The sequence below is a fragment of the Cavia porcellus genome, unplaced genomic scaffold, assembly GCF_034190915.1.
Source record: "Cavia porcellus strain 051 isolate PalLab524CR breed Dunkin Hartley unplaced genomic scaffold, mCavPor4.1 scaffold_24, whole genome shotgun sequence".
Lineage (NCBI taxonomy): Eukaryota > Metazoa > Chordata > Mammalia > Rodentia > Caviidae > Cavia > Cavia porcellus.
This window is the reverse complement of record NW_026947507.1, coordinates 53,974,986-54,119,164: the sequence shown is the minus strand read 5'-3', so window position 1 is coordinate 54,119,164 and position 144,179 is coordinate 53,974,986. Positions and strand designations below refer to the sequence as shown.

Here is a 144,179-nt window from a genome sequence, read left to right as displayed (position 1 = left end):
TCCAGGTACCGTGACTACCCAGCACTCTCCATCTGTGAGATGACACCCGTCCATGTCACCTGTGGTGCCTGGGGACTCTGTTGCACCACAGAAGCAATAGTTTTCTGCATTACATGTTTTACTAAGTAGAATGTGAGATTTTGATTTTAAAACAAAGTATGAAACTAGAAGGCAGCAACTATACTTCCCTAAGTTGACTTGGAAGAACATTATTATTGTTACTGTTTTTTGTTTTGTACCTGGGATCAAATGCATGACCTTGTACTTGCTAGGCAGGCTCTTGCATCACTTAGCTAAATCCCCGGCCCCTGGAAGAACGCTTTTTTTTTAAAAATTTTATTTAATGAGAAAAAAAAAAAGCAGAGAAAGGGTACAAGTTATACAGATTTACAGAAAAAAATAAACAGTAGGAAATCACTAGTTAATGGATTACATATTGTCATCTTAGAAATAATTGTTCAAGTCACAAAATTAAAGCTTGTAAAGTGGACATTCCAACAGTGAGACTGCAAACAGTTCTGTTCAATGATCCAATAAAACTCAATGATATCATTTTCTATCTTATACACTTAAACATACATGCAGTTATATTATTTAGAGCACTTTCTTCTCCTCTCCTTTGTACAATGACAATTACACATTTTGGGTTTTGTTGCTCCCACAGTTCTTATTACTTTTTTGGAAGGGAGTAGAACCAAATGTGACATAACAGAACAGAGTCAATCAATCAAAAGGGTGGACATAATACATAATGTAAAAGCATAATACAAGGTGATCAATAATGGATACCATAATGCCTCCCGCTATCTCTAATAGAGTTGCCTATATCATCAGTTATAATAAAATTGAACAAAACAGTAAAGAATAAAACCAACAAAACCAAAACATTGGAGACATTGTAGGTCTTCAAAAGTAGATAAAAGTCATCGAGAATGGGCGTCATAATGAATCTCACTATCTTCACAGCTGTTGCCTAAACTTTCGAACCTGGTACTATCAAGCAAAGCAGAATACGGGGACAATCAGTCAAAAACAAGATGGTGAGAGTAATACAGGGCTTTAAATCAAGATAATGGAAAGACAAAGTGGGTTGCTATAATATATCCTGCTATTTTTATTTATTTTTCCCTTAATTAAAAGGATAAAAATAAAAAAGTAAATAATGGAGTGGAGATTGAGATAAAAGAGGGCATAACAGCAAAACAGCACAGATCAAAACATAACCATTTAAGCAGAATAGTGTTTCACCACAAGATAATCCTGACATAAAAGTAGTTACCATATTGTCTCTTTCCTTGAAATGCTTGAGTACAACTTCGTATATTGTAGCATTAAATATATCAAAGCAATGTAAAACCATTTAAGAGAATGACAGCATTACAGGGTATTTAGAATCAACTAACAGAAAATGAACAATGGTTTCTGTATAATCTCCTTGTCTTTAAAAGTTTTTGCTTATACTATAATACATAATAAAATCCAATAAGATACAACCTGTTTAGACCAATGGAGACAGAAGAACAAAAGTTTGATGAGACTTCAAAACAAGATGATACTAAATCAGTATTACCTCTTAAGACGTCATTTTCTCCAAAATAGCTGTTCTTATCATCCAATCTTCTCTGCCTCATTTCTGTTGAGCTCTTTTTCTGTCATTAGTTGTCAGTTTGTCTTCTTCATTTTGTTCTCTGCTCCATTCATTGTGGCCTCCCCGCCACTATTTCTGGATTCTTTGTATTTTTCTTTTTTAGAATATCCTGCAATACTCTCTGTAGAGTTGAATTGGTGGTTGCAAATTCCCCCAGTTCCTCTTTATCCTGGAAGCACCTTGTTTTTCCATCAATTTCCAGGGACAGTTGTGCAGGATATCTCAATCTTGGCTGGAGATTATTATCTTTCAAAGCTTGAATTATTTCCCCCCACGCTCTTCGTGATTTGATGGTTTGTGCAGAGAAATCTGCTGTAATTCTGATGGGTGTTCTCTTGTAAGTGGTCTGTTTCTTGTCTCTGACAGCTTTTAATATTCTGTTCTTGAATTGAATTTCTGGAATTTTTATTATTATATGCCTGGGTGTTGCTCTGTTTGGGTTGTAGGTAACTGGGGTCCTGTATGCCTCATACATCTGAGTATCTTTACCTTTTGCTAAATTAGGAAAATTCTCCTGGATTATTTCAGTGAGTAGCTTTTGTAGTTCATTTGTTTGTGTCCCTACTTCTTCTTTTATGTTCTTAATTCTTAAGTTATGGATCCTCTTATCATCTTCTTGTCTTTGTATTATTGCTGTTTGTTTCTTTGTTACTTTTAAGAAGTTTTTCATTTCATTCTCCCATATTACAAATCTGCCCTCCAGTTCAGATAATCTGTCCTTAATTTCTTTCAAGCTCTTATGCCAGTTTTCAACAGACTTTTTAGTTTCCTGGTAGTCCCTTTGAACCCGCTTCACGTATTCTATGCTTTTCTATTTTCTCCATCAAACAATTCTCCCCTCTTTTTCTGTTCTTCCATTCCACCATCTGTTTTTTCTTGGGTGGTGCTTAGCATTTCTCTAACTATTCTGCTTATTTCTAGCTTCAGGTCATTGATAACTTCATTCCTGAACTGATCTATGAGGCTCTCTAGATGGCGCTTTATGTCTATTGGTGCGGTGTCCGCTATTACCTGTTTCTCAGGATTGGGGGTCGAGGAGCCTTTCTTGTTGCTGCCTCTTCCCATATTCTTTGTTCCTTATATATGCAAGCGTATATAGGAGGCCCAGCTTCCTTCCCTGTCAGCCACAGCCTGATCAAATTGCACCGGCTAGGTGTTCCCACCCACCGCAGTGCACCAGGAAGTTGCAGATCAGGCAGCCTACGCGGGGCCTGCCCCTCCAGGCCACCTTCAGGCTCTGGGATCTGGGTTGGGCTAGCCTACTGGGTCTGCCAGCAGTGTCACGTAGGCTAGGCACTTCTCACCAATCCCGCTTGAGATGGGGATACGTGGCTGAAGTCGCCACAGCGCCCTGCTCCCACAAGTCTGCCCAGTCCCAGAATGTCCTCCGCTGGAGTCAAACTGTGGTAGAGTGTCAGTTTCTCTCACTCACCTCATCACAAGTCAGTGCACGGCTCCACGTCCATCCCGCTCTCAACTCCATTCACCGATTCCCGTTCTCAGAGCTTCCGCGCGTCTCTCTCCCTGCCGAGCCGATGTAGACGCAGTCGCCACATGGCGGGAAACCCAAATCCAGGCTTCCAATGGCACGGGCTCCATCCTCCACACTGAGGCTTTTCTGTTCCTGTTCTAGCACCAGGACTGCATTCCAAGTTGGTTTCTCTCAGCCCAGTTTGTTCCTGGGTCAGCAGAGCATATCTCCACCTGCTTATGACTCCTTACTCCTCACCATTCCTGAATTATGAGCTGAGTCTTTCAGAGAGCCTCCGTAGCTGCTGTTATCTGTCCGCCATGTTCTCTCGGAAGTTGGAAGAACGCTTTAAAGGCAGATTCCACACAAACATCAGATGCATCAAATGGCTATCTCTTTAGCTTTCTAAGGTGAATGGTTAGCATGTTGATCTTTCAGTAAGTAAAGCTTTGTGACAATAAAGGCTTTCTATTTGATTGTAGCAAATTATACAATCAAATGTCCTTACAGGAAATACTTTGATAGTGTTTAAGTTAAATAAAACTTTAGAATCTAATAGGTTTTAAGTAGTTTATAACTTTATGGTAGAAGGAGGCTATGATGTTTAGTGATTAGTTTTCTAATAGCAAATTATAAAACTCAAGTTGGAGATAATTATATTAGTACTACTATTTTGTCAGGTTGCAAACATCACTTTCTCATGATTTATTTATTTATTTTTATTTTAAAGAGAATAAAACTAGTCAAAATAAAACAGTGAAGGTGATACAGCATCTCAAAACAGGATACTAGGAAATGAACCATTGCTAGTTAATGCCTTTTGGCATCCTCCAAATTGCTGCCCATACCATCAGACATAATAAACTCAAACAAAACAGAACAGGATAAAACCAATAAAAAAAAAAAACCTTGAATAAATCAAAGTGGAAAAACAGAGCAAAACAAAACAGTGAGGACGTTACTGTATTTCAATTGCATATTGTTATCCTCTGAATAGATGCTCAGACTCCTGGCTTTGGGCTTGTAAAGTCAATCTAGCAATATAAACATTAAGTTGTTTTTGAACCTCAGTGGTTATTTCCGACCCTTTTCATGTTTTTATTTTAATTGAAGTTTCACTAAATTGTCCAGATTGGCCTCAGACTTCGAATTATCTTGCACCAGGCTTCCTAGTAGCTGAGATTTTAGGCATGTGCTATTGTATCCTGGAAGCTCTTTTTATTGTGTATTTACTCTATGTTGATTTGCATCCAACTGTCTTTCTAAACCCTTTCATTTTCTCTAATAATTTATTGAAAACATTTTGTGATTTTTCTACAATTATGTTAGCTTTGAATGATTGTATTTCTGTTGTTCTCGATCATCAATGGTAATTTCTTTTCTTTGCGTAGTACACTGCAAAGACTCATATAATGCATTTCTGTACCAGTGACTCCAATATCTTACCACTGATATGCTTGTGACAGGTGTTTCATAGATGCAATTTATTAGATTAAGAAGTATCCCTTTATTCCTAGTTTGTGTGGGTTTTTGAAAAAATAACAAAATGAGTATTGAGTCATTGTGCCTGTTAAGAAAATCATATGATTTCCTTGATCTATTACCAATGTGAATTATTCCCCTTTCTAATATTAAATTAATCTTGAATTCCTTCATTTAACCTGTCTTTGATATGGTTTTATATTTTGTTGAGGTTTACTAACATTTTGTTGAGGTTTATTAATATTTGATTTTTGTATCTAGTTGCATGAGTAAAATTGATATGCTTCAATCTTTAGGTTTTAACATGGGAGTTATGCTAACCTCATAAGAGATTACCCTCTTTCCAAAAGTAGACTTCTTAAGCATCTAAAACCTTCATATTGTTTAATGGATTTCAATCTGAAATTTATCTGGAAGGAATTTCTGTACTTTTCACCTGTTGACAATTGTCTCATTTTTATTGTATGATGATGTCTATCTTCCTTTTATCTTAAAAGATAGGTTGATTGAAATATTCTGTTTTACTGAGTCTTTTACAGACATAGTTCCTTTGCTTTATCATTTTCCTATTTTTATTTTGAGAAGATACTAAAATTATTATTGTCACTCACTGGAGGTAATTGAAATTTTATTTGTTTTTAAAAATTCATTCTTGGTCTTTAGTGCCTATAACTTGGTCATCGTGTATTCACCTAACAACACATCTGTATGTCTTTGCTGTGTTTTGAGTACATCAAGCTTTTGGTGTCTGAGGTTTGATCTACTTTGGGATTTCTGTGAAATATCGCTCATTTTTTCCAGTATTATTCTTTTTATTCTCTTCTTTTTATCATTCCTTTTAAAATTTTCTTTCATATTTTTAATTTATAGTCTTGTTAAAGGCATTTTGGGTAAATTCTTCAGCATATTCTAGAGTTTACTCATTTTCCTTTATGTTGTATTTCTGTTAACCTTTTGAATTAAGTGTTAAATATAATGTACTAGTTGTCTGTAAAAGTTTTGTTTTCTTCTTTTTTCCATGTTTGTTTTCTCTTTACATGGTTATATATTTTCCTTGAAATGTTCAGTAGGCAGAATAAAGATGTCCATATTATAATCTAACGAGGTCCATATTATAATCCTCACAATCTATGAATGTCTTACATTACACGCCAAAAAGAATTGAGTTTGTAGACTGATAAGACTGCTTCTCAGATATCTGTGCGAGGGAGATCTCTTGTATGACTTGGTAGCCAGTCCAGTCTGAATAGGTAAAGAAAAATAGGTCAGTTCAGAGTGAGAAAAACTGAACTGTTGATGGCTGGATTTGAAGAAGGATAGGGGTCACAACTTAAAAAATACTCCACAATAGGAACTAGAAAGTTTAAGTACACGGATTCTTGAGCTCTAGAAGCAACACAGCCCGGTTAACATCTTGACTTTAACCCATTGAGATCACACAGGATTTTTGATCTCCAGAAACATGATAAATTTATATTTTTAAGCCTCTAAGTTTGTGGTGCTTTGTTACACAACTAGCAAGAAACTGATGTTGAATACACTAAGGATTAAAAAAATATTCTTCCTGGAAAATTTGTCATTGGCTTCTGCTGTTCACTGCTTCTACTGGTATCAGAGTAATTAAGGCTTTTCATGAATATTCCGGTTCTCTTTCTGAGCACATGGTAGAACTTGAGTACTTTGTTCTGTTTTTGAAATTTGCTTTTGATTTTCTTTTATTTAAATTTACACAGTAGTTGCATGTATCTTTGAGAGTACATGTGATGTTTCAATGTTTGATCGACGTACATTGTATCATGATTGAATCAAGGTAATTAGTATATCAAATATTTGTCTTTTCTTCATGGTTAAACATTCAGAGTTTTCTATCTATTTTGAAGCATTTAACATGTTATTTTTATTATATATCTTCACTATACAATAGAAGTGCAGGGCTTATTCCTCTTTCTGGACTGTATTTTTTATCTACTGACCAATCTCTTCCCCTCTACCCACTCTAGCATTTGACAACTGTTATTTTCTCAACTTCTAAGAGTTCAACTTCCATACATGAGTGAGATCTTGTAGCATTTGCTTCTGTGCCCGAATTATTTCACCGAGCATCAAGTCGTGCACTTTCAGCCTGGTCACAAGCAGCTCTGCCCCTTCGAAAGCCTGCTGGAGTCTAATGACATCCTCACCAGTAATCTGCAAAGATAAATGATGGGGCTTTTCCTTATCTGAAGCTTTAGGAGTCAGCACACTCTTTTTTACTTCTGTTGTAGTCATGGAAACATGTGATAGAGCCTGAATAGCCTGAATTCCTGAGTGATGATAATGAACAAAGTATCACTGCTGAGCAACTGTAGAGATGAAGTCTGAGTGCAGACTAGGATTCTGTATTGTTCTCTGAGATTCTGATTTTTGTTATGACAATATATACTATGTGACCCCTTCAGAAATTGGTTCAGGAAGTGAATTCAATTATAATTTTTTAAAAGAAACTTATAAGGTGTGGCATTGACTTAATAATCATTGATTGACCAACAGGGAAAAAACATGAGACAATGGCAAGCCACACCCGGCACATAACTGTGGCTGCAGAGCCAGAGACTGGCCTGGAACACTTTCAACCAAACTTCACTCCACAGGTAAAGGAAAGCAAATATTGGCGGTGTCCGTTGGTGGCCATTGATTGCATCCGGTGGACACAGATGTGCTTCGAACTGGCATGGAGGGAAGTCCTTGCATCTTGTTTTCCAAAAGCTTGCTTTTTTCTTTTGTTTTCATCTTGGCTTTTAATGCTCTTTTCCTTTGCTACTTTTCAGTGTCCACTTTCAAGATGGACACTTTCCTTACGGAAACTTCAATTATATTTATATTTATCATTTATTTATTATGTTAATTCTTACAATGGTTGGGGTACCTTAAGTTTCCAATTTGATGGAAATCTCTTGTTAAGAGTTCTTCTTTGGAATTTAATCCTAGTTTTTTTAGCCTTCTTTCCTAGTTTCAACAAAGAAAGAATTTTTTTTTTTTTTTTTTTTGGTACCGGGTATTGAACTCACAACCTTGCACTTGCCAGGCAGGCACTTAGGCCACTGAGCTACACCCCAGGTGCCAAGAAGGAAAGTGATTATACAAAGTGGTCCTCACAGGCCAACTCATAGATATGTTTGAGAAGATATTGTTTACATGTGGATAGCTATTCCAACATGCTGCTATGTAGAAATGAACGTCCCCAAGCAAGATTTTAAAAGGAACAACTTGATAGAGATTTTGCTTTCAATTTACAACACATTGAAATGATGCTATTTTTGTTTCCTTTTGGATTGTTGTCGGATTTCCACTTCTCTTCATGAGATTCAGTCTCATGTGGAAGACGTGTTTTCTTTCTGTGGCTGTGTGTAAAGTGTATTATTGAGCATCGAAAGTCTGTGCCTGTGTAGTTGATCCAGGATTTTTTCCTCAGGTCATTTCCTCTAGTCAGAATCAAACAAAAACACTCGTGCCAGCCACCTCAATGTGACAGAATGATGGGTTTAGTAGGCCATCCCATTGCATCCGTGGGAGCAGAGATGCCAGCGAATGGCAGAGGCACTGTGTATTTAACGTTTCCTTAGGGTTACAATGAGGTTAAAACCGAAAGGTACTGTAATTTGGTTTCATTATCCCTTAAAATATTTTTTAATTAAAACATCATGTTTTCCTTCAGGACTTACTTAAATAGTAAGTAAATATCTTCATACTTTTTCTTAGAAATAAAGATGTCTTTTTGAGACAGGGTCTCGCTATGCAGTTTGAGCTGGCTTTGAGCTCACTTTGTAGCCCAGGCCGGTCTCAAACCTACAACAATCCTTCTGCCTCAGCCTCCTGAGTGCTGCTATCACATGCATGAGCCACCACACCTGGCTTAGTGTACTGTTTTTAAAAAATTTTATCTTTTCATTATAATATCTGCAAAATGAATCCTTTATGGATAGGGGTCAGGGATACTGCTATTCTTACATACAGAAGTCCTTTTCTTTAAATTGTCTGTCTCCTGTAAGTTTAAAGTCAAGATTGAGGTTTTAATTGGCAGTGACATAAGCAGCCAACATTCCATTCGTCAGCCTCAGGCCTCTGTTCCCAAGTCCTACGGAAAAGTTCCAGTGCAGATAGTGATTTACCTGAATGCTGCACTCGCTTGTCCAGCAATGAGGCTGTTATGCCAGCTTTCTCAATTTACGACCTCTGGCCTCAGCACGGGAGGCCCTATGAGACAAGTGTTAGTGCTTAAAACCAATGGATTGAGGACATTGTGTTATCCCCGAGAAAACACGGAAAAAGAATATTATAAACACAGCCAGAAACACTGTCGAATTCTATACTTGACTCCTAATAACACTCCCAAGAGGGAACATGACCATTTTTAATTCTCTTAACTGATTCTTCTCTGGCTGCCTTGGCATCTCTAAATAATGCATGGGTGTCGAGGTGTTGCTATGTCAAGTTTGTGCTTTGCATTCTGATTTGTGGTTCTGCTGGCTTATTTACAAGAGCTCAGCCTTCCTTCCTCATTTATTCATCCAGGAGATATTCACCAAGGGCCAACAGCAAGCCAGGTAACGGGGGGGCACAGCAATTAACGAGACAGACAAGGCTCCTGCTCGCAAAGAGCACACAGCCCACTGAGTCAAGAGAGCTCGGTGTGCCAGTGAATTAAGGAGAAAACGCAAATGTTAATGAGGGAAACAGAGGTAATAAAGCCTGGCAGTGTCAACGCGGAAAGCGGCTTACAGGAGGATGTGACCACTTCTGCCCTGCTGTCCTCAGCAGGGTCCGCGGCCAGCCATCTCCCTGTGGCCACTGTCGCAGGCTCATGCACGGCACCGCCCGTCTGTCATTGCTTTACCCTTGGACAGCTGATTTCCTTCCTGGAGGTTATTGTGGGGACTCCTACTGCTGTTTCATTCCTACACCAAATACACCGGCAAGGGCCCTGGAATTACTGTGACTGGTTCAGATAACCAACATTCATCTACAGAGAAAGAGCTAGCACCACCATTTCCAGCCATCCATGTTGAGACTAAGAAAATGAAAAGAGAAAATGCAAATAAGGAAAAACGGCAAGGTTAGATTGTGGAAAGACACCTGCAGCATTTTTTCTGGACCGAGACCTTTGTTTGAAGCATATTGTACTTCCTAAGCAAAGCATGTGGCGGTAAATTTTGAGGGCCCCTGTGTGGATAAAATGCCCCGAATTTATCTCCCAATGATTGATAATTCTGTAGTCTTGGGCTCCTATAGTGAAAACTTTTCCTCTGAAACTTGCAGGTTACACTCAGGAGGACGTTTGTACACAATTCTCTAAGTCATCAGTGGAGAGCTCTGGAAGTGTTCAGGTTATGCCCTCAGTTGGGGAGTTTTGTTCCTTAATGTGATGGTATTGCTCTGTTTTCCCCTCAGCAGCATAGATTTAAGTTCCCATGACTTTTTATTCTGCGATCTTTGGCTTTGTTGCTTAGAAAGTTATTTCCTACTGTTTTTATTTCTCTCTTTTTAAGAAGGCTTATTTCCTACATGCTTAGCAGCATGAGCTGGCCTTTAAAAATTTTTCCTTTCTCTCTTAGATTTTTACTTCTTCTTAGCTGTCCACTTTATCATCTCATTCTTGGTTTAATTTTTATCTGTACAGTCATACTCTTCATTTCCATGACTTTTAAAATTTGCTCTGTTCTTTTCTCATCCCAGATTATTCTGTACTAGGTTATGGGTGCCAAATTTCCTGTAGTCTAAGCTGCAATTATCCTAACATCTACTTCTCTCATCTACTCCTGACAGGCAAGGAAACATTAACTTTATTTATTTCTATTCCAAAACGCTAACTCTGTAAAGCTCTTGATTGTAGAATGAAAAGATAAATTTGGACAGAGTGAGAATGATGTCTTAAAGCCCAACGCAGGATGGCCTGGCTCCTGACCCTCACAGTGGCCTCAGTGTCACAGCCCACGGTGGCGCTGTCAGAGCTGCTAGGAAGCGGACTGTCTGGATGGTTTCCCGGTTCCTTACCTCTTCTCTGCTATGCCCTGACATTTCCTACGGTTTTTCCACCCCTAACTTAGTCACATCCTCTCCCTGCTCATTCCGAGACCCTGTGGAGGCCTTCCTGTCCCACCAAATACATCTTGTTTCTGGATAGCATGCTTTTTATAACCTTGCTTATCTGTAGCCCAAACTACCAAAGTTTATTGCATGATTAATTCATGCTGAAATGTAAGTGATGGATGGTCCAAAGAGGAGTCTTGAAAACTCATCAGTCTTTAATTGGCCTAACTGACGGGAGAATGTTTCCAAGAGCCTTTCTCCAGCCTCTTCTTTCCTCTAGACAGACTCTCAGGGCTCTGCCCCAGACACATCAGAACAGTAATCGACAGCTTAATGCCTTCTTTCTTAAAGGGGTTTATTATAGGGAAAATGATATGTAAATGTATCCACTTACTGTAAATCTGCATATGCATTGTAGACATAATTATGACTACCCACTGTTATCAGACAGAGGAGCAAGTCTCTCCCTCCAGGATTTTCCAGATTCCAGGAGAAATGAAGAGGTGAATTTTACACACGAAACCCGGGGAGAAAAAGTGTTCACAGGGAGTTTACACTTCCTTCCTTGGAAACAATGCGATACGTGTTTGCAAGGAAGTCCTTGCAGATATGGACCAGAGGAATTTATTAGCTGGGTGACACATGAGCGTCTTGCTCGTGCTGTTAAATGCCAATGACCTAAGAATGCACTTAGAGTCACGTGTGTCTTGTGTTGCAAATTTGTCTGTGTAAATGAACGTGAGCCGTTATGGAGGCCTCAGATGGGCTGGGGCATGGTTACTGGGCCACCTTCACGCAGCTAGTGCTCTATGGGTAACACAGACCTTACAGTGGATTTTTAAAAACTGATCCTCAAGTGACTCCTAGTGATGAAAGCACAGCAGATCCCAGTGCAGCCAGAGACTTCTGAGTCTATGTCTGATAGTCCAAGGCCTCTGCTATACTGTGGCTACAATGGGGCTGAACTTGTCATGTATTTATATAAATAATTTGGTGTATGCGTGCATGCGCACGTGTGTGTGTGTGTGTGTGTGTGTGTGTGTGTGTGTGTATGTATCACTGGGGATTGAACCCAGAGCCTTCAAACTGACCTACATGCTCGGCCCCCATGCTACTTTAAAAATTTTTTTGAGACCAAAACTCACTAAGTTGCTAACTTGCAAGGGCATGGTTCAAGTTTGCAATGCCTCAGCCTCCCTGAGTGCATGCGTCTTTGGGTCCAGCTTCACCTTTTAATAACCATCAATAAAGACCACTGCTGGGTGGGACTTGTGTTCTGGAGTATGTATTTGATCTCAGGGTTTGTGATCATATAGCATATGTACATGCAAACATCTCCTCTGTGATGGCTCTAGAATGAAAATGTAGTCAGGCAAATACACACTGTGCTGTTTCTGAATATAAAGCCCAAAAGAGAAATTATTGTATGATTGAGAGGGTGAGGATGTTAGAGCTTGACCTAGGCTTGAATTCCGTTTGGTAATTACAAAATGTGTTCATTTTAGCATCTAAATTTTAATTTCCTCATTATCAAAAAAACTAGACATTAGTAATCTTAATACATGGTAGAAACTATGTGAGATAATTTATTGATAGTACCTTTAATCTTGTCATAATAATACATTTTAAAAACATATCCTCTGTTCTTCCCTTCTGCCCTCACAGGTCTCACAGGTAAATCAGTCTGTTCTGCATAGATGTGAAACTGTTGTGAGCATGTATACAGCAGTGCACACATTCTGAAATGAACACATGCACAGAGACATATTGTAGGTGTTATAATGAGTATAAATAATGATGCATGACTCTGGGAGCACAGAGCTAGGTTTTCATTTTGGAATTATTTTTAATTATGTGTTCTATTTCCAAATGATCTGTCCATAGTTTACGTGCTGACTCATAGCTGTATCTCTCCCTATAAACTGAGATGGCCCATGATGACTGATCCCTGTCTATCATACAACTCCAGAGTTTGACTCTTTGAAACAAAGCAATCTTCAGTTGCTGCTACTCACAAGAGTTGGGAAATGAGGGTATTTGCTTTTGATGATATTGAAAAAATGCTGGTGTTACTGATGTATCTTTAAAGGATTGTCTTGATATTTCTAGACAGATATGTCTAATAATCATGAGGGAATATGGTACATCCAGTGTGTTATGGTTTGTGTTTAAATGTCCCCTCAAAACCTCATGCAGTCATGGTGGGGTGAGTCATGCAAAGGTATCTGAGTCTGGAGTTTGCCACTGTTCACTGTTTAGTGCTGGGATTGGTGGTGTGAGCGATGCACCCGCCCAGGGCCGGAGCCAGCACACAGTGTAAGGGAGGGAAGGAGGCGTGCTTTACCCTCTCTTTTGCCCTTTCCCTCTTGTTGTTTGTGATCGCTATAAAAGGCTGCCCCTCAGCCACTCCACCTGCCTTGCACCAGCTGAGTATGGACTAAAACCTCCCAAAACTGTAAGCTAAATAAATCTTTCTTTCCTTCATTTTGGGAGTCAGGTATTTTGTCCCAGTAATGAGAGAAAAATAACCAAGACAGTGACATAAGATATGAATAAATTTACATGTGTGTATTTATTTAAGTGCTATCTCCCATTACATTTTAGACAAATTGCATGCACTGAATTGTTTTCAGTTATCCTTCCTTTTTGTTGTTCAAGTAACACTATGGAGCTGATTTTTGATTGAGATAGTGGGAATTCCAGCTGGAGCCCACTATATTTCTATCTAGAAATCAGATATAGGCATCTCTGAAGGGTTGGTGGCACAAGCATGTGGGAGTCTATTTTCATGTGCAGTGATTCAGCCTAAGAAAAACAATGCATGAAACTATTCATCTAGCACAACAGCCTAACACAGGGCAGACTTCTCTGCTTAAACTCAGATTGCTCTGGTACATCGTAATGTGCTGTACACTTCGATGACTCCTTTTTGATAATGGCAACTCAGCTCCTTTGGTAGAGATGTGGACTGCGATGGGACTTGGTGGTTCCCAGTGGATGTAGTGTGGGAGAAAGCTGGTACCGACCGGAGTGTGGGGACATCCTGGAGGATGGGAGAGGTGGGGAAGGAGGTATTTTGACAAGCAGATGAAAATCTCCAGATTCTGATCAACTTGTGCCATTACTGATGAGCAGCGTTATAGGTATAATAAGCCTGTATCAAAGCAAGTACAACTTGTAACTGTTACACATTTCTAATTCTGTTCATTTAGTTTTCTAATCAGATTTAAGATGTCAATCAAGAGCAGCTAACCCAAATGTTAATTGATTGTGATATTTTACTTAAAGTGTAAAGTTGAGGAAACTTGAAACTTTATCATTTGTGGGTAGTTGTGTGAAATGATCAATTATTTTAGTCCATTAAAAATGAGACTTGAAAATTACATTCAAATGTTTCCCTGGAATGCAGAACCACCTTTTTGTTCAGAAAAAAATAATGTATCTGTTCCAGGGATAAATAATTGTCATGTATTTCTCTAGGTAAATGTTTAATTTCCTTAATTGTGTGTGAAAAAGGTTCTATGTATGTCAGGTGCAATCTTTTTCTGAGGTCAGATCATGACTTGGGGCTCCTACCTGACTTATACTGATGTAACAGGACAGGAGACTATTTGTATGGATCTATATTGTACATTTTATATTCAGCACAGTTTTTTTTTGTATAACAACATAAATTTGACTTTCCCTCAGCTGTACTGTTTTGACTTTTTTCCAGGACCCAATAGCACATCATATTTACCTGGCAGACAGCAATTTGGGCCTTTTACCCTGAATCCTGGGGAAGCGGCCACGGGTAAACTGAGTGCCTGGACCTGGTGGGTAGTGATGGAGACTGGAATTATCCTGGTGGGAATAGGACCTGTGAATGTGTGTGCATTCAACAGTCAGCAGAAGATGTTCTCACCACTTGTGTGTGGCTAAAGTTGCTGCCCTGAGATAGAGGCATCAGGAAAACAGATGTATCCAAAGTGCACATTAGACTGGCATTAGCAGTTTTACAAGCACTCCAATGAGCAGCACCTTTCTTTCTTTCTTTCTTTCTTTCTTTCTTTCTTTCTTTCTTTCTTTCTTTCTTTCTCCCTTTCTCTCTTTCTTTCTGGCCCTGGAACTCAAACTCAAGACTTGGTGCTTGCTAGGCAGGCACTGTGCCATTGAGCTATATCCCCAGTCCATGAGCAGTTTCTTACAGAAAATAAAAATACTAATGTTGATGTCATGATGCATATGAATTTAAAAATACATTTTCATAGTTTGTGGGTAAACTTTTGAATGAAATATTGCTTATTCTTCTAGTTTAAAAGCTTATATATATGTTATATTTATAAAATGTTGAAAATGTATTTTAAAAAGAAAAAAACATTAAAACTAAAAGTACATGGGATTTTATTACCTTGAATAACAACTACTGTTAAATGCCTCATGAATGTCTCTAGTTTTATTTTCATTTACACAAATATTAAGTAATGTACCTTCCTCATTGCTGAGACAAAATATCTGATGCCTAAAGCTAAGGGAGGAAAGGTTTGTTTCACTTCACAGATTTTAGAAGTTTCAGCCTGTAGTTGCTGGCTTCAAGGCAGAGAGCGTTGCAGAGGAGAAACAGTCCATAGCGGGCAGAAGGTAGCAGGCTCTGAGCGACCAGTGAGAAGCAATCACAGCAGCCCTCTTTCTGCCCATGGCATTCCCTTCAGGTGAGCAGCCCTTCGTGTGGGCAGTGCTCACACCAGGGAGGGCCTTCCCTTCGCCCACTCCCAGAACTGTGCCAAACCAATCAGTGGACTGACCTTGTAGTCACATAGGCTCAAACCAAGCATCACACACTCTAGATCCAGCCACCTCTGAAAAGCCCTGCATTTGATCCCGTAAGGCTTTAGGGGGACAGCTAGACTCAAGCCACAACATACAGTCTCTGCAAGTGTGGCACATGTGTACATAACTTTAGATTTGAATCTCTTTTTATGGTTTTTAAGTAAGCAAATATGCCATTTTTTGTTGTTACAAATAGCGCTACATCAAAAATCAGTGAACATGTAAACAAGTTCATTATTTTTATGTTTTTTGATGAAATTGCACTTTGGGTTTTGTATATCACTGAAATCTCTTTTAATGGGTTTTTCCCACAGCTTATATTTGGTGTGAGTGAATGTTCTTCAACTTTTTGGGGGTTAAATTTTGAGGGATATGTCTTTTCTGATTAATGCATATATAATGTGTGTGTGTGTGTGTGTGTGTGTGTGTGTGTGCGTGCATGTTCTAAGTGTGTCTCTTACCAGTGGCATAGAACCAGATTTCCTTTAAAATTCTAACACCATAATCAGTTTTTCAGTGGATGGATTTAATCCATTTTCATGTATTGGAGTGAATAACTGTGATTAATGAGTAACAATGTGGAATTATTTCTGCAACTTCTTTTGTGTTTTCTGTTTCGTATATTTTTTCCTGTTTTGCTGCTGCCCTATCTTCTGGTGACTCATTTCTTTTTTCCCTTCTTTGTTTTAGAAATTCCATTTAGTTCAGTATTAATTTGGTTTTTCCTATTATGTGACAGTCACAGCTCTAGGTTCTGAGAAACACAAATCCTTCCTTCTTGGTTTTGTGTTCTTTCGTGTGGCAGCACATGGTTAACCAGTTAGTAATAATAGCAGCTAAGGATCTCACCAGTCTCTCTTGGGTCTTTATGTACTCTCTATGCAATCACTGCAGAATGACTCCATGTGTTACGTGCTATCAGTGTGCTCATTTTCTCAATACAGGGAAATAAGACACAGAGAGAATAAATAGTTAGATTCACATTATAGACTGTAAAAACAAAAGAATCAAGATGAAACTTAGACTTTCTTGCTCCAGAGTCTATAGTCTTTGCAACCCATGAGCTAGCTAATCAGTGCCATGAAATAGAAAGCAGCGCTGGTGAAGAGAGCAGGGAAGCCTGAGTGCAGACTGTGACATTAATGACAGGGGGATAATGGTCTCACTAGGACACGCACTGTTCCAGCGCGGACTTGAAGCAGGCAAGGAGAGAAGCCTGCGCACACTGGGGAGGGAGAATCCAGGTAGAAACTGACTCTCAGTGGCCGCCACAAGGCGTCCTGTGCCTGCCATCAGCAAGGGTCTGGTGGTTTGGATGTTAAACGTCCCTGAAGGTCGTGTGTGCTGGAGACTCCGCCCCAGTGCAGCAGGGTTCAGAGGTGGGGTGTTTGCAAAGTGATGGGTCCCCCAGTCTCTAATCCCATCAGAGTTAACCCACTGAGGACTTCACTGCTGTGTGGACTGGAAGGAGGGAGTGGAAACTGCAGACGCAGGGCCTGGGGGAGCACGGAGGTCACCAGGGCAAGGCCTGGACAGGTGTCCTCCACCCGCGCCTCCCTGCTTCCTGACCACCAGCATGCATGGGCTCCTCTCCGGCCCCCGCCCCCACCACCATGCTTGCCTCTCTCCAGGCCCGAGGTCCCGGCTCCGGGTGCCATGGAACGAACACTCTGAACAGTGAACCCAAATCAGCCTTCCTCCTTTAAGTTTATTTTCTTGAGTATTTTGTCACAGCAACAGAAAGGAGACCAAGACAGAGAGTTTGATGGTGACAGTAAGAAAACAAAAGCCGGCCATGTGGACTCTGCAGGTTGCAAAGTTCCCTTTTTACTGGAAACACAGGCACCCACACGCATCTTTACATCGTGCAACTGCAGAGGATGCAGCAGATGCCACAGAGACCTAAAATATGTGCCATTCGGTGCGTCACAGGAGGTTTGCTCTACTCCAGAAATGCTGCTTGAGTGAATGAATAAAACACCTCAACTTTAGGTCAGGGATTGAGCTCAGCACGTAAGCACCTGCTTGGCAAACGTGAAGTCGTGAGTTCAATCTCTGGCACAAAAATCAAAAACAAAAAACCACCTCAATTTTGATGCCTTATCATATATATATTTATGTATATAACAAATATACACTGTATGTATGGGAAATGTACATGTAATAGGAAATATGCATTAAATTAGATGTACTGTGGATGAAAATATGTGACTAAAGCAGGACACAGAGCCATGCAGGAAGTCAGGCCGGAAGGTCCCTTGAACCTACAGGTTCACGGCCAATCTGTGTAAAAGTTATACAGTTCTATAATTCCATAATGATAAACACAATTACATAGAACAGTAGCTATAGTTAATACATAGGTATGCATATATGTTGTATTCTCTTCTTAGCTGAACCCTAAAGTAGGAACTCGGCCTGTTATTTACTCCTTTCTCCAGCTATCCTAGTCCTAAGGTGGTCAATAAGTATTTGGAGTTGCCATATAAGCTATTTTAATTATTACCTCATCGGCCTATTGCAACCTTATGCTCCCAAACCGAACACTGGAAATGTAGAGACAGGCATGACGCGGAGTAGAATAATTGGCGGAAATGCGAGCCAGTAATTATTGCTGGAACAGCAATTTTCATGCAGGATAAGCACTCGGTCCTTTGTGAGCGCTGATTAAGTGGTCTCTCACAGAGTTATTAAACTTTTCCAGTGCCTTATTAGCAACCATAAGTTATATCCAGGAAATAATTGGCTGAATGGACTATTTTGTTTTAGATTAGTATGCTTCTTTTTCACAGGGTTTTGGGTCAGTTTTAAAAGCTATGAGGACTGATAGAGCAAAAATTGCATGGTCGATATAGCTCGAAAGTGTTTAGTGCTACACTGCTCTCATCGATGGTGCTGAGGGTCATTTAACTCTTGCTGAGGAAGAAAATACGGGGGGAGGGAAGTAGGGCTACCTTGGAGGAGCTAAATTCTCAAGCAAAAGGCTGTGATATGTGCTAAGTTGGAAAAAATGCTTTTGATAATGTGTCCTGAAAGCAAAAATCTATACTGGAGTTAATTTGTAACTAGCTGTCTCTCAATTATAATTTGTCATTGGTTGTGTGGAAATTTAAAGTACCATAAATGTCGCCTGACAAGAAGCAAAATTAAAACTGTTCCGGCACCACCCAGTGGATACCATTTGTAACAGTGTCATTTACCCAAAGACTCCACAAGTGATATAAACAATACAGCTCATAACTGCACAAATCTTTCACAAGGAGGCATGAAATACTCAAGTTTTATTTAAGCTAATAAGCTTAAATCTATTCACATTCATTACATGGCCTACTGTCCATCTGACTGATGCCCCAAGACCTCTGAAAAAAAGATGGAAGCTCAAACCACAATTTGCAGAGCAGAAGCTACAGAATCAACCAATATCTTGAACTACAAATGGTAACCAACATGACCTCGGGTCTCACTCACACATTTTTGGTTGGACTGAACCCATGGTCTAGTCCATTGTGTGCTACAGCTGTCAGCCTCCTTTGTTTTTATGTAGAGACTGCTAACTAAAGTTTGTGTAGCTTGTTGAAGGAATGCTTTTGCTTAGACTTATAACATAGTCAGTTCTTATAACATAGATTGTCATATGACTCTGTGCCCCAATTATTATAATATGATGAGTAGTCCTCTCAGGTATGCAAGCTGAAAACCTTGTAGAACTATAAAGGGTAGATAAGAGAGAGGGAATTGAAAATGGTTCGAACTAATCTTGTTACTGGAAACAAAAAAGAAAAACATTCTGTGGTACAGTAATTGTATTTTTTCTTTCTAGGGAACATGTGAGATTTATTTGTTTTCATCTTAGGCAATAAGAAACACAGTATTTCCCTTGATAAGTTTAGGGGTGTATGGCAAAGAAGTGATGTTTCTATATACAAGGAAGGAAAGGAAATTAATACTTATTGAGGGGTGTGTGAGTGAGTGTGTGTGTGTGTGTGTGTGTGTGTGTGCACAATACTGTAGTACAGGTTTTTCCAACATTATCACATTTAATCATGAAGGAATATAAAATCAGAGACCTAAGTTTTGGAGATGTTGATGAGATTCTTCAGTTCATGCCACAGGTGTTCGAACATAAGTAGCAGAAGATGTGATTCACACTGTTCCGTGAAGACTCATGTATCAAGAAAGCCGAAGCTAAGGATGGACTGCAGTACTGATTTGGTTCTATGGAACAGATATGTTGGGAAGAACCATTTCTTTTGGGTTCTGGTGCAGGCATCCACAGTGTGTGGTTTTCCATCTGGAGCCAGGTTCTTCTTGGCTATGGGATGTTTGCCATTATCATTTGAGCTTCCTGCTTCACATGAAGACCTGAGAAAGAACATGGCCTTTCTGAGTTCTTTCAGAAAAACGGGTCAGACAGCCCAAGAACTTCCCAACAGCTTCAGTAAAGGTGGACTTGGTGGTGTCGGGCTCAGCCAGGTGAGGAGAGTAACCGAGCTCTGCTACAGCAAGAGGAAGGAGGGAGCAGTCCCAGAACAACGTCCCCCGTGGAGCTGCCACCTCAACAACAATCTGTTCTGGATTCTTCTGTGGGAAATCCAGGACCCAGCGTGAGTCACGGGGGCACCTATTGTCACAGTGAAGGAACGTGTGGAGATTTGAATGTAATCCATGTACATTCAGTGTAGTTATTAAGGTAAGAAGGTAGCACATTTTGTGTTCTGATTCTGTGTATTTTTTGCTCTTTTCTTCCTCTCTCATTTGGTTTCATGGTTTGGTGATTTTATGTAATGCTTATCCTCAATTACTTTCTCTTCATCATTTATTTATCTGCTGGAGCTGTTCGGCATTGTGGTTACTCTGAGGCTCACATAATACATATCTGTAATAGTTTTTAATCTAATAACAACTTGCCTTCAGATGCCTGCAAATACTTCAGACTTTTACCCTCCCACACATCACTACTCTCATTGCTGTAATTTACATCTTTTTATGCCACGCATTCCTTAAGATGTTACTGCAACTATATAACAGCTATAAATATACTATAAATGGCTATAGATAATTATATAAATTTAGCTATTTCCGACCCTTTTGACTTTTAACATTCATACTAGAAATCAGAAGATTTACAAACTACCATCAGAGTAATGTGTACCTGGAAATGATTTTGTTTTTTTCTCTTCTAGTGAGTTTTTTCTTGCATGTTTTCATGACAGTAAGCATTGCCATTTGTTTCCAGCTGAAGCATTACCTTTAGCATTTCTTTCAAGGCAATGAACTGTTTGAGCTTTTGATGTATATGATCGGTTTTATTTCTTCTTTACCCGAAGGACAAGCTTGGTAGCTAGAACACTCTTTGCTAGTACTTATCTTTGATCTTTTAGCACTTTGACTGTATCATTCCATTATCTCCTCGCCTGTACTACTTTTGCCAAGAAACCCACTAATAATCTACCAGGAATTCTCTCATACATCACTTGCCTCCTTCCTCTCTTCTTTTAAGTTATTTTCTATATCCTTGACTTTCAACACTTTGATTGTAATGTGCTGTAGCCAGAGCCTGTTTGGAAACTTGACCTCTGTGGAGGTCTGCTTCTCTCCACACTTGGGAAGTATTTTACTCTTTATAAAATAGTACACAAGTAATGGAACAAAATCTCTGGGAGCTGTAGACTATATGAGGGATTAATATCCTAAATAGGGAGCTCCTGCAACTCAATATTAAAACAAACAGACGAACAAACACCACAAACTAGTAACTGATTTAAAAAATAGGCAAAGGGCTTTCTTTAACAAAGATACATAAATGGCTAAAAGGTGTATGAAAATATGGTCAACATTAATCACCTAGAAAGTGCAAATGAAACCCATAATAACATATTGCCTCACACATGTTATTTCATTCCAGAAATGAAAATAACTTCAACAACAACAGCTGCTGCAAAAAATAGAAAAGAGAAAGTGTGGCAGTGATGTGAGGTAACTGGAATTCTTACGCACTATTGGGGATATTTTAAAATGGTGCAGCCACTACAGAAAACAGTACAGAGATCTCCCCCCACCCACTACCACCAAATAAAACTACTGTGTGATGTAGCAATCCCACTTCTGGGCATTTATGCAAAATAATTCAAAGCAGAACCTTGCATAGCAATTTTCAGTCTTGTGTTCATTGCCACGTGACTCACAGGGACTATGAGACAGGGATAGTCTAAATGTTCCTCGGGGGTGAGTAAGTGAAGAAAAGCTGGTCCGCACGTCTAATTTCAGGTATAGAAAAGAAGCACTTCCCGGCGTGTGCTACCACATGGGTGGATCCTGAGGACATTGTAAGTGAAATGAGAAAACTATATAGAACAATGTAGCATATCAGGCATCTAACCTAGTGTCATACCAGCGTGAAGTAGAATGGGGAGTCCAGTCTCCAAGGGAATCTGCCGTCCTGTGTTCACTGTAGCCGTCATGCACAGTAACAAAGTTACAGACAGAGAGCACATACCTGCCAGTGGATAAATGGATAAAGAAATTCGAGATATACAAGGCATGATAAAAATATGGTGAAGGCTTAAACTAAAACAAAATGTATTAGATTGAAACACACACTGCTATCAATTCATCTCAAGATACTCCCCCTGCTTCCAACACACATGCACCCCGTCATTCTTGCTACCTTCTGCAGCGGTTCTGGAAGGCCTCCTTCCTGAGTGTCTGTCGCTGCGGTCTTGGCCCCTCCAGCATTCTGCGTCCATTCCAAATGTTTACTATTGTCTCAGTGACTTTTCTCATTGCAGAGACAAAATGCCCAAAACCCAGAGTTAGAGGGGTGTTATTTAGCTTACTGTTGGTAGAGGTTTCAGTCTGTAATTGGCCGGCTCCTAGGCAGGTGGCACAGCACACGGGCAGTGCAAAGAGAAACTGTTCACGGAGGGCAGAAGCCGGTGAAGAGAGCAAGGGGTGACTCCAGCTCTCCCTACCCCTTTATCTCATCCGGGCTGCTTGGGGCAGGCAGCACCCCACCCTTAGTCCTAGCATCCGGATCATAGTACTGCTCTGTGTGTCAGTTCCAGTGTCACATGCTCCAGACCCAGCTATGACCACATGAGCCTTTATAGGGACATCTAGACATCCAACCGTGATGTCTGTCATGGTCATTTTGGCTCGGGGAAGATCCAGAAATCACACGGTTCCAAATGCAGTAAGGTGGGAAAAACACCACATTATTTTATGAACCTGGCTTCACCTCGAATGGCATCAGCCAGTCTCATTCACTGTGTTTTTGATCACGCCTCTTAAAGATGCTCAGGAAAGGACTTTTTGAATTACTTTAGAAAGTGGAGAGAACAATGGGATACGTGCATTCAAAACCAAGGAGGGGGATTTGGAGGGTGACTAACAGCAGCACATCTTTACTGTAATAATTTTTAAAGTGTAAGCATCCACTGCACAGTTGATCATACACACATATACCCATCTATTTCTCTTCTGGAATAATCCCAGAAGAATTAAAAACATCATATAACAGCAACATATGTGCACCCATGTTTATAGCAGCACAATTTACAGTAGCTAAATCTTGGAAACAACCCAAATGCCCATCAACTGAGAAATGGATAAAAAATGATGTGGTCTCTTTATACAAGGGAGTATTACTCAGTCATAAAGAAGGATAAACTCAAGACTTTTATGGGTCAATATGTATAGCTTGAGACTGTACTCATAAGTGAAATCAATCAGATTCACATGTGTGAAAACTGTATTGTCTTCCTGTTAGAAGACACTGAAAGAGTAAATTAGGTCCAAAATGTATAATAGATATTAGGTAATGGGAAGAACTCATTCAAAAGGAAAGAGTGTGAGGAGGAGGAAAGAAAGGAAGGAAAAAGGATTTTAAAAACAATATAGTTATACTACTAGTTTCTTTTGGTTCATTGAAAAGAAAGGTTTGTGCTAATATCATTTGAAGAATTTTTCATACTCACAGTTTATACTCTGAGGAGCTACTTTGAAGATAAAAAGAGCCAATGTATTAACTATTGCTATTTTCCTATTTTACTATGAAATTTTGGTTTAGTTTTTCTATAAGATAAAGCTAGAAAATGAAATAATAAATAAAGACATTGCCCCATGCCATCCCTGGCTTCCTGTGCAACTGGCACTGGCCCTGGCAAACATGTGCTGCGCTGGGACCTTGACCCGTGTGGCTGTGTGCTTCTTTTTCTTGATTTTTAAAAAAAAATTTATTTAAGGAAAAAAAGGGGGAAAAAAACCAGAAAAAGGGTACAAGTTATACAGAATTTTTAAAAAAAGTAGGAAATCACTAGTTAATAGATTACATATGATCATCTTAGAAATAGTTGTTCAAGTTACAAAATTAAAGCATATAAAGTGGACTTTCAAACAGTGAGACTGCAAACAGTTCTGTTCAGTGATCCAACAAAACTCAGTAATATGGTTATCTATTCTATACACTTAAATAGACATGCAGTTATATCCTTTAGAGCACTTTCTTCTCTTTTGTACAATGACAATTACACAATTGGGGTTTTATTACTCCCACAGTTCTTATTACTTTTTTTGAAGAGAATAAAACCAAATGTGACATAACAAAACAGAGTCAGTCAAATTAAAAGGATGGACATAGTACATAATGTAAAAACAGAATACAAGGTTATCAACAATGGTTACCATAATGCCTCCTGCTATCTTAAAAAGAATTGCCTATATCCTCAGTTATAATAAAATTGAACAAAACAATAAAGAACAAAACCAATAAAACCAAAACATTGGAGACATTACAGGACTTCAAAAGAAGAATATAGTCAAGCCAGAATGGGCGTCATAATGAATCCTATTGTCTTCACAGTTGTTGTCTATACTTTCAAACTTGGTAGTATCAAGTAAGACAGAATAGAGGAAAATCAGTCAAAACAAGATGGTGAGGGCAATACAGGGTTTCAAATCAAGTTAATAGGAAATCAAAGTGGGTTACTATAATATATCCTGCTTTTTAATTTTTCCCTTAATTACAAAGACAAAAATAAAAAAGTAAATAATAAAAAAAAATTGAGATTGAGATAAAAGAGGACATAACAACAAAACAGTGCAGGTCAAAACATAACCATTTAAGCAAAATAGTGTTCACCGCAATATATCCTGACATAAAAGTAGTTACCATAGTGTCTCTTTCCTTGAAATCTTTGAGCATAATTTTGTATACTACAGCATCAAACATATCAAGACAATGTAAAACCATTGAAGAGAATGACAGTATTACAGGGTATTTAGAACCAACTATCAGAAAATGAACAATGGTTTCTGTATAATCTCCTTGTCTATATAAGTTTTTGTTTATCTTATCACATATAATAAAATCCAATAAGATACAACATCTTAAGACCCATGGAGACAGAAGGACAAAAGCTTGATGGGACTTCAAAACAAGATGATATTAAATCAGCACTTGCTATTATGATGTTTTATTTTCTCCAAAATAGCTGTTCTTACCATCCAGTCTTCTCTGCCTCATTTCTGTTGAGTTCTTTTTCTGTCATTAGTTGTCAGTTTGTCTTCTTCATTTTGTTTTCTGCTCCATTCATTGTGGCCTCTCTGCCACTGTTTCTGGAATCTTGATATTTTTCTTTTTTAGAATATCCTGCAGTATTCTCTGTAGAGTTGAATTGGTGGTTGCAAATTCCCCTAGTTACTCTTTATCCTGGAAGCACCTTGTTTTTCCATCAATTACTAGGGACAATTGTGCAGGATATATCAATCTTGGCTGGAGGTTATTGTCTTTCAAAGCTTGAATTATTTTGCCCCACAATCTTTGTGATTTGATGGTTTGTGCCGAGAAGTCTGCTGTAATTCTGATGGGTGTTCCCTTGTAAGTGATCTGTTTCTTGTCTCTGATGGCTTTTAATATTCTGTTCTTACATTGGATTTCTGGAATTTTCATTATTATATGCCTGGCTGTAGTTCTGTTTGGGTTGTAGGCGGCTGGGGTCCTTATACATCTGAATATCTTTACCTTTTGCTAAATTAGGAAAATTATCCTGATTATTTCTGTGAATAGCCTTGTAGTTCATTTGTTTGTGTCCCTACTTCTTCTTTTACGTTCTTAATTCTTAAGTTATAGATCCTCTTATCATTTTCAGGCCTTTGTATTATTGCTGTTTGTTTTCTTGTTATTTTTTTTTTTTTTTATTTAAGAGGAAAAAGAGAAAAACACAAAACAGAACAAAGCAGTGTAAGGTTACACATAATACATAACTACAAAAAAAAACATAACAGTAAGAAATCACCTGTTAATAGATTACATAATATCATCTTGGAAATAGTTGCTCAAATCACAGTATCAAAGAATACAAAGTAGACATTCAAACGGAGAGACTGCAAACAGCTGTGTTCAATGATCCAAAAACATTAATATAGTCAGCTATTTAACATCCCTAAACACACTTGTTGTTATATCCGTTAGAGCTCTTTTTTTTTTTCCCCTCCCTCTCTTTTTTATAACAAAATTTATACATTTTGGATTTTATTACTCCTCAGTTCTCATTACTCTCTTGGGGGGGAGAGAATAAAGTCAAATATGGCAAAACAAAGCTGTAAGTCCAAACCAAGGATAGACATAGCACATGATGTAGAACAGAGTACAAGGTCATCAACAATGGTTATCAACATTGTCTCTTGTTTCCTTAAAAGGAATTGTCCATTAGATATTATAAAGCCGGACAAAACAGTGGAGAACAAGACCAATAAAACTTAGGCATTGTGAACATTACAGGACTTCCAAAGGAGACAATAGTCAAACCAGAATGGGCATCTTTGTGAATCTTATTGCCTTCAAATTAGTTGCCTATACCTTCAAACTTGCTACTATCGCACAGAATGGAACAGAGTCTAATCAGTCAAAACAAGATCTTGGGAGTATTACAGGACTTCAAAACAAGTTAATAGGAGATCAAAAAGAGTTACTACTATATATCCTAATTTTTTAAGTTTTTCCCTTAATTAAAATAAACATAAGAAATAGCTAAATAATTTTTTTTAAAGAATAGTAGTTACCATAGTGTCTGTCTTTTTCCTTAAAATATTTGGATAAAACTTCATATACTATAGCTTCAAATATTTCCATATCAAAAAGCCCAGAGTAAAGCCTTTCTAATTAATAAGTGAAAATTTTATAAGGCTTCAAGGCCACATAATGGGGAATCATGATTATCACATATTTTTATATATTTGAATCATTACTTACATTAGGGAAACTATTCGGTATTCATACATGCGAGATTGATTTATTTCACTTATGAGTATGGTCTCAAGCTGCGCCCATTTATTGATAAATATCTCAATGCGATCCTTCTTTATAGCTGAATAATACTCCATTGTATAGAAATACCACAACTTTTTTATCCATTCCTCAGTTGATGGACACTTGGGTTGTTTCCAAGATCTGGCGATTACAAATTGTGCTGCTATAAACATAGGTGCACATATATCCCTGTGGTATGATGCTTTCAGTTCTTCTGGGAATATGCCTAGAAGTGGAATAGCTGGAATAAATGGGATTTCCAATCCCAACTTTTTGAGAAACCTCCAGACAGATCTCCACAAAGGCTGTACCAGTCTACACTCCCACCAACAGTGCAGGAGAGTTCCTTTTTCCCCACAGCCTCTCCAGCATTTGTTGTTGTTGGTTTTCTTGATCCTGGCCATTCTTTCAGGAGTGAGATGGTATCTCAGTGTGGTTTTAATTTGCATTTCTCTAATGACCAATGATGATGAGCATTTTTTCATGTATTTATTTGCCATTTGCATTTCTTCATCTGAGAATTGCGTATTCATCTCAGATGCCCATTTTTGGATTGGATCTTTGAATTTTGAAGGTCTGAGTTTTTTTAATTCTTTATATGTTTTAGACAAGAGTCCCTTGTCTGAGAGAGAGTTCACTAAAATCTTTTCCCAGTTTGTGGGTTTTCTTTTCACTATGCTGGAGATTTCTTTTGACATGCAAAAACTTTTTAATAAGAAGTGGTCCCAGTTATTGATTCTGGGAAGTATTTCCCGTGCAGTTTGAGTCCTATTCATGAATTCTCTACCTACTCCTATGTCTCCAAGGTTTCTACCCAATTTGTCTTCCAATAGATTTAGCGTTTCTGTTTTAATATTCAGATCTTTGACCCATTTAGATTTTAATTTAGTACATGGTGATAGACATGGGTCTAGCTTTAGTTTTTGGCAAATGGAGAGCCAGTTTTTCCAGCACCATTTATTAAAGAGACTGTCGTTCTTCCAGTGAACCTGCTTGGCTCCTTTATCGAAGATAAGGTGGTTGAGTGTGTTTGTAGTTGTGGTTGTATCTTCTAATCTATTCCATTGATCTTCAGCTCTGTTTTGATTCCAATACCATGTTGATTTTACTACTGTTGCTTTGTAGTATAATTTCAAGTCAGGGATTGTGATGCCTCCTGCTTTGTCTTTGCTGCTTAGAATTGCTTTTGCGATTCTAGGTCTCTTCTGGTTCCAGATGAAATTTAGGAGTGATTTCTCTAGATCTATAAGGTATGTTGATGGTATTTCTATTGGGATTGCATTGAATCTGTATAAGAGTTTTGGGAGAATGGCCATCTTCACAATGTTTGTTCTTCCTATCCATGAGCAAGGGATGTCTTTCCATTTTCTGAGATCATCTTCAATTTCCTTTTTCAGTGTAATATAGTTTTCACTGTATAAGTCTTTCACTTCTTTCGTAAGAGTAATTCCTAAATATTTCATTTTTTTGCTTGCTAATGTGAATAGTCCAGTTTCCCTTATTTCCCTCTCTGTGGTTTTGTTGTTTGTGTATAGGAATGCTATTGATTTCTGAGTATTGATTTTGTATCCAGCCACATTACTGAATTTATTTATTGTATCTAAGAGTCTTTCAATGGAGCTTAGGGGGTCTTCTATGTAGAGTATCATGTCATCTGCAAACAATGACAACTTAACTTCTTCTTTTCCTATCTTTACCCCTTTTATTTCTCTTTCTTGCCTAATTGCTCTGGCTAGTACTTCCAGTAATATATTAAATAGGAGTGGTGATAAAGGACATCCTTGTCTTGTGCCTGATTTTAAAGTAAAGGCTTTCAATTTTTGGCCATTTAGTATGATGCTGGCTGTTGGTTTGTCATAAATGGCCTTTATTATATTGAGGTAAAGACCATTTATTCCAATTTTCTGTAGAGTTTTTATCATGAATAAATGTTGGACCTTATCAAAGGCTTTTTCTGCATCTATAGAAATGATCATGTGATTCTTATTTTTGGCTTTATTGATATGGTGAATTACATTTATTGATTTGCGTATATTGAACCATCCTTGCATTCCTGGGATGAATCCCACTTGGTCATGGTGTATAATCTTCTTGATGATTTGCTGGATCCTATTTGCCAATATTTTATTGAGGATTTTTGCATCTGTGTTCATTAGGGAGATCGGTCTATAGTTCTCTTTTTTAGTTGGGTCTTTCTCAGGTTTTGGTACTAGAGTGATATTTGCTTCCAGGAATGACTTAGGCAGGATTGCTTCCCTTTCAATTTCATTGAATAGTTTGAGGAGTGTCGGCATTAGGTCTTCTTTGTATTTCTTGTAGAATTCTGCAGTGAATCCATCTGGGCCTGGGCTCTTCTTGGTGGGTAAGGACTTAATTACATTTTCAATTTCAGTAACCGAGATTGGGTTATTCAACAGTTTTACATCCTCTTGATCTAGCTTTGGCACTTCATATGCTTCTAAGAAACTGTCTATTTCTTCTGTGTTATCAAACTTTTGAGAGTAGAGGTTTTCAAAATAGGTGTTGATGATCTTCTGTATTTCTATTGGGTCTGTAGTGACTTCTCCTTTTTCATTTCTTATTGCATGAATTTGAGCTTTTTCTTCCCTTTTTTTAATAAGGTTGGCTAGGGGCTTATCGATTTTATTTATTCTTTCAAAGAACCAACTCTTTGATTTGTTGATCCTTTGGATTGTTTTCTTAGTCTCTATTGCATTGATTTCTGCTCTGATTTTTATAATTTCCTCTCTTCTTTTGGCTTTGGGCTTGACTTGCTCTTCCTTTTCTAGCTGTTTGAGGTGTAGCATCAAGTTATTTATTTGTATTCGTTCTGTTTTCCTGATGTGGGAACTCAGTGCAATAAATTTTCCTCTCAGAACGGCTTTCATTGTATCCCACAGATTCCGGTAAGTTGTATCTGCATTTTCATTTTCTTTTAGGTATTGTTTGATTTCTTCTTTAATTTCTTCTGTGACCCACTGATTACTCAAGAGTGTGTTATTCAGTTTCCATGTGTTTGTGGGATTTTTGCAGTATCTTTTATCATTAATTTCTAATTTCAGAGCGCTGTGATCCGATAACATGCAAGGGATGATTTCAGCTCTTTTGCACTTGTTTAAATATGTTCTATGAGCTAATATATGGTCTATTTTAGAAAATGATCCATGTACTGCTGAGAAGAATGTGTATTCTGATGTTGTTGGGTGGAACATTCTGTATATGTCTATCAAACCCATTTGTTCACAGGTATGATTCAGTTCTGTTATTTCTTTACTCATTTTCTGTCTGGTCGATCTGTCCCTTGGTGTCAATGGTGTATTAAGGTCTCCCGTTACAATTGTGTTACTGATAATTTGAGTTTTCATTTCTGTTAATAATTGTTTTATATAACTGGGCGCTCTGGAGTTTGGTGCGTATATATTTAAGATAGTTATCTCTTCCTCTTGGAGTTTTCCCCTTACGAGTATGTAGTGACCTTCTTTGTCCTTTATGGTCATTGTTGGTTTAAAGTTCACGTTGTCTGCAAACAGAATGGCTACTCCTGCCTTTTTTTGGATTCCTGCTGCATGAAGAATTGTTTTCCATCCTTTGACTTTCAGTCTGTGAGTATCTTTCTGGGTTAGATGGGTTTCCTGTAAACAGCATATGGTTGGATTTTGTTTCTTGATCCATTCTGCTAGTCTGTTTCTTTTGATTGGTGCATTGAGACCATTTACATTAATGGTTATTACTGTTAAATGCTGGTTAATTGTAGGAATGTTATCTCTCTGCTGTTGCATCTTTATCTTTCTGTTCTGTTTAATTATTTGCTTTGCTTAGTGGTTTTTTCCTTTGTGTATCTAAACTGTCTTTCAATATTTTTTGCAGGGTTGGTTTGGTGTTCATGAAGTTCTTCAGCTGTTCTTTGTCATGGAAGTATCGTATTGCACCATCTATTTTGAATGATAGTTTTGCAGGATATATCAGTCTTGGTTGGAAATCATTTTGCTTTAGGATCTGGAATACTTCACTCCATGCTCTTCTTGACTTTATCGTTTGTGCTGAGAAGTCTGCTGTGATTCTGATAGGTTTTCCTTTATAAGTGATTTGTCTTTTCTCTCTGACAGCTTTTAATAATCTATTCTTGTGTTGGATTTCTGGGATGGTGACTATTATATGTCTGGGTGTAGTTTTATTTTGGTTATGACTGTTTGGAGTTCTATATGCTTCACTGATCCTGATGTCAGTTTCTGATCTCATGCTTGGGAAATTTTCAGCTATTACTTCTCTAAATATCCTCCTGACATCCTTCATGTTGTCTCCCTCTCTTTCATTAATCCCTATCATTCTTATGTTATTCTTCTTTGCATCGTCTTGCAGTTGTTGAATTGTTGTTTCCTGGTTCCTTGTTATTTTCAAAAGATCTTTCCTTTCCTGTTCACTAGCTGCAATCCTGTCTTCAAGGTCTGAAATTCTATCTTCACTTTCATTAAGGCGGTTTTTACAACTTTCAGTGGAGTTTTTTATTTCCTGTATATCTCTGTGCATCTGCATTATGTATTCTGTTTGTTTCTTATATTGCTCGTCTAGGGATTCTATCTTTTTGTTTAATTCCTCCAATTTTTTATCTGTGTTTTCTTTAGATATATTTAGAATCTCTTTCATTTCTTTTATCATTTCTTCTTTTATCTGGGAAATTATTTCGAGTTTGAATTTCTTTAAAGCTTCCTGGAGTTGCTTGTCAACTTCAGTAGCTATTGTGTCTAATATATGAGGAGGATGGGATATATTTTCTTCTAAATACACTTCTCCTAGGGTTTCCTGAGATGGGCTGGAGGTTTGAGGTTGTAATTTGGTCTTTCGTTTTGTCATTTTCCTATATTTCTGTGTTTCAAGTGTTATTTGAAAGCCTCCTCAGGATCTGTTGAAAATCCCCTTCTATGTTTGCAGCTACTGAGACTCTGGCACCACTCTACCCCAGGCCATTGGGCCTGCAGAACCAATGGCCCTTCTCTGCTTGTTCAGAACTCCGCGGTTCCAGACCAGCTGGGCCTCAGGGACACTGTGCGCCCACCTGCCCCTTGGTAGATCCACAGCTCTTGGATCGCAGCCGGGTTAGGGTACTCACCACAGACCGCAGTGCCTCAGGAGCCTGTGATCCCTCCCTGCTTGCAGAGATATCCACAAACCTCCAGACAAAGGAAGGGCCTCCTGCGGGCACTCCGGATCTACCCCGCTCCTCCTCTGCACGCAGATGGCTATGCGTGGCTGGGCTCAGGCCGAGGTGCCTCAGGAACCCGGGACCCCTCCTCCTCCAGACAAAGGAAGGGGCCTCTGCAGGCGGCTCCGGATCCGCGCAGCTCCTCCTCCGCACACCGACGGCCAGGCGCGGCTGGGTACGGGCCGAGGTGCCCCAGGAACCCGGGACCCCTCCTCCTCCAGACAAAGGACGGGGCCTCTGCAGGCGGCTCCGGATCCGCGCAGCTCCTCCTCCGCACACCGATGGCCAGGCGCGGCTGGGCACAGGCCGAGGTTCCTCAGGAACCCGGGACCCCTCCTCCTCCAGACAAAGGAAGGGGCCTCTGCAGGCGGCTCCGGATCCGCGCAGCTCCTCCTCCGCACACCGACGGCCAGGCGCGGCTGGGTACGGGCCGAGGTGCCCCAGGAACCCGGGACCCCTCCTCCTCCAGACAAAGGAAGGGGCCTCTGCAGGCGGCTCCGGATCCGCGCAGCTCCTCCTCCGCACACCGACGGCCAGGCGCGGCTGGGTACGGGCCGAGGTGCCCCAGGAACCCGGGACCCCTCCTCCTCCAGACAAAGGACGGGGCCTCTGCAGGCGGCTCCGGATCCGCGCAGCTCCTCCTCCGCACACCGATGGCCAGGCGCGGCTGGGCACAGGCCGAGGTTCCTCGTTTTCTTGTTATTTTTAAGAAGTTTTTCTTTTCATGCTCCCACCTTACAAATCTGTCCTCCAGTTCAGATAATCTATCCTTAGTTTCTTTCAAGCTGTTATGCCAGCTTTCAATAGAGTTTTTAGTTTTCTGGTAATCTCTTTGAACCTGCTTCTTGTATTCTATGTTTTCTCTATCAAACCATTCTCCCCTTTTTTCTGTTCTTCCATTCCACCATCTGTTTTTCTTGGGAAGTGCTTAGCACTTCTCTAACTATTCTACTTATATCTTGCTTTAGGTCATTAAATACTTCACTCTTGCACTCGTCTATGAGGCTCCGGAGATTTCGCTTTATGTCTGTTGGTGCCATGTCTGATGTTGCATGTTTTCTGTCCTCATTCTCCTTCGCATTTACCTTTCCTGGATCAGTGTTCTCAGGATTGGGGGCCGAGGACCCTTTCTTGTTGCTCCCTCTTCCCATATTTTTTGTTCCATCCATACAAGTGTATATAGGAGGCCCAGTTTCTTCTTTTGTCAGTTACAGTTTGTTTGAATTGTGCCGGCTAGGTGTTCCCACCCACTGCATTGTACTAGGGAGACACAGACCTGGGCAGTCTATGCTGGGCCTGCCCCTCCAGGTCAGTCAACCTACTGAAGGCTTCACTGCTAGGGTGTACGCCAGCCACTGGGACCTGGTTTGGGCTAGCCTACTGGGTCTTAGTCCACGGCATCACCCAGGTCAGGGCTCCCTACCAATTCCTCTTGAGAGGGGAATATGTGAGTAAAGTCACTGCAGTGTCCTGTTCTGGCTAATCTGCCCAGTCCCAGAATGTCCTCTGTTGAAGCCTCCTATTCTATGGAAGGGTCCCCATTCCTCTCACTCACTACAGGTCAATGCAGGGCTCCCCACCAGTCCCACTCTCAACTCCATTCGCCAATTCCCTCTCTCAGAGGTTTCGCCTCTCTATCCCTGCTGTGCTGATTCAGATGCAGTAGCGGCAGCAGGAAATTCAAATCAAGGCTTCCAGAGGCATGGGTTCCAGCTTCAGTGCTGAGATTTTATCTGTTCTGATTATAGCACCAGGGCTGCATTTCCAGTTGGTTTCTTTCAGCTTAGTTTGGTCCTGGGTTGGCAGGGTATATCTCCCCTTGCTTAGGACTCCTCACACCACACCATATTGGATTCTAAGTTAGCTTTCTCGGAGAGCCTCCATAGCTGCTGTTATCTATCTGCCATGTTCTCCTGGAAGTCTCTGACAGCTTTTAATATTCTGTTCCTATATTGGATTTCTGGAATTTTGATTATTATATGCCTGGGTGTAGTTCTGTTTGAGTTGTAGGTGGCTGGGGTCCTGTATGCCTCATAGATCTGAGTATCTTTAACATTTCCCATATTGGGGAAGTGCCCCTTGATTATTTCTGTGAATAGCCTTTGCAGTTCATTTCTTTGTATCCCTGCTTCTTCCTTTACATTCTTAATTCTTAAGTTATAGATCCTCTTATCATCTTCTAGCCTTTGTATTGTTACTGCTTGTTTCCTTGTCATTTTTAAGAAATTTTTCTTTTCATGCTCCCACCTTACAAATCTGTCTTCCAGTTCAGATAATCTATCCTTAGTTTCTTTCAAGCTGTTATGCCAGCTTTCAATAGAGTTTTTAGTTTCCTGGTAATCTCCTTGAACCTGCTTCATGTATTATACATTTTCTCCATCAAACAATTCTCCCCTTTTTTTCTGTTCTTCCATTCCACCATCTGTTTTTTTTCTTGGGAAGTGCTTAGCATATCTTTAATTACTCTATTTATATCTTGCTTTACTTGGTTAAATACTTCACTTTTGAACTTGTATATGAGGTCCCGGAGATATTGCTTTATGTCTATTGGTGCCGTGCCTGATATTGCATGTTTTCTGTCCTCATTCTCCTTTGCATTTACCTTTCCTGGATCAGTGTTCTCAGGTTGGGGACTGAGGACCCTTTTTTTATTCCTGCCTTTTCCCATACTTTTAGTTTCTTCCATACAAGCATATATCGGAGGCCCAGTTTCTTTTTTTGTTGGTTACAGTTTATTTGAATCACACTGCCTATGTATTCCCACCCACTGCACTGTACTAGGCAGACACAGACCTGGGTAGCCTATGCTGGGCCCACCCCTCCAGGTCAGTCAACCTGCTGAAGGTTTCACTGCATTAGGATGCACTGCCAGGCGCAGGGACCTGGTTTTCGCTAGCCTACTGGGTCTTAGTCCACGGCATCACCCAGGTCAAGCACTCCCCACCAGTCCCACTTGAGAGGGGAATATGTGACTGAAGTCACTGCAGCATCTTGTTCTGGCTAATCTGCCCGGTCCCAGAATTTCCTCTGTTGGAGCCTCCTAGTCTATGGAAGGGTCCTAGTTCCTCTCACTCACCGCAGGTCGATGCAGGGCTCCCTGCCAGCTCTGCTCTCAATTTGGTTCACTGATTCCCACTCTCAGAGCTTTCACATCTCTATCCCTGCTGTGCCTAGTCAGATGCAGCAGCGGTGGCATGAAATTCAAGCCGTGGTTTCCAGAGGCGTGGGTTCCTATGGTGACACTGAGACTTTAACTATTCTAGTTGTAGCACCAGAATTGCATTTCCAGTTGGTTTCTCTCAGCTTAGTTTGTTCCTGAGTTGGCGGGGTATATCTCCCTCTGCTTAGTACTCCCCATACCGCACCATTCCTGGAATCTAAGCTGGTTATCTCAGAAAGCCTCCGTAGCTGCTGTTATCTATCCACTATGTTCTCCTGGAAGTCCAACTGTACATTTCTTGAAAGACTCCGGTTGTCACTGAGAAATGCCACTGCTCTCTGGGACCTTGGGCATGCCCAGCAGAGGCCTGGACCCAGGACATCTGCTGGCCCCTCAGGCACACTCCCTTCTCCTGGATCTAATACTGCTGTTGATCTTCAGCTCTTACCCTTTCTCCTAGAACTTTAGACTACTGCAGATTAACTGGGCTAGCTTGAAGGGAGATTCAGTAAGTGCCTTACCCAAACAGAAGATCTCTGCAGGCTCCAGTCAGTGTGGTGGGTCTGCCCCTAAAATATAGGTGAAAGTGGATAAATAGGGCCAGTAGTAAAGCTCCCTTCAACTAACTGTGAGACCTTGGTGAGTCTGACAGGAGTGTGGGTGACCCCTTCCTGAACACAGAAAACATCAGGCAAGGTGAGGAGTGTGCCAATAAGGACTCTCCCAACCTGGAGAGTATCAAAAGGACTTATGAGATGCACAGGAACACAATAGGACACAGGAGCACCTCAACCAACACAAACACTATAGACAGGGAGATTTGGTGACCTGCAATAACCAGAAGACATAGCAACAGCAGTAACTCAGAGTTGACCTAGATCAATACTACTAGGCTTGTCAGCCCAGGAAGAATGTAGGACTCACCCAACAGGCCCTGCAGTGAGAAATCAGGTGACTGGACCATCTAGTCATTGTGAGACTGAGCAATTGGACAAACATCAACCTTACATTATGACTCAAAGATACACAATACCAACAGTTGACACTAGTGGGACTGAGAGACCAAATATTAACTTGAAAGGGAAAAATGGCAAAATGAAAAAGCAAAATGCAATGTCAAACATCTAGTCCACCAGGAGCAAGTACATGAGACACTGAAATAGAGAACTTCAAAAGTAACACACCAGAAACCTCTGAAAAGATAGTGAGTGAAATTAAAAAAAATTCTTTAAGGCTGCAGAGGAAATCAAATTAGAAGTACTATCCCATGTAAAGAGAGAAATAACAACCTTAATGAAGAAGTTGCTGATCTCAGCTAAAGAACTAGAGAAAAAGTACAGGAGCATGGGAAATGGATTGAAACCTTGAATGAACAATATAGAAAGCAAGCAGAATTCATGAAACAAACTCAAAGAGACATCCAAGAAACAAAAAATTTTATTAAAAGCTGAGAAAACTGTTTAAAGGAAGCTGAGGATACAATTGAGACTTTGAGGAGAGAATTGCAATTAGTGACCATTAAAGGATAGAACTTAAAAAATAACAAAGCAACATGAAATGACAATCTGGCAGCTTCAAGACAATGCCAAGAGAAACAATATAAGATTAATAGGCATCAGAGGACTTCCGGGAGAACATGGTGGACAGATAGCAGCAGCTATGGAGGCTTTCTGAAAGACCCAGCTTAGAATTCAGGAATGGTGCAGAGTAAGGAATCATAAGCAAGAGGAGATATGCCCCGCTGACCCAAGAACGAACTGGGCTAAGAGAAACCAACTGGGAATGCAATCCTGGTGCTATAATAGGAACAGAAAAGCCTCAGTGTGGAAGTTGGAGCCCATGCCATTGGAAGCCACAATTTGGGTTTCCCGCCAGCGCTGCTGCGTCTACATCGACTTGGCAGGGAGAGAGACACACGAAAACTCTGAGAACAGGAATCAGTGAATGGAGTTGAAAGCAGGACGGGCGGGGAGCTGTGCATTGACCTGCGGTGAGTGAGAGAAACTGGGACTCTTCCACGGTCTCGGAGACTACAACAGAGGACATTCTGGGACCAGGCAGACTTGCGGGAACAGAGCGCTGCAGTGACTTCAGTCATGTATCCCCCTCTCAAGCAGGATTGGTGAGCAGTGCCTAGCCTACATGATGTTGCTGGCTGAGACCCAGTAGGCTAGCCAAACCCAGGTCCCAGTGCCTGAAGGTAGATTGACCTGGAGGGGCGGGCCCCGCACAGGCTGCCTGGTCTGCAACTTCCTGGTGCACTGCAGTGGGTGGGAACACCTAGCCAGCACAATTCAATCAGACTGTGGCCGACAGGGAAGGAAGCTGGCCCTCCTATATATGCTTGCACATATATAAGGAACAAAAAATATGGGAAGAGGCAGCAACAAGAAAGGCTCCTCGGCCACCAATCCTGAGAAAGAGGCAATAGCAGACACAGCACCAATAGATATAAAGCACTATCTCCAGAGCCTCATAGACAAGTTCAGGAATGAAGTTATTAATGATTTGAAGCTAGACATAAGCAGAGTAGTTAGAGAAATGCTAAGCACCACCCAAGAAAAAATAGATGGTGGAATGGAAGAACAGAAAAAGAGGGGAGAATTGTTTAATGGAGAAAATAGAGAAAGCATAGAATACGTGAAGCAGGTTCAAAGAGATTACCAGGAAACTAAAAACTCTATCGAAAACTGGCATAACAGCTTGAAAGAAACTAAGGACAGATTATCTGAACTGGAGGGCAGATCCGTAATATGGGAGCATGAAATGAAAAACTTCTTAAAAATAACAAAGAAACAAACAGCAATAATACAAAGACTAGAAGATGATAAGAGGATCTATAACTTAAGAATTAAGAACATAAAAGAAGAAGTAGGGACACAAACAAATGAACTACAAAAGCTACTCACCGAAATAATCCAGGAGAATTTTCCTAATTTAGCAAAAGTTAAAGATACTCAGTTGTATGAAGCATACAGGACCCCAGCCACCTACAACCCAAACAGAGCTACACCCAGGCATATAATAATTAAAATTCCAGAAATCCAATACAAGAACAGAATATTAAAAGCTATCAGAGAGAAGAAACAGATCACTTACAAGGGAATGCCCATCAGAATTACAACAGACTTCTTGGCACAAATCATCAAATCACAAAGAGCGTGGGGGGGGATAATTCAAGCTTTGAAAGATAATAATCTCCAGCCAAGATTGATATATCCTGCACAATTATCCCTGGAAATTGATGGAAAAACAAGGTGCGTCCAGGATAAAGAGGAACTAGGGGAATATGCAACCACCAATTCAACTCTACAGAGAATACTGCAGGATATTCTAAAAAAGAAAAATACGAAAAATCCAGAAATAGTGGCAGAGAGGCCACAATGAATGGAGCAGAAAACAAAATGAAGAAGACAAACTGACAACTAATGAAAGAAAAAGAGCTCAACAGAAATGAGGCAGAGAAGATTGGATGATAGGAAGAGCTATTTGGAGAAAATGATGTCTTAATAGGTAATACTGATTTAGTATCATCTTGTTTTGAAGTCTCATCAAGCTTTTGTTCTTCTGTCTCCATTGGTCTAAACAGGTTGTATCTTATTGGATTTTATTATATATGATAGTATAAGCAAAAACTTTTATAGACAAGGAGATTATACAGAAACCATTGCTCATTTTCTGTTAGTTGATTCTAAATACCCTGTAATACTGTCATTCTCTTAAATGGTTTTACATTGATATATTTGATGCTACAGTATATGAAGTTATACTTAAAGATTTCAAGGAAAGAGATAATATGGTAACTACTTTTATGTCGGGATTATCTTGTGGTGAAACACTATTTTGCTTAAATGGTTATGTTTTGATCTGTTCTGTTTTGCTGTTATGCCCTCTTTTATCTCAATCTCCATTTTATTATTTACTTTTTTATTTTTATCCTTTTAATTAAGGGAAAAATAAATAAAAATAGTAGGATATATTATAGTAACCCACTTTGACTTTCCATTATCTTGATTTAAAGCCCTGTATTGCTCTCACCATCTTGTTTTGACTGATGTTCCTCTATTCTCTTTTGCTTGATAGTAGCAGGTTCGAAAGTTTAGGCAACAGCTGTTAAGATAGTGGGATTCATTATGACGCCCATTCTGGTTGACTATTATCTATTTTTGAAGACCTATAATGTCTCTAATGTTTTGGTTTTGTTGGTTTTATTCTTTACTGTTTTGTTCAATTTTATTATAACTGATGATATAGGCAATTCTATTAGAGATAGCGGGAGGCATTATGGTAGCCATTGTTGATCACCTTGTATTATGCTTTTATATTATGTATTATGTCCACCCTTTTGATTTGACTGACTCTGTTATGTTATGTCACATTTGGTTCTGCTCTCTTCCAAAAAAGTAATAAGAACTGTGGGAGCAACAAAACCCAAAATGTATAATTGTCATTGTACAAAAGAGAGGAAAAGAAAGTGCTCTAAACGATATAACTGCATGTATATTTAAGTGTATAAGATAGATAATGATATTACTGAGTTTTATTGGATCATGAACAGAACTGTTTGCAGTCTCACTGTTGGAATATCCACTTTATAAGCTTTAATTTTTTAACTTGAACAATTATTTCTAAGATGACAGTATGTAATCCATTAACTAGTGATTTCCTACTGTTTATTTTTTTCTGTAAATCTGTATAACTTCTACCCTTCCTCTGCTTTTCTTTCTGTTTCTCCTTAAATAAAATTAAAAAAAAGATTAATAGGCATCAGTGAAGATGCAGGGGTCAAGGCAAATGGCATAACTAAAATATTACAAAAGTAATATCAGGAAATTTCACAAACATGGGGAAAAATTATGATATGCAGATACGTGAGGCATATAGAATGTCAAAGAGTCACAACCAGCACAAATCTACATCTAGATATATAATAATTAAGATCCCAGATATGCAGCATAACAGCAGAATACTAAAAGCTGTTAGAGAAAATACACAACTCACCTATCAAGGAAAGCCCATTAGAATCACAGTAGACTTTTCAGCACAAACCCCAAGTCAAGATGAGCTTGGAGTGAGGTATTTCAAGCCCTGAAACAAACAACTTTCAACCCAGACTGATGTACTCAGAAAAACTTTCATTCAAATTTAATGGAGAAAGAAGACACTTCCGTGACAAAGAACAACTGAAGAAATTCACATGTACCAAACCAACCCCAGAAAGAGTATTTAAAGACATACTAGATAGAGATAAAAATGACCACAACCCCAGAACAACAACAGAAAGAAATCACAAGGTAGGACAAGCAATTAAGCAAGGGGGAAAAGCAGAGAGCAAACAACTGGAACATAACATGGCAAAGTTGAGCCAGTACATACCAGTTATGTCCATCAATGCAAACAGCCTCAATTCACCAATCAAAAGAAATAGGTTGACAGAATGGATCAAGAAACATGATCCCACAATATGCTGTATACAAGAAAGACATCTGACTCAAAAGGAAACTCATAGATTAAAAGTCAAAGGATGGAAAGCAGTATTTCATGCAACAAGAACCCAGCAAAAAGCAGGGGTAACTATTCTATTTGAAGACAATATGAACGTCAAAACTAAAATGATTAAAAAAGGTAAAGAAGGTCACTACATATTCATTAGTGGAAAAATTCAAGAGGAAGAACTAACAATTATAAATATATGTGCACCAAATACAGGATCACCCAACTATTTAAGACAGATAGTAATGGACATGAAAAACCAAATACACGAGAAGACAATTATAACAGGGGACCTTAACAGCCCATGGTCTCAAAGGGATAGATCAACTAGACAAAAAGTCAGCAAAGAAATAATAGAACTGAATCATACCTGTGAGCAATTGGATTTAGTAGATGTTTACAGAGTGTTCCACCCAACCACATCAGAATACACATTCTTCTTAGCTGCACATGGGACATTCTCCAAAATAAACCATATATTATCTCATAAAACATTCTTAAGTAAATGCAAAGGTTTTGAAATTATCTCATGTGTAATATCTGATCATAGTGCACTGAAATTGGAAATTAATGGCAAAAGAAATGGCAAAGCCTGCATAAATACGTGGAGATTAAATAACAACCTTTTGAACAACCAGTGGGCTACAGATGAAATTAGAGAAGAAATAAAGTAATACCTACGATCAAATGAAAATGCAGAAACAGCATACTGTAATCTGTGAGATGCAATGAAAGTGGTCTTAAGAGGGAAATATATAGCAATAAATGGTCATATCAAGAAATAGAATGAACACAAATAAACAACCTAATGCTTCATCTCAAGCTTCTAGAGAAAGAAGAGCAAGTTAAACCCAAAAGCTCATAGAAGAGAAGAAATTATAAAGATTAGAGCACAAATCAATGCAATTGAAACTAAAAAGCCCCAAAGAATTAATGAATAAAAAAGCTGTTTTTTGAGAGAATAAACAAACCTCTAGCAAACCTTATAAAGAAAAAGAAAGAAAAAACCCAAATTCATGAAATAAGGACTGAAAAGGGGGAAATTATTACAGATCCCATGGAAATTCAAAAGATCATGAATACCTACTTTGAAAATCTCTACTCACATAGAGTGGAAAACACAGAGGAAATGGACAGATTTCTAGAAACATATGAATTACCGAAGCTCAACCAAGAAGATATAGCAATTTTGAATAACCCAATATCAGCTATCGAAATAGAAAATGTAATTAAAAACTTACCAACATAGAAAAGCCCAAATACTGATAGATTCACAGATGAATTCTACAAGAAATTTAGAGAAGATATGCTGCCAATACTCCCCAAACTCTTCAATGAAATTGAAAAGGAAGCAATCCTTCCTAAATCACTCCTGGCCGCAAGTATTACTCCGATACCACAACCAGAGAAAGACACAACCAAAAATGAGAACTAGAGGCCATTCTCACTAATGAACATTGATGCAAAGATTCTAAATAAAATACTGGCAAATAGAATGCAGCAAATCATCAAGATTATACATCATGACCAAGTGGGATTCGTTCCAGGAATGCAGGGATGGTTTAACATATGCAAATCAATAAATGTAATGCATCACATCAACAGGGCCAAAACCAAAAACCACATGGTCATCTCAATAGATGCAGAAAAAGCTTTTGATAAAGTCCAACAGACGTTCATGATTAAAAACCCTTCAGAAAGTCAGCCTTCATGGTGTCTACCTCAATCTAATATAGGCCATCTATGACAAACCAACAGCCAACATTGTACTAAATGGACAAAAACTGAAAGCGTTCACTTTAAAATCAGGAACAAGACAAGGATGTCCACTATCACCACTCCTATTCAATACAGTTCTGGAAATACTAGCCAGGGCAATCAGACAAGAGAGAGAAATAAAAGGAATAAAGATAGGAAAGGAAGAATTTAAATTATCACTATTTGCAGATGACATGATACTCTATATAGAAGACACAAAAATCTCCATTAAAAGATTGCTAGATGTAATATATTTAGCAGTGTAGCTGGGTACAAAGTCAACACTCAAAAAACAATAGCATTCCTGTACACAAACAAGAAACTCACCAAGAGAGAAATTATGGAAATATCATCCTTCACAATAGCATCTAAAAAAATGAAATACTTAGGAATTAACCTAAGAATGTAAAATACCTATATGCTGAAAATTATGCTATGCTATAAAAGGGGATTGACTAAGATGTTAGAAAATGGAAGGATATTCTTTGTTCTTGGCTAGGATGAACCAACATTGTGTAAATAGCCATACTTCCAAAACTCTTATACAGATTTAATGCAATCCCCATCAAAATACCATTAACATACCTCACAGATCAAGAGAAAACAATCCTAAAATTCATTTGGAAATAGAAGATACCTATAGCAAAGACAATTCTGGGCAACAAAGGCAAAGCAGGAGGCATCTCAATTCCTGACTTGAAACTATAGTACAAAGCTACAGTGATAAAAATCAACATGGTACTGGCAAAGATATAGATCTAAGGATCAAAAGAACATATCAGAAGATGCAAACATATCTACAAAGACAGCAACCTGATATTTGACAAAGGGGCTAACCATGTTCACTGGAAGAAGGATAGCTTCTTTAATAAATGGTGTTGGAAAAATTGGCTCTCTACATGCCGAAGACTGAAACTAGATCCATAACTATCACCATGCACAAAACTAAAGTCTAAATGGATCAAAGACCTAAATATTAAAACAGAAACAATAAGTCCACTGGAAGACAAGGTAAGTAGAAGTCCTGGAGACATAGGGGTAGGCAGAGAATTCATGAACAAAATGTAAACTGCATGGGAAACACTCCAAAGAATCAACAGCTGGGATCTCATATTATTGAAAAGTTTCTGGACTTCAAAAGAAATCACCAACAGAGTGAAAAAAACCCACAGAGTGTGAAAGAATTATAGCCAGCAACCCCTTAGACAAAGGACTTAAATCCAGAACATATAAATAATTGAAAAACATCAAGCTCCCCAAATTCAAAGATCCTCTCCAAAAATGAGCATCTGAGATGAACACACAGTTCTCAAATTAAGTTGTACAAATGGTGAATAAATACATGAAGAAATGCGCACCATCACTGGTCATTCAAGAAATGCAAATTAAAACAGAACTGAGATTTCATCTCACTCTGGAAAGAATAGATGCCATTAAGAAATCAACTGATAACAAATGTTGGCAAGGCTATGGGGGAAAAAGGAACAGTGCTCCACTGTTGGTAGGAGTATAGACTGATGCAACCACTGTGGACACCAGTATGGAGAATTCTCAGAAGACTAGGTATTGGAAGTTCCATTCAATCCGCTATTCCTCTCCTGGGTATTTTCCCAGAAAAACTGAAAAGGTCTTATCAAAGTGATATATGTGCACCCATGTTCATAGCAACACAATTTGCAATAGCCAAATCTTGGAAACAAACAAGATGCCCATCAACCACAGAGTGGATGAAAAAGATGTGGCATTTTTATATAATGGAATATTACTCAGCTATAAAAAGATGATCTTGAGGCCTTCATCAATAAATAGAGACAACTTGGGGCTAACCTCATTAGTGAAATAAATAAAAATCATATTTATAAATATCACATTGTGTCTCTAGTGTAAAAAGTAATAAGAAATATAGGAGTAATAAAGCCCAAAATGTGTAATTCCTATTGTAAAAAAGAGAGGAAAAGAAAGTGCTCTAAAGGATATAACTGCATGTATGTTTAAGCGTGTAGGACTGATAACCAAATTCCTAGGTTTTTGTTTGCAGTCTCACTGTTTGTCCACTTTGTATGCTTTACTTTTATAACTTGAGCAACTATTTTTAAGAGGACAATATGTAATTTATCAATTAGTGATTTCTTACTATATATTTTTTTGAAATTATGCATTATTTCTACCCTTTTTGTGTTTTGTTTTTTTCTGTTTAAATAAAATTTAATAAAATAAAGAATTTAAAGAATGGAAGTGAAAAAAGAAGGAAATCGTGTCATCATGACAGCGTGGGTCGAGGAGGAGGACACTACGTTAAGAGAAACAGGTGCGATGCAGACAGGCAAATGTGACCTGACCTGCAGAATCTGAAAAAGTTAAGTTCACCACGACATCAGCAGAAGGATAGTCACTAAGGGTTAGAGGATGAGAGAAATGGGAAGACGTTCATCAAAGGAGACACATTTTTGGTTACAATATAAATCAGTTGTAGATATCTAATATACAACAAGATTAATGTATTGTAAATCCGAAATTATTTTGTAAAAGATTTTAAATATTCTCATCATGCACACAAACACACTCACACAGAGACACACCCACACACACTCACATAACTCCCTGAAATAGTGCACACACTGATTATCTTGGTTGTAAAATTCATTCTACTTGATTGTCTCAAATATTGTGTTGTATACCTCGCATATGTACATTACACATATACGTATTTGTAAAACTTAGAGTGGTCAGTTATACTTCAATAAAGCTGAAACAATAAAGCTAACTTAAAAATTCAAATAGGTGGCCATCTTTTTCAGAGGCTGAGAAGCCAGGAATGTAGAATTATTCAATAGGTAGCATTACCTATTGCTTTAGTCATGCAAGAAGAAATGTTCTAGAGACTTTCTGTACAATTGTGCAAATAGTTAAATATTGTACTACACAATTAAATGTGAGCAGACTTCATTTTATACAGTCTTAACTGTAACTAAAACACTAAACTCTGCTGTTTTAAGATGGAAGAAGGGAGATAGATGGAGTCCCAAGAAATAGCTGACAATGTTCACTATACTTTACTGAGACAGGATCTTTGACCTCTAAGAATAAAGGCTGAGTCGAATGGTTTGTACTGCCATTGTTTGACTGTCCACTTTTTATGCTTTGATTTTGTGACTTGAGCAACCACTCAGATAACAATGTGTAATTTATCAACTAGTGATTTCTTACTGTTATTTTTGGAAATCCTGTATTATTTTTACCCTTTTTTCTGTTTTGCTTTTTTTCTTTAACAACAGCAACAACAAAAAAAGAATAAAGACTGAATTTCAGTACCAGAGTTGAAATTTCTAAGGCTTTGACCAATAAATTTTCATTTAAAATAGAAAAAAATTACGACAGGAGTATAAGTTGTATTGTGCAAGACATCAATAACTGTCACTTACTGAATACTTTCTATGTGTCAAATACTTTGCTAACATTCTTAAATGTGTTACTAATTTAGCCTTCATGGAATATTGTTGACGTTAGCATAGTTATGCTCATTTTATAGATATGAAAATAAAAGTTCAGAAAGTTAGGCAACTTGTTCAAGTAAAGTAAATGCTGGAAGTAACATTCACACCCACGTAGTGAAACTGCAGAGCCGCTCTGCCTTTGAACCCTCACTGTGGGCTTCTGATTGGCAAAATCTCCACAGCAGCCTAACAGCCAAGGAGCATTAATACTGGCTTACAGCATCTTACAGAACCACCTGCAGGTAAAGGGAAGAAGGACAGTCACTAAGAAGGTCATTTCTCCCTCCTCCTGATACAGCTCTACCTGCATCCTCTTCACCATCACGGTTCACACGCAGAATGAGTCTGACTTAAGAATCTGAGTAAAAACCTGAATTGTCTCAAATATTGAGCCTGGGTCATGCAGAAACAGTGAGGGACTCTTGACTGACTTTTCCTTCCTCTCTTTTAACATCTGCCTACATAAAAATGCAGTTGCTGATCCCATCAGGTTGTTAGTTACATCCCCTTAGAGCACAGGCAGAGTGTGGGGTCCCAGGAGGAGAGAGATCCCCAGGCACCTTCAGTCTCTGGTGCTAAATGTGCTAAGTGTGTCCTTTCTGTCTCACATCTGTGGAAGAAAGCCCAGCAGTGCCCATTTCTGGTGTTACTTATCAGGAAAAACGAATTCCCATCCTTTTAAAGATGACATGCTGAGCATAGGTACAAGTAGTTAATGTTGCATTAGTAAAGAAGTTGTCTATCTTGCCACATTAAGGACCACAATGTAAAACAGTTACTCAACATCACCGTTAGGATCAAGTTTTTCAGTTTTCTTCTCAATGCCATATTTTTTCCGTGTTTCATTTTATTCTTGTATTGTTTAAATAACTGTTCTGTAATTTCTATGAAATTTAATGTGTGAAATCATATTCGTTAGAATTCAAGAATCATATATTCAGGTTGTTTTTAAACATAATTCCTCCTTCTACTGTATTTTCTCACTCATGATTCTGAATTTTAATTTTTGTTTTGCATGCATAATTTCCCCTTAGATTGTCTCCTTGTTTGCTAGCTCATGGAAGAATTTAATTATTTAGTAAATGTTTTTGAAAACAGAATGCTTTGTTTATTTAAAGGAAGTGCAGTAGAATCTTTAGGTCTGAAGCTATAAAAATCGTAGTCTTGGACTTAATCTAGTATTTCTCTGTTGTTAGCATCAGAAGGAGCTGTTTGCTTGAATAATTTACCATCTATGCTCCCAAGCAAGAGGCTAAGACTTCCTTTTATTTCTTTAACTTTTAAATGAGGATTTCCAAGCATACGTAAGATTAGAAAAACTGACATAACAAAGTCTTGTATATCATAATCCAGCACTGAAAATTGTTAACATTTTCTGAGCTGTTTTTAAACTCTGTTATCCTCATTTTTGCACTTAAAAATTTTAAACAAAATCCCAGGCATCGTGTCATTTTATCTGTAACTAAATTTATCTGCAGGGAGCTCTTGTTAAAGGGTACGCCTTGTTTGAGAAAAACAGTCTAATTAATAGGGTCACTTCAGCTATCCCTTGGACGGCTCTTGCAGTAGAGCAGAGAGAACCTTTAGCTGGCTTCTGAGTCTTCAGAATGAGGATCCTGAGCATAAATTCCTCATGGGTTTTTTGTCTGGGTGCTGAATGCTCATCTTTAAAGTGGGAATTTAAAATATTGTCTAGTTCACAAACATGCTGGCTTATTACAAAGATGAAATACAAAAATAATGCAAGTTTGCTATGTAAATCGCCAAACTAAAGTACATTTTACGGAGCCTTGAACATTGTAAGAACCAAATGAATGTGCATGAAACAGAAAAATATATATGCAAGAAAAGAATCAAAGCTATTTCAATAGTGTACAAAAGTGTATGAAAAATATTAAATTAAATCACTTCAGCAATGTGCTCAATTGAATAGTAGCTACTTAGAACTATGCAGTAATTGTACATACAGCGTTTTTTAAAAAAATTTTTTTATTTAAGGAGAAAAAACCAAAAAAGGGTACAAGTTATACAGAATTTCAGAAAAAATAAACAGTAGGAAATCATACAGCGTTTATAAAGTGTGCCTTTTCACCATTTGACATTTTAATATTTTTCAATAAAATAATCCTTATAACTGACATTTTCGTTTTTCACTTGGATGCTTTGTCGTTATGCCGTGAGAACAAGGCAAACGCTAACGGCAGGCTTCGTTCTGTGTTTTATTTGGTGCTGCGGTGCTGGCCTGTAAACCCGTGACGCCCTCTCTGTGCTACACCCTTGGGCCTCCAAAGTCTGTTTTCCACGTTCCCGCTTGCATCAAACGTCAGGCGCCCGCACCTGGTCCTTTACTGATGCTGAGGACACACTGCTGCTAACGGACCATTAAGCAGATATTGTCTTAGGAACTCTGGTGGTCACCGGCTATTCGTAATGACCACGGTGACCTTAAGCAAAGTATTTTTCTCTAAGTGTGAAAAAGCAGTGTTGTTCGGAATTGGTTAAATCAAACTCAGTTCAGTTTGACAAAATAGTGCACTGTGCCTCTTTGGACAGTGGATTTTTTGTGGCTGTGAGGGACGCAAATATAAAAAATAAAGCCGCGAATCTAGGTTTTCAGATCTGGCAGATCCTGCCTGTGGGAGGAGGGAGGCTTCTAGGAGGATTAACGCAAGTCTTCATAGCAGCACCAGTGAGTGAAGCTGGAAGAAACGGAGGATCCCTCGCGGTAGGACTGCTGTCTAGGGAAGAAACATCACAGAACCTGGAGAGCTCTGTCGTCCAGCCGCGGCGCTCACGGACCGCACACGAGCCCAGGCCAGGCCCTGCAGGCTGCTGCGTTCCTCACACCGCACAAACTGCAGGGCTGCCCACGTGGAAGGCGCAGGGCTGGGGGACCTCAGCCTTCACTCTCACCACTCTAATGCCACCCAACAAGTGTGCAGAGCTTGAGAATTGGAGTTTTCCCTTTTACAAATGCTTCTGGGAAATCTCTGAGCTGTGTATCGCAGCAGCACCGAGAGGGAGCCTTGACAAATGCCCTCTGCTGAGCACGGATGTGGCGAAGGCTGCTGCCTGGGCACCCACCTTTAGCAAAGCTCGACACCCCCCCCCCCAAGAAACACACAGTTCCTGGCTGTGGTGGAAGAAGGGTCTCTTCCTCCACCTGCCCAGCTTCCAGCTCAGTGCACTGTCCTTCTCCACGGAGAGGCCCTGTTGCTCACCAGGCATGTGGTGCAGGCTCCAAGGCTCCCTTTCACCTGAGCAGATGGCGCTGGGCCTCGGCCTGCGCTTTCCCGAACTGAAGCACCACATTTCTGTGACAGGCAGAGCACACCGCTCACTTCCTGCCGGGCTGTCCTGCTGTCCTCCAGCTCCGCTCTGCAGGGCAGCGCGGGCGGATCATGCTTATTATACAGATAACAGCCCATTGATTTCCGCTCAGTGTGAGCGATGTTCACTTTAATTGGTACATAATCAATGTCCATTCTACTAAAACAATGAGGATGCTGTTTGGATAAATTGCTCTTAATTTTGCTGGGGCAGTTTGTGGATAGATTCTCAAAGATGACATTATCGTATGCATCTAAAGCTGGAAATGCTAGGTTTATAGTCACAGGCAACATTCTGACATGAATCACACTCATTTGGAGCAGTAGGGTACTAACATTTTCAATGCTACATGTCTGCCTCTGTATTACTCCAATCAAAGTAGGTAATGCATGAAAAAATACTAGTACAGCACACAAAGTCAGTGAAAAGGCCATTCAGCTGATAATTGAATTTGTATCTAAGGTTGAATAATGGTGATTAGAATTAAATGACCAAGAGGAGATTTAATATGGGTTTCAGGCACCATTCATAGTTGAGATAAGTTGTTTTCTATTCCAATTTTATTTAAAAGTGGATTTTTCCTTTCAGTCGCATAATTCCAAAGCCAAACCAGTTAATCAGGAGTATGAAAGATGGTTGTCACAGAACCATGGTTTACAAAGATACATAGTTTTTTTCTTTCATTTTGCACAACCGAATAAAATAGTCTGGAAGACATTTGTATCTTACATAGATGCTGCCTAGGCTCAATTTTATTATCAGATTAAAGGATTTTAAATTTGGAAGAAATGCTAAAGTCTCCTAACAACACCCTTACATCACGAATGAGTAACAAGTGGTTAAGAGAGCTGGAATAGCCTAGCCTGATAACACAGGAGTAAGAAAGGCATAAGTAATATCTAGCACTAATACAATTTCTAGGATAAAATTCATAAAGCTGTTTCTTATCTATTCCAAACTACTATTATAGTATTTTATTTTCTGTTTTTGAGATTTTGCATGTTTTATGAAAATTGGTATCTTCTCTAATCAAGAAAGCTTCATGCTGCCGCTTATTAACTCAGCATAAATTTGTCTCATCTCTACAAGACAGAGTTCTAACTTCACAGAACTTATGGGATCTAGGAAACAAGATATATGAAGATGGAAAGAGGCAATCAGACTGCAGCGTGGTGAGTGTTAAAAATGGAAGGATCTTCACACATCGTTCCGGCTGCTGAATAGAACATATCAAATGTGAACGGGTCTTGGTAAGTCACGGAATGTGCTTGGCTTCAAGTTGAGCCCTGGATTATTAACAGCTATCACCACAGTGAAGGAGGACAGAACTTCTGCGACGGTTCAGGACCAGGGAGAGGAATGGAGAATGAGGAAATCAAGATGTGGTGGTGCTCTTGCTTTGACAGATGCACCTGTTGGCAGGGGTTTGATTCTGCTGAAAGTAAGTTTGTAAACACTGGGTGAATAACACAGAGCGTTGAGTAAAGAAGGAAGCAAGGGTGGGAAAAATGCGGATTTAAAAGCAAGTGAAGCAGACCTGTGATTTTAAGTAGGAGATCAAGCATTTACTCTCATTGGACAGCAAAGACAGGTATTTTTGTAAGCACAGTGATCATTTTGCTATGTGATTCTCATTCTTCAAATGATGCAAGGGCTACCATTATCCCTAAGACAGATTCTAGTGTCCTTACAAAATCCGTGATCTGCCCATGTTTCCTCAACCATGAGCAGTTACACCAGGACAGAGCATTTGACACTAAGAAAACCAGCTGCCAGTGCACTGAAGATGGTGATTCATATTCGGGACACTTTTGCCTGCAATAGCTATGCACTTCCTCTTTGCCCTGCTGTTCCCTATGCGTGCTATATCCTTTTGCTTAATGTTTTGCTTCTCCCAGAAAACCTCTCCTGAAAATCAACCATCCTATTTTAGTCTGGTTTTCATCTACTACATGCATTTAAGACCTTTCCTCTCATACTACGATTATAACATAGTCAACCTCTAGCATGGTTACATCAAAACATTTGTATTCTTAAATTGGACATAAATAATATATGTGTGTGAAGTATTGCAAGATAAGAGAAATGAGAATAAAACAAATACTACTGGAAAGAGAAATGATTCCAGATTTATTTTTCTTTATTCTGGTTATGCTCAGCAAATGCTTGGTGAATAAGTCCATGGGAACAGTACAGACCTGGGTCCCGAGGCTAAGGGAAGGCAGTGACAGACCTAATGCATAGCCTCACTGAGGAAAAGACAGGAACGGTAGCTGGAGATGGGTAGATTCAAGAGCTATGAAGGAAATAAAGGGGAAGAATTGATTGGATATGATATTAGCTGTGAGACAGGATGGCAACGTATCAGCCAATCTTCACATTTGTCTTGTGCAGTGGATTTATGTCCAACACTGACACCGGAAGTGCAGAGATTGTGTCCCTTGGTGGACTGAAGATGAGGAGCTCAGGTTTAGGCTCGTTGTATTTAGGGACTTAGGAGCTACAGTCATGAATGTGCTCAGGGCTGGACTGGCAATAACTATAGCTAAAGCTTCATGGAGTAATTTGATTAGAAATACGAGTCATTAGCCAGAGTGGGGCAAAGGAAGTACAATACAAACCATGTCAGAAGGGAGCAAAGAAATACTGGAAATGAGAAACTCAATCACCAAAGTAGAAATGAACTCAACTGAAAGCCTCACCCATAAACCAGATCAAGCAGGAGAAAGAATACCAGGGCTTGAAGACAAAGTGGATGAGTGATCACACGCACAGAGTAATGAAAAAAAAAAAAAAACAAGAAATTATAGTCAGAACGTAGAAGATGTCTGGAGCATCACTGAAGGCTAAACAATATTTTGTATAGGCAAAGGGGAAAAGTGGAGGCTAAAGAAAAAAAATTCAGTGAAATAATAGCAGAGAAGTATTCAAAGCTTGGAAATGTTAGGGCCGTCCAGGCACTGAAATCATTCAGAGTCCCAAATAGAAATGACCAAAAAAACTCTCATCGGCGTATTTCTGTTGAAACTCCAAAAGTACAGAACAAGCCAAAAATATTAAAAACTGCAGGAGAAAAATATCAAGTCACTAGAATAGTACTACAGAAACCCTACGGGCAGGAAGGATAAACTGTCAGTGTGAAATGAAGTAGCCGCGCTCCTAGATCCTGCCTGTATCCAGGAAGGTTATCTGTGAGGCCAGCTTGCCCACTGCTGGAGCACAGTCTCTGATGCACACATCCTGAAGGAAGGGAGGCTTAACTTGGCTCTCAATGTCAAAGGACAGTCCCTAGGCAACTGACTCTGAGAACCACCACGGTGGGCGATGTGGTGGAGCAGAAGAGCTTAGTTCATGGTGGCTGAGAATCAGGGCAGTGCCAAGGAGAAGGAACAAAGGACCAGTTATAGAGTCCAAGGTTACACATTTGTGACCCACCCAGAAGAGTACATTCCCATACTCCTGGGCAGCTTCTGAGTGAACACAGTAGACAAACCACTTAACTGTCACACTGTGACAGTCACACTGTGCCTCAGAACTCCAAGACAAGCATAAACAAAGGAATTAGTGATCTAGGCATAGTGGCTCATCACTATATCCAACACTCAAGAGGCTGAGGCAGGAGCATTGCTGCAAGTTTGAGGCCAGCCTCAACTGGCCTGGAGACGCGTGAGACCTTGTCTCTGAAAAGAAAAGAAAAAAGAAAGATTACTAACCACTGAACTACAATAGCTGAATGTACTTAAAGGAATCCCACACAGAGAAGAGAATAAGTAGATAAGTGAATGAGAATTAGGAAAGAATCAAACAGAATAGTAAGAAATTATTCAGGAATTAGTACAGGGGCTGGGGATTTAGCTCAGCGGCATAAGGACCTGCCTTGCAAGCAGGTGGTCGTGAGTTCCATCCCTGGTACTGATAAAACAAACAAACAAACAAAAACAACAACAACAACAACAACAACAACAAAAGGAATTAGTACATAGCTTTCAATAATAATTCAAGTGATTTCAATTCTCCAATTAAATGATACAGAGTATTGGATTGGGTAAAACAAAACAAAGCAAAACAAGATCAATTGTTTTATACCTTGGAGAAATACAGTTCATCAGCAGAGACACACACACAGACTGTTTGTGACTGGGCTTCTAGACATCTAGAACATTTCCCCCCAAATCTCATTGTATTGAAGGTTGGACTCATTTTGTTGAAGCCGACGGACTGTGAACTAATTAGATCCTGAGACCTCTGGGTTCACCATGAATTAATCCATCAGTGAGTGCATAATCAGTGGGTTTATTAGGCTGCATGGCCTAACTCAATGAAATATGGCACTTGTGTCATTGCTTTGAAGATTTTTCCCTGATCCCTATCTACTCAAGCATTTTACTCTTTGTACTTCCTGGCAGAAGCAGGGATGAACCATCCTAGAATGAGCAGCTTGCCTTTGCCATGCCCTTCTTCCTTGATGTTCTGTCTCACTTCTGGCCCCCAGTAAAGAAGCTGGCTGAGTACAGACTGAATTTTCTGAAACCGAAGGCCAAAATAAGCCTGTCTTTCTTTAAATTGTTATTCTTGGATATTTTGTTACAGTGACAAAAACCTGACTGACACACAGACAGAAAGTGGTAAGATGGAAAATGGTTATTCTATGTGAATCAAATCTGAAGCAAGCAGAGGTAAATTTACATTACAAAAAGCAGATTCCAATCCAAATTAGCCAAAGACACAAAGAAGGTCACTACATATTAATAAAGGGACAATTTTCCAAGAAGATATATTTATTATAAATATATAATATATAATACATTATATATAGATGGAGAGAGAGAGAGAGAGAGAGAGAGAGAGAGAGAGAGAGAGAGAGAGCGCTTGCATTAGTTCACCCAGTTTCATAAAACAAATACCACTTGACATAAAGAGGCATATAAATGCCAATTCAACAATAGTGGGTGACTTCAATACCTCACTCTCAGGAATATGTGTAATTCGGGGGGGGGGGAGGCTAAAAAGAATTATGAATCAGACTTAAGCTATGCCATAGATCAAATGGACTTAAAAGGTACTGTCTTGGTTACTTTTCTCTAGTTGCTGAGACAGAATACCCGACACCCCAAATTAGAGAAGGAAAGGTTTACTTTTCTTACAGTTTTGGAGGTTTTGGTCCATACCCAGATGCTTCCAAGGCAGGGTGGTGTGGCTGTGGGGCAGCCAGCAGGCAACAAGAGCAAAAGTGCAAAGGGGGAAAGCACACCTCCTCCCACCCTTACACTGTGTGTTGGCTCTGCCCCTGGGCGGGTGCAGTAATCACACTGCCAATCCCAGCGCTAGACAAAGAATCAGTCACAAACCCTAGATTCAGCCAGGTCTATGATTGCCATGAGGCTGCGGGGGGGGGGGGGCACCTAGACACAAACCAAACAGGTACCTACATAATGTTTCATCCAGAAAACTGAAGAATATATATTCTTTTCAGCAGACCATAGATCTTTCTGCCTCAGCCTTCTACATGCTGGAATTACAGGTGTGCACCACCGTATCCAGCCTACTCTGCATGACAAATATGCACTTTAATAAGGACAAGAAAAAGAAAGAGCTGAAGAAGCACCCTATAAGAAGAAATATTTTAGGACTGGGAGAAGAATAATGAAATTACAAGTGTGCAGTGAGACAATAATAATATTTAACATTTATTGTGGGTTTACCATGTCCTTTACTTGCTTAAATCCATAGTAAATCCAAGACAAATATTGATGCCACTTAATCAATTTGATAATATAATGAAATATTTTATATTCCTATTTCTCATGCTCCCTTTCATATTTTATAACTATCCAATTGTTTTTGCCTATTCAAAACCCATAATTGATTATAAATACATAATTCAAAAGATAAATGTATTATGAAGTCAGTTGCATAAAAGAGCTATTGGTAATGTACAATGTATATTCCTGTAATATTTCTACTAGTTATATATTTACATTCAATTGGTAATTCTTTGTTTTTAAAATGTGTTAGGTTTTATAACTTTCATTTTCTAGATTATCATCACTGACTTACTTTATATTTTAATAGAGTGAGCTGATAGCACTCATAAGGGTACACTAACCAACCCAAGCCATGCTGTAGGGAGTGTCTTTACAGGGAAGGAAATTAGATTGATAGGCCAGATTAGGCTTCATGACAACTTGCCAAAGAAGAGTGGGTAGTAAGTGCTGGAAAAGAAGAAAACCCTAAATGTATCACGGAAGTCTAAAGATGACAGGATTAGATGACAAGAATGAGGAGCAATGCAGTGCAGAAGCTAAGACATTAGAGGAGGCTTAGCAAGAATTTGTTCATGTACCACAGATGCATGGGGACTGTTTTAGCAGAATGAGTCAGAGTTCATGGCTGAGATAAAGAGAGAGGAGAAATTACCTTACCCAGCTTTGCAAACCACTTGAAGAAGGTGTTTAGAAGTTACAGTGGTTGATGGGGTTGAAGACGTCAGTAACCAGTATCACTGTAGTAGACGATTGATTTTTAAAATTTGTAATTGAATGTGTATAGAAACATCAGAGAGGATGAATAATGATATTTCTAAAGACAAGAATCACACTAAATAGATTTGCACTGTACACTCTGACCTCTATGTAGGTCACCTTAGTCTGTGTATAAGTAATGTAACTCTGAGTTCTTCTTATTTTTTAAAAGCTACTGTGAAACACTTTAAGATCCTTTCATTCACCACGCATCCTAAAAATAAAATAGCATTGGCCTGGCTTGAGTAAACTACCTCCTCTGATGTCCCCAGCTTGGTCTCCCAGTGGCAGTGGGAAAAAGTGGCCAAGTCAGGATCATCACTGCAGAAAGGACCTCCACAGAGCTGGTTCTTCCAGCACAGAGGCAAGTCCACAGGCATGGTCTCCTCTGATGTGGCCTCTTCTCTCTCTGCTTCATGCCTTTGCTATTAGGCAGCTCGGGAGGTCCTTGCCGGAGGGCAGGCTCAAGCCACTGGGACTTTTCCAGCCATCAGAATCTTGAGCCAAAGAAGTGGAGCGTAGAGCAATCCAAAACCAAACAAGGCAGCATCAAATCACTGAACACCCCAAGATATCCCTCTTTGATTTTATTGTCCTTTTGCTTTCAGCTGGGTACCTAAAAATACTGTGAATCTCATGAATTCTCTGTAAGATTTAAATGTTTTCCCTAAGAGTACATCCTCATTTTGCCACTTTCACGGAAAGGTGGTAGCAAATAATAGAAAGTATCATAATAATATTCCATTTGTCATGATAAAGACATCTTGGCTGGGAATCAATTTGATCACATATTTTATCAGGATGGAAAATGGCCCTGAGAACGTGACTTAAGCCAGACCAGTAGGACGGCTTGGGAGACCGGTGAACTCCGGCTTTGCCGATGCTCCTCACTTCCTGACGTGCTCTTATTCTCCTGCTGCCTAACACAGCAGTTCATATTTATGATGATGCTTTTGCAGGCGAAGCCTCTGAGGCAGCTGAGCTGAGCTGCAGTTTTCCTTGTGAACTGTGTAGTTTCCTATGGGAAAGGGCAGGCTGATCCGCACTGCCGTCCAGTCAGGAGGGCAAGTGGTAAAAGGTGGAGAGGAGGAGGAGAGGACAGTGCTCCAGGGGTGCCTCACCGGAGACGAGAGGGGCTCCTCCAGAGCAGAGCCCCGACTTCCTTCATTAACTCCCCTCAGTGCTCTGCCAACAGGGAGCGCTCGTCACTTCCTGTGGGTGCAAATGGTAAGTTCAGTAGATGCCAGTGTACAGAAATAAATATTAATAAACTGGTGCAATTGTTTTTGCCTAGTTAGTTTTGTTTTCGTCTCTCTCTCTCTCTCTCTCTCTCTCTCTCTCTCTCTCTCTCTCTCTGTGTGTGTGTGTGTGTGTGTGTGTGTGTGTGTTGGGACTGAATCCAGGATCTCATGACTGGAAATGCTTTACCATGGAGTCATATTTCCAGTCCTTTAAAAAGAATACAATTACATTTTGATTTATTGATCATTTTTATATGCACATAGCTTCTGATGGCCTGAGAGACACATGTGTTTCCTTTGTAGAAACATTTTTGTTTTTAAATTTCAGGATCATGTAACTCAAATCAATATAGACATATACTACAGCTCCTTTTGTGACAGGCCTTAGGACTGGGACTCAGTGACCAACTCCATTCAATGCTCTTCTTGAATAAGCCCAAGGCTCTTCTTGTGGATGCAAAACAGACCACATTACGCTTGCCTTTTAGTTGGAATCACGCAAAGACAGTTAACCAAAACATCCGCTTGGTTCCTCTGAACTTCCAGCTCTCCGAGCATTTGGCTCTGTTTCATGAGACAGGATTTCAGGACTGTCCCTCCCAACTGCGGACACCCTCTCTGAGCTCCAGGTGAAGTCTGTCCCATGTCCCCACTGTGCATCCTTTCCTGCCACCACCCCATTTCATTCCTGCTTCTGTTTCCACTATGGATTAAACAACGCTTCCTTTCCCTGTGAAAGATTACTGCTCTTTCTTTTCCTGTGTAGAAACAGACTTTTCAGCGAGGTTTGCCAGATAAAATCCAGAATGCTTAGCTATGATTTATATTTAATTAAAATCCAAGTTTGAATATGTTTAATATGACATGGGCCATACTTGTGCTAAATTTTAAAATTTTCTTGTTTCTCTGAAATTCAAATGTATCTCAAAATCTTTTTCTAACCTAAATCATGCAACTTTACTCTCAAAAAGCATCAGATTTTCAAACCTTGAGTGTCCAATAAACTTTGACCATTGGATATTAGTCCAGCTCTATCAAGTCTGCAACCTTCTCTGCTTGACGCCTTGACATAGCTTCACTCAGTGAGCCATGGGGGGCTTTGAGAGAACGTATATGGTGATTATGGGGTACAGAGAGCAGGTAGACCAATTTACACGAAGGAAGGGATATTACAAAGATGTCTCAGTTTTGTTTTTGTTTTGGAGGCACTAAGCACTGTCTCTAGGATCTTACAGGTGTTAGGTAAGTTTTTTTTTGAACTGGAAATATTTTTCCTCAGTAATTTTCTATTTGAAGGACTTTTTTTACAGCCATATAAAGTCCCTGTTTTTAGACTAAGTGGGAAATACTGACACTAGTATTTTATCTCTTGTATGCTACAAGAGTATAAATCAGACTCTTGCTATTCCTTTGCAAGTGGTATCTAAGCACCCTCGCAGCTATCTTTGCGTCTTCCAGAGGATTATAGGATTATAAGATAAAAACAGGGTATGATTTTCAGCGATTAGAGTTCTAGTGATCAACAATTTGAAAACTCCAGTTAGAGAAAATTACTGCTAATAGTATAACAATGCTATTTCCTTGGTATGCTTTCCTTTATAGCGAAGACTACTCGGTCCTTTCCCCACAGGAGTGTAAAAGGTACACACTGCTGTTCAGCTGGCCCGCAGCAAGTATTTTCAGGAGCTATGTCTCTTAACCTTTGTACCCTGCAGTGTGAAGATGGACAGCTAACAGCTTGACCATGCTGAATGTCATTTTTACAGGCCACAGTGTTCTGGCCTGTGTGTAACAAATGCTTTTCCATTTGGTAGTCAGCATGAGTCTCCACAGTTCCTTGAAACATAAAGAAAAACTTGTATCATGCAGAGGGTGGAACACTGAAGGTCCCCTGTGGCCTATTAAAGGTGTGTTCCCCCTTAGATTGCAATCTGGTGGGCCCAGGAACACTGTTGGGTAATGGAAGATGGATAGAGCCATAAAAACTCTTCGAGCTGCTACTGGACTCCACATGAGGGTTAAGTCTCTGTGGGGCACAGTGGCAGAGACTCATGATCATAATTCTAGCAAGACCTGGGACCTAGCAAGCATCCAGGGTGCTGTATCTAGTTCCCAGAACAGTGGGAGAACATTCAGGAGTCTGGGCTCACAGTCGGCTCCTGGAGACGCAGTCTGCTGGTGACTGGTGCCTGGCTTCAGAGACAGCACAGTGTCACTGGCATGGAGAGAAAAACCAGAATGAGCAAAGCAGAGTGACAAGCACATCTTCAGTCTCCCAGTGCTGGGCCTGCTCCCTGCTCCGTCTGGAGGGTGGGACCCTTCCTGCAGGTCAGGTCATGTGACTCGAAGGCTGCAGACATCAGGGCAAAGGTACAACTTGGGCATCCAGACACTTCCTAGGTTTAGGAAATCCCAGGCTTGAAGAAGAGATGGGAATAGGTGGGTAGGAGACATTGGTTAATCCTAAGGGCTACAGACTGGCAGCACAGCAGATTCTCTAGGGTCTTGTACAGTGTGACAAGGAATGAGGCCATCTGGAGGCTGAGCAGGCTGTGCTGCTGGCCACCATCACCACCCGTCCCTTTGGCCTTGTACAGGCTGCGGGGTCCTCCCTGGCACTTGAATTTGGGACCTTTGAATGACACCTTACTCTCTGGGAAGTAGACAGGGATTGGAAGCTTGCATGGCACCCAGCTTTAGATTCACCCAGGAGAAGCTGGGTTAAGGAGAGCTGGGGGAAGTGATGTAGCTGCTTACAGTGCAGGAGAGAAGACTGTCATCAAAGCGCTGCTGGCAAAGGCATCCCGTCATTCTGGCACAGAAGCTGCTCTTATATTGGTGAAGCCCGGACTGGTAGCTCTTAATTACAGGGAGAGGGATATGCCCTTCATGAATGATCAGTTGTGGTGAAGTGCATGTAATTTACTCCCCAGCATTTGCAGCACCAAAGTTTTGAGGATTTTTCCCCCCTGGTACCAGGAATCAAACCCTAGACCCTGTACTTGCTAGGCAGGCACTTATGCCGCTGAGCTACATCCCCGGCCCTAATCTGGGTTGTATTCTTATAGTACACTGTTCTTTTCCTGATGTACTACTTTGAGTGGAGCAATCTTGGGTAGAATAAATGTTCCACTAAAAACCTGTAGGCCTAGCTTCTGTATGCTATCATGATACCATGCCTTCTGTGTTCTATTACCTAAAACTTAAGAAAAACTAATCTGGATAGATGAGAAAAACTCAGCTGCTTCTAAGAGGACACTTAAAGTATGATTTGAGAAGCATTACTGTCTTAAAGGATCCTGTGTGAACTTAGGGATCTGTGCCTTGAAAATCAGATGGAATACAATCCTAAAAACAAGAATTTGGGAACATAAGCCTCGGCTATTTCAGGTAATTTGATTTCAGTGCGTTTTACAATGAGGAGCAGAGCGTGAAGCAGAGAGGAGCGTGCCTACATCAGAATTGCTACTTCATAAATATTGGTGAGAGAACAAATGAGTTCATAAAGGACTGGAATTGCTATTTGCATCTTTAAACAAGATCTTTTTCAAATTTCATATGAAGATTCAACTCATGCCTTATTAGAATGACTTGTGTATTACTGAGACTGCATCTTAATAATCCATCTTTTCATATCTGTTCAGATACTCTGAATCTCTCTTCTACTAGAAAATCCTCCCTAGTACTCCAGAAGATAATAGCCTGGAGAAGTCACATTAATATCTGTACTGGAGTCAGAAAGAAAGTGAAACACTAGAAATCTAAAGGGAAAAGTTTCAAAAGATGACTTAACAGAAGTATAAAAAGAACCATCTAGAACACAGAGTCCACAAAAAAAGCCCAAGACTGAAATATTTCACTTTTATGTTACATGGGCTATTTCAGCTTAAAAAGTTGGACGATGACGGCATCTTTCTTTAGCTTCCTAAGTTTTCATTTTGTTTATCCTCCAGGGGGATTAATCATCTTTTTGCACATTAATGAGAGGCTTGGCATTAGGGCTTTTATACAGGGCAAACACAAATGATTTCTGTGCTTGTGTTAGAAAGTTTACTGCCATTGTGGGTGAAGTTTGGCTACATCCTCCCAATAAAGTAAACCCAGGTTCTATTAGATGCCTATGAACAGATAGCATGCAAAATAAGATTGTCAATATTTTTGAGAAGAAAATAACTTCTCAGGAAATGAAAAAGACTCAAATTAGAGCAGTTGGTGTAGAAATATGTTACAACTGAAATCACTTTCCTTAGAATGAGTACCATGAGGCAGAGCTGAATTTGTTCTTATCTAGGGATGGGCTGTCACTAGCAGGTTGACATTTACTTACACACACATGTGCTGCCTTTGACAAACGACTATAACTGTGTTTATCTAAGAAACAAGAGCTCTACAGGAGTCAGCAAAGCAGCAGTGGTCCACATGCTCGTTTGCTGGAGCATCTCACTCTGTGTCCCTATGGATACGGGCAGCCACACTGGGGAGGTTTAATGTTACTTTTCCCAGATCACTGTCTAGTGGGCAAGCACAGGTGGCTGACTGTAAAACTGTTGATGTTCACGTGCATTCATCCACACTTTCTCCACTTCTTACACACTCTCTCTGTCTCTTTGTCTCTCTGTCTGTCTGTCTGTCTGTCTCTCTCTCTCTCTCAAGCCCATTAGGGCTTTCTTTGAGAGATCCCTTGACAGATACCTTGGGATAGCTTTACTTAAATAGCTACGCACAGTTTAACGGACACAAGGAACTGGAGACGAACCAAATGATATCCTTCTAAGAAGGCCTTAGTGACTCAGTGGAGTGTAAGGTTGCCAGATGAAACAAGTAAAAAAAGATTGACTTATGGTCATACAGTCTGTGTAATGAAATATTACTATTTTTTTATTGGTACCGGGGATCGAACTCAGAACCGCCTGCTTGCAAGGCAGGTGCTTATGCCACTGAGCTAAATCCTCAGCCCCTGTAATGAAATATTACTAAAATATTTGTGTATGATATACCTTAGAATTTTAAAGATAACTTGCCAGACTAATAAGACTGAACATAATCACATCTCTGATGGCACTGGCTTCTCAGAAAGCAAAAGCCATGCAATTTGTACTGCATCTCACAGGCTGCCTGGGAAATGTTCACATCCAGGGAAAATACTGGATCCATTTGTTGTTGTTCATTACCATAAAGTGTGATTGGTAACTAATGAGAATTTGCCAAAACATTTTTCACGCTTGCATTATGCAATACTTTTATTTATCTTTTTGCCTTTTGAGACAGGATCTCACTATGCAGTTTAGATTGCACTTGAGCTCACTTTGTTAGCCCAGGCTGGTCTCGAACTCACAAGGATTCTCCTACCTCCACCTCCTGAGTGCTAGGATTGTGCAATACTTTTAAAAACAACCCTCACTTTAACTTTTAGCTTACTTGTAGCAAGGATGAAAGAAAAACAACCTAAGTGAACATGTGGAAGGAAAATTACATATTTATTAAACAATGACAGCATAGATTGTGAACAATGATTGCAAAGATGAAGATTTCAAGTTACTACTACAGTGTTTTTAAGGCTCCCTGGTGTTTAGGAGATTGCAAGCTACAAACCTTCTAACTGCAGAAGGAAGCAGAGGTAACACCTCTGGTGGGCTCATATAGATTAAGAGCCTGGTCTTTTGGGGTCAGATGGGTAAACAGAACTGAAAGGAAGGGTGTGGCTATAAAAGGGGGCTATGCAGGACCCCTGCCTTAGGAAACTTCCTCTCACTGAGAATATGTCACAGCAGAGATGGTGACTCTGTCCTACAGACTTGTTCAGTTGTTGCCATGGACAGGACCAGGGCTAAGGTACAGGGGATATCATTGCCTTATTTCATAAAACTCCGTGTGAGCCTGCAATTTTCTCAAAATAAAAAGTTACATAAGCATTGTCAATTTTAGGTTTTTATTCAAATATTGCATGTAGAAATTTTTCCTATGTCCTTTAAGATCATCTCTCACTTGTGAGAAAAGCTTTCAGGTGATAAAAAAAAATAAGCATGTGAGAAATAAATACTAATAGGAAATGCAGAAATATGTCCCAATTGCTAGTTAATTTTTCTGGAGTCGTCGCTGTTCTTATTGCCGTGGCTGTGGTTATGGACCCGTGAGGTCCTCACTGTGAGTTATGGTGTACACGGAATTCCTTCTGGCAACTCTGGTCCTACTTATCTCTTAATTACAAGTGGCTCACAGCAGCAAGGATTTATTTCCCACAGTGGTGAGGCCTGCCAGGTCCACATGGGCATGCTCACAGGGTCAGAGTCAGCAGAGGGCCGCTCCGGGCTTGAGACTCACCCTCTTCTCGCTGTAACCCCACACCAGTGGAGGTGGAAACACATGCTCAGGGCACCTTTCATGAACGACTGATGCCCTTCTGCAGGCTGTGCCACCATGGTCTAATTATGCACCGAAGGCCTCACTTGAAATACCTTTGCATGAAAAATCAAGTCTCAACAAAGGAGTTTTGGGCAGGGCATACATACTCAGCCCACTGAGGGAAGTATGCACGCACAGACAGAGACTATACAGCTGGTTCTCAAACATCTCGTTACCTGCAATGGACTGAAGTTAACCTGAAAATTTGGTGCCCAGTTATCTACATGTGCTAGTGGCCATGGGTGAGCGACAGAAGCCAACATAAAAACTCTTTGAAGGAAGATAACACCACTGTAGGCTGCAATTTCTTCTGCAATTTTGTGAGAGGAAAGACAAGTGGAATAGCCAGGTACCACCTAACGTTTTGGTCAGTGATGGACTGCGTATATGGCGCTGGCCCCCTAAGATCATAAGAGTTGAAAAACTCCTGATAGCTGGTGTGCAGCCACCATAGCATCACTGTCCCTGCATTGCTTGTGACAGTGCTGGGACGCACAAACCCACTGCCCCAACAGTCCCAGGAAAGTGTTGCATGTACAGCCTTGTGCTGCACACTTGATGAAGATGATGTGATCTCACTACTGGCTTCCATATTCAATACACGTTCACTGTGGAGAGCTGATACCTGTACATAACACATCTTAGTTCTTTCTTTATGCTTGTCCTTCCCCTCCTCCCCCTTCCTCCATCTCTTGGTCTCTTCCTTTTGGAGAAAGAGCTATCTGCCTACTTCTTAGTATCTCTCTTTTGTTTACATTTTAACCATGGCTTTAGTATGCACTGCTTTCAACTTCCACACATGTGCACACACACACATGCATGCACACATGCCATGAGTGCAGCACGGCCTCAGTCAGGCAGGGTTTCTAGCAGAGATTCCAGAGAAGGCACTGTTGGTAGAGGAGGTGGCGGGTTCTTATGCATTACTTCCGTGGAGGACCTTCTAAGGTGACAAGATATGAAGCTGTGTCACTACACAGATGATCCAACCAGGATGGGCTTAAGCTCATGTGTTTTACTAAAAGCTTAGAAAAAAATCCAAAAAATAGAAAGCACAAAAAAAACTGATAGAATATGAAAATATTTACAAACATTTTAAAGTTTTTAAAAGTAATGATTCATGACAACACTTCGCTTAAAGCGCCAGCTCATTGCACACAAAAACAGTTCTGTGTGGAGGATCGGAGATAGGGAAAGAGGAACAAGGAAATTTATGAGTAAATGCGGACTTCAGACTTCAGTGAGGTTGGAATCCCACGGAGGGCTGGCCAGAAAGCCTCAAGTACCTCCATCTTGGTAAGGAATTTTGATTGCAGTTGTGAGGTTTGTGGTTTTTATACATCACCAGGGGATACTGATGCTTCAGGTTTGGGGTTCATATTTTGCGATCCATTAAAGAATACCAGTTCTATAAAATAATGTAGTGTTTAAATCTATCTCAAATTAAAATCCATGCATACGTGAGCAGCTATGTTGTGAAAATGTTTGCCTGTCCAAATAGAAAGAACTCATGGTCTTTTCACTACAGTCGCCATAAATGGTGCTGTATTACTCAGATACTCACATAGAAAAAAATTCCTGATGCCTTTCTTATATTGTGAACTAAGTACAGTTCCAAGCGCCCTGCATTCTATATGCCAAAAACAATAAAACTTCTAGAAGGCGTGTTAGACAGTGTCAGAATAATTATAGAATACTCTTTAAACAGGACCCCAGAGCATTATCTCATCAATAAAATGTGAACTACCTTAAAACTTGCAGTTAATGAAAAGACACCTTGAAGAGAGTGCAAAGCCAAGCCAAAGCCTTGGGAGGTCATTTGCAATGCATGCACCCGACAAAGGCTCCTTTGCACTATGCTCCTATGTGCACATAGATTTTCCATGCAAAATCTGTGGAAATCCCCTGGCATACCAATCAGAGGATGGCAACCCGCATTTCCTTCCTCCATCCCTAGGAACCAAGAGATGATGCAGAAGAATGTTCCTGCACCTCAGATTCACAGCAGCTTCGAACTGAGAAGGGCGGGTTCCTATTGGCTGCAATGGAAAAGTGCACTGCAGGCTGTGTGTGACGTGTAATTCCACCTGTCCTCACCCAACAAGGAGGGGTGGGTGAGCTCACTCACAGTGCAGAATGAAAGCGGCCAATGGTAATGTCATACATCAAGTATCACACTCCTTGAAGTTCAGGCCCATGTAAATCCGAAAGTATTACTTTCAAAATAAAGACAGTGTAGCTTCCCTGGTTGGAAAGAACAGGTCTGGTTTGGTTTTGGTGTACAAGTAGAGAAGGATTAACAGTATAACCACTGGAAAAAGAGCCTTACAGCTTGTAAATATAACAAAATATTTTTACATTTAGGAACCAGGATACTTATATAACATACTACTATATAAAAGTAAACCTGTTTAATACTATTATTGATAAATAATATTAAAATTATACAGCTACCTATAGTTATAATGGGCCAACAAATTTATCTTCCAAATTAACTGCCAATTCCAAAAAACACAGTCTAAGAGTCTGCTCTCAGAGGGCAAGGTTAGTTTTTTTAAGCACAGTGAGAGATCTCAGCTTTTCCCGCACACGGAGGGTAAAGCAGTTAGTGGCTGCACTTCCACGAATGCGGCCGGAAGCCATGAAACTCCCAGTCCGCCATGAAGTACTTTCTCACTCAAGCACAAGAGGCAGTAGGAGCTAGGCACACTGTGAAAAGCACAAAGCTTAGATACTATTTAAATTTTAGGAAAGGATGTACATAGATGCTGTGCCATTTTATATAAGGAGTGGTGGCCTCTGCAGATGTGTTCTCAAGGGGCCTGGGTCCACTCCCCTTGGGCTCTGAGTGATGACACACATACGTTCCATCTGGGTGGTTTTCTCCACCTTCCTCAGTTAAAATACGACTTCTCCTGCCAAGAACAATCATCTGTCTGTGTGATTTACTACTTTCTCCAAACCCCACATTACTTTGCATTTAGTTAATAAAATGGTACAGGCTGTATGTTGGGGTTTCTATCTGTCGGCCCTCCAAGAGCTTCATGTGCTGGAGGGGTGGCTTGGTAGGAGCCTGGAGATGGGGGCTCCAGTGGACTCGGTGGTAGGAGCTGGGGTCTGCTCAGTAGAGGCGGTGGGGTCAAGGCCTGACGGGGTTTCTCTCCCTTCTCTGCTCACACCTTCATGCTCTGCTTCTCAGACCCTGTGATCCGAGCAGCTTTCCCTCACCATGCCCTCTGCCACAGTGCTTTTCCTCTGGAGCAGAGACCGTGGGCTGAAATGGGAGCCAAAATAATCTCCTCTTCCTTAATGTTAGGGAGGTGAGGCACTTTGTCTAAGTAAGGAGGAAGAGAGGAAGACGCGGTACAACCTCTGTGCCCTCCTCCTCTTCTTCCATCTTCTCCCTGTCTTCTGTTTCCTTCCTCCTCTTCTCCCTCTTTTCTTTCTCTGTTTTTGTTGTCAACGCCATGCCCATGAGATTACCAATGGGGGAAAAAAAGAAACCCAAAAAAGCATATGACTAATATGAGTGTTTCAAAATGCACCACAACCTGACAAAACTTCCTTACATGTGAGACCGCCTCCATGCACAAAATCCAGGACGACGCTCCGGCTCCACATCCAGGAAACCCAGTCAACATTTTTGCACGGAGGTAACTTGAACTCAGGACTTCACCCTGTAGTATTTAAGCCCAAATTGCTCTCTTTGGCACTCTCAGTATTACAGGTTGTGTTTTGGAAACAGAAAACATTTTTTTTTTTTTGATAAATCCATTCATTGTCATTCAGAGTGTAAAGACTGCTGGTGGTTCCAGAACACTCACGATTAAGAAGAGCCTGTGTCTCCCACTCACATTTTTTATGAACCAAGAAATGAGTCAAAGGCCCATGTTTCTTCCTTTGACTATCCTGTTATTTCGTCCCTTTTCATTTTCACCCTGTTCTGTAGAAATTTAGCAAGAGTTAACGGCTGAAAAGCTATTCATCCAAGTCCCCCAGAGGTTGGATTCTTAATGAGGGCTTTAGACCCGCTCTGATTTACCCTACATTAAATGCCTATGTTTTCCGCAAATGCAGGCAGCCCGCACTCTCTGCACTCCAAAGCCCCTCCTGCAGGAACCGGAGGTGGGTCACCGCGATCACCTTCTGCAAAGCCACCGGCGGGCCTGGCGGGTCCACACACAAAAGGCACGGGAAGGCGTGGCCTGGCTGGGCAGTGGGGACTCGGCGCGGTCCAACTTGGGGCTTGGACTACTTGCGCACCCGAGTCGCGTCCCGCCCAGCGCCCCGAGAGGCCGGGCCAGGCGCTGACGTCGCCGCGAGGTCGGAGCGGATAATTGGAGAGGAGTCGGAGGCGCGCGCCGTCAGGGCAGCAGCCGGGTGGCGGCGACAGGCGCAGGGCGCGCAGGGACCCTCGGGCACAGCCGGAACACCCCGCCGGCCGCGGGCTCACGGCCCAGCTCTGCGCGGTCCCCTCTCGCCAGGATGGCGCGGCCCGGCGCGGCGCGGCGCTGGCGCTGCGGGCCCCACGCCTCCCGCTGACGGCGGCCTCTCCCGGCCCACGGTCCCCGCCGCCGGCCTTGCCGCTCGGTGGCCGGGAGCGGTCGTCGCTGGCGCCGGAGCGGAGCCGGGGGATGGGAGCCGGGCGGTGCCGCAGTGCCGAGCGCCCCCGCCGCCCGCGCCGCTGGTAGGAGCCGCCGCTTTCTTCCTCCGGGCTCTGGGGTTCGTTCTCGCTCGACTCTGCACGACTCCTCGGGGGCTGCGCGGGCTCCTTCCGGGGACCCCTCCCCTCCGCACCCCACCGGGAGGGGAGGGCCAAGCCGGGCGCGTGGGGCGGGGCGGGCGCCCACGCGGGTCCGGGGCGCGGCGGGGAGGGCGCACCGCAGCGCCTCGCGCCCTCGTCCCCGGGTCCTGAGCACCCCCGAGCCCCGGAGCCGCCGTGGTGGAAACAGCGTCTGGGAATAAGCAGAGGGAGGACTGAGCTCCGCGCGCTCTCTCTCTGCCTGGCCAAGACTCCATCTCCCAGCGCGCCGGCCGGGGGCAGCTCGTTGCCACCGAGCCCGCCGCGTCCGCCGCGTCCGCGTCCCTGTCCCCGGCCGGAGCATCACCAGCAGCGACCGCAGGAGCCCCCGGGCCAGGCTGGGATGCGCCCGGAGGTCGCCTTGGTCACATTTCGGGAGCCCGAAGAAAGCGCCGCCGCCGCGGGCACGATCGCGGCCAGCCTGGCGAGGTGGGCTTAGGGTGCTTTGTTCAGCGTGCAGGGAGCCGAGGGCCGGGGTCGTCCCGGAGAGAGAAGCGGGCTAAAGGGGGCCGTTGTGCCGGGCGGTTGGGGAAGCAAGTTTGGCTCCCCTTTTTCAGCTCTGGGAGAGCAGGAGCAACAGGGTCCTTGATTGGACACGAAGAGATCATTTCCTGTGAAGAAGAGGAAGAAGAGGCAGCAGCCAGGCCTGGGGGCCCCAGGGTGGAGGCGGCCAGGCCAGGTTTACTGTGGGACCCTGAGCCCCGCTTCAGAAGGGAAGGCGCAGGCCAGCGGAACAATGACTCATTTACAGGCTGGCCTCTCCCCGGAGACCCTGGAGAAGGCCCGCCTGGAGCTGAATGAGAACCCTGACACCCTGCACCAGGACATCCAGGAGGTGAGGGACATGGTCATCACCAGGCCGGACATTGGCTTCCTGCGCACTGACGACGCTTTCATCTTGCGCTTTTTGCGGGCCAGGAAGTTTCACCACTTTGAGGCCTTCCGCCTCCTGGCCCAGTACTTTGAGTATCGGCAGCAGAACCTGGACATGTTCAAAAGCTTCAAGGCCACCGACCCTGGCATCAAGCAGGCCCTGAAGGACGGCTTCCCTGGGGGCCTGGCCAATCTGGACCACTATGGCAGGAAGATTCTGGTCCTCTTTGCTGCCAATTGGGATCAAAGCAGGTAAGCCCTCCACATAGCCTTGCGCTGACAATGCTTTTACTGGCCCATTTTCCAGAGCTTACCCAGGAGGCACATGGTCTTGCAGCTCTGACCTTGTGTATCTGGCTGGTCGAAGAGACGCTGGGGCTAAGGAATGAGGGTTTGGCAGCATCCTGAGCGGCGGGCAGGGCTTTTCTTCTTGCTTTTAAAACTCTTCCTTCACTAATACCCAGTTTGCATCACATCTAAGTGCTTCCTGAATCATGTTATTACGCTGAGATGTAAATTGCTTAACTTCTAAATAAAGCTACCACATTTTCCCCATCTAAGGAGTTTTCTGGTCTGGGGAAACGAGTAGGGAATGGAGGCAACTTTACCACCTTCCTCCTAGAGAGATTCTCCAACCAGTCTCACCCACGTCCTCCTCTGCATGCCTTAATGCTGACATTCTTCTGAGAACGTGGTGCTCATGGGCAGGCAGGTAGTTTGGCTGTGTGGGAGCTCTTCTCTCCGTGCTGTGTAGACGAAGCCTGACTGAGCCAGTCTGGTGAAAAGGAAGAGTTGTCCCCTCTGTCACAGAGCTTGCCTGGCGATACTGAAAACACAGGCTGACAGGGGAGCTTGTTCTCCACCTGTCACCGACCTGAGGAAGGTGTTTCCTGTCTGCTGTGATTCTCATCTCCGGGAAGTTGAAGGCTCGGCTGTGTCAGCGGGTGGCTGTTTCGCGTGGTTTTTGTTGAGTAGGGAGGCATCGTATTCTCACCCATCTGCACTGTTATAGGAAAATGTATGGGGACCCTTTTTATTCTTCAATCAGGATTATTTTCTCAGGCTGAAAGATACAAGAAATTATCCAAAGCTCCTGGGTAAGATAGCTTTAGTTAAGTTCAAAGTTAAATGCATGTCATGGGACCTAAAATTGTTATCCAGAGCTAAGAATCACAAAAAGCTGTTTCTGAAAACACTGGTGTATTTTTAGTTCTGTGAATGGTAGCTGTGGATGCATGTGGTTCATTTTCTGGGGGAAATGCAAATGACTTTTATAGTAACTGAGATATTTTACAGATATTCCATGTTCATGGTCAGGGTCCTGGATTTCTTGGAGGTTAGAATCTAAGTTAGGATTTTTAAATGTTTCTCCCTTTAACTGACCAATTTTCTCCTATAGATGGAGAGCTCTTTTGATTTTTTTTTTATTTTTTAGGTAAACACAAAAACAAACCACTACCTGAAAATCATAAAGTCTTTAAGAAACTCAGAATTAACTACTGGAAACAAATGGAGTTTCTTTACTTTGGTAGTTACAAAGACCTCACTGTACTTTTTATCAGGTGTCAAGCTACAAGTAACTCTCTTTAACCACATTGTTTTTTTAAAGAAGAATTTTTTATCAGCTATGTGCATTGTCTAATCATACAAAATAATGATTACACATTAAAATGGAGAACATTTATTTGTGAAAGAACCTAATGGTCCTATTTTATTTTTTTGTGTTTTGTTTTTGTCTTTTTGAGACAGGTTCTCACTATGCAGTTTAGATTGAAGTTGAGCTCACTTTGTAGCGCAGGCTGGTCTTGAACTTGCAACCATCTTCCTGCCTCAGCCTCTAGAGTACTAGGATTACAGGGGTTTACCACCATGCTGGTTTAATGTTCCTATTTTAGATTGGAGCATTTATTTATTTACTTGAATATAGTGGCATGCGAATTGTGGAAATTACATATTTGAATATATCTTGAATTCTATTATATCAATAGCAAAATTTTATTCAGAGAGACTTATTGTTTTCTGTAAGTGAAGCAGAATTCACACTGACTTACAAACTCAATTGAGGTGAAAGTTACAATTCTCAGGCATGTGGGAAGGTGATTATCCTAAACTAAAAACTATTTTAGTTTTCTCATGCATTCATATAAATGCATGGTATTAGTAACCAAAATCCCTCTCTGCAAATTATAATGGGAAGATATTTATTAATTGGCACTTGGAATTATTTTTATTAAAACTACATACAATTATAAATGCAGAGATATTGTTCATTTAAAATGAAAAATAAGCTGGATCTTATAGAAATATTTTATCAGGATCTATTGTTCAATAACTGTGATTTCTGTTTCTATGGTTGGAATTGAGCAACTATAAGCAAGAATTTATAGTACTTCAAGGTGGAAAAGAATACAAGCATTGTATAACTTGTCTAAATTTCAGTTTTTAAAACTCCTGTATTCTTAAAAAAATTTTTTTTTGTTCTCCTTCTATACCTGTGTCTCATCTTAGTTTCTTTTCTCTCATTGATGAGACAAAATACCTGATGCTCAAAATTAAAGAAGGAAAGATTTATTTAGCTCACAGTTTGCAGAGGTTTTAGTCCATAATGGACTGGCTCCAAAGCAGAGTAGCACATGGCAGAGGGGTGACAGTTCATGGCAGCAGAAGACAGCAAAAGCAACAAGAGAAAAAGATGGGGAACAAACCTCTTTTCTTGCCTTAAGTTACATGAAAGCCATCCACCCTAGGATGGATGTCACACTCCCACCATCTCTTCTAAGTCCTCCTGCACAAGCTCAGGATGCTAACAAAGTGAGGACCCTGGACTGGCTTAGTCACTTAGTTAAATTTCTAAGCTCAAATCACCATAGTGAATCAACCACTACAACATGCTGATAAATGGTGCATAAACAGCTGAACTAGGGCATGTCCTCTACATCCTAGGATGTAGAATTACTGAGTTAGGCAGTTAAGCTTCTAAACTTCCCAAACTGCCACAGTGAATCAACCATCATGTCCCCAAAAGCACATACCCCAAATGACAGGGGCCAGTGAAGGGCTACTTCTGCCATCCTAGAATCTGCTGTCTACGATTTCTCTAAAACATGTGCATCAGCAACATCGAGCCTTCTGCCCTGAAACAGGAAGGACATCTGCTTTTCCAGCCATTGCTGCTGTCACCCTGAACTCCCTTCTTCCACTAGAAACCTCAGGTTTTCTGACTTGATTCCCATGAAGTTTCTGGCTACTGGCCATCACTGCTCTGTGAGGCAATGTGCAATATGCACTGCCTTTCCCTTCTCACCCTCTCTGTGCCTGGTCAGGGGTCTCATTGGCCATCTTGCCCTCATCCTGCTAGGTTCACACCACTTGCGTGTCTAGAAAACTGCAGGTTTGCACAGAATTCTGACCACAGTTTTTGAGTTCCTTGAGTTGAACAACTTCCTTTTTTGAAATGTAATGATGTTTTCAGGAAATGCTAGGTGGGAAGTGTGAATGATTACACAGGGAAATTCTAGAAATGAAGAAGAAAATGCTTCTCTTTATTTGGGAACAAAGAAGTTATTTCTAATTTTCTACATACAAAGGAAAAGCAAAATTTTATGAATTTTGAAAACAGTTTCAAGGTTTCTTGAAAGAATAATGTATACAACAAAAAGATGGTACAAGAGCACCTGAGCTAGAATACATGACAAATGCTTGAGTTAAGAAGTATGCAACATTTTAGAAAAGAATTCTAAGTAGAAATTTGTCTTTTAAGTGCTTTCTTGCATTTTAAAGTTGTGGAATAATTTTCTGTGCTCCTCAAGGCATTGAAAATAGTACAGTTTTGTGAGATGGCCACTATAAATAAAATATAATATGAGTTAGATTCAGATTATGATAAAGAATTGGATTACTTTATCGGGGACCTGGCTAAGATCCCCAACTACTTATATGAGGGATACAGCGAAAGGATGAAGTAAGAAACCGAAACAAATTTAGTAATATATGACGGGGGCTGGGAGGTCAGTGCCTCAAGATGGGCAAAAACCCAGATCCTCCAAACCAGCCAGTATTCGTGCGGTGTGTGCAGTGCAATAGTTAGAGAATGATTCAGAGATTGGTGAAAGTTTCAGAGGTCCATGACTCAGCAGGCAACAGATAATCTTGATATGACCCAAGAGGGCGGAGATAAATTTATACTAAGAAGGCTGCTACCATAGTCCCGAGTCTCTATTTATTCCTTTGGGAAGTATGAAAAATTAGCCACGGTGAGTTTGGGTCCCTAACATTACTTTGAAAACCCTTATGAGACATGGGGTCCTCAGGAAGACTGAGGTAAAAATTATAATTTTTGCAACGGACCCATGTTCTAACAAGTCAAAAGAAAATAAAACTCTGAATTGCCAAAATGACTTTCAGTGTGGCTTGGGGTTCTTTAAAAAGAAACTGAACTGGCTTCCATGATTTGTTGCATGATTTGAGCAGGCTGTTCCCCGGAAAAGATTCACACGATTTCATCTCCTTTCAGATTGTCTAGTGCAGTTTCCAAAAGCAAAAGGAAGTGGCAAAGTTAGAAGTGGTTAGGGGGGTGCCCTGCATCAGGAGAACCCATTGGTCCTCACTCCTGCCCAAATGACAAAGTCCAGCATAGGACTGGGCAGAAATCTGCATGTCACCCAGCAGCCTGCATCAGAGAGAGGGAAGAGAATGGTCCAGGAGCTGAAGAACGGGCACTGCTTAGGGAGAGGAAATCCGGAAGGAAAGCAGGCTCTGTGGGCCCCAGGGCCTGCATGGGAACCTCATCTGAGGAGCTGAAACCCACCGGCACGTGATCATTGGGAATATTCCTGAGTGGAATGGTGACAGCTGAGACATGAGGGTGACAGGCAGGCTGAGTGCTGCCCATAAGTTTTCAGTTAGCAGCTGGTAGTGTTTTACCTGTATCGACCTCATTAAACGTATGAACTAATTTTCTATCCTGAAGTACAGCAGACGCCATTTATCAGGAGTCCTGTTAATGGTTGTTGGAAGACAATGAAATGTAACTAGTATTGAAAGGATGCTCACCATGGCAGGGTTCAGACAGCACTGATGGTGCAGTGTGGTCTTTGGTTTGTGAAAATGGACCTGGATTCTCATGGCACTGAAGCTCTGGGAGGGTGGTAAACGGATGTCCACGCGCTGCTGTGGGCCTCAGCTCATCCTTCAGTTGGCTTCAGAGACCTTCGCGTGTTTGTTCCCATTGTGTGGCTTTCTCTTTTCTTTTTTTTCGTTTTTCTTTTTGTTTGTACCAAGGATTGAACTCACGACCTCGCGCTTGCCGGACAGATACTTATAGTGCTGAGCTAACTCCCCGGCTTTGTGTTGCTTTTTCATTGAAAAGGATAATATGAAAATGAGAGGTTCAGTCTTCAGGTTGGATTTTGATCATGTTTCCATTCATTAAAATAGTGTGGTCAGTGTTTGAAATGAAAGGAGAATATAATACAAATAGCTGGCCATTTAAAAAATAGCTAGAGATTATAAAGATTTGCTTTAAGGCCAGTTGTAGGGTGCTCTCTGTAAACGCAGTAAAATACATAAAATAAAATAAGTGATTTGGAGAGTCAAGGGCAATTTACCATACATCAACAAAGAAACACAGTAATCTTTTATAAGGTAAGAGAAAAGAAATAAAACAGAGAAAAGATTTTTTGACTTGATTTTTAAAAAGTGTATTTATTTACGTATTTTTGGTCTTTTTGAGACAGGATCTCACTATGCAGTTCAGGCTGGCCTTGAGCTTACCTTGTAGCTCAGGCTGGTCTTGAACTTGCAATGATCCTCCTGACTCAGCCTCCTGAGTGCTAGAATTACAGGCATATACTACCTTGCCCAGTGAAAAAAGTGTATTCTTGCAATTTATTAAAGTATCAAAATATTTCTCAACTAAAAAGTCATTGTGATGTGTAGTGGGGGGTCAGTGGTCTTTGTATAAAAACTCTGGAAGCATCACTGCTGTCTTAAGGGTAGATTTGACTGTACCAAGTCTAGACATGATAGGTGAGCAGTCTGTGGGATTTTCGTCCCGGCAGAGTTTCCATAGGACAGGGAGCATTTAACAAATGCTCTGAAAACTACAGCAGGCTCCACACACTACTCCTGGTATGGACCATGCAGAGGAGTTGTCCTGAGAAGTGTTAGAGGGATTTTGTGCCAAATCTCAGAAAATACATGGCAATCTTTAAAAACTGGTGCAGTTCTGTAGCAATTAGAGAAATAATCCTGAAATAGCAGAAGAAACCAGAGAACTAACCAGTAGGGTGTTGATGAGCTCTTACCTGAACAGATCACGTTTCCATTTTGCAAATCTGCATCTTGGAACGAGTTTGAAAATAAATACTTGCAGTTGCCACAGTGCCTTGATAGGATGCCTCAAAAGATGCATATTAAGACATCGTCCTTAGTCAGCTAATACAGTTGCTCCTTTCTGAGAAAAGATTGAGTCCTTTTAGCGTATATTTCACTGCCATAATGAGCAAGTTTCCCAGGATACGGCTGCCCAGTATGTGAGATGCCCATGACATCAAATGACAAACTGAGCAACTAATATTTCACTCAAATCGAATTTTAAAAAACTGATTTTAGTGAACTATTTGCTACGTACCTCATATATATCAGGCAAATAAAGACACACAATACATGCATTACACCATTCAGCCTCTCTGGGAAGAAAAACCCCGAGTATCTAAAGTAACTGCTGGAGAGTTCTCAAGGCCTGTGCATGGACGCGGTCGGTCAGTACCGCAAGTCTTGGGCACTGGGGAAGTTGTGAGCCCGTGGTTCATACAGGGGGAACATTGCCTTTCAGCACAGCATAACCTCTGTTCTTTTGTTCCATTTCATTAACTCAGCCATCCTAAAACACTTCTGCAGCCCGAAGAATAGCAGAGAATTACTCCCGCCCCGCAGGCCTCCCCAAGACAGTGAGCCATGCCTCACAGCTACCGACCTAAGCCAAGGGAAAAAGGGTTGGATATAATTATGTCAAAAATGGGGCTGTGATAATTAAAAGACCCAGCTACAATTTCAGAAATCTTGATTAAACATGAAAATGTAGATCATCAGGGACAAAAGTTTCAGGTGGAGGAACACATTTCCTGGAGGTAAAAACTGCTGATTGTAGAGTACCTGTTTGGAATAGCTGACTCCCCAGTGCGCACCTATATTTCTCCAGCACAGTTCTTTTGCTAATTTAATCTGATTTAATTTTTATTTCTTTGGGAGCAGTAGGCGCACCTTCACATTTGCCCTCTTTGAAGAGTGGCATTTTGTCTGCAGAGATTCCAGCCTCTCTTGTCCTCACTCAGATTCTTCCCTCAGCAGTGGAAGCACTGCCCAGCTTGGCAGCTCCTCTATGGAAAGGCTGTAAGCCAGGCAGGGAAGCTGCAGAGCTGATCCTTTCTCCACAGTTCGTAGACCAGCACTTCCTCCCTGAGGCCTGTGAATGTCTTAGTGCTTCTCCTCCCCGCGTCTCCTGCTGTGGTGAGGATGGAGAAACCCTGGCATAGTGCCGAGGTACCCTTGCGTTGACTTCCTGGCCTCCCATCTTCTGATACACAAGCTGTGCTGGCTAGACCTGCCGTGCATCAGGCTCTATGCTGGCTGTGAGGCACTTTGAGAGAGGAAGGAGCCCTCCTTTCCCAAGTACCTGAAATATCTGGCTTCTAACTAGGATTTTCCACCTTCTTCCCATGGTGCTTTTGGGTAAAGTGTTTAAATTCTTTGGGAATCTGTTTCCTCCTTTGGAAAAGACAATAGGGACAAAACAGGCTCAGAGACTTTAGCAGTTGTTCTGAGATTAAGATAATGCATTTAAAATTGTATTGGAAATCTTAACTGATTACACAGATAGAGGAATTATTGTTCTTCCCACTGAGTGATGTAAGGCACCTAGATAAGTTCACCAGCTTTAGTGCCAAAGACACTCTGAGGCATTAGTAGAGATGATTCTTCTTTGTCCCGCCCCTAGGCCCTGTCCAACAGGAAATATTTCTGACATTGGAAAATGTGGTTTAATGAAAACTGAGGGGCCAGGGCAGCCTTAATGAGGAATTTAATAACATCTGATTGATTTAGCGAGACAGGGAAGTTGCTGGCCATCGTGCTGCTCAGTGTGATGCCAGGGTGCCGATTTCCCCTGTCCTGCAGAAAGGTTGCAGAGCAGAAGGACCTGAGCCACACGTGACTCCAATGGATCTTTGCACAGATCCTGAGCTGTGCTCCAAGCAGGAGAAGCTGTGAACTCCAGGAGGGATCCATGGGTCAGAAAGCCACCAAAACATTGCAGGGCCAGAGGCAGCAGAGGAAGCTGATCTTGTTGAAGAATGCTCTCGTTGTGAATGCTTTTTTGGAATTTGCTTCATGCAGTCAGCTTCCTTGTTAAAAATGAAGCAAGGGGGCTTTGGTTGCAGGCAGGGAACTTCTATTTGCCCTGCTGTGTGACAGGGCTCTTGTCCTCTCTTTGGCCCAGGAGAGTGTTTTGGATGGCCTTCTGGGTGCCCTAGAGTGGGCACAGTGTATGGAGAAGATGGTGCCAAACCGTGGTGCATCGATGTTCTTCGAGGAGGGAGTAAGGCAGTGTGGCCCATTGTGGGGGGGGAGGGAGTTCATTGTTAGTGTGCGCTGCTGTGTACTCACAGTGTGCAGGGTGCACGTTGGACACTGAGGGCAGAAAGTGATATTACAGAGCAAAACACACTTTTTACAGTAACTGTGCAAGTTGCATAGAACACACCCTTACCTGCATGTGCTGAGTTCAGGGCTGGAGAGGGTGCATAGGTCCCCACTAGAGGGGGACGATGTTATCTAGCAGAGCACACTGAGAAGTCCAGAGGAGGGTCAATCCTAAGCCAGGTGCACAGGAGGGCTGTCCTCGTAGGGTGAGGTGGAGGAAAAGCCAAGGAGCACGCCAGCTTTTTAGGGGTGTGATGGGACAAGCCCTGCGTGGCTGGGACAAACCTGTGCATGGGGGTGCAAAGGACGAGGTACAGTTATTGGGGGAATGCTGGGGTTTTGGAAGAGCCGTGCAGAGGTGCTATATGCCAGTTTTAGGACTATTCATCTCATGCTGGGGGGCGGGCAAGATTTTAGGAAGACAAAGACGAGAGACACAAAGAGAAGTGCTATGACATAGGCCATGAAGTGGAGACCATATGGAAAAGCAAAATTGGTCAGTAAAGACGTTAATATGTGAAAGGAAGGAGAGAGTTGGTCTTCCTGCAGCTGTGTGGCTGGGGAGGCATGGACCGCAGATGCAAGATGTGCAGTGTGTATCACTGAACCAGACCAAAGAGAGTTTTGGCCACAATAATGACAGCAAATTGGTCCTGTTATATGCAAATACTACTAAATGCTCTAAGTATTTTATTTCATTTGTATTCTCACATCAGTTCCATGAAGTTAAGAGCACATGGTTTAGAAGTACAAAAAACAAGTGTAGAAAATGTGATGGTAGAAAAAGGAAATTCCTAATGGCAATCATAGGTGTGAACACTTAAAGTAGTTTTGCCTGGAAGGTGCTCAGCTAAGTACTTTGCATTCTGTTCTGCAGGGTAGCTGTTAGCATCTGCATTTGATAAAGATGAAATCGAGGCACTGTAAGGTTCAGTAATCTCTTCAAGGTACTGGCGCAAACAGATTAGGAAAATAGCCAAGAGTCCTTATTTTTATTTGGCATATCTGTGTTTTACATTAAAACAACTTTGATAAATTTAAGTAAAAATGCCCCAATTATTAATTCATGAACATATATCCTATTGCACAAGGAAGACTGATTTTATAACTAAAAAATTTGAGGAGGGATTAGATGGTGAATAATTACATGGTAAGTAATTAGGAGTCACAGAGAGGCAAAGTCTTTTCCAGTTTTTTAAAAAATATATTATAGCAGCTTTGATTTCTTTCCAAGAGCAGTAGTCTACATTGGTCTGGTGTCAGCTGCAAAATTTCTTGGTGTCATGATTTCTTCTTACTACATATAGTCTGTAACTCTCTGCACGAATTCAAGTTTTAGCGATGGCTATTTTGGGTAGCACTGTTGGTGATAGCTGCAGTGTTGTGCTGGTTTTTACTTAAGGCTGTCTTCCAGCTTACAAGGGGAGAAAGTCAACTGTGGAACTTGTGCAGTGTAGGTATCTGTCCCACACATGAACACATGTGTGAAATATTTCATTACAGTGTAAATGACAAGGTAAGCTAATTTAAAAGAGGAGATTTTTGAAGGGATAAATTCGTAGGTGCTGCGTGTCTTTGGGAGGGATTTTTCAGACCTTGCCCAGAGCTGGCTTAGAGATGCTCTTTGGAGGAGGAGCCTGCTGAGTGCTGGTGGTAATATCACGCCTCTTTGACAACACAGGGCTACACTAAGTCAAGAATGAGGCTGGCCTGCTCTCTGAGTGCTGTTAGCTAGGGTGCTTTTGTGGTTTTCTTTTCACACATGTAAATTATTGTGATTTGCATAATGATTGTTGTGTTCTCTGCTGGGATCAATATATTAAAATTTAAAAAAATCATTAGATTTGCTCTTCAAAACTGCTTTCTTTGCTTGCTGTTTTCTGGTGCTTGCTTTACTTGCTTTGGAATAAAGGCGTATATAGAAATTTTTCTCTTAATTTTGACAGTGGAGGAGAGCCATACTTCAGGGATGGTCCTTGAAAGAAAACCATCTCTTGTTTTCAGCCCTTACTGGTGCATGATTGATTTTTACTACTTAGAAATGCAGCAGCCTTCTGAAACTGATTTCAGATGCAAACTTTATTTTGTGGTATTGTGATATTAGTACTCTTTGCTAGTCTCATAAATAACAGAAGAACAAATCACCTTCACAGTGAAGGAACATTCTAAATTGGAATTTTCTGATTTTTAATTTTTTCTTACTATGATATTGTTGTCAATTTTAGATAGCAAAATGGCTTTTATTAAGTCGCCTGATTTTATCCAGAGATGCAACTTCCCAACTCTGACCTTCGCATCTGTGCAGGTTGATGGGCTGCAGATCACCCTGCTGTTAGGACATGATGTTTACGATGGGCGTAGGCCAACTGTGAAGTGACCTTAGTGATATTAACCATGCATTTTCCACAGATTTCATGCCAAATAAATAATAAAGCTCCACAAAAAGGTTTTATCCTTTATATATTCAAGAAATGTCTGGATGCCAAACCGCTAGGGCTATAAAAAGGCCCGCACACCATCCAGATGGTTAAAAATAGTCTTGATTATTGCTTTTTATAATCATGACAGACAGTCTATTCTAAAGATCACCACCATGTTTCAGGTAGATCGGTTTTCCTGTCTGCTTAGACTCTGCCCAGTGCGCTGCACTTAGGACTCCCTCCGGGCTTTTGTTTCAGCAAGCGTGTTCCAACTCACATTTACTGAACACTTGCTGTGTATCTGGAATTGTGCAAATGCATCCAGCAGAATTCCTTCTTGGCTCGGGGATCCTACCCCAACCACGGCACTCAGACCGTAACAGGGGCACTGCTACTGCTCCTTCAGACCGAGAGCAGCCTCCTGTAAACTAGACATGTAGACTGGAGATGCATCACAGCCTCAGATTCACCTCTCACCGAGGGCCACACAGCTATAGGGGCGGGGTAGAGATGCTGTCCTAAAGTCTCCCGTGCCCAGTGCCTGGCTAATGCTTGCATTCTAAAGGAGGTTCTGAGCCAAATTCTGATTTTACTAATGGGGAGGGGATGCAATGAGCCCTGAGAAGATGAAAGATCTCTTAAAGTTCTGCTATTAATTTTTCTTATCTTTTTGAGCAACTACATTTTTTTCCATTTGCCTCCCAATGTTTCTATTTTTAATTTTTTGTTTAAAAAATATTTACTTGGTGTTGAAGCTTAGCAAAAGACACATTGTTTTGTCTCTTCAAATATTAAAACTATATATTAGTTCTTGAAAGTTAGATGTTATAAGCTTTCTGAAGAGCCCCTTTTATGGGCTTTTGTTTTTGTTTGTTACACTGTTGTACTGTTTAAAGTCTTTTTAAAAGTTTCTTTTTTGTTAGTAGAGATTTGCCGTAAATAAAGGTTCCATCCCTGTGGGGAGCTGGTGCCCGTGCATTCCTCTTCCATTCCGTTCTTCTCTTCTCCCCGTCCTTTCCATCTCTTGGTGCCCTTCCCATCTGAGGAACATGGTCTCTCTAGTGCCTATTACCTTTCATTTTGCTTTAGCACGTACTTAACATATGTACTTTTTCTGAGAAGTGTCTGTTCATTTCCCTTGTCATTTTTGATTGGGTCTTTTATTTTGGGTGGTGCTAATATTTTTGAGTTCTTCATACATTCTAGGTATTAGTCCCTGTATTAGATATACAGGTCAGTGGGAGAGTCCTCAAAAATTTAAACAAGAAACTCCTTCAACATAGCTACTCCCATTCTAGGTGTCATCCTAAAGGAGTTAAAGGTATCATGTTATAGTGAGCCACGCCTACCCACGTCTGCAGCAGCAGAGCCCACAATAACTAAATCCTGGAGGGGCTGAATGTGTGATCTACACACAGTAAGTACTGCTCTGCCGTGTGTTAGGAAACCTTGAATCCTTTGCAGGAAAATGGGTGCACTTTGAGTTGGAAGCAGCAGCTGGCAGAACGTGCTTGCATGGTGTGGGCTGTCTCTTCCCCTTGAGCACCCACTGTCTGGGGCATGAGCCCAGCACCACGCTAAGGTGCAGTGATTTCGCTCGTACCCCAGTCCCTCCACATCTACCTCTCTCTGAGGTCCAGGACTGTGTAACATTCCCCAGACTTTACCTGTGTGTTTTAAGACAAAAAAAAATCTTAAAGTATGGGCTGTATAAAAATCAAAATTGTTAACATCCACCATCAGTTTGTTTTCTTTTAAAATGCTGATATTTCCGAGAGATCCTGTTTTACAGTAATTGTCTGATAGTTCTTTTATGCTGCATTATGCTCTCCATCTCCTTGATTGTAGGATCTGAGGGCTTTGGAGTCTAAAATTTTCAGTGTTAAGTTCTCACTGAGTTTAGAACCTGTTTTTAAATCTATTTTACTTGATGCATCTTTCGGAGTGTGTTACATGTTTCTCAAATACAGCAGATTGTATTCAAAGCTCTACATTCTCACCCATCTCCCAGAAATTTCTGGATGAATGTACAGTTGATTTTGAGGAAAGATTTTGCATTTCCTCAGGCTCTGAAGCTAGAATCTATGAGTCATTTTTTACTCTTACCTTGGTTTTAGTGTCCACATCTAATCAAATATCAACCTGTAACAAGGTGCTTCTAAAATGCCTCTGCCTGGCTTACCTGCACTCTGCTGCTGTCCCATTTTAGGAACTGGTACACTTCCTGGGAATCTAGCATGCCTGAAAAACTGTGCTTTTATGCAAGACCGAAAAAACTGAAGTCCCACCCTAGTTTGGGTGATGCATGTTATTAGAGGGCAGATTTCCATCCCTTGTTCCTCCTGAACTCGCTTTCTTCCTACCGTCTCTCCTTCCCTTCTTCTGCCTTCTTGATACAAGTGCAGTGGCAGTTACTGGAGTGTGCTGACGCTTCTCTTCATAGCGCCCTTCAGTGCTGTTGTTGACTGAAGAGACCTTCACACCTGTTCTTAAGTTTTCAAGTGCAGTTGGCCCTGGGTATCGTCAGAGTACTGCCCTCCATTGCCCCCAGTATTACGGATGCTTAGATCCCCGTGTAAAGTGGCATGGAATTTGCATGTGATGTGTGTGCTTTCTCTGTATACACTATAGCTTATCTCTTGCTAAATGATCTCCTGGTCACTTATACCCAGTAGGACCCATTGGTGTGCAAATCGTCCTACACTTTATTTCCTAGTCAAGAAAAAAGTCTGTATGTGATCAGTGCAGAAGTTAGGTTTCCAGTTTCAAATAACATTTTTGAGTGGGGTAGGGAGGGTACACCTGTAATCCCAACACCCAGGAGACTGAGGCAGGAAGATTGTGGGAGTTCATGTCCAGCCTGAGCTACACAATGAGACCCTGTCTCAAAAAATTCAAAAGCAAATTTTAATTCTCTGTTGAATCCACAAAAGCAGATGATCAATATGAGGGCAGCTCTACGAGAACAGAAGTGACGGCGTCATGAGGGCACTTTTGCGATGTCAGCTTTCAGAAGAAGTCGAATTGAGATTTCAGAAAATGATAGCAAGGCCTGGAGGAAATTAACATGGCTATCATTTGTGAAATAGTAGGATTTTCAGGTCACTATTTGGGTGGAATTCATGCAACTTCCTCATGTGTCCCCAGAGTGATATTAAGGAAACTTCTTAAAAGAAGCTTTTAGTTAAAATAACTTCCTTAAGATTCTGAGGCAGTTTAAAGGGGGTCTTTGTGTGCTAAGAAACTATCTAGAGTCTCCACACAAGTGACCGTCAGGTTAATTTGGTGCTTTCCTATTGCTGTTAGGTACACGCTGGTGGATATCTTGCGTGCCATCTTGCTTTCTTTAGAAGCCATGATTGAAGATCCCGAGCTGCAAGTCAATGGGTTTGTTTTGATCATAGACTGGAGTAACTTCACGTTCAAGCAAGCCTCTAAACTCACACCCAGCATGCTGCGGTTAGCTATCGAAGGCCTGCAGGTAAGGATACGCCTGTCACCTTTGCTTGGCTTCCCAGGTCTGCCTTTCTTCGTGTGGTGGGTTGGAATACAAAACGGTTTATGGAGTAACAAAAGCAACATCCATGCAGCATTGGAGCACAAACATTAGGACACAGATGAACAAAGGATTGCTCAGAAGGGCTGGAGACTGCTAGCCTTCCACCAGATGAGAGTTTTGACAGTGGACAGACGCCCTCCTGGTGTCTAACACAAATACCGGGGAGGGACTGGATGTTTCTCTATAATCAGAAGTTGCAACACATTATTGGGTTTGAACTTTTGGCTATTTAGGCTTATTTTGTCTTTTTCTGTATTTATTAGTTAATTACAGATATATTTGCTTTGTTACTCCACTTAATCTAATGATAGGATCAGCAGTAGATTCATATTATCAGAAGTTAATTAAAAATATTTTTAGTTTCTTAGGAATAAAACATTCAGTGTTTTGAATCATTTCTTAGATTTCTTTGGATTTCTTCAGTGGGAGAGGTTGTCACGTGGAGCTTGTACAGTAATGGTGCATTTTGCAAGGACTGATATTTAAGAGATGGGGAATTGTAAAATGCAGCATGAATCCTTACTTAGTGTGGTATCATAATCCTGCTGTTGTTAAGTCCTTTTAGCTTTTGGTGGTCTCTCTACTATATGTTTCTTTGTGTGTAATATATATGAAATTTATTTTAGGCTTCTACAAACATTTTCAAGTTCACCTGGGGGTAATATTATTTATCCTCTGTATTTCAACAGATATTGCAGAAATCTGCAAGTTAACAACTGAGTTTTTAACTTTTACCACTCAGAATGTTTTCTTTTAACATAATAAATTATCACTTAGGTCAGGGTGCTCCCTGTTTTTACATTAAATAAGCCAGGTGGGTCCACATCTTCTCCATCCCAGGCAGGCTCTGCCCCTGACTCCAGGCACCTAGCTGAAGGCCGCTGACCCCAGCTGTGGGCCACTTCTGTCCTGATGGGATATTCCCACCCCGTTGAGTTTGCAGCCTGCCTGGGTGGGTGAGACACCCGATCTGTGTTCTCTGTCGGTTTCTCCTGACACCAGCTTCCTGCCTCGCTTCTGGTGAGTCAGTCTTGCTGCTGTCTTATCACAAACGACACCTTTTTTCCCCTTTCTTTTTTTAAACACCACAGATGTAGCCAACAAGGCTTGAGAGGACACAGGCTAGAGCGCGTGGGGTGATGTGTGCATCCATGGCATCAGCCCCATTCCTCCCGTCACCAGCGGTGTTCAAAGACATCTTTGGTTTGGGAAGAAAATTGATGACCATGAACTGTGGTACTTAACACAGAATGACAACCCAGCCTGCCATTGTCCTTATCTAACCTGCATCCTCCCTGGGAATCAGAGGCTAGGAAGGCCTTCAACTCGAGCTGGGATGCTCTGAAAGAAAACTTTAAGACACTTTGAGGACACGGGAGCTGCATGGTCTGTGGCTGCCTGCGTGGACCTGTGTGGCCCACACAGAACTGCCTCTTCTGATGCCCATAGGTAGCTCAGTCCCCTTCTTTCCAGAACTCAGACTCACTAATTCCGAATCCTGCGGATGGAGGTGTGTTCCAACAACACATGTGTGGTGTTTTCTTTGGGGCCCCTCTGGAAGTAACGCTTGCTGACTTTTTAATCAGGTCCTTGTCTTACTTTGTGTTTATTGTGTGAAGAGTCTCACTGAACACTGCTGAATGCTGCATGGAGGTCATTAATAAACAGTTTTCAAGATGAACCTGAGACTGAAAAATGTTTGACAACATCTGTGCCTTTGGGTTGCTAAAAGTAATGGCCACCATACCAAAACCACCAACCTCAAAACAGTGAATGGTTTCCAGTTAAATTAATAGTGGAAATTGAGAAATGAGACTGTGTTTAATAACTTGGTGATAATTTGTGTCATACCATAGTTCTACTGCAGTGTTACGTCATTTAGACAAATGCCAAAAATGTCCTCGGGAATAGGACCAAAATATAAAAGGCTACCAGATACTTCAAAGAAGTATTTATGAATGGGGTTGTGCTGTTCTGAAGGGTGCATCTCTGTGCCGCTTGAGATGGCTGTCACCTGCCTGTCCACATCACCAGCCACCTTTGTGCTCAGATACAGAGCATCTGCTGTGACCTGGCTCGATGACCTGGCTCGATGCAGCCCCCGATGCCTGTGTAGGGACAGGGACCACTGCTATAACCCTGCCTGTGGTCACAGTACAGTCTCATGCAGCCTCATACAGCTTCATGGTGTTGGAAAGCTACAGACAGGCTGCGTACAGATGACTCAATGTATTTGAATCTCAGTGATTCAAATACTGATTTTAAAGTGTAACTGCATTAGAAAGGACACATCTTGGACCTCATAGAGACATCGGGATTAGAGTAGATGTGGATTAGCTCATTTTCCAGGTGGCATGTTTTCCTAGCTGTGCTGCTTTTGCTCACGGTTCAGTGACTGCCTGCTTTGGGATGATTTCTTGTCAATTGACTTCTGAATAACATTGATTTTTGCAGCTCAGACTCCAGACACACAGGACCATAGTTTTTTGCCTCTGGCTTTTCTGATGAAATGGCAGCTATATATCTTCACACTCGGTGCCAAATAAAATGTTTTCATGTTGCAACCAAAAGAGTGAGATGATTTTGCCTGGTAAAATTCGCTGTTAATTTCTTTTGGAAGGAGCTAGCTCATGGCATTGCTGGAAAGGTAGTGTTTGTGAAGAGATCCCTGACTTTGAGGGTTTTGAGCCAAAGATGGTTAAATGGACAGGGTCAGGGTGGGTATTTCACACAAGGGGACACTGGAAAAATAGGACACGCATAGAACTGGAGGAGGTGGATGCAATAGACCTGGAAGCATGTCATAGACCTGTGTTGGCTTGGCTCCGATGGGAAATGAATGAGAGAAATAACCCGAGACGAGCTGGGAAAGGTAGCCTGGGTGTGCAGGGGTTGGGCTGCCCTGTCAGACACAGGCAGCTTTGGGACAGGAAGTGTCCTCATTCTTCTTTCGGCTTCGGAGAGGACTTTGGGATACAAGAGTGATTTGGGTAGACAGGAAGAGAGTTGGGTCGAGAGAGAGAATTCCCAGTGTACACTAGCGATCATCACATAGCAGTGCCATTTTATATAGGAGAGAGAAGAAGATTCAGAATTTAATGTGCTTAGGGCAGATTAGCTCAGCGGACCTCATGGCCTAAGCATGGCACTGGACTCCAGTGTCTTCCCTGAATCTTGTTGTTTCTGTCGATTCTTGGCCTGAAGAATAAAGCTCAGGTTAAAGCTCTGGCACGCCGCAGCTCTGGATCCTCTCATGTTAACAGAGATGAAATTTCCCTGTTGCATGCACCAGTGGCTGTCCCTGGTTTTGCACTTTGCTGACGTCAAGGGGCAGAACCGTTGTCTTTGCTTGCGTGGGCTCCAGCCTGAATGCCAGGCCCCAGGTCTCTGGGGTAAGCGAGGAGGCCAAGGCAAAGCTGCATGTGGGAAGCTAAAGAGGACCAGAAGCACAGCTACGCGCTGATTCGCCCTTCGTACCCTGGCTTCAGGGCCGTTCTGTGTGCTTTCCCTGCGCAGAATCTCCAGATGTTTTTAAAATGCCAAGGATACACCCAGCGTTGTTGCTAGTGTGATGTAGTTTCCAGGACTTATTTTCCCTGGAAGGAGAAATTCAGGCTTCATTGGAAGGAGAAAGAGAAAGAAAAAATTGTCCTGCTGTTTATGAGGAGTTAATTGATGAGGGTTGTCATAGAAACAAGAAGTTTCTTTAGCAAATCAACATAAGATTATGAGAATGTGACTTGTAGACTGTCAGATGTCTGCCTGGGAAGCCAATTAAAACATGACATGTTTGGAAATACCTGGGGCAGCTCAGACTCAGAATTTATAGTGAGTCTCTTACGGGGTGATATCAGAGTCTCCAAGTATGAAATAAGGGGAAAATATTGTAACTACCAGGCTGCTAGATGTCCGATATGCCAAGTTTGCATTCTCTAAAAATGGAGGAGTGAATTCTAGGAACAACAGAGCTTAACAGCAGGAAGATACTGGTTGAGAGGGAAAGAGACAGCTCCTGAGAGGCAGGAGAGGGCCTCAGTGGGTTTCTGGAGGACCTCATTTTACAGGAAATTTTATGGAGCAGTGCACGTGTGGGTACAGTGTGGGTTACATCTGTGCTTCACCAATAAGTGTGCAAGTGTAGTCGCTTAGGTAAAGTTATCCAGTGGGAAAGAACTCATGTAACAAGGGCAGATGGAAAGAACAAGGACTTTTTTTTAAAGGAAATGATGGGTCTGGAGGTCTTGGTTACTCCCTGGGGTGACTGATGTCAATGTAGGCTTTACCAGGCCTGGTGTTTGTCTTTCAAGGAAGTATACACGCCTGGTCATTTCATTGGACGCCTTGTCTCCAACAGATGAGATGTCTCCAGCCATGGATGAGATGTGTTTCACCTTGTCCTGGCTCTCTCCGAGGTCTACCCCTGTCTGATTGTCTATGGTATTTCTGCCCAGTTTAGCTGTCTGTAATGAAATGATATAATATTTTAAAATTTCTGTTACTCTATTTTTTCTCTGTAAAATATCTTGAGAACTTGGTAATGAAAGCCTCAAATTACTTTATGAATCTGGGCTCTCCCAGAGTGCACATTTGTGAAAATGTGCCTCAGTCCTGCCTTAGCTGCCTGTCGCCCTTTGGATGTGTACTTAGCTGTCACTTCCTCCTGCCCTCCCACTGTGTCTCTGTGCTTTGTAGTCAAGGTTTCCCAGGGATGCCCAGCTCTGGGACAGAGTGTTGTCAAGGCCTGGCTTGCTGGCAAAGGATTTGGCTGTCACAGGGACTGAATAGCCCTTAGAATGGCTGCACAAAACGCAGATGTAGAGCCATTGTCGAGGGCCTGATGTGGAGCCAGATTGCCCAAGAGCTCTCATCAGTAGGACTCGTGGAAGGATGAATGCTGTGTCATCCATTCACTGGCCCTTTCATGGGCCTCAAGGGCCCAGCTGTGCAGCAGGCACCGATCTCTGTGCTTGAAGAGCTCTCGCCACTCAGGCGGAGGACATGAAGTGCTGGCCCGGCAAAATCTGGCTTCGACTCTTCAGAAGTTCATGGCTTGGAACATCCCTATCCAAGATGAGCAAGGCAGGAGCCCAGGCACTTCAGTCTCACCTCGGCTTATTCAGTCTTGCACATCCTGCTTGAATCCTCTGGGCACTTAGCAATTGCATGCACGTATGTGTGTTTAAGGAGGAATATAGAAGAAACCTCGGTGAGATTTTGATTCAATTAGGAATTCGTACTAAAACAAAGGGAGCCTGTGCTTTAGAGCCCTGTTCTTTGAAATGATTGTTAACCTGCCCGTAGTTTTCAGGCTGAGTGCTTTGGGCAGAGGCAGAAATGCTTTGCTTACAAGCTGCCTCTCAAACCAAAGGCAGCATCCGTGGCAGGGCTGGGACATTGGTGATCATGAACACCCAGATTTGTGACCTGCATTCATTCAGGCAGCCTGGAGGGGAAGCGTTTATTTCTGCATTTTGTATGCACTGCAGAACCATATTGAGAAATAGTGGCAAGGGCAGTGTGAAAAAAAGAAAAGAAAAGAAATGTGACATTTTGCTCATCGCATGCATAACTGTTGGAGCTAAGTGTGCTTCCTTCCAGCTGTGGTTTGCTGAAAATGAATGGAAACCCTGAAGGTGCCTTACTCATGTGTAAGAATGTGTGTTGGCTGAGGGTTTCAGTTCTCACAAGTAAAGTGCTGTGTCTTTCTTAAATGCTGATAGCAGATCAGTAAAAGACACAGACAGCTGATAGTTCAGCAGATCGCGTACCCCTGCCTCCTTCCTTCCCTCCCTCCCTTCATTCTTTCTTCAAGGTCTCACTAAGTCACTAATTTGCCCAAGGTGGGCTTTAAATACCAGTTTTCCTGCCTCAGCCTCCCTAGAGTGCTGGACTGGCCTTGGTGCACCACCAAGCCCCGCTGGGTTGTGTAGCCTTTAGTAATGGGCCAGACTAATTCTGTAGTTATGCACATGTATGTATGCAGGCGTGATCACTGCATTTACTTCTTGCAGTACTATTCATTTCCTTTGATTAGCAGATAAATTTCTGAAGTGTTTAGTTTCAAGAAGTAGACGTTAACATTGAAAAAAATGAAGAGATGAGTTCTCTAAAATAAACACATTTATCAAGTAAAAAAAAACCTATTACCAGTTGTCCTCAAATTTAATACTTTCACACTCTCAGCTGCTGACAAATATTATTACTTGGCTTAAAATAGCCAAATACTTGAAACCACAAAAGGCAAAAAAAAAAAAAAGTAAATAACACTTTTTTGGGTATAAGCCATGGAGATGATGATACATGGATAGAAAGTAACTGTGGATTAGGAAGCACAGAGGGTCTCCCGTGAGTGTGTCTGCATCGCACACATCGGCACGTGTGTGTTGGCATGTCCTGAAGTGGAGAGAGGGACGAGCCGGTGTGAGTGCTTCCTGCCCCTTTCAGGACCCTTGTGAATGCGTCCCAATGCCTCCTCCTCTCCTGGGAAGTGTCTTCAGGTCCAGGCCTCAGATGTGAGTAGCCTTCTCAGCCGGCTTGGGCCCCAGGAAGCAGCCAGGTTAACACTAGCACCATTAACCTTGCATGCCTATCTTTCACATTCCTGCCTTCCCTTTCATAAATATTACCTCTAGAAGGTTTAATTAAAATGTTTATTTTTATTTTAAAGAGACCAACCCTCCCCAAAAGAAACAGAATAAAACCAATCAAAACATAACAGTGAAAGTGATATAGGACCTCAAAACAGGATGATAGGAAATCGAACATTGCTACCATAATGTTTCTTTTATCTTCAAAATTGCCACCCATACCATCAGACATAATAGAATCAAACATAACAGAATAAAACCAATCAAAACAAAACATTGAATTAAACAAAGCATTAAAATTTAGCAAAACAAAATAATGAGAATATTATTGGATCTCAAAAACAAGACAAAATTCCCTACAGTTGCTATAATGCATATTGTTACCCTCTGAATAGATGCTCAGACTACAAGCTTTAGACCTGCAAAGTCAGTTCAACAATATATGGATTAAGTTGGTTTTGTACCTCAGTTGCTATCAACTAAGTCTGTGTTCCTCTGAGTTAGCTGGTAGCTTATGGGGATGGTGGGTTGGAGGGGGAGGTGGATCCACTTAATTAAAATCTTTAAAGTTCAGTTAAAGATGTTGTTGTCCTGCTCTAATATTTGAAAATACTGGGACCCGAGTCTCCGAGGGAAGCGGTTCTTGTCTCACCCTTGCATAACACATTCTCTTAAGAGCTCACTTTACCTTTCTGCATAACTGTTCTAAGCAGCTCTTGGACCAAGGCTTAGGTTTCCCTTCTCTTCTGCAGCTGGAGAAGCCTTAATAGACTCCTCCGAAGAACACTGCAGTGGGGTGTGCTCTGAGATGCCATTTGGTGCACAATTAAGTGTTTCTGTGCTTTGAAAGCCAACAATCAATCGGAATATTAATGTGGGTAAATACGAGATGGATAATTAATGCAGTGGTAGCTGCTGGAATGCAAGGAGCATGCGTGAGGACTGTACCGTCTCTCACAGGAAGGCAGATGGCGCTGCTCCTTCTGACACATGGCCCACATTCTGCCTTCATGATGGCCCCGCCATCTTCCTGCCACTTTGGTCAGTTCCATGCCTTTGTCCTGTACAGTGAGAACGTGAGGATCACAAGCAGTAGAGTTCTAGGGCCGAGCCTGGACTGGTCTGCAGCATTTTCTCCAGAACATGCACCAAGGGCCACTGCTCACTGTTGGGGTTCTGGGGAGAAGAGGACTAGGTGGGCGCCCCGAGCTGTCTCACAGTGCAGTTACCTTTGGGCAGTGTGGATGACTCTTCAGGCCGTTCTCGAAGGGGTGTCTGCTTATGTTCTAGGAAAGAAGAGGTGATAATTGGATGGTGTTGCAAGCAACTTGATTCTTGGCTTCAAGCACACAGCAATAAACACATCCCGTGTACAGTTCGCTCTCTGTGTGGGCCCTAGTGAGGGCTCTGGTGATTCCTGTGTACCTGCCCTGGTGTAACTGTGTCTCTGCAGCAGCCATGGTTCAGTCAATTCAACCTTCACAAATTACTCTAGCTCTCCTGTGATATTTGCAAACATCTTAAATTTGTAAAGATAAATTATTCTTTAAATTCTGAAGACACTTTTCAAAGAGAGAGAGGGAGAAAGAGAGGGAGAGAGAGAGAGAATATTCAGGGAGACACAGGAAAGCTTGGTAAAATAGTCCTGATTCAAGTATTAAAACGTGAGAAACAGAAGAAATTATGGGATAAGTTGTAATTCGCGTCTGAGTTTGAAGGCAGGAGAAGACTCATGTCCCAACTCAAAGATAATCTTGAGAGACAGGGAAAAAATTATCTTTTAATCTTTCTTCTGCTCTAGTTAAGTATCCAGTAGATTGAATTAGGGTGGGAAATCTGTTAGTCATTCCATCAATGCAACCAGTAACCTGCTCCAGGAAAAGACATCCACAGTAATGTTTAAACAAATATCTGGACACTTCTTAGTTGAGTCAAATGGATGAATCAACTCTTATAACTGCTATAGTGATACTACTTTTGCTTTAGAAGTAACCTAATTTGGGGGTTAATTTTCATTAAATAACAACAAGAATTTTTAGTGGGGTGGCCCGTGGTGGATTAACTAGTGGTCAGTTTCAGTGAGAATGCCCTGCTGAACTGAGTCAGCCTGGATCTGGGTGTGGGCAGCCCTCCTGAGGATTGTTGCCTGTGGCATAGAAGGAGCATGGGAGGGAGATTCCATGCTGTGGATTTCCTGGGAGAAACTTTGTTGTGCTGGCTTTCCTGATGTAAACTCAGCTGTTCCCATCTTTGGAGGAGCTAGGATCCTTGCTGTCACCAGGAATGGCTGGGGTTCTCTTTGGAGGAACTCTGGTCTTTGCCTTGAGCGTAGCTTCCTGGCTCTAGTGCAGATCCCTCAGCTGCTGGGACAGATCCTTCACCTTGCTGGCATAGTTTTTCTATATTCTGCCACTGACCTTTGGGCCTTCTCAGTGCAGATTCTTGACAAATACTTGCAGGAGACATTCCCTCGGGCTCTGGGCCTCAAGTTTGACTCCTGCAAAATTTTGCCATAGGATTCAGGCCTTCAGCTGGATTCTTCGTGTCTCTAGTGCACAGACAGATCTCTTGCGCTCCTCTGCATTTGACTCCTTGCATGAATATTATAAAATAATCTTATAAATTATGTGCCTTATATTATATCTATTCCCTTGCAAGCCCTGATTACAATATGGCCTAACTTGAGAAAATTCTAGACAAGACTTGTTAGCTGCTAAGGTATAATTGTGTATCACTTAGCAAGAGAGATGTATGCTCAGGAATGTCATGAGGTGATTTTGGTGTGTGCAAACATCGTGTACTTGTACAAACTGAGTGTTGCACAAATGATTGAGCAAAACATCACTGCAGAGTAGCAGTCTTGTTACATGGGATTTAGAGAACAAAATCAGCTCTAAGTTTGAGCATATTGTGTTTATAGGATTACCGTCTTGTCAGTATTTATCAAATGCTTTAAAAACCTGCTGGTGCTATACTGAACCATTTAGCCATAGAGTGAAAATATACAGACATTAATATATTTTGATATGCATAGAAATTAAAAAATAAAATGAATAATTATTCAGTTTTACCTAGTCTTGTGGTCATGTATAATACTAGGAATTCACTTTCTTTCAGAGGTATTCTAGTGGATCTTTATGATTTTTCACTCTTGCTTATTAGACTCATGTCAGAGCTGTCATCATAAAACTTTTGGAAACTTCACCTTGTGTTATGTTAGCTTTTTCTTGGATTTTCTTTCCTGCAGTCCTTGAATTTTTTTCATTCTCTTTTGATTCATCAGATTGTTTTCATGAACTCAATCCTAAGAGGTTTTGTTGTGTTTCTTTGCTGTGTGTGTTTGTTTTTTTAATTTGAAAAATGTCAGGGGAGCTAAAAGTGCCGTGTGTGAGTGTTTTATAAGATGTGTTTATTCTGTTTTAAAATTGGTTTAATAGTTTTTCAAGTCATAGAAATAAAATTTCAAAATAAATTTCCCTGAACTTTGAAGTCATGGTTTTCCTAATTGCTATGTATCCCTTCTTTCTGACAGGAAGCCTGACTTCACAAACAGTCTTGTTACTTGGTAGATACCTGTAACTTCTCTGCAAAAGAGGCCCTTTTGAGGCCTTTTCTTTCTAGTGGGCATTTACAATCATATATCTGGGAATGGGCGTCTGCCACATTAACTTACTGAATTCCGTTAGAAAAGGAAGCTTTGATTGTACTTTTAATTTTTCTTGGGTTTTGTTTTTTGTGTTCCCTTACTCTGAATTTCATATTTGTGTTTTTAAGCCCAGGGCTGTATATCATGGCCTGTCCTTGTGATGATTGCATGTGTATTTTCTTTCTATCAGATCTGTATTCAGCTTCATGTGCCTTTGTGGGAAATGATACAGAGAGACCCCCTGTGAGTCCCTGCTTGGTGAAGTCTCGTGATATTGTTTAGAGCATCACTGGCAGAGCAGTAACCCTGACAGAGGGTCTCTCTGCTTTCTGCTGGGGTGATTTTGGATGTGATCACATTTTTCAGTATTGAAAAAAAGAAAGAAAGAAAAAATATCACCTCTGAGCAGCCCATCATCTCTCCTGAGATGGACAAGGGAAAGACATTCTGCATAGAGCAATGGTGAGCTTTTGCAGGCTTGGCGGAAACATGTATTTCGCAGTGACAGAAGCTGCTGTCTCTGCCGGGGGAGGAGGGTTGGAGTGGGTGACACACACACTGCTGAGCTCGGAGAGATGACCCAGCGAGCCAAGCCGGAGTAAAAGCGCTGTTCTCGGCATAGAAGGAGCAGTGCTGCAGTTTCCCTCAGCAGTCAGTAGAGGTGTCCAGCGCCCTGCCCTCCACGGCGAGTTAAAGAGCCTGCAGGGAGGACCGGGCAGCACCACGGAGAGCTCATGGGCGCCTCTGTGCTTCCTGTCTGCTGAACCTGGGCCTCTGTGGTGATCCTGGCCTGGAACAGCACAGCTTTTCACGACACTCACGCTAGGAACAGGCTGAAGTCGGGGTTCCCCGAGTCCCACGGGTGATACATTTGAATCAAGGACATAATTTTCTTTTTTTTTTTTTTTTTCTTTTTTCTTTTTATTGGTACCGGGGATCGAACTCATGACCGCCTGCTTGCAAGGCGGGTACTTATGCCACTGAGCTAAATCTCCAGCCCCAAGGACATAATTTTCAATTGGCCAAGTTTATCTGCAGGATACCTGTTTTCTGTCATTATTTGTGCTTTCGGTGTTGGTGGGGTTGCCTACTGCAAGCTCATGTGTTGGAGTCAAAAGTGTAATTATCAGTCCATTTCCCTTCTCTTGTTGGAGGCTTTCTGTAAGTGTTATTTAGACAAAGCTGTCTTAAATTGGTACAGAAAAAGAGTGGCACAGTGTGTTTCATTATGAGGGCACAGGAGGAAGAAAGGGATTTTTTCTCTCACCCAAGCAAGTTTGTTTTCCTCGTGAAGACCTGTTTGGGGAATAATTACACGGGATATACTTAGATAAAGCGGTTCTTTTCCTGATGATGCTGGGGCGGGTCAAACCTCAGAATCAGGCATCCTGAGCTGAAATTTTGTCTCTGCCACGTCAGGATTTTAATTTTAACTGATCTCGGTGTTTGTTGCCCGAGTTATCACATCTAAAGCAGGAGCTTAACACCTCCCACCTGGTGTCATTAAGAAGCTTAAACAGGACACGGGATAGGAAGCAGCCTGGTCTGGTGCTCCATCAGAGAAGGTGCAAATCAGTTTTTGCCTGTCTTGTGCTCAAGATGAGAATGTAAATAAATGACAAGATTAGCCCTTCAGACAAAAAATGTAATTGTTATTGAATGTGATAAAACAATCAAGCAGGGAGGGCCCTATGAAACTCACCAATTGAATTTCTATATGAAGAAGGTCACCCTATTCCTTGATATCCCTTTGTTTTGCTTTTTTGAGGCAGGGTTTTCTGTATAATTCAGGCTGGCCTGAACTCACTGTTTATCCCAGGCTGGCCTTAAACTCAGGTAATCCTTCTGCCTTAGCTTCCTGCACCACCAAGCTATATACCTGTAAAAAACAAATGTCATTTTCTCTTACCTGTTTATAGTCCCTGTCTCTGGCCTTTCAGGTTTTAAGACAATGGTTAAATATGATTCTACTAACTATTCATTCTTTTTAAGAATAATTGGGGCTCATGGTTTGTTCCTTGAATGTAAGCTAGCATTTTTACTCATAGGGATTTCACAAAATCTTATGTGGAAACCTCACAGAGATCCTTGTAAAGACAGGGTTAGTGTGCACATCCTTCCCCCATATTCCCAATTCGATGACGAGACTCTTGATGGCAAGATCAGCAGTTAGTGCAGCTCATTGACTCTTTCGCCGGTTGGCAGGGAAGGCCCAGCCTTGGTGCTTGGTGGACCGAATCTGTAGTGTAAAGCCTCGATTCTAAACATTTCCACCAGATGGAAAGCGGGATGGGATTATCTTGAGAAAACGTACACTAGAGAGTTCAATGTCTCTGGCTTTTTAAAGGCTCTGTAAAAGTACTAATCAAAAGAATTATGGGGAAGACAGTTAATGCCTCAGAGAAATAATGTCCTGAGCAATGCAGATGATGGGATTTAAAATAATTCTGGATAATATGGGCAGGAGGTGGCATTTAAACATCAAAAGTGTGTTGAGTACGGTTATAATGAGCAGCATACTATAATGGCAGTCATAAGGTCCTGGGACTGAGGAAAGCTATGGTCAACTTAAACACCAGCTGAACTGAATCAGCATGGTGCTGAGCATGGAGAGCCCACCTGAGGACTGTTGCCAGCATAAAAAGGAGACCTGGAGTAGACAAGAGTAACATTGTGGGTTCTGCTAAGTGGGGGTGTTGTTTGGAGATGCTGGTTCTCCTGGAGGAGTTTATCATGCTGGCTCCCCTGATATGAACTCAGCTGTTATCATTGGCGGAGCCCAGGACCTTGTCACTGAGAGTGGCTGCAGTTCATTTTGGGGGAGCTCGGATCTTTACTTTGAGCATCACTTTCTGGCATCGGAGGGGAAGATGTTTGCTGTTGATTCTCCAGGAGAAGCTTGTCAGCTGGCTTTGCGATGTGAACTCGGCTGTTCTCACTGTTGTAGGAGCTTGGGACCTCACTGTCACTGAGGATAGTTGTGGTACTTTTCAGAGAAGCCCTCGTCCTTAGTTTGAGCATTGCTTCTTGGCTCCAGTACAGAACCCTTGGCCTGCTGGCACAGCTCCTTCCCCCTGCTGGCATAGACTTTCTAGTGTTGACCTTTGGGCCTTACCAGCGCAGATCTGTGGGACAGACTTACATGAGTCATTGCTGTGGGCTCTGGGCCTCCAGTTAGACTCATTGGAGACACTGTTGTGGGTTTTACATCTTCAGCTGGACTCATTCAGGACATTACTGTGTGATCCAGGCCCTCGACTAGATTTCCTTGGGTCTTTAGTGTGTGAACAGATTTCCTTCACTTTCTTTGAATTTAATTCCTTGGGTGACCATCATAAACAATACTATAAATGATGTGTCCTGTATGTAATCATTTTCCTTGCAGTCCTCTGACTACAACAGTGTTCCCGTGAGGACATGTAAAGTCTTACTTAATGTCTTCCACCTTAAAAGAGCAAAGGAGTGTGGGCAGCTGTCTGCATCTGAAGTTAGCATGTCACACCCCAGTGCCTGGCCTGAGACCCTCAGCAAGAAGGACTCTGCACCCCAGACATGTGGAGTTACTTCATCAGTTCTGTTTCAGTAAAAGCTCAGCCATTTGCTTGCATATGAGAGGAGAGGAGTTACTCAACCCTTTCCAGGGGTGTGTGACCCAGGGACCACATTGACATTGACAGCTGGGGCCCTAAACCCCTTTATTAAACTCTGTACCTCCCAGTACATCAGGAATGAATGGGGATGCGGAGGTGACTCAGTGGAGCTCTAGCTGAGGTAAGACTTGCAGGGGCCCAGTGGGCCCAAGGACCTGGGTCTGTGTCCCTAAGTGGGTGAACCTCACTGGAAGCAGGAGCTCTTGGAGACCAGTTCCGGCAGGGCAAGCTCATGTGCATCCTGCTGTGTTCCTGTTTCACATCTCCCAAAGGAAAAACGAGCCACACGAAAGAGCTGGAGGTGGGATGTGTAGGTGGGATAAGCTGGTGGCTGCCAGTGGCACAAAGGGTGTCTGCGTGGGGTGCAGTGGTGTGCTCCCCAGATTCAGCCTTAGCACCGAGCCTAAGATGAGTTCCTCCCTACCAGTTACTCCTGCTTAAAGGGGGCTCCTTTACCGCTGAGGGCTGTGCCCCAGCTGGGGAGCAGGCGCAGGCATGAGCAGTAGGGTCAGTGTGGCTGTGTAGATGTGGGCCTTCGTCCTCCACTCCTGATACCCTGGAGGGGCCCCCTGCTCAGGCTTCTTGTGGAATCAGTTATAGCTATAGCGAAGTGATTGGCTAATTTATCAATCAGCTGGTCACTGTTGAATGTCTCCTTTTGCCTACTTCTCCTGCTTCCTTTTGAGTTTTCTTTTTCCTGAAATCACTCCTTAATAAGACATCTTAGAGTCTGCTACCTAAGGAACTGAACTTAATACACGTAACATATTTATCATACTTATTACATGTTTATAAAATATAATAATTACAGTGCTACAAAATGCTGGCTTACTTGGCAAGCACCCAGGAAGGAAATAGTCACGGTGAGGCAGATTTCTATGATGTATCATTTGATGTTAGGAGTAACTTCTACATAGAATTCACTAGTAATGTGACAACTAATTATGTGTAATATTGAGGAATATGTGATATGTTTGATATAAGTGAGTGCAAAATATTGTCATATTGATGTTAATAACATTTTTCAAAAAGAAAAATACACTGGAATGGAAGCAGTGGTTATATGAGAATGGTAGGACTAGAGCGAAATTTTCTCTTTTCTACTTCCTGTATATCCGTGTTTGTCTACTGGGAACATATTCTGCTATTGAAACTGTATTTCAAATCGGCTTTACATACAGAACAAAATAAATTACTTAAGTATGTGGTGTGTCATGTTTAAAGGTTAGTTTCTATACTGAGAATAGTATTAGTGTAGTTGGATGAGTAAATTAATAGGCAGCTGCAGCTGTGTACTGTAAGAAAAGGATACAGGGCTGATACCTAGACTTGGGTTGGGGCATATTTGGGTCGTGGGCCCCAAGGAAATTCACAGTGCCTAGGGAAGCACAAGCAAGGGGACTAGAAATGCGAAATGTGAAAGACTGTGTATCTTTTTAGTATACTGTTTTGTGAAGCCACTAGACTGATATAAAAATCTCAAATATTATGCTAATATTAAATCCAGAATACACTACTAAGTTTTTGATAAGAGTTCAATAGCCATCGATAGCACTATTTAAAAATATGTTTATGAAAGTATGGAATAAGATAGTCATGGATGAATTTAGTTAAAGACAAAATAATTGAAATAAACTACATGTTATAAATTAAATTATGCCTTCACAATATATGTTGTCCTTGCTTATCAGTTATATCCTTGTTATTGAAATCAGGTCAATAAATGATAGAATAAATTTCACAAACTGGTTGGACATTTAGAGGAGGGAAGAGTGATTGTAAAAGGCTAGAAAGATTTGTGAAAGAGTTGACAATTGCATTAGATATTCAAAGGTGACTTGGGTATGTGGAGAGATATACACAGACAGAATAACAGTAAAAATCCATATGCTGCATTATGAATGCAATAATACATTTAAGTAATGACACGAAAGCTTGATCTAAGGAAGGAGGACAGTGGAGTAGAAGAATCGCCTGATAACTGGAGCAAAGTGGGAATAATTTTGAAATGAAACTATATTTTATGAAGAATGAAGAATCAGTGTTTAGAGAAGAAAAACCCATGGAAGAAAATAAAAGAAAACTTTCATGAATGTGGCACCATTCATTCCCTGTATTCTTCTTGCAATGCTCATTGAGTGGGATATTTTTAAAGAAATAAATCTTATTTTTTTGTGTTTTTGAAATAAGGCTTCGCTATGCAGTTCAGACTGGACTTGAAGTTACTTTATAGCCCAGGGTGGCCTCGAACTCGCAGTGATCCTCCTGCCTCAGCCTCCCCATGAAGAAAAACATTTTAAAAGCAGATGTTTAGAGGCTGGGACCGCAGCCTTTCCCAGCCCTTCGGGAAGCCCAGGGGAATGCCTGTCAGGTGCTAAGGGAGCAGAAAGATGTGTCTTGTCTGTGCACTTTGCCGTCCACGTCTTCTCCTGTCCTTTAAAATCTTGTTGTGTCCCCTCGCCTCGCTAAGGAATCAGAGCTGTGACCTGGCTGTGGCTGCCGGGACTGCCCCTGTCTCTGGGGGCTGCAGTTTGTCCCCAGGAGCTCATGTCCTCTTCTGCCTTTCTTCACGCTGTGAGCTCTCCCTCCCCCCCCCCCAGCTGAGCCCTGGCCTGGCCCGCTATGTGCCCTGCAGGCCCTCTGGCTTCCTGATGTAGAAATTAACCAAAGGTTCTGAGGGGCAGAGCCAGGGCCCGAGGCCCAGTGCTGTTAGAGGGAAGAAAGATACTAAAATCTCTTTGGGAAAAGGTTTGCTTGAAAAGTTTTATATTTGCATTTGCTTAGCATCTGGTGATTGTTAGTGTTTATCACCTCAATGTTCTGTGACTTTTCAGCATAGTGCATTAATGGTATGATATTTTGTATGACTTTCTAATAAAAACTTTCATTTTTCTTTTAAAATCTGTCCAGATGTTGTTAAATTAGATGCAGCCATTCGTGTGCTTTAAATTGCTAGGTACACTTATTACACACTTATGTTTCCTATAAAACTTTCCTGACTATGTGCACGAGGATGCTATTAGTAAAGTCTCCAAGAGCTGCCGCTGTAACCTTCCTCATCAGTAATGACCATCTCTTGGTGTTTTATGTGATCCAGTCTAGAATTCTTGATTATGTTGCCCAAATCCACATCAGCTCTGGTGCATACGCAGTGAGATGCCGGGCTCTCTGTGGTTAGCACAACCATCTAGAAGCCAGCATGGAGAGTTCCCGCAAAAATAAAACTAGAAACTTCATGTGACCCAGCTGTCCCCCTCCTAGAGATCTCCTCAGAAGAGCTGACAACATCTTACTGCCGAGCTACAAGCTCACCCACGTTTATAGCAGCACTGGTTGTAAACAGCTGTCTTTTGGAAGAGGCTGGGCTGCCGGCCGGCAGAGGAACAGACAAGGATCGCGTGGTGTTTGCACACGGTGGAGTACTGCTCTACCATGAAGACGGGCATACACGAGCCATTTGTAGGAAAGCAGGTTCGCCGAGACTGTAATGTTACGTGACGTAAAGCGAAGACAGTAGTTTAAGTATCACGTGGTTTCTCTGTGCGAGCAACCAAGTTATAAATACAGAGTGAATGAAAGGTAGTGAGAGGTAGGCTGAAGGATCTTTCTCAGATGGTGGGATCAGGGGGGGAGCGGCCTCAGAGGGGAGGGTCGTAGGGAGAAGGAAGATGTGTTACACGCGTGCACCAGCCCCCACGATGCATAAAACATTATGAACTGCAAACTGGGCAACAAAGGAAAGAGAAACAGAGGGCACCTAGCGCAGGCCTGTCTGGGACCTGCGGGTCTCACACGAGTGCGCGTCAGAAGCAGCCACTGTCTTCTCTGAGGCTGGCACAGAGGACCCGGGGCCTTTTCCCGCTGTCTCTGTGCCTGCCCTGGAGCAGCAGCCTCTGACTCAGGTGGGACACTTCTTTGGTGACACTGAGGAGTGGCCACCTGAGCCTTGGAAACTGTCAGCAGACCTATGTAACTTGTGTCCCCGTCCCTCTCTGGGGACACAGTGTCTAAGGAGAGCTTCGTTCCGGTTGTTTGTTTCAGAATTCACCATTTGTCAGTTTATCCTCACAGGGACTGCAGTTTTGTGCTTCGTTAAAACATGTCTCGGAAACCCTAATCCCCAGCCAGACGTGCAGAGGTGACTGCATCACAGGGGCAAAGCCTTTGATGGGATTCGGATCTCAGAGCTGCACACCAGAGCCTCCATCCACCCCTAGCCCGACTTCCCAGCACCAATCAGTATGGCACAAACATGCGAGCTGCCTGCCTGTGACATTCTGGTCACAGACTGATGAAGGCATTGAAGTAAGAAAGTAATCACTCCACGTAGGTTTCACTCCCTGTCTCCTACTATTAGAAAAGCACATTACTAAATAGCCCATTGCTGTGTTCATTTAGAATGAGAATGCTTTGTGCAATGCGGAAACCCTACCACAGGGACCAAAGGCTGCTGGGTTTTATCCAGGGGAAGGACAGAAGAGAGGCACCTTTAGGAAAGGAGGGAAGGGATCTAAGCGTGGTTCTAGAGACCACAAATGTGATCAGAATATGTTCCGGGAATCAAAGGCTCCTGAAACTTGTGAAGCCAGGGACAGAGGCAGGACATAATAGCAATGTGTTTCATGTATGTATAGATCTACCAAAGGGAAGGCCATTAATATAAACACCATGTGCTAATAAAAACTCGGAGAAAATGATTAAGGAAAATTGATCACTGCCGTTCTTATACGTTAAGGGATGGTGGAAGTGGTAGGGAGCAGAGATGGTGATGCGCCTGTTGTGTCTGGGCCCTGGAACTAGGACTGGGTTTCTGCGCAGAGAGGGTGAGCACATTTCAGTGTGGATCTGAGGGCAAAGGAGGCGAGGTGGCAGTACCTGCACACACTCTTGGTGCATGTTAGACGTGTGCATCACCAGCGTGTTTGTGGCACTGTCGAGTGACAGGCCTACAGTTAGTACGTAGCCCGTGTGCGAGGATGCACCTGGGTGAGGTGGCCGCTGAGCACAGCCCTGCTGTGTGCCTGCTTCCTGGGTCAGCTTGCACCAACACTGGACATTAACAACCGCGCAGAGGGGCAGAGTGGGGGTGCAGGGCCCCATCAGAAGGCAGAGCTTGTAGCCCTACCGTGGTGCCTTCCGGTAATGTTCTACCGTCTTCTTTTCTGTCATCTTTTGCTTGTTTCTTTGAAACAGACTTTTAATCAGTGTTAATCAGAGTGTGTACATTTAGTGGTGGTTCAGTGCTGCCTGGGTCTGATCTGATCTCATCCCTGGGCCTTGGGAGCCGTTATAAGATTCAGATAAGCCCTAGGCCCTGGAATTATGGGTTTCACTCCCTGTGGAGTCTCACTTACCCGAGGACTCAATCCAGTGTTCTGTGGGACGTCGTCCTCAGTGCTCTAGCAGGGAGAGGTGGGAACCGGTCACTGTGAGTCCCCTGTTATGCACACATCTGCAGTGGCTTGCTTGGAGACTTGCTCACCCTCACCGGCAAAGCAGAGTTGGGGCTAGCTCAGTGCCTTTCCGAAGGTCCCCTCCTTCCCATCTATCTCCATAGCTCCACCCTGCCGTTAGCGTCCAGGTGACATTGGAGTGGAACACTACAGGGCAGCCCTGGGGACAGCACGTGCTTTCTTCTTTTGGATGGGGCATAGCAGTGCATCAAGGCAGAGTCAGAGGACCTGTGCAAGGACGCTCTTAATGCTTTCCAGAAGGTTTCTATTAGGGTCATCAGGAAATGGACCTCATAAATGTGGTTTGCTGTGGTCAGGTGTATGGATTAGGATATTTCTGTTTGTCAAAGCAAATGGCATTTATAACTGTGACTCACACATCTGCTAAAAAAATGGAGATGGGCAAAAGGATCAGTTTTAATGATCCCAGATGAGCAGGTTTAGATGTATAATGTGTATTCAGCGACTGTCCTTAATAAAGCTGTGCTGTACGTTTGGGATTGGCTTAGAGGGTGGACACAGGTGCTCTCGCATGAAAGGGTGACTGAAGGGTGAGGACTGTGTTAGCGATCTTGTTTATGGTAACCATCACAGTGCACCTCCAAACACCGTGTTCCTTGTATTAAATATGTACAGTTTTCACTTATCAATTAGTAGACCTCAATAAATCTAGAAGTAAAAGAATCTGAAAATATTTTCTATGGATATTGCCAAAAGATTGGATTAGGAAGTACAATTCCAAATTCTTTGCCCCAGAATCTGTTTGATATCTCCTAGCAGCTCAGCGGTTTTGTTGCGTTGGCCTCACTGCTGGGCATCTTGATCTTTTTTTTTGTTTGTTTTTTTTTAATTGGTACCGGGGATCAAACTCACAACCGCCTGCTTGCAAGGCAGGTGCTTGTGTGCTGAGCTAAATTCCCAGTCCCAGGGCATCTTGATCTTATTTTTGCATCTTTTACAGTTGACTTGAAATAACAATATCAAGTGAGATAGTAATCCGTTTATAAAAAAAATGGAAATGAGAGGCATTTTCCCACTATGTGGTGGCAATACCTCACCATCTTGTAATACTACTTAGGAAATAATTTCTGTTCTTTTAAAGTGATTCTTCTTTTAGCTCAGCTATTTTCTCTGCTAACTTGCCCAGGTGCGTTCCCATCTGGCTTTGCAGCTACCGTGCTGGTTTGAAACGGCTTCTTTCCTTTCTCGTTTGGCACCCGCACTGCATCTGATTCGTCCTCCAAGTCTTCCCTCCTTTTCCTATTCTAAAAATACCTTGAGACCAGCACGGTGGTGCCAGCCTGTGGTGCCAGCAACTCAGTAGAATGGGATAGGAGAGTCTCAAGTGTGAGGCCAGTTTCAGAAACAGTCATTTAGGAGGACTCTGTCTCAAAATAATGGTTTTGTTTGTTTGTTTGTTTGTTTTTTAAAGGCTGGGGCTGCAGTTAGCTCAGTGGAAAGGCCTCGGGTCAGTCTCCAGTGGTGCAGTAAATAAGTAAGCTTTGAAATACCTTATTTTATGATGCTGTTCCTTAACTTCTGTTATTGTTGATGTTTCTTTTCTTTTAAAATTATTCCTTTCCTATTGTTTCTAATGAAGTCTCAGGAGAAAGTGAGACAAACATATCCATTCCGTTTGCCATTTTAAGTCAGAAAAGTCTCACCTGTTTTTAAGGCTTCCTGGTCAAATACAGGGTATAAAATTTTATTTCAGTTACATGGCAAATCTATGGCCTGCAAGGTGGCAAATTCCAGTCATTAGGAAAAATAGGGTTTAAAATGTTTTTTTAAATTTATGTATCTTTGTAAAAATACAATTCTCTCCCCTTCTCTCCCTCTCTCCTGACTGCACAGAAGCAGTGCTAGAGGTGCCGCTGGTTGTGGTTTGAAGCAGTGCAGTGTCCTGCTGTAGGAGCTGTGAATTCTCAGTGTTACACTGAGAATACAGCTGAGTCTAACATTCAATGTTTGACCCTTTTCCTGAGTCCTAATGAATAGTGGAGGAAGAGGATGGCCCCCTTCCTGCCCTGATTGATCACGTAGGATTTAAATCTGTGATCTCAGCTTTCTCAGGGATGAATGTAAGACCAAACATTGACAGGTGTGGCTGAAAAGTTGTGGGCATTTTGTAAATTGAAAACACCACAGATGTCCCAATTGCCTGTTGTTTCTTTATATATGTCAGAGTTTTTAAAAACTTGTCATTTCTTGCTTGTATTTTCTTCCTAACTTTTCTTCATTTTTTTATGTGTATCTTTTATGTGTACAGAGTCTTACTGTGCAGTTCAGGCTGGCCTTAGGCTCACTTTGTAGCTCACGCTGGTCTCGAACTTTCAACGATCCTCCTGTCTTAGCCTCCTGAGTCCTGGGACTATAGGTGTGTACCACCACACCCAGCTTTTTTATGTGTATCTTTAACTCAGCATTATAGTTGGTATTTTTCATGTTGGCATATAAATCTTTTCTGTTTTTTTTTGTTATTCCTTTTTGTCAAATATACGTAGCAGCAGCACTACTAGATAAATATTAAATTCTTCCAGAATGGATAAGGATAGACATACTGATCAGGGAGCCAGACAGAGAAGTCAGAAATACTACAGAACTGTGGTCAGCTGATACTTGAATGATTAGCAGACACTTTAATGGAGAAAGTATAGTTTTTCTAAAGAGTGGTACTGGAAAAACAAGTGACTCCAGAAGGAGTTGGATATTTTAAAAAAATCCTCAACTTACATTGCAAACTTTTTATAAGAGTTAACTCAAATAGTGAGTTTAAGACATAAACTGTAAAATTTTGAGAAAAAAAAATTGTGGGGATCAAGCCAAAGTATTCTTAGACTTGATGCCAAAAGCACAGTAAAGAAAATGTCAATAAATCGGACCTCTTCAAAATTGACAAAATTGCTCTGTGAAACATGCTGCTAAAAGGATGAAAAAAAAAAGAAAAACCAGTGAACCACACAGTGGGAGGAAATGTTTCCAGGCCACGTCGCTCAGAGAAGACTTTTATGTAGGATAGATGTAAGAACTGTAAACACTGAACAGAAAGAGAAAACACAATCAGAAAACAGCTCAGACATGTGAAAAGACATCGCACCAGGGAGGACGCAGATTCATCAAGTCTGTACAGGGAAGAAAAGACACCCAGCAGCTTTGAAATTAGGGAAATGCAAGGAAAATTATGACGACATATCACTACCTATGTCAGAGAACAACTACCATGTTTGAAGAAGTGAAAATCCTAAATGCTAGCAAAGATAGCAAAGATCTAGAGAAACAAACTCCTAGCTTCCCATGGTGCGCAGTTAGGATGGAAAAATGGCAACTACAATCTCCTTTTATTTCTGCTTGTGGATTTCAAAGAAGTTTAAGCTAGGGAGAACTTTTAAATGATTAAATGCAAATTAGTCATACAAATTAATAGGATTTGCGTAACATTGACATCCATACATATATTGGGCATAATCAGGTTTATTAGTGAGACCTAATGACACAGACACATACCCACGTGCTGTGCACAGCCACCACTGCAAACATCCTCACCTCCTAACAAGAAGGGTGCTTCTTTTCTGCAGCAGTGAAGTGAGTTGCATGGAAATAGTTTTTTCCTATGTGATGACTGAGATTATGGAGGGAGAATCGCTCAGTGGAGGTGTGAGTGGTTGCCCTGATGCGAATGTTAGGACAAGCAGAGAAGCCTGCATAGTTTTCTCGTTGGGACTGGAAGGCCAGAAGACTGGTGAGCTGTCCAAGTCTATCATCATAAGATGGAAGAGCGAGTGGAGACCGCAAAGGCGCATTGACCCTAGGGGCAGACGGTGCACAGTAATCACTGACATCCCAACTTCGGTGGATGGTGCCCTAGTTCAAGCAGCTTGCTGAGTATGACATTAGAAAAACCCTTATTTGTGGGAAGACTATGTGAAAGGAAATTTCTAGGGACTAGCTTTGGACCATTATTACTAGCTGATAAAAGCAAAAGAGGGTAAAGAAAAAGAAGAAAAGTGCTATTTAGGTCACATGAATTTCCTGGTTTAATTAGAATCTTCTTAATTTAACTGACACTAATAAGTGTGCATAAGCTTTTGTACTAAAGGCAAGGAAAGCACAGTGAAGTCTTTAAAGTATTGAACCGGAAGTTCTTTCCTTTGATATTTGGAATGTGCTCATTAAGTGTGTGTGGATTTTGGAAAGGAAGTGATGATCCCAAGCTGGAGTCCCACTTCCTTCTTGTTGTCAAACTAACAAATAAATATTCCCAGATTAGGTAGAGGGAGGCAACATCCTTCTTACCTCAGCTTTGCAGGAATTTTTAAGAATTTTTATTTTAAAAAGAATTCACAGAAAAATCAAGAAGCAAACAAATCAATAAAACAGCAACAAGGAAAGCCAAACGATGAACAATGACAATAACCAAGACCAGCAGTAGACAGCTATCTGGGCTTTCAAAACCAGACAGTAGGAATGTGACGGTGGTTGTGATACTGCACGTTGTCGTCTTTAGAACAGTTGCTCAGGTTACTGGATACTGGAATTAAACAAAACAGTAAAATGGAACAGAACATTGGATTTCAAAAACAAGACAGAAGGAAATCCCCTGTAGTGCATATTATTATCCTCCAAATAGATGCTCAGACTACCAGCTCTAGGTCTCCAGAGTCAATCAAACATTACAAGCACTAAGTTATTTTATTTATTTATTTGGTACCAGAGATCAAACTCACGACCTCATGCTTGCCAGCAGGTGCTTATGCTGCTGAGCTAAATCTCCTAAGTTATCTTATTTTTATGGTACACGTTTGCGGTATATAATGGCTCCATTCGTCTCGGGGAGCTGGTGCGGGTGCCTAGCACATCTTCATTCCTCTTCCGTTCCCTTCCTCCTCTCACTCCCCTCTCAGCTGTGCAGGCTCTGTGCATTGCTAGGGTCCAGGGTCCAGCAGAGGGGGTGCTGCAGCCTGAGCCCCGTTTTTGTTCGCGGGCTTGAGGACCACGTGGCCGGGGCTCCTGTAGTTCTTTCGCGCTGTCCTTACCAGCACCCAGCTCCACAGGGAGGTGCTCAAGCTAACGGTGTGCTGGCAAAAGGCCAGAGGCCATCAGCATCCCTGCCAGCTCCTTCTATGCACTTCTGTGCTGCTGGTCAGGGCCTTATATTCATGAGAAAAATGAATAGTAATGTAGGGATTATGTCATTTAAAGTGTCCTTACATGGATTCGTGGGTCTCTGAAGTTTTTGCTGCATTTCTGTGTTTCACTTTTGCACAGGCCCCTTCACTGTGTGCCTGAAAATCCTCAAAATTTGACACGCCACATTTCCCCCCAAATACCATCCTGTTCCCATTTCCCTTCCTGTTACCGCTCTGGCCACTCAGCTATTCAGTATCAACATGGAGCAAGTGCTGCCCTTGCTGCTTCCCTTCATGGGTCGAGTTTGGCAGCCTTGGCTTCCTGCTATTCCTGTTGGAGCTCGAGTGTCTAAGACTTAGGTCTTCGTGACTGCAGAGTACACAGGCTGTGATCTTTATTTCCTCGCTACTTGCAGTTAAGTAGAAATTTTTGCAAGTCTTCTTCAAACACCGCAGGTCAAAACACAAAGTCACTGTTTTCTATTCCAAGGGAGGCACTGCAGACAACGAAGACCCTTACTCCCCTTTCCTCTCCATCAGCCCCAACTCACGCTTCCCCGACCCAGCCTTCAACCTCACAGTCTCCTCCTTGCTGCCCAGCGGTGGACTCAGCAGTTACGGGAATGCTTGGCATGTGTATGGGTGGTCACCCAGCCATTTAAAAATAACCAAACAAAAGCCATAGCATGACTTTATTTAACTTGAGATGGTCACATTAAGGCCTGTAGATTAAAATACAAACATCAACACATCAAGCCACACACCACTGCTAAATTCACATTCCTGTAGCATAACTCCAACACACACCCCCTTTCCAGGAGTATGCAGAGCTAAGATGTGCACAGAGCCTTCAGCCAAAGTGCCCAGGCAGCGCAAACCTCTCCTGTTCACCACATGGCCCCGACGTGCTCACACTTAGCCTTTACCTGCAGACAAAGAGCCCGGACACCTGTGGTCAGGGTAGACCAGTCTTTCCCACCCCTCTTCCAACTTCTGGTTGGGACCACCTGCAGATCCTGGCGACACCCACGATCCATCCCCACTGCCACCTCTTCTGCGAGCTCTTTCTCCTCAATCTGCTGTTCTTTCTCTGCTTTGCACCTCATAACACTAGTGGGAGTTTCCTTTCCTGTTTTGTATTATTCTCTACTAGAATGTGAGCTCTTTCTAACTGACCACTCTTTAGTCATATTCCCCTCACATTTCCCACTGTTAAGTCGTTTTCAGTGAACATTTGATAAGTTTGCCTGGCTGCTTAAAGGCTTATGATAAATACATTACTCTCCTTGTGCGGTTTTTAAAAATGTGATATATTACTGTTAGAAATATGCACAAGTGTACATACATGTACACATGCATATAATATATGCATAAAATATTTGAATTCAAAAAATATGTCAAATAATAAACTAGAAGTCATGTATTGTTCTGTTATAGTGTGACTCTTTTGATGTATTTTGCAAATCTTTTATATTCTTTTTTACAAAAATTAATTTTTTCCAGTTTATTAACCTGGTATTTATTTTAGTTATTTTCTTGTGTTAGAAGTTCTTTGAAAAGACCTAACTCTTTAGCATTCCATATTATAAATAAATCCTTCATTTATTCTCTCTTGCAAATTTAAATTCATGTCAGGATTTTCTAATTATGAAATGTAATTCTTGCACATAAACCTTTGTACCTGTTAATCATTTCCTTATAGCTGGCATCCAGAATTAAGAGACATAAGGAGTAGGTTTTAAAGTTTCTTTCATAAATATTCCTCCAGTTTATGTTCCCCTAGCAGAATAAGACAATTCCTGTTTCTCCAAACCTTCTGTCGTTGTTTCATTAGAAACAATCTTGGCAGGTTTCACACCATTGAGAAGCTTTGCCTGCCTCTTCCTTTACTCCGCTCTTTCTCTCCTCCGGTTCTCCAGTTGAAGTTCTGTCGCTTCACTCCCCTCTGGCAGTTGAGGTTCTGGGCAAATCAGCACTTCCAGGCTGTGTGTTATCTAAATCAGTTTAAAAGCCAAGGAGGGAGACCTACTGCCTTATTGATACTATGGCTGGAGGAATGTAAGATCTTCCTGCTGTCAGCAGCACATCAGAGCTGTGAGTCTCAGTGTAAATCACAGAAAATGACCGTGTATTCTGTTTTGATGGGAAATCACAGTTATTTGTTTCCTTGCTGTGCATTCAGTTTTAGCAAAAGCGCCTGAGTGAGAAACACAGTGAGGTCACAGTGTGGACGGTTCTACCTTGGCTTCCGCACTGCATTCACTGGGTTGGGATCGGGACCCCTGGGAGGTGGCTCTGGCCTGTTCTCAGTGTCTCACTGCTCTGTTGAGTCAGGTGTGCCCTCGTGCTGACTGAGCTCTGTAAGCTGTGTCTTTGGGTCCAGGCTGTGGACTCTGAGCTTGAACCTCAGCTTGGTCTTCTCTGGCAGGAAAGCAGCTGGTGACAGCACCTCACCCCTTTCCCTCAGGAACTGAAAGAACTTGCTCATTCTCTTACGTGATGCCCAAGTGTGTTGCCTATCAATTGTGCATGTTGGTTTTCCTTTGGAAAAGAGTGGATTTATCATTGGAACCTAGTGCTGAAGAGAGCTGCAAATTATTTTAATGCCTCTGTGCAGAAAATGAAGGAAAAACATGGTTTTTCTCCTGTGACATCAATATGGAACTGTTGTTGACAAACGATAATGTAGGGGTGAAAAAGTAAGCAGGATTATTCTTTGTAGATTTAAACAAACCAACTATACTAACAAACTTTACACTTAAACAACTTGTAAATTTGGAAACGATGGCCCATGGTACAATATTACCATCATGGCAAGACTATCACACAGCTCTGATTTGGTGTGGGCAGGTGCCTCTTGGGGGAAGCCTTGGGTGAGGAAGGGTAACCCCACACCTTCTTTCTAGACCTTAAGCTTCAAAATCCAGAGCAGCCCTGACCACTGCCATGGTCCAAGGGGCTGGGAAGATTGTCCTGGTCCCCTTGAGCAGCAGTGGAAAAAGCAGTCCTGTCTGAGCAGTTCACCTTGACTGCAGAATTACGAAGGCAGGGCGGTCCCGTCCCTCGGCCTTCCGCGTGAGACCTGCTGTCCCCACATCTCCACAATTGAGAAGTCACAGTTCTCAGACACTTTGGCCCCTGGGGCAGCTTGCTTGTACCATGCTCTGAGAAGATCTGCCCCTCCAATAAAGCCTATGAAGATTTCTTTTAGCAGCCCGTGGAGGTAGCATTATTAGATTTGAGCGGTACTCACTCACTTAAAAAATCACACACGCTGACAACTGAAAAGCTTGAATATCTCTGTACTGGAGACTTAATTCCATGAAGAGACAGTGACAGAAAAGATGCAAGATGTTCTAGGAGCCATGGTGACACAAGATCTTTAGCCAAAGAGTAATGCATATGAAATGGGGGGAAAGACTCTTTTTTTAGTAAAAATGTCAAAAGTGACAAGGATGCTAGACAGAGCCCCTGAGCTGGGACGTCTTGAGGAGAAGGGCACGTAGATGTGCCTGTGTTTATCGCAAACAGGCACTTTGCTGAGGCTCTCAGAACAAACATACTGTGAAGTATGCGATCATAAGGCCAGAAAATACCTTTCAGATTTGAAAATTGCCTCTCAAATGATATCTACATTTTCTTGCATATTGGGATTTAGCAGTTTCACATTTGGCAGGGTGAAATCATTTCAAAATATATTCATGTTTTAAAAGTTAAAAAATTACGAAGGTTTAACCTGCAGAATCGCATTTTAATGGAATATTAATTGTCCTTTTAGTCACCTCTTTAAATGGCCCATCATGGTAAATCCATAATACATTCCTCAGACACTCATTTAAAGTAACTCACTGTTTTCTGCAGAACGAAGAAGATATTAATCTGGTTCACATCCATGTTGTTAAATGTTTGTACCATCAAGGAGAAAGACTTGCTAAGTGCTTATTTTGAAATTCATGTCACATATCACTGGATGTTGACTAGTTTCTTGTAAAAGGAATTAACTGTACACTTGTTATTCTAATTTTTTCTCTTTTTTAGGATGAGAAACTCCCAAATATTAATAACATAGTTGACTATAGTCCTCACTGTATGTTCAGAGCAATCTGTTTATTCTTTGGTGAGATTTTACTGGTACACAATTGTTTGCATCTAAGTAGGTCCCTTTATTGTATTTCTATCTGGATAGCAAATGAGCAAAAGTTAAAAGGCAAGTGAATGGAGGTGAAGTATCTTCCCGCCTAGATATACTTTTATTTAAACTCATACTTCTGGATGAAATGAGGGTCTAGATTTTTGTTTTCAATCTCTTACTTGCATTCATTTGTATAAGGCTCAGTACCACTTGCAAGGCAGACCTAGAAAGAGACATTCCAATTAGCTGCTAATTATACAGTTTCCTGGCTGTCTCCTTTCGATTTGGCAGAAGACATTTAGAATATTTTGGTGAAAAACGTTTGTTTCTATCATGAAAGCAAGTGAACGGTTTGCCTGGATTTCTGCTCATCAATGACGAGGCTGGAAATGTGAGACCATCCAGCTCTAGGTGCTGGGGTTGGGCGTGGCGTGGGGTTGACAGTGACAGGGAGGACAAGTGTAACTTCCTTCAGGAACCTGAATCTTTTACAAGATGCATATGTGTATTATAGTAAGTTAGTGGGAAATTCTAAAAGATGGATGTGCAGTGGTTAGCATACTCCTTAGAAAAGACATCCCTGAAAGATCTATTAAGAAAGATCCTGTGTGGTTGGCAAGGCAAAGCAGACCCGTATTGATGAGTTGAAACATGCTGAAGATGAATGGTTCGATGCTGCGGAGGCAGCGGGGCCATGGCTGCAGAACCTGCTTAAAACAGAAGGCTCACTTTCACTTGCTACCCGGAGACGCACTTAGGGAAGTAGTACTGTGTGAGTTGTGCACCTTTGAGCTTCTACAAGTAATGAAAATCACAGATCCTCACTGCTTTATGGAGTTTCATGCCACTTAGATAAAATTTAACAAAAAATATTGGGGGCGTGCACCTAGTTTTGTATTTTCCTCTTGTCTCTGGTTGTAAGGATATGATTGACTATTTTTATGATTCTTTTTATAGTTTGTATTTCTATAAAGTTATATTTATTGAAAAATAGTCATAGAGAAATAATGTAATATTTTAGAACCTAGCACAACTTAAGATAGATTTCTGGAGTTAAAAGTGTAATTTCTAGGTAATGATTGATACAGTTTATCACGATATATAATTTGCTTTGGTGCATAAAGATAGAAAAGAAAATAAGTAAAATAAAAATCTTGATAGAACTAATTCTGGATGGGTGAGTTTCAAGTATAACTTTTGCCTGTGTTTACACTGAGGATATTTAACACAGCCTGACTTGGGAAACAAGTTTTAAAGTTGGGGATTTACTTCTCAGAGAAAAGCTCATTTTGCTTTCTTTTTGGGTTGTAAACTGTACATTGTTTTCACCAGAAATTATGTTGCTATTTTGTTTCCAGATCCAACAGTATTACTTGTAATATTAATGTACAGTTTTTTATATTTCATCAAAATTAATGTGTTCAAAATTAATTCACATTTATTCCATAAATGTAAATAATAAGCCAATAGTAAAATCTTCAGCTTTTCTTTTAATAACTAGATATTTGAGCCAAACTTTTTTGCTAAAAATAAATGAATAATTCACATATATATATATATATATATATATATACATATGTATGGGTAAGCAATGAGCCGTGAGGGTTTTCATCCCATTTTTGGTGTCTGTAGCACCAACAATCAGAAAATAAAGGGCTTTCTTGATTCCCACTTTATAGTTATTTGCAGTGGCCATCAGACCTTAAGCATAATTATTAGCACACACTGATTGCAGAATGAAGGAGATTCGCTGTGCTGGTCCACGCATGTCTGTATCATGTATTCCCCTCTTGCAGCTCCCGTCCTTCACACTGGAGGTGCTTCTGAATCTTCTTCTCCTGAGAGGAGAGCTGTTAGGAGAGGCTGCCAGGGCTGAATTTCGCTGGAACCCTGGCGGGCTAGCTCTGCAGCCGCTGATCCATTCTGGCAAGGCCATTGGGGTCTGTTCAAGGAGAGAGGGGAGTGGGCCGGGTAGGTCAGCAGGGGCCCCTGCAGGCCAGTGGCTCTGGTAGCGTTCATTGTCCTGTCCTGCAGTGCCCCCTCTGCTTGCCAGGCCCTTCTAGGGCACGGTGTCCACCGAAGAGTGGCACAGCTCGCAACAGTGCTGAGCACCTCGCTTGTGGTTGTTTTGTTCTAGCCTGTACTGTTTAGAGCCGAGTCACTGCCTGTTAAACCACATTGCAGAATCTCCTCCTTGGTCATTTCCACATTTGCCAAACAGGACGGTTGGCGAGTGTGGTAGCCCTGTGTCAGGGAGGTGTGCTTCATGTCACACACTGGCAAACACTGACATTCCCAGTCCATGTTGTCCCCACAGATAAGAACAGTGTGGCACAAGAAGATATATAGCTTAACTGAACAGTTAACATCAGAGTCCATTCCATGCAGTGGAATTCACCTACCCGTGCCCTGGGATGCACACATGTGCGCACGTGTGCATGTGCACACACACACACATATTTTCAAGACACTGAGAATATAAAGATGAATCAGACACAGCCTGATTCAGTTCAGTGCACAAAACAGACGTCTCTTTGGACAGTTCACATGAAAAGCAGAAGGACCTGGTGACCTGGTGCTTAACACCTCATTAGAAGAGCTGGATCCGCTAGGGTAGGAGGAGAGAGCTGCAGAGCTCCTGGCTTTGGAGTCACACCCTGCAACTGTGATCAGAAACTGCTGTGTCCACTTTTGCTGCTGCTGTCACCCAGGCTGTGCCCCTGAGTGGCACCCAGAATGGGAAGGGAATGTCTGCCGCACACACAGTACCTTCTGAGAGCTTCCTGACTGCAGCAAGAAGTTGGCACTGCTCCTGTTGGTCCTTTCAGCTGGTTGCTCAGGTGCACATCCTGGGGGCAGGTTCCCCATTCAGACTCTTAGCTGCAAGATACACATATTTGACCTCTCATCCCTGGGGGGTGCAAGTAGATTCCAGGCTCAGCATCCACAGGCAACATGGAGTGTGCAGCTCTGCACATGGAGCCCACATGCAGTCTTGCAAGTAAAGAGTCACTGAGGGCCCCGCAGGAAGTGCAGTGATGGATTTGGCACCATGCTAGTGGCAGCAGAGACCGGGCTTCCATGCATGAGCAGTAGGAAGTGGGAGAAGGCATCCAAACAGCTGTGTGGGAATGGTGGTGCCTGAATTAAGCCTTAAGGGTTTAGAAGGAGCGTTCAGGAGAGAAGGCCATGCTGGGGTGGGGGAGACAAAAGCCCATGAGGCACAGAGGGGATATAGAGCAGCAAAGCTGGGTTGGAGGTACTGGCCGAATGTAAAAGGTAAAAAATTACAGCTCCAAGAGGCTTGGTGGGAAGGAAATGTGGGGTTTGGAGCATGATCAGGAACAAGAGTGATCTGGATGGGGAGCATGAAGGAATCAGGACTGTGTTTTCATGTTAGTTTGATGTCTGAGCTGTGGATGACATCAGAACGCTCAGCTTGGTCTAACTGGCTACAGAGGGAACCTTGCCCTGCTCTTTCCCATCGCCTCAGTGGTGACTCAGTGCCAGTCAAGTCACGGGGTATAGAAAGGTGAAGCCCAGGAAGCCCAGTGGTCGCGTTCCAGTGACCAGTGAGGTGGGGTTTTTGGAGGAGGAGCAGTGTAGCCCGTGGGTGTCAGGGATGAAGAGTCACCCAGATGCTGGGCTTCACAGCTCTGACAGCTGTGTGCACTTGGCTTTGTCTTAGAGCTCAGATGCTCCACGGGTGTAGCCCGGATGAGGAGACAGAAGGGCCAGGAGCAGCAGGGGGATGGGAAGGATCGGGATTGGAAGTGCATGTGTCCTCATTCCTGTAGTGGGTGTGTTTATTATGAATCACGGGCTTGTACAGTAAAAAATTACAAGGGAAAAGGAGTGTGTTTTAGAAGCATGTTAAGTAGTTCTGCTTTAAGCAATGCACCTGGTTAAAAGGCCTTGAAGTTCTTTCCTGCCATGAAGCTGTGCGCAGTTGAATACAACATGAAAAAACATTTACAGATACATTGCTGAGCTCTCAGAGCCAGATCTTCTGAAGGAGCACACAGAAGGGAAACTGAGCCCAGAAGGGAAACTGAGTGGCCAGGGGAGCCCTGCAGGGACCTAGACATTTGAGGCTGATGGCAGCTTGGGGTGTGGGATGCTCAGGAACAGGACCAGGACAGAGTGAGGACTGTGTCTCTCCAGGGGCCACAGACTTAGGGAAAGCGGCCACTGGCCTGGAGTCTGTGGCCACTCCTCTAACCAGCTGGAGAAATGAAGGTATCAGTATTACTAACGATGACGGTAACAGTCTCCCCTGGTTATTTCAAGCTGTCACACCATGTTAGCATTCTCTGATAAATACCCTACATATACCCTTGGCCATGCATCAGTCATACTGGTAATGATAAGACAAAAACACCATAACCAAAACCAAACTCAAATAAAAAAGGACCTGAACAACAACTTGTGTATAGGAGAAAATAAATTAATTATACTGAGCCATATAATGTTAGACACAGACAGAAGACTGTAGCTACACATAACATACACATCTGTACAATGATCCTCAGAAACATGTTCTAGGAGAACAGAAGACTACATCCACTATGGTGATATTTTTATGAACACTACCTTGAAATTGATAGTATATGTTAAAGATAAACATATACACAGTAAAACAGAAAATATAAGTGAAGAATATAAAATATAATAAATACATAAATAAAATATTACATGTTTGTTTACAATATAAAATAGAAGCAAAGGAAGGATAATATTAGCTTCTAAAATATGAAAGCAGTTGAAATAATATGTAAACCATCATCAGCTTCAAAGTCAGAAAAAAGCAGGTTCAATTTCTTATGTAAGGGGAGGTCACTTCCGTGTTTGCTTTTGGCATTCTCTTTATTGCTTATGTATACACAAGTTTTTCTTTAAGTCTAAAATTTTATAACTTAAAAATTCTATATTTGGGCTGAGGATTTAGCTCAGTGTCATAAGTGCCTGGCTGGCAAGTGCAAGGCTTGATCCCCAGTCCCAAAAAACCCACAAAAAACAAAAAAAACGAAAAAAAATTCTATATTTGAGTTTGTATATGGCTCATTTTTCATTTTGTAATAATCTTCTGAATGAAAAGTAAATGTTTGTAAAAATGAGACTGATAGAAAAGAAGAGACATTTTACCTTTAGCTATTCTAATTTACTCATTTTTTTAGAGATAAAAATTCTTTTGAAAAAAGTGTTCATTAGCCCCTAAAAATATAACAAATAAAAATAGTATTTTAATAGGTATATTGCTTAGGGTTCTCTACAAGAACAGGATCAACAGGAAAAAAGTTGCATAAATAAATTGCAGGGGAGTGATTAGACTCACAGCAGCAGCACCAGGGGCTGTCTGAAAGCTGGAGAAGGGGACCTAGCAGCTGCTCAGTTGAAGGCTGGAAGCCACAGAACAAGAGGGACAAAGGATACAGCTGCAGACTCAGACTGCGCTCAAGCTGAGTGGGGCTTTTCCAAGTACAAACCAGCTTCCTCCTTCACAGGCGAGCTGCCCGGGCCGCAAGCCTACTGGATGGTGCCCCCACAGTCAGGATGGTTCCTCCTCTTTCTGTTGGCTGGCCTACCTGTCAATCGTTTCTGGAACCACAGCATAGATACATCCTGAAGTGTGCTTCATTATCTGCTAGGCTGGTCCTGAGCTGTCAAGTTGCAGTCATGAGTCTTAGGAGAGTCATGGCATGCATGTGATAACCAGAGAATTTTGATCCAAGAGAAAATGTAAATTAAAAAGAAACATACCTCTAGGGCCTTGGTGTTCACCTTTATCTTTCATTTGTTTCTGTTGGTTCCCTAATAGAATCCTGATCCATTTGGCTTGAGAATTCCCTTCATATTTCAGGAAGGGCTGAGGGTACCCCTTACTGGGTTTTGGGATTAAAGCACCTATAAGGCAGAGGCAGCTCTTGCTGAACAGGGGCAAGGCGTTAGCTGGCCTCCACTCTCTGCCAGTGGGTTGGCCCTGGAGGGTTTGACTTTCATTAAACCAAGCAAATGTACCCTCACACTTCCTGTACAGCACCTGTGGGTTTCCATTTTGCTTAAGCCTGAATTCTTTCTTTATCGTTGAAATAAGGGAGGATGTTTATAATTAAGTTTATGAGTTATAGAGAAAATGCATAAAGTGAATTTTGATATCTGGTGACATTTATGTTAAACATGACTACTTTACATTTAATGAAGCGTTTTAATTTAAATTTTATCATAAAATAATTTTAATAAAACTTTTGTGCAACATATAGTCTTTATTTGACAGATACCTAATTTTTTTATTTATGTGCTGGGACTGTAGCAACTTAGCATTTTGCAAACCTAAAATATGGCACTCATGCAAATGCAGAGGTTCTGTTCTGGTGGAGAATTCGGTTTTTGTTAAACGTTGCTATGCTGTGAGACTTTCTCTTCTTTCCCTTAACAATGTAGATGATAATCTCATTCTAGTCTCAGGATCCCAGCTTTGAATACTGTGTGGCCTTTCCTGCAACTCCTCAGTGTATCACAACTCCTCTTAACTCTGTCCCCTCATGTCGCCCTAGGATAGCTTCCCAGCACGATTCGGAGGAATTCATTTTGTCAACCAGCCATGGTACATCCATGCCCTGTACACTGTGATCCGGCCCTTCCTGAAGGAGAAGACTCGAAAAAGGGTATGTTTGTTTCCTTGTTTCTAAATCTCTTCTACTTTTGTATTCAGTGACTTATGATATACATACTGTGTAATCCTGGCCATGGTAAAATGTGGGTTTGTGTGGTTATATCAGTATTTACCATAAAAGACTCTGAAAAATTATTAGAGACCTTTTGGTTAGTTCTTGACAGTTTATCTCTGCATGGAATATTTAAAAACAAGCTCTCCTGCTTTATCACAAAAAGGGAGAACATTTAAGCACATTTATTGTATAAGAAAGCCATGGTGTAAAGAATTATGACATATTAATACTTTATTATTGGTGCAGCTAATTTCAAGTAGAGTCTAGGAGAAGTTTTATTATTATTTGCTCATAAGTGAACGTTACTTTGTAACATGTATTGCAGTGACTAGAGATTTTTGCAGTGTCTGGTTAATTGTGTGACAATAGTCATGACCAATTACACTTTTTGAAAAAAATTGCTAGATGTAGGAATTCTAATAGTTTTTTAAGCTACATTACCTGGGTGTCTTTAAGATTCACTTTCACCTGACAGTGACAATACTGAAGTCATCATTCTGATTCTAAGATGATTTATTTAAAGCCCTTCTCATAGTACATGACACATAGCAAATATCAAACATTTATCATTATCATTAAATGTAGATTTAAAAACTGCATTTTAATACATAATACTTCATTTAATTTTTGCAACAGCTCTGACAAGTATGTTATTTTAAAGTTGATCAACCACAGATTATTTTTCCAAAGCATGCATACACTGTGTAATTTTCCAATCAGGGTAAGCATATCTCTCCTACAACACTTACCATTTCTTTAAGGGAATACATTGAAAATCCTTTTTCTCTTACCTTTCCTGAAATGTACGTGGTCAGCCTACTGTGACTTCTTTTGTTTATAACACTTAATATCCATGCACTGACCTCTCCCCAGCACTGACTGTCTCCTTAGGTCTTGGTAACTGCTGTTTGCCTCTCAGTTCTGAAAAGCACATTTAGTAAACATTACCTCCAGTTTCCAACCTGAGGAAAATAAGGTTTAGGACGGATGCATAACTTGCTTTCTCATCTGCACCGCTGAGCTAATACATAAACTCCAATCATCCAGCCCCGTATTTAGAGCTGTTTTTAAACCTCCTGTCCTGTGTTTGATGCCAAATATGCTTCTCCTAATCTGAAGACAGTGCCCCTATTTCTCCATGACCGAGATTATGCTTCCATGTTCAGAGGTCTCGGAGTGCAGTAAGTTTTGTACCAAATGTTAGCGAGCAGGTGTACAGTGTGTGAATTTTGTTAGTGTCTCAGTAGTGTTTGAGAAACTCTGTAAACGATTATAATTCATATGAAGGATTGTTGCTAGGACCTAGAATTGAAATCTTACATTTAAAATTCAGATAGTGTAAGCACTTTGTTCAGCTTTGTTGCCTGAAGGCAGGTCGGGTTATCCTGGATACCTGCTGGGGCTTTTGGTCTGAATTGTGCTAGTGAATGCACATGTCCTGTGCCCTCTGTCACCCGCTGCTCTCAGCACTTTACATACATTAACGCCTTGATTCCTCATGACAATGCGGTAGGGTAAGCACTGTTACATTTTCATTCCACAGATGGGAAAATTAGGCATAGAAAGGTAAGCAGTTCTTTCTGAATCACAGCAGGCAGCGAGCTGGCTGTGGGCAAGCCATGTGGGGAAGAGTACCAGGCAGCAGCTGACACACCTTCTATCTTTGACAAATGGCAAAGGGGCCAAGGAAGCTAGAGTGGAGCTGCTGGCGTTGGGGGACGGCGGTAGGGGACTGGAGAGAATAGATGCCAGTGCTAGATCACAGACAGCTTCCTGGCCCTGCAAGGATGGAGCTTCCCGCCAGGCTGCGATGAGAAGCGGAGGAGGGCTTTGATTGCAGCGCTGCCGCGTTCTGAGCAGATTTTGCACATGATCCTATGCTACTGCAACAGACCGAACAGGACCACATTTAGAAAATGAGGGTGACTTCAGCTTGGGGTTCTGTGGCTGAATTGGGCAGTTTTAACAATACCTGGAACAATGCCTTGGACTATTCCAGATGGCAGGAAGGGATCTGAACTTTACTACTTCAGTGAGAATTGTGACTCATGTATTAATAGGAAATATAATTATGGGTTAAAATGCCCTTAATTTAGACTTTTAAAATCGATGCCCCGCGCAGAGCTGTGATACATCTTACTTCACAACGTTACCCAGCGCATTGAGATGGCGCTGCAGTCGCTGTAAGTCTGGGTTCTGAAGGAGCAGTGAGAGGAACCCAGGAGCAGCTGTGTGCCTTCCTCACACGCAAGCTCAAGTGTGGAGGAACACTGCATTCTTTACTCCTGAAGTCGTGTCTGCCAACCTGCCACCCGGGGAATACCGGCGTGTTGTTACAAGGTCCCTTCTCAAAGTCTCCTGGAGTATCTGGAGCCTTTCATGCCAGATTCCCACCTTTCAGGGCCATGTCTGATGTCCTGACTGTTCAAACCACTGTCTTCCCGGGCTCCTAGGCTGAGCGTGGGAAGTAGACATCTTGGCTTCTACCCGCGGCCCCACTGCAGCTTCTGGGTGCTGCGTGGTGGTGGCTTTGCCACTTCCTGAGAGCTGACAAGAGGCAGGTTTCTCCACTCCCGGGCACGGCTTCCCTCTGCTCTTCATGGGGTGGATTCTTCTCTCCTCTCTGCTGACTCTCCAGAGTGGTTCACTTTCTTCTCTTAGGCTTCACGTTGCTTAGCAGAGTCTCTGTATGAAAACAGAGAAAAATGGCAGGCATGACTCGGGCTCATCTTTAGAACTGTGAGACAGAGGGGAAATCTGAAGATTTTCTGCATGCAGTGAAGTAAGAGACAAAAAAGCATGAGGGGAAAAAACCTACTAACACTTCAATAAATGATGTTATAAAGAACCAATCAAACCAAAGAGAAATCAAAGGGTGAAATTTAACAGCAGGGCAATTGCAAAGCCTCCTCACTGCCCAAACCAGAGGAGGAATTCAGATTTACAAGTTAAATGTGTGTATTTATTTTTACCACTATAGTCAAGAAAAAAACTTGTATAAATATTTTAATAGTAAATTTATTGAGACATCTTGAGATTAATGTGAGTTATTTTGGTCTCTGCAATCACACAAAGTACCTAAAGTGGGGGGAGGGCATTTAGCGTCCAGACATTTGCTAGTATGGTGAGCTAGCTGCCTCAGTGTGTATGCATTTTTGGCGCACTCTGTACATCCATGAATATTTGATTTAGAGAAACAGTGCTACTATATTTTTACAATGCTTTGGAGCAGCTCGTGAGTAATGTAACTAAGTCTGCGCTATATTGAAAGATGGAAAATGCCCAGATGGCAGGGTCACTGTGGAAGGCTCCCCAGAAAGGCAATTTCAAATAAAATGTGTGGAGCGTGGGGCCATGAGCTCTGGCGACGTCCAGAGGCAGCTGTCTCCAGGAGGAGGAGGACCCGCTGCAGAAGCCTGGCTCACGCTGCGTGCAGCATGGCTGACTGGCGAAGACCATGGCGGGAGATGCGGTAGAGTGTTCCAAGAGGGTCATTCAGGGTTAGGAGAAGACAAAGCAGGCAGTGAGGACCTGTGAGCAGACGGAGGTGACCTGATGTGTATGTGACAGTGGTATCTGGCTGCCGCGCTGGGGCTGGAGAGTAGGAGGACCACGGCCAGGGACTGGAGAGCAGTAACACAGCCCGGGGCCACTGCCATCCAGGGTGGAGCTCCTGCTGCGGTGTGGGTCAGAGTGGCTTTAGGATGCATTTTCAGTATCTTACCAAAAGGACTGGCTGAGAAGTTGCTGATGTGAAGAGTAACAGGTGCATGGGCCGCCTTGGTCTGCGAAAGCGAAGGACAGTGGTACCGTCTACGGCAGCTGGAGAGACAGAGGAGGGGATGGGCGGAGATTGCAGTTTCTGTCTGGGTCTGTTAGATTGGAGGTGCTGATGACACGCAGCATGTGGACACTCAGGTGTGGAGTCCAAGGGAGACCTGAGTTCAGCACATCTGTTTTCAGTGCTTGGACACTTCTTACAGTGACACTGACGGAATAAAATGAACTGGATGGGATCACCAAGGAAGGGACACAGCTAAAAAAGGGAAGACAACAGAAGTGGAACTCTCTAACTTCGAGGAGCTAGTATGGTCAGCCAGGGGACAGAAGGAGGAATGCTAGAAGAAAATATGTCTGTGAAGAAAGTCTCCCCTATCCGCTGCTACTGAGAGCTCTAGGTAAATGAGGTGAGGGCCCTTCCTCCGAGTTAGTGACAGGAAGAATCGTATATGTGATAAGAATCTAGGCGTGCATGTGTGTGAGATGAGAAAAACCTAGGAGTGTGTGTGTGTGAGAGAGAGAGAGACAGAGAGAGAGAGAGAGAGAGAGAGAGAGAGAGAGAGAGAGAGAAAGAGAGAGAGGCAGAGAGAGACAGAGAGAGAGACAGAGAGAGAGAGAGAAAGAGAGAGAGACAGAGAGAGAGAGAAAGAGAGAGAGAGACAGAGAGAGAGAGAGAGAGAGAGAGAGAGAGAGAGAGAGAGAGAGAAGAATCCTGGTGTGTGCACATGTGCATCTTCCTAGGAGACCCTGCCCTGCATTCTCCTGGCAGGCAGAGTGGAGGTGGGAGGCCTACAGTCCCCCCCTGGGCTCCAGGAGGCAGCCTCTTCTTCCTCAGTGGGCAAGGCAAACCTCACTGTTTGCTCTGACCTTTGGACGGGAACATGCAAGTAGCTGCTTCTGGGTTCCATAAGTTGTTACTTGTTTGTTCACTGGTGACACCATCTTGCGAATTTCATCTGATGCTAGCTGATCTTTCTTTGCCTTTCTACATATTTAATTCCATGGATTCTGATGGAAAACAAGTCCAATGATCAACTTGAAGCTGTTAAGTTATTGTAATTTACGATTTTTCCATAAATATTTCACCAGTTTGTATGAGATGACATTGTGATATGTCAGAGAAGGCTGATTCGAAGTTTGAATTTGAAATGAGAAAAAAGAGGTCGCAATCAATGGAGACACGAATCCTGAGTGTGTGGCCTGAGTAAATAGTCTAATACGAAGGATCTGTGCAGACGGTCTTGGGGATAATCAGCGTGCACTTACAGTGTTACATGTTCAGTGCTCAGTCTATTTTGCAGTCAGACGGTAAGTACGGCAGTGTCTGGGGAAGGACCCTTTACAGAGTGCTCACCCAGCCTTTCACTGTGGGGATGCTTATCTCCTTCATTTACTTACATCACTCGCTCTGCACTACAAAGTGCTAAGTTAGCGTTACAGTACTCCTGCTTTTACTGATGATGAAGAGAAAGCCATCCTGGTGAGCACTTTTGGCTCAGTGACTCGGACTGGCTCTGAGCTGACCAGTCCCTGTGACAAGGGTCTGCTTTAGTGGCATTCATCACACATGTCAAAAGCTCCGCACCAGTTCTGGAATTTGTGCAGAGCCATGCGAGGTCACTTTCTGCTCAAGCCTGGGACTGGGAAGCAGAAAACCAAATCTGTGGTTCCACCTCTTAACTGCAGTAACGTCTGAACTTGCTGAAACTACTGAACATTTCTGATCGTCAGGGCTTTTATATGAAATGTCAGGGTGAGCCCGCCTGTCCTGTCTGCTCTATGGAGTAGATGGGAGGCGTAAGTGGTTTAAGGATGTAGAAACCTCCTTTTTCTCTTACCGTTTCCCGGCTTCTCCTCCACAGCATGCGGGCACTATTTAGTTTCCTCTGTGTTTCTCTCCCACTCTCCCCTTGCCTCGCTAGATATTCTTACACGGTAACAACCTGAACAGTTTGCACCAACTGATTCACCCCGAGATCCTGCCCTCGGAGTTTGGAGGAATGCTGCCCCCCTATGACATGGGGACGTGGGCAAGGACACTGCTGGACCACGAGTATGACGACGACAGTGAATACAACGTGGGCTCCTATGGCACTCCCGTGAAGGAGGTGGAGAAGGAGCTGTCCCCCAAGTCCATGAAGAGGTATGGCCCAACTCCACGTTGTACCTTTTTCCTGTGTGTGTATGTTTCTTTTCCTGCTGGGATGTTGAAGCCATTCATGCATCCATGAGTCGGTGTCTAAAGAGTTTTCAATAATAGATAAAGTTATTTTGTCAGAGTGGGAACATCAAGCATTTACTGTCTTCCAGTAGTGTCCAGCATTCTTCCCTGTAGTCACCACACTGAGCAATAGATCCCCCGGACTTCCCCTCTCTGCTTGGAACCTTGCACCCCAGCGTCCACGGCCACTGGGGACCACTGTTCTCTTTACCATGTCAGAGGTCATCTTTAGATCCATCTACAGGTGAAGTCGTGAAGTATTTTGTCTGTTACATTGAGCCATAAGTCATTATTATCTGTCGACATTTTATAAAGATAAAGTCACTCAGAGTAACCTCAACTTCATTTGGTTCCAAACTCATGGTCAGCTTCTCAGGGGCTTCAGAGGCCACCAAATTCAGTGGCTTTCTGACTGTCACTCTGAAGCACTGAGACTTCCGAGGGAGAGCAAGCCCAAGAGTTGGGTGGGTGTCCTCATTCCTTGTGACTGATGCTAACAGCTTCCTTCCATCTAAGAAGTTTATCAGAATTCTGAGGAGGGTTTCCTGGGAAGAAAGAAGTACAGAGGTGCACACACACACACACACACATACACACACACACACCCCACAGACACACACGTGCACGCGCACAGAGACACCCACACCCCCCAAAGCACACTTTCCGTCAGGGCTTCTGTTACGTGCCACATCTTTGTCAGAAGGTGTAACCATTGCAGGTGCGGAGTGTCCTATTTTCTTGCCACTTTAATCTCTGTAAAGTTCGTTGTTGAGTCAGAGGCCGACTGCCTGCTTCTCGCTGACACTTCTGTGCCTGTTTGCTTTCCTTCAGCAGAGGAGTCGCAGACTCACAGAAACACGTCGCTGCTCCAGGTCCAGCAGCAGAGAAGATGTCTAGTTCCCAGGGTTCCTGGGCCACAGGGTCTCAGAATTCAGTTGAATAACGGGTGCAAATATTACTCTTTTGGCTCATTTTTAGAAACATAGGAGCTACAGATCTGGCAAGTGGCCCCCACCTAGCTCAAGGACAACAAGACCTTTTACTTATGCCAAACCCTGCCAGCTCCATCCTGATGAAAGCCTAAGGTCCTTTGGTCAAAGCTGTGGTCCGTGAGGTGACATAATCCAATCCTCAAAGCTGGGGTCTGTGATAGTGCTGTTGCTGCCATTGTTTGTGTGTGTGTGTGTGTGTGTGTGTGTATGTGGTGTGTGCGTGAAACAACTCTCTCTCTATACACTATGATTTCCCCACCAGGCAACAAGTTTACCTTTAAACCACTTTTAAGCTTTTCATCTCTTTCTTGAAGCAGAACTGCCTAAGTAGAGATCTCCTGTGTCCTCCCAACCTAAAGGGGGTTTTGCTGGGCTCTCAGAGGATTCTGCTGAAAGCTAACAGCTATGTGCAAGTTCTCTACATTTGTGCGTAAGTGTCTGTGTACACACATGTAATGCATTTTTTCTGGAAAAGACGTGTCATCGAATTCTCAGAGTTTGAAAATAAAGAATCCTTGAAGGCAAATGTCTGTGGATAACTTTCCTCTAATCAAAGTGATTTTAATAATAGTAATTATTACAGTCTATGATTTTTAAAAATTTTTTAATTTTAAAGATAATAAAATCCAACAAACCACAACAGAATAAAGCCAGTCAAAACAAAGCAGCAAAACTGGTGCAGAACTTCAAAGCAGGGTCCTAGGAAACCACAATGGCTACCATAGTGTGCTTGTTATCTTCACAATAGTTGTCCGTTTTATCGGGTATAGCAAAATTAAACCAAAACAACACAGAATAAAATCAATCAAAACAGAATATTGAATAAAGCAAAACAATCGGAACAAAACAAAACAGTGAAAGCAATATTGGATTTCAAAGGCAAGACAGAAGGAAAGCCCCCATATTTGCTATACTGCATCCGGTCATACTCCTAAGAGGTGCTTAGACCGCTGGCCCCAGGCCTGTGAAATCAACCAAACAATACAAGCATTTAGTTGCTATCAACTCAGGCTGTTCTCGGAACCCGCTGGTTGCTTGGGGGGGCGGGGGCAGGTGGGAGGGTGTTTGATTCTCAGCCCTCATGTTTGTCTTGTCGGCTCAGGGGAGGTACTGTCTGACTTTTCTCTTCCTTGGTCCCACATGGCTTGCACTAGGCTGGCTAGTTGGCTTCTTGGCAGGCTCCTCCCAGTCCCAGCATGGTCAATTCTCAGGTGGCCTGTCATTTACTATGTCCTCATCGTAAGACCCCAAGTAGGTGGTGTTCAGTAATTCACTTAGTGCTCACTGCAGCCCTGTGAGATGCTTCACATTCTCAGAACTAGAGTCTGTGTCTAGCAGAGTGGCTGCAGCTGCCAGCCATGGAGCCTTCCTCGTCACTGATACTGAGCTGTTCTCCCTAGTGTGGCGCAGGCTCCTTTCCTCTGGAGTGAGCTGCAGAAGGACTGGAGGCCAGTGCCCTGCGATGCCGCCTCACTGTCTCCCTGCCAGCCAGCACAGACTTTTTCCTGCAGCCGTTTCCCCTCTGATTGGTCCCCTCACATAATCTCCACACAGGAACACAATGGAATCAGATCATTTCCTGACTCTGATTTAAGTTTTCACATGCCTGAGTATTGTATGGTAAATACCGTCAACTCTGTCATGCAGCCCGCTAGGTGCCGCAGGATCAGGCCCTGCCCGTGGTACTCCCTGGGTGTGGCTCACCTTGTTCCTCTCACCGCTCTGTGTGGATGCAGTGGCTGCTGCTGTGCCCCTCAGCCTCTCCAGCACGTCACTACCTTGTCGCTGCTGCCTGCAATGCTCCTTTCCTGAACTCTCAGAGGGCCAGTCTTGGGCAAAGATCACCTCTCAAGAGTCTCTTGGTCTTTCTTGACCAGCTGGGCTCAGTCCTGTCTGGGGCTCCTGGTTCTGTTTCCTTCCTTCTGGATGCCCTGCTTTACTTTTCTCCCAGTGCAAAGGAGTCTGTGAAATGGTTTCTTCTCTTAAATTGGACCTCACCCCTCCCCAGGGTCACCTTCCTGGAGGCCATGGTGGTGCTCTGTCCTGCTTCCCAGGACTACTTCCCAGGACTGGTTCATCAGAAAGAGTCGGCAGTGGCCTCCAGGACAGCAGTGGCAGTGCCAGCAACTGCAACCTAGTAGTATCGCAAGGGTCAGACTGTACCTACTCGAGTGTGAACAGCAAACTCAGAGGGAGCCACTGATGGGACCACATCTCTTCTTCGTTCAGCAGGAACCTGCTGAGCACCCTCCTCACTCTCGCCTCTGAGTTTTTCCCGGCGACCTTATTTTAACGGATCAGCATCATCTCGGTGGATTTGGCTCAGTCTTCACACCTTCTGGAATAATTTAGGATCTTTATTCTGTTTTCCAAATAACTAGGTCATTTTGTCCCCCTGTAGACATGGTGAACAGCGAGTGGCCTCTGCCCCAATCCTGTTTCATGTTTCTGTTGTGTGCTGGCTTGAATTTTCAACATCCTTTCTTGCTTTGATGTAGGCTTTGTATCATACGAAGCTTTTATAATTCTGTTGACAAAATACTAGAGAATTTCAGTAAACATGGTCAGTAGGAGTTGTTTCAATGGGGTCCCTCCTTTTCTGTGTCCAGCAATCAGTTTCCCACCAAGGGCTGGTGCAGGTTGTCCCTGCCTTCTGCTCTGACTCCCCTTGGCCGCTGCCTTTTTCAGTTTCTTATGAATCCTAGAAAATCATTTCTTCTCCAAAGCTGGATGGTAGCTCTTCTGGTAGGCATATTCATCCGAATAGAAGACAGCTTTCCCCTCCTGTGTAAGTTGGTGGAAGGAGAGGAGAGTTACACGCAGAGACAGAGCTCAGTAGACTGCGAGTGCTGTGAGCTGGGGTGCCTTCCACCTACCCCTTCAGTTCTTAGGAAAGTCCCGGGCGTGTGCTGGTTGCGGTGTGCTGCAGGGCCTGTGAGCTGCAAGGACACGAACCAATTCTACTGTGCCATATTCCACACTCCTGCTACTCTGTGATAAGCCCTGCTGTAGTTCTTCCGTATTTATTGACTCATTTGCTTCTTGAAGCAACTCGTAAGTAAGTACTATCTTCATTTTGTCAATGAGGAGTAGAAGGTACAGGGCGTAAGTGACTCCTACTGCGTGCATAATACAAAGTAGCGATGTAATTTCACGGGTAATCGTGTTCTGTGAGCACTTTCTCATGTTTTGTGGGTCGTTTTCTTAACCACTGCCATTCACCATCTGCCAGAATTTGTGCTGGGGTGCAGGCACGTGCCACTGCCTCTGATCCGGAAGTTACAGGATCAGTAATTGTTATGATAACAACCAGAATTGAAATAGAGCTCTCCAGACTCTTGCTCTGTAAAGACTTTGGTAATGTTGGAGGTGCATAGTAAGTATCTGAGTACTGGACAGCTAAACTTAGCCTAATGCTTTTCAAAAGAGACATCGGAGTGTTTTATGGTAGACAGCTGGTGTGATGGGGACACCCTGGGGTGTTAACTCTGTTGCAGCTCACCGATAGGTACGAGCTCACACAGCACCCTGTTCTGTCAAGAAAGGGAGGAAGAAATCTGGAATAAAGAACCATATACTCAGAGCAATTAAATGCCAAAACCATCCTATTTGCAAAAGGTTTCCATGTGGCTTTTTTCCCTCTCTGAAGGTGTATTCTACGTGGGAGCAGCATTCGTCAGACAGTTCTGCTCTCTGTAGTGCTGAGAAACACAGACTGGATGTTTAAGCCCCACTTTAGTAATAGTTCAAGACAACTGAAAGTGTCTTGAACTATTTTGTTAAAATTGCCATATACTTTCTAGTACATTTTAAAAGGTCAGGATACATGCGTACTTTTAAAGAATATGTGTGTGTGTGTGCGTGCGTGTGTGCGTGCGTGTGTAGGTGTGTGTGCCTGATTCAGCAGAATGCAAATACACATTCTGCACCTGGTGCTGGGGGACGAGCTTTGGCGTCCACTCACTGAATGTGATCTTGATAGGCTTCAGCATTTACATGATAGGTGTGATGTCTGAGAAGAACTCGTCAGATTCCCTGAAGAATTTCTTTCCCCGTTACCACATTACTGGGTGTATCGAATGCCTCACACTGCACTGGGGCTCCCTCAGGGTGCCAAGGAATCATCGGGCAGATGATTCCCAGTGGAGGCACTGACATCCCACTCTGTGTCACCCCCAGGGCTCTGTGCCGCTCCTCACTGCTCTCCTCTCTCACTAGCTGCCTCTCTGAACACGTGTGGACAGGGAACTACAGTCAGTCCCTTTCTGAGACAGCGGCGAGTGCCTAATTAATATTCATATACAGTGCTGAAAATTACCTAGAAAACAAAGCCTCTGCTTTTGTTGTTGTTTTCACCTTTATTTTACTGTATTTGCTATTTGGAAACAAATGAAGGAGTCCTTTGCCAGTCCGTCCCCATTGCTGGTTTCACAGAGGATGCCCTGGCTGCTTCTTTCCATCAGCTGGGCAGCAGTCCTGCAACTAGCAGGCTTTTCCCGAAAGTTAATGCAGTCTGCGGAGGGGTCTCCCACGCTAGAGCACAGGGGAATAACTCCTGCCCAGGAGGATTTCACAGGGCAGCTGCTTCCTGGGTGCTGACCTCTCTGTCAGGGCTGCAGCTTCCTGCCTCTGCTCTCCTGGGGATCTCTCATTAAGAATGGGGCAGATTATCATCTGCTATCAGAGCACCACAAGGGATTTGCAGGTTATGTGCTTTCCTAATTACAGAGTGTGCCAAAATACAAGTTTTAACTTTTTAAAAAAGTGACCACTTCTTGAAGCTTTCAAGATGAAGGCTGACTTCATTTGCTTGTTCTAGTGGGAAGTTTAACAACAATCTTACCCAAGGTTTGATTTTTTTAAGCCAAGCATGATGCTTATAATCCTGGCACTAGAGACTGAGGTAGGAGGATCACTCTGAGTGTCTTAGTTACTTTTTACTCGTCGCTGAGACAAAATACCTGAAGCCCAAAGTTGGGAAAGGAAAGGTTTATTTCTTACAGTTTTTGGAGGTTTCAGTCCACACTCAGTTGGCTCCAAGACAGGCAGGCATGGCTGGGCTGCAGTTCATGGCGGCCGCCAGCAGCAAACTCGAACCAACAAAAAAAGAAAAACACACCTTCTTCCTGCCATTACATCACATCCTGGCTCCAACCCTATGTGGGTGGAGCACTAACACCATCAATCCAAGCACTATACAATGAACCATCACAAATGAGCAATGCAAACTCATGAGGCCTGGGGGACACAAACACAAACCATGACACTGAGTTCGAGATCAACCTAGGGTACATAGTTCAAAGCCAACTGGAACTATGTAGTCAAACTGTCTAACCAACCAAACTAAGTAGCCAAATACACTGTAACAACAGCAAAACAACAACAATGAAAAATCAACTATTTGTTGATGTAATCATGTTTACAGAAAAAGGTATGTTCTTGTTAAAGATGTTTTTAAAGGCAAACATCATTTGCATTCAACTTTTAACATTAAAACAACTTACAACACCTCTCATTTCCATTCCGCACGTGGCCATCATTTCACTGTGGCACTTCTTTCTCTATGGAGATGTTGTACTAGAAAGCATCTCTTCTACACAGAAATTCTCCACGTCTCAAAGGAAAATCTCATGCAGTTGTGGCGAGGAGAGTGAACCTGTCTTACTGTCTGCTTGGAATCCTTCACTCTGTTACTGAGAGGCCAGAGGGTTTTGTTTCTTGGCTCAGATGCAGGGCATCACCCTGAGCATCTCCCTGAATGTCTGATATCCACAGTTCAAAATCCCTTAATGAAGATCTCACCCAACTGCAGGGAATGCACAGGAGGGAAACACAGAGGTGTATGTTGTCCAGGTCATTGCTGGGCGACCTGACTGACTCTGCCTCTGCCTTGCAGGTCCCAGTCCGTGGTGGATCCCACGGTTCTGAAGCGCATGGATAAGAATGAGGAGGAGAACATGCAGCCTTTGCTATCTCTGGACTGAGAATTTCTTTGTACCCACGGCATGAGTGGAGGTGGAAGGTACTAGATTGCAGCTGCAGGCACAGCGCTGCCGAGGACCTGGGCTGAGTGGGAACTGTATTTATTCCTATTAATGTAGCAGAATATATAACAAGGCACCAGGCATTCTCGTTTGCCTGAACCATGGGTGCCCTGGGCTGTATTTTTTTTAAAGTCAATAATTTATTCTGTAAGTGCCAAGTTCTTTGTAAATACAATGTAATTTCATGTCAAGTTTGTAAATTTTGGTAGTAATTGAATTTGGGGAAGATTGACATAAAAGTCTGAGCCAGAGATATGAACTAGAAGAAAAAGTAGAAAATATGCAGAAGCTATCAACACGGATTAAATGTGGCCCTGTTTCCTATGAAGCCGTATTTCTGCTGTCATGGAGAACTGTCATTACTGCTTCCCTCTACAGCTTTGTAGACACAGGGAACAAAGTCGTTCTAGAAAACGAGGACTTCATCGCCATGGCCGGATGTAGAGATTTTCACTTCAGAGGAAAGGTAACCCTGGACTCTTGCAGGCTTTGCACTGGGGACCCCGAGGGTGGCAGATGGGCAGGTGGAGGAAACGCGTGAACTCACGGCTGCTCTTCAGTTCCCAGAGTCCTGGGAGCAGATTTGTTCCACACGTCAGCTTCGGAATCCTTCGAGACCACTGTGGTCACAGCCCTGACGTAGTGTGTCTGACGTTCTTTAAGAATTCTTCCCTCTAAAACTCTTCAAGCAAGGAAAAGAGAACTCATATGCAAACCATGTTTTGACAGCCAATCCTGAACATGAAATTTGCCACTTACAAATAAGGGGCTAATTTCTCATTATTGTGCACCTGCTGAAAATACACACACACACACACACACACACACACACACACAGAGCACATATATTTTTACTCAGTGCTAATAAATCCCTGGTGTAACAGGCTTATAAAATAAATCATACATATTAAAGGTTTTAGAGATGTTATAGATAATTACACGGGATGCTAACTGGAAAACCACTGCAGTTAATGAAAATGAGAGACAATGAAACAGACTTTAGTGTACCTATTGAAGGGAATTCCAGTATACTTTATAATGCTGTCTTGAATGCGTGCCACTTTAGTGAAATATATTTTTCCTTAAAAGAAGCAACAGATCTCAATATAAGTATCAGGTGAAAATAAAATTTTTTCTCAGACTCTAGTGTTGCTATACTTCACATTTTCTTTTTCAGAAAAGACTGAAAGAATACACTCCTTCTGGAAGCACTTCAGAAGCATGTGAGGGTCTCTAAAATAGAAGAGCTGTTAAAAGATGTGAAATCTGTACATTGTTTAAAGTTTTATTCCAAAATTTTGCAAGTACAAGTTTTAAATCCTATTTTAACTTTTAAACCCCAGTGTGTAAAAGTAAGATCACTTTTTCAGCATATGAATTTTTATTTTTACTTTTTTATTTAATTATTTTTTGAGACAAGTCTTGCTATGTAGTACAGGCTGGCCTTGAACTTGCTTATGTAGCCCAGGCTGGCCGGGAGCTCACGGTGTTCCTCCTGTCTCATCCTCCCGAGTGCTAGGATTACATGTGTGTGCCACCATGCCTGGCTCAACATAGGGGTTTTGAGTTTAACAATTTAGAACGAATTCTTTGGGGAAAAAAATCTCCAAGAATTATTGGTAATCAAAACAAAAGTAAAAGCGTGCAAGAGCTTTTGCACACTTTCAGATGAGAAGTTCAGAAATTCTGGTTATAAATCGATAGCCAAAAATCTTCAAATCAGTATTCCAATCAGTGTATCAGTGTTTCAGTGAAATAGGCTTGTTAAAGTACATTAATCACCAGGAATCAAAGAGACTTTAAGACTTTAAGAACTTCCAGTCATAAATTTGAGAGACTGCTCTCACCGTCCTTACAGAGCTTGGAAACACTGGGGGTTGGAAGTTGTAGCAGGCCTTACAAGGACCTGAGCACTGGTGGGCCTGATGAGTGTGGCTCACTGGCGTGTGAACTGTAGACCTGGGCTTTGATTCCACATGGCTGTATGTAAGCAGTATGACTCTTTGGAATAAAACAGAAGTAATTTAACTACAGCAGGGCAATAGCTGCTCTTTCCCATGAGTTTCTCTTGATGTACTACATCTATGGCCGGTTTTCAGGATCCTGCCAGCTTCCAATGTCAGCCAGCTCAGAGTTTCTCCCCTCTGTCACACAGTTAGAGTCATCTGTGAAAATAGCTAGTCTTGTTTACACTGTCTCTCTTAACCCACATTTGCAATTTTCCATTGGCACTGCTGCGTGTCTGCTCTTCTCCAAATGAGCAGTGGAATGTTGGCTAGATTTTTTTAAATATTTAAAAGTGAATGAAAAACTTACAGCACTAACTTTTGAAATTGCTCTCTCCAGTTCAGTCTGTGACTCTGCTTGTCTCCCAGCAATGTTTTTGAAGCTGCTTCATCAAGGGACCTTCATTCAGCTTTATGATTTGCCCTCAGCACAGCGAGCCAGCACCGGGCAGGCATATTTTCCCCTCTGTGGCTGAACAACCTTGTGAATGAGCAGCCCATCTACATTTTTCCCTTTAACTACAGTGACACAGCTGTGCTCACAGACACACACACCCAGGACGTGTCTGATGACTTTGCTTCTGTATTTTGAGAGCTATGCATTAATTTGGAATAGTCCATTAATCCATTGGCTCTTTTTTGTTTTCCTCAGTCCCAGAGCTCAACCCCAGGGCCCTGTGCATGCCAGGCAGGCGCTCTACCCCGAGCTCCTCAGTGCATCTGTTCCCATCTCTCTCCCTGCCTGCACCAGCTTCTAGTTTTCATTTCTTTCTTTTGGTTGTTTCAGGGCAGCTGCTTCCAAAGCAGGTCTAAAAATGAATTACCCCCCACCATCATGTTGTCAGTGATATTTGCACAGGTTTTTGAATACTATATGAAAAGATTATCATAAAATATATGCTAAGAAATATGAAGAAGTGCCTCTTTGAAAATAGAATAAAGCAGTGATACTGGCATATAGATTTTATTTGTGCTGTCTCCTAAAAAGTCAGTACGTGCACCTATACTAGAAGGGTTACACAGATACCATTTGAAGAAGGTCATTTAAGGGTTTGCTCTGAATATTCTCATACAGTATTAAGTCTTGTGTGTATTTGATACAGTAACTTTGATCCATGCTATTTACAAACCTGGCATTATGCTAATATAATGTACAAGTGTCAAATAGAGTTTCCCAGCAACTTTCTGAAGTGGACATGCATGATTTCTTTTATTTGACTAATTGCTTTATAAGTGTAAGCATTCTGTAAGTCTTTTCATATAAAATGCTTGTTTATGGTATTAAAATTCATACATTCATAAACAGAAGAGTCAAGCAAATGGACTCATCTTCGTACTGCTAACTTGGTCACATTGTTAAACATTTACAATGTCTGTAATACTCCTGAGCAAACAGAATTCTCTCTGTTGTATCACAAAGATGGGGCATTGTTTTGGGGAACATGTTTATGACTCGAGGAAACCTTTGGGGCCCCAGCAGTCGGTCTTCCAACCCGGCCTCTGCTGCTTCTACAAAGAACCTAAAGGTTTCTGAAATGTCCGTGATCATTTGAAGAAGCTACATCAAGAAAATCTGCGGAGAGGCTGCACATTCTTGTGTTGTTTTATTTAAGATCTGCTTTGTCTGGTTGGTTAATAATGTGTCTTTCTTTTTTGTATATATGTTTATGAATGATTCATAGAAAAGTTGCCATTAGCCGTGGCAATATTCCAGAAAGATTTCACCACAAAATAAACTGAGAAGAGTTCTGGTGTGGTGCCTGAAATTTAGGTATGGTGCGTACACAGGTGACACCAGTGAGTTCAAGAGCATATATTCCATTTTAGAGCTGCTGTATAGATAAATATCATCAAACATAGTAGCATATTTTAGATTTGGGAGCACATTAGATGGCTCAAGAGTAAGTGGAATACAAACAGATGAATGGGAGCAAAAGAAAATTGGGAGCAAAAAAAATTGGGAGCAAAAGAAAGATTTTTCCCCTTATTTTACATTAGCTGAAAAGGCAGCTTCTCTTTCATATGCTGCTGGGACTATGTGGCATTATTTATTACTAGACAGGGGCAAGTAAGTACAACACAGAGGGTCCTGGGCTTTGCAACATCAGGAGATCACAAGCAATGTGCAGAACTGAAACACTGTAATTAGACCTTTTCTTCAAAAAAGATGGAGTACAAATGATATTGCTAAATAAAAAGATATTTAGAAGCCAAGCAATTATAGACACAACAGTGTACTTTTATAGTACATTTTCAATGGTTTTTTTTATTTTTATTTTTTTATTTTTTTTCTTTCTTTTTTTAATTTTATTTAAGGAGAAAAGAAAAAAAAAGCAGGGAAAGGGTACAAGTTATACAGATTTACAGAAAAAAAATGAACAGTAGGAAATCACTAGTTAATGGATTACATATTGTCATCTTAGAAATAATTGTTCAAGTCACAAAATTAAAGCTTGTAAAGTGGACATTCCATCAATGATACTGCAAACAGTTCTGTTCATTGATCCAATAAAACTCTGTGATATCATTTTCTATCTTATACACTTAAATATACATGCAGTTATATAGTTTGGAGGACTTTCTTTTCCTCTCTTTTGTACCATGACTATCACACATTTTGGGTGTCATTGCTCCCACGGTTCTTATTACTTTTTTGGAAGAGAGTAAAACCAAATGTGACATAACAGAACAGAATCGGTCAAGTCAAAAGGGTGGACATAATAGATAATGTAAAAACATAATACAAGGTGATCAACAATGGTTACCAGAATGCCTCCTGCTATCTCTAATAGAATTGCCTATATCGTAAGTTATAATACAATTGAACAAAACAGTAAAGAATAAAACCGACAAAACCAAAACATTGGAGACATTGTAGGTCTTCAAAAGTAGATAAAAGTCAACAAGAATGGGCGTCATAATGAATCTCATTATCTTCACAGCTGATGCCTAAACTTTCGAACCTGATACTATCCAGCAAAACAGAATAGGGGAACATCAGTTAAAAACCAGATGGTGAGAGTAATACAGGGCTTTAAACCAAGGTAATGAAAAGTCAAAGTGGGTTACTATAATATATCCTGCTATTTTTTTCCTTTAATTAAAAGGATAAAAATAAAAAAGTAATTAATGGAGTGGAGATTGAGATAAAAGAGGGCATAACAACGAAACAGCGCAGATCAAAACATAACCATTTAAGCAGAATAGTGTTTCACCACCAGATAATCCTAACCTAAAAGTAGTCACCATATTGTCTCTTTCTTTGAAATCCTTGAGTACAACTTCATATACTGTAGCATTAAGTATATCAAAACAATGTAAAACCATTCAAGAGAATGACAGCATTACAGAGTATTTAGAATCGACTAACAGAAAATGAATAATGGTTTCTGTATAATCTCCTTGTCTTTAAAAGGTTTTTGCTTATACTATCATACATAATAAAATCCAATAAGATACAGCCTATTTAGACCATTGGAGACAGAAGGACAAAAGCTAGATGAGACTTCAAAACAAGATGATACTAAATCAGTATTACCTATTAAGATGTCATTTTCTCCAAAATAGCTGTTCCTATCATCCAATCTTCTCTGCCTCATTTCTGTTGAGCTCTTTTTCTGTCAGTAGCTGTCAGTTTGTCTTCTTCATTTTGTTCTCTGCTCCCAATGGTTTTTTTTTTAACAGTTTAGAAGGTGTTTTGTCACTATCTAACTTAGCTTTAAGCCCGAACAAAAACATTTATGTTCTTAATGATATAAGTACATGAATTGTATCAAAATTATTCTTTTGGTAAACAAAATAGACTTAAATGAAAACCAAACTAAATTTTGACAAATCTTCTAAGCATGAACCAGTCCCACATATTTGAAAAGCTGTAATTAGCATATGCGTTGCAATACTTAAAGCAATGTCTTGTTTCTAATCCAGCTTTTTACTTAACAGTATAAAACCTCAAAAACCAAACAATTTCTTTAAAGTTACCCCAGAGGAAATTATACCAGCTTCTGGAGACCCCTAAGTGTACTATTTATTCTCTGACGTAGCTCCTGTCCCTGTTTATGTGCTGCCACTCACTGTGTGACTCCAGGGAGTCACTCCACTGTAAATATAAAATATTTGAGTAAATCTAAGTTTCTATTTATTTATTTTTTACACTTCTATTTTTTTTTTTTTTTTGTCTTTTTCGTTTTTATCGGTACCAGAGATGGAACTCATGACTGCCTGCTTGCAAGGCAGGTGCTTATGCCGCTGAGCTAAATCCCCAGCCCCGACATTTCTATTTTTAAAAAGCATTTATTTTACATATGGTAGACCTGGAATTTGGAGGTACTTTACTTGTCACATCTAACACAGAATCTAGAACTGACAGTGACTTTAATTTGAAAGAAGTTACTGGTTATTTAGGTTGGGATAGCTGAAGTTTTCTAATGTTTGTATTTGGGAGGCTTAAGTGGGAGCTACATAATTTGTTTCATCAAAATGACATTCAGTACTCGGTAACTTCTAGACTAACTTTCAAAAGCCATTTTAAGTGAGGGGTTTAACTTTTAAGTTAAACATGCATAGAATTATCACCAGCTGGGAGAGCTAAGATTTTTCAGCTTCCCACACCAAACTGTTGGGGATTTGACAAGAGACTAAATTCGAAAATTTGAATTACCAAAAAGTTCCATGATGATTTAAATAAATCCTGTTGAAAATAATTCTGGGTCAAAATATTAAGTGAAATTTAAAAAAAATTCAGCCACATTTAAGAGAAAATGCTTATTTCCTAAATATGAATGTGTGTTTTGTGACTTTTCCTCACTCCAGTGCGTGAAAAGTTGCCTCACGAGGTAAGAGAGCGCTCAGTAGCACCTACTCAAATCTTCTGAAGTAGATGCACCACTCAGCCCCTACCAGGGACTTTCCTGTGCACAGCTTTGAGTGTATCGGGATGTTATTTCTGCAGACCCCTCCTAGGGCGACTTTACAGCAGCAGCTTCAAAAGTACCCAGGGAGAGCATCAAAAGTGGGCTCCTTCTCTGGGAGCATCAAAGAGAAAGTATTTTTAATTATAACACAGAAAACAAATTTGAAATGCCAAGTGTTTCTGAAATGAGGAACTGAAGACTTGACCAGAGAGAGGCAGCCGGGAGGATGGAGGTCCGGATGCGGGCTGAGTTCCGGCACAGGGACAGCACCCCCGGGAGCATTTACCCCAAGCACCTTCTCTGCAAACGAAGTGCGACCCTTCTCTCTCTTTTCTTCTCTCTGAATGCTGCCTAAGGGATCATACAGAAACCGCACACAGCTTTCTTGTTGCCTTTGAAGAAGAAAACGCTCTGTCCTTACATAAGCACAGTTCACTTCATTGTGTGTGGCTGAGACATTTGCATGTTGTGCACAGTGTCATGCAACAGCTTTAAAAATATAATTATATAAAGTCTCAGTGCTGAAAGATGATGAAATGTTCATCGTGGCTGAGATTCAGAGAAAATATTGGCCTTATCCTTTGTTCTGCACTCACGTACCTACCATTTTACTTGGATGTCCAGAAGATCTCAAGTTCCATTTTTAATTACCAAACTTCTCCCTTTGCATCCTGAACCTGCTTCTCCTTTTGTTTTCTCATCTCACTAACCATTGCCACCAACCTTCCAGTTTCCAGAGCATAAATCTTGGGACTCATTCTTTTTGTCTCCTCTCTCTCAAAGCCCCTTCTAATCAGCTGGCCCGCGCTACCAGCTTCAATCAAAATACACCTGCACTCTGGACCACTTCGTACCGTCAGCATTTTCACCTGAAATGTTCTGCTGTACTGTAAACAGGTCTTCTTGCTTTCTTTCATCCTTAGCTTCTCAACTCAGTTTTCAAAACATTAACCAGAAGGAGACTCTTAAAATATTAGCCTGATCATTTAAATCTTCTGAAAACCCTCTGCAAGAATAAAAAGCAAAGCCCTCATGCTGGTCTCTGAGAAGGGTTGATAGGAGGTCACTAAGCAGCAGGGTAGCAGGACAGTCTGGCTTTTATCTGTACAATGCAGTGTAAGCACAGTTGATCAGTACTTCAGTATTGCACTGCTCAAGTGCCCTCAGCTGTGACCTTGACTTTTCTTAGACTATCTTAAGAGTCTTCCCTTCATGCCACTAATCTGTTGCCACATGGCCTGTCCCACTGTTCCAGGAACTTGCCAAGCACAGCTCCACTTTAAGATCTTGCCCTTCTGTTCCCTTCGGTGCTGTCTCGCAATACCCACCCCGCTGTCTCTTTCCTCACCCATAGGTCTTTCTCAAATGCCCCTTCTTACAAAGTCTCTCTTCTCCTGCTGTTAAATGAACAAGCCCCAATGGTCTCCTTCCCTGCTCTGTTTCTCTGTGAAGCATTTATCATCCCACACACTACACAGCTCATGGATGTATCTTGTTTTCATCCCTCCGCCCATAGAATATGAACTCCACAAGGGCAGGACATTCTTGTTTGCTAACTGTGGCTTTATTGGTGCCTTGAACAGTGCCTGCAACTAATAGCAAATTCAAAAAGGTTTCATAATGATCTCAACTGGTTTCACAAGCTGTACAGAGCAGCAAATAATATGCATTGAAGGAGCTTGTCTTTCGTTGTCATCTTAACTTAAAAGCATCTTGTTATTCATCTTTTAAAGTGGAAAACTTTATCATAGCATTATCTCATGATAAGGATGTGTATTTCCTGTATTCAAATCAAATCTGCATCCCAGGTCTGTATTTGTGTGTGTTTCAACTTTGCAAATCACTCCAAGGTCGTTGGGCCCTCTCCCTGTCCTATACATAGGTTGTACTTACTCTCTGAAAGATTACAAGATTCCTTAGATGGAGAATCATTTTGCAATTATACCACAATGAATTGTTCTTCATTGTTTATCCTAAGTGTAATTTTTTAAATTCCAGGGACCTAAAAGAATATAATTACTCAATATTAGAATCCAGTGCAAGACAGTGTATCTATGTAGTTTTTATGGAAGAGGAGATTGAGTAGGAGGAAAAGAAATATTGGTCCCTTTGTATGCAACAATTGTAAAATGACTGAAGATGTGTTTTGGTGTTCTTAAGATCTAGCTGTGATCTAGAAATATTCATTAACCTGAAAATACTTTTAACAGAAATCTAACATTCATTGGGTTTTACATTTGATATTTTACTATGTATTATTTTAAACTTTTATAATTCAGACACAGATGATACAAATTCCTCCTGTTCATATTCTGACCTCCCAATTCTCTTCCATTCTCCCCTTTTTTTTTTTGCTCTTTTTCCTTTTTATCGGTACCAGGGATCTAACTCATGACTGCCTGCTTACAAGGCAGGCGCTTATGATGCTGAGCTAAATCCCCAGCTCCATTCTCCCCTTACTTTAACTGCAGCTATCATATGTGAAGCCTTACAGTCTCACTCCTTACTCCCTCCTTAATTTGTTTCCTACCACTTGGACTGAATTCTCCCTAAATCCAAACAGCCTAGATGTCAGTTCTGGGTGTGATGACCTTCTGATTTTTATCCTTTGCTATTTTTCTTTTCATTCTTACCAAACCTATCACTCCTTGACCTAGCTACATTATTGTGCCTTTCTCTACTTTGTGATAACTGAATAATTCATACCTCCAGTTTTGTGATTGCCTACCAGGTCTCCTGCTAAATAGACACTGAAAAATAAAGAACTGGCTGGTGGTGGTGATGAAGGGTGTGTAACCTGAAGGGTAAGGAGAGATGTATGCAAGTGATCTCAGAAGTTCCCCAATGTTAGTAGCTTAAGGAGTAAGACTGTGTCTCCTGATATGTACAGTGTAACGAAGTGTTCATCAACATAAACCATGTCCCTTGTCAATTACCCAAATAGATGGAAATCAGGGTCAATAGATATTTTGAAAAAAACTTCATTAGAGAGAAAAATAGCAGCTCTTGCTTTGGAACACAGTAGAATTCAGTTGTTCCTCTTCCATCTGACCCTTGACAGTCTGTGTAGTGGGTGCCGTTTGCCTCTGTGATGCGTTTTCCACCAACCGTGGGGCATTTCTGTGGCTTCGTTCCAGAGATGAGGACCCCGAGCTCAAGAGTGCACGGGGCATGGTGGTCCTGCAGTGCATGCTCTGCTCTGCTTGTTTCTTTTCTTTTCAAAAGTTTTTCCTAGTCCTAAGAATATGTTCCTTGGAAATTTCATTAATCACGTCCACTTTGTAATGAATTTAGGAATTTTCCCAGATGGGTACCTGCTATATTCTTCCAGTCATCATATGACACTAATATTTTATTTCCTTTTTAAAGAGAAACTATTTCATTGTCTTTGTCGATTTGTGAGGACGATTGCAATTCTGTTAAATAAAATGTCACTAAATGAATTTGCAGATTTGGAAATGTGTGTGTATGTGTACTTTCAGTTTCCTCATTATACACAAAATTCCTGTAAAAGTGGAAAACATTATATGAAATAGTTTTAAATAAACTTGTCACTAGCACGAGGAGGCCATGAAATTGGTGTTAATATTTGGAAGTGTCAGATGCTTTTAAAACTGACTGTCAGTACCTATAACTGCACTGTAATGTTATTTTGGATTTGTTATTATTTGATCGTATATATGATGATTTTATGTAACTTCCAAGTCACTAGAAGGGACTCCCTGACTCCAGAATGACAGAATGGAGACACTCGACAGAACATCTGATACCACTCTCCCTGAAAGCAGCCCACGGATTGGGGGGGTGAGTTCAGCAGGTTTCATTGTGGGGTTAGCAGCTTCCTACCCAAGTCCCAGGCCTTCTCTAGATGCTGAGGATGCAGGAGTGGGCAAAGCAAAGGCTCGCCCTTGCAAAGCCACCTCCTAATGGAGAAGACTTGTCAACACCAGACACGTACTGTGTGTTGAAGACTTACTCATCAAAGTGTGTGACCTTCAGTGCTATGTCATCATCCAAAAAGTGAGAGGAGATCACTGTAGCAATGTTACAAGCTGAATTTTGTTGTGTATCTTTTAGACCCTATGAGCCTCTCTAGGAAAGAACCCAGTGAAATCCCCCTTTATGCATCCTGTTTCCACTTTTATGTTTCTCTTCCTTTGTTCTTAGGGCGTGGTAAGATTTTTGCCTATGCTCAGGTTTAAAAAAAAAAGAGTCTCCTAATTGGTCCCTTTCAGGGCCATTCAGAGATGTCACTTACTGGGTAGTTTTGTCTCTTAAGGTAATTCTTTACTGTTTCAATTCATTCAGTGTGAAAAAGAAACATCAATCTTCTATCATAAAAAGGGAAAAAGTTTTAAAATTTTGATAGATCATGCAATTTAATCTTTCTATTTAATTGGTTATTTTCCTTGTCCAAGTCCCCAGTTTCTACTGATGGGTTTGAAAGGATTGTATGTAACATGGTTAAAGGAGTCTCCATCCACTGTGGCTCCTGAGATGCTAATTTGTGTAGTATTAAAAAATCATGTCCTGATTTTATCTAAAATTTAAATTTTTGGGCCGTTATCATATCATAAAATATCTGGAGAATTTCACCATAGGAAAGTCTGATGGTATGCTCAGAGAACCACAAGTATTGATTATAATTCATCTAGGAGGAGCCACAAGTAAATAAAAGTTCTTTCTTATTAAAAAAAAGCAAACAAGCTCTGTCTTGGTGGAACATGGAACATCTCCGTATGTTCATGTCGAAAATCACTGGAGCGGGTGTCTCTCATGCAAGTCAGATGCTGTGTTAGTGACAGAAGACCTGGTCTCTACTCTTGCTCAAAATAAATCAAAACACATAAATTCAGAATTTCATCAGGAAATACTCTCCTGTGACAAGTAAATGAAAAGGGAAACAAATGTTGATTCTCTTTTTTCATATGATTTTTTAAAAAAACATTTCCAAATGTCAACAGTTGATTTATTAGATTTGCAAAGGGAAAAATAACATGTACTATGAGCATAATGAAGCACCTTATTTTCAGAAGCAGGAAAGTATAGACACTTTCAGATTGCTTGCTTTACCTGAACCAGTTTCTTCTGAAATTAATTCGGGGTAAATTAATTTACTTTGTTGATTGCATATGGAAGCTTTATACTAGTCTCTAAAATAATGT

At 41.8% G+C, this 144,179-nt stretch overlaps 1 protein-coding gene across 2 annotated transcripts; it reads left to right on the top strand.

Annotated features, from left to right (window-relative positions):
• The first annotated feature begins 68,474 nt into the window (after nucleotides 1-68,474).
• Nucleotides 68,475-135,849, top strand: Clvs2 (clavesin 2). Of its 2 annotated transcripts, XM_063235078.1 has the most exons (6): nucleotides 68,475-68,613; nucleotides 68,742-69,309; nucleotides 83,484-83,658; nucleotides 118,885-118,995; nucleotides 124,761-124,981; nucleotides 131,948-135,849. In XM_063235078.1, exons 2-6 carry the CDS (start codon nucleotides 68,921-68,923, stop codon nucleotides 132,033-132,035), a joined length of 984 nt encoding a protein of 327 aa, XP_063091148.1. In that variant the 5' UTR covers nucleotides 68,475-68,613; nucleotides 68,742-68,920; the 3' UTR covers nucleotides 132,036-135,849. The 2 variants fall into 2 exon arrangements, with proteins under 2 accessions (XP_063091148.1, XP_003479782.2); XM_003479734.5 differs by having other exon boundaries at nucleotides 68,486-69,309.
• Nucleotides 135,850-144,179: the final 8,330 nt, after the last annotated feature.

Excerpts from the sequence above, each read along its gene's own strand:
- Clvs2 (XM_063235078.1), top strand. The coding sequence starts at position 68,921 with ATGACTCATTTACAGGCTGGCCTCTCCCCGGAGACCCTGGAGAAGGCC. Across the intron at positions 83,659-118,884 it reads TAGCTATCGAAGGCCTGCAG|GATAGCTTCCCAGCACGATT; the intron begins GTAAGGATACGC and ends ATGTCGCCCTAG. Across the intron at positions 118,996-124,760 it reads AGGAGAAGACTCGAAAAAGG|ATATTCTTACACGGTAACAA; the intron begins GTATGTTTGTTT and ends TTGCCTCGCTAG.